The sequence below is a fragment of the Hemitrygon akajei genome, chromosome 1, assembly GCF_048418815.1.
Source record: "Hemitrygon akajei chromosome 1, sHemAka1.3, whole genome shotgun sequence".
Taxonomy (NCBI): Eukaryota; Metazoa; Chordata; class Chondrichthyes; order Myliobatiformes; family Dasyatidae; genus Hemitrygon; species Hemitrygon akajei.
Window position 1 is genome coordinate 167,064,258 of NC_133124.1, and position 144,179 is coordinate 167,208,436.

A 144,179-nucleotide genomic window follows, 5' to 3' on the forward strand; every position below is an offset into this window, starting at 1 on the left:
AGCTACCTCTTCCCTGTCCTCCTACACTTCCCCAGTGACGTATCCTCTCCCTGCTCCTGTCTACATATTTTGCTACACTTACCCCTCGCCCACCCCTTCTACACGTACCCCTTACCCTCTTCACATTCTCTCTTGTAGCTCAAGCCCTGAAATGGCAGTTAATTTCAGCAGTATTGTCCTGCTTGGCAGTTTTCTTTCCTTCATAATTTGTTGATTGACCATGTGTTTCCTGTACTCCTGAGCCCTTGAGCTGCTACACATTTTTCTATCATATTGATGAGTCAGCATAAGCAATCATTTCCCGCACACACACACATATTCATATTTGTACACATGCTCACACGGGATGTTCACATCACCAGATATTCTGAATGAACATAGTGGGCTCTGTTTTCATTACTTACAGACCATGTTACACACAAATCTTTTTTTCTTTACATTAGTTATAACTAAGGCCAAACCCTACCCACACCCCCACACATACCATTGCCACTTTTAGCCCTTGAAGGAACAGGAAGCATTTTCAGCAGTGACAACCACATATCCCACAGGATGCAAAGAACTAAGAAATTCTCATGGAGTACTGACCCCAACTCCTCTCCCAGACCAGGATGGTGCGGCAACCCGCAGCAAAGACGGACGAGCAGAAATGGCCTCCCACCTCGGACAAGTGTAGCCCCCTGGCTAGCCTCAGGGTCGCTCAGCTCGCTTCCGTCTAGAGGGAGCAGCCTTCAGCCCCACCAAACTGGGCCATCAGTTTGTGTGGATGCTGTGTGATGTCCCCACCACACCAAATAACAGACAGTACACCATATGCCATTAAATGATTACACTTCATAGATCTTACTAGAACTATGTACTTAATAGAGATACCATATAAAAAGAAAAGTAAAAGGTGCCAAACTTATCAAAGTTCAAACCACTTCGTGCACAACCGTTGGAGCTCAGTCAACGAAGTCTTCTGGCTACCATTCGATCCCCTCTGATCTCCTCGACCCGCCGCCTGGGACCAACCACGGTGGTCGACCAGACGCTCCACACGAGTCTGTCCTCCTCTCCTCTCCTCGCCAAAGACCCTGGGTCTCGGACTCCCGCTCGTGGTCCATCCCATCGCCCAGTTAACAGCATCACGTCTCCTCTCTCTGTCCCCATTGCACCTTCTGCCCAAAGACCGCGAAAACAATAGCTTACAGACACACAAGAAAGAATAACATCTATCCCAACTGGTTAACAAATAAATACAATTCTCTCTGTCTGCAATTATAACCCAAACAAGCTGAGAGAGAGAAGCACTTTCTCCGCAGTTAACATAACAAAGAAACCATTTTATTAGCCTTAGCAGTAACATAAAAGAAGAAACCCCTTACACAAGGATATCAATGCTGTCGCTGGTTCAGCCCAGGGAGTTGTTGGCATCGCAACTGAAAGTGCCGCTCACCTGGTAGGTCAACCGACCTATGGTCAGCTGCAGGCCTACTGCGGATGTCTCCAACATTCCTAAGCCAGGAGACCGAGAGGAGGTCAATGTGCCAGGAGCTGCAACAGGGTGGAACTTAAACTAAAATGGGGAGGTGTGTGAGGGCTGGAGTGGGTCGCAGAGACGGGGAGGGGTGTAGGGGAGGTGGTGTCACACAGTCCGGAGGTGATGTAGAGGAACTGGGGAAAATTGAGGTGGGGCTTGGGGCCATGGGGCAGAACAGGCTCCAGTGTGAAGCTCAGGCATCACCCAACAGGATCTGTGTGTCTGTGCCCACAGAGTTCGCTTAGCAAAGCCATGCCAATGCTAGCTCCAACGAGGTTCCCAACCAATTCTGTAGCAGGAATTCTCCTGTAGAACCTGCTTGTGTGAGGTTCCAGCGCACCTTTGCACTGGCAGCATGCTCACTCACTCCACTCCTCTTCATGTTGCGGGGGGGGGGGGGGTGGGTTTAAAAATCAAACTGGCGGTGAACAGACTGCTTATGGACACTCAGATGTACCACCGGTAGTCACTGGCAGCCAAATTAGCCTTCATGTTACACCTATGGGTGTGTTGGTGTGTGGCCAAGTGGTTAAGGTGTTCGTCCGGTGATCTGAAGGTCGCTAGTTCAAGCCTGTTGTGTTCAGCTGGTTGGCTGAGGCTGCGTGTGTGTCCTTGTGCAAGGTACTTAACCACACATTGCTCTGTGACAACACCGGTGCCAAGCTGTATGGGTCCTAGTGCCCTTCCCTTGGACAACATCGGTGGTGTGGAGAGGGGAGACTTGCAGCCCATCAAACATGCACCCATCCCCGTCTGAAATCTCCCTCCGTCTTCCACACTCCCTGCCTCCATGACCCCCCCTTCCCATTTTCAATCTTTTTTTTATTGATTTTTTTTTAAATGAATAGATACCAATCGGAGGAGAAGTTATATCAAATACATAATGCAATAAACGTAAAAATAACCAAAGGGATGTACACTGTCAGTCATGTAAATGTAATATTAGGCTATTGTGTATAAACAAAAAACCACAACACCTCTTGGCAATTCATACAAAAAAAAAGACTGGAAATTTTAAAGAGAAAAAAACCCCACTAAATACTAACCTAAAACAAAAAAAAGGGACTGGGCAGTCCAAATCAGGATAAAATTACAAAAGCAAAAAGAAAACATCCTTCTGGTCAGCTCTGAATCTTCAGAGAAAGAGGGGAAAAAAAGAGGAAAAAAAAGAAAAAAATTTTACTTAAAAAAGTAGAGAAAGAAGAGAAACGAAAAAAAAATTAGATCATATGAAAATATTGAATAAAAGGCCACCAGGTTTGCTCAAATTTAAAAGACGTTTCAAACGTCCGGTTTCTAATTTTCTCCGAACTTAAACAGGACATAATGGAGGAGAGCCAAAGAAAAACAGGAGGTGGATTGGAATCTTTCCAGTTTAACAAAATAGCTCTCTTAGCCAATAAAGTTTGAAAGGCTATCACGTGTTGAGTGGAAGCATGAACACTTCCCGCTTCCACTGGAATAATCCCAAAGATTGCCGTAAGTGAATTAGGTTGTAAATCCACACCTATAACTTTTGATATAACTTCTAAAAACATCCCTCCAAAAATTATTTAACTGCGTACAGCAGCAAAATATATGAGTTAGAGTAGCCACCTCAGTGTTGCATCTATCACAGGTGGGGCTTATATTAGAAAAAATATGCGCTAGTTTATCTTTTGACATATGCACTATCTTAAACTGGCATGGCTTTGCTAAGTGATGTGCACAGATAGATGAATTATTAACTAAATAATAAATTTTAGTCCATTGATCATCTGAAAGTGAATCCTGAAGTTCTATTTCCTAAGCACGTTTAACCTTATCATTAGGCATCATACGTGCATTCATTAATTGTTTATATATAATGACAATCAATCATTTTTGAAATGGTTTAAGCTGAAAAATAGCATGTATCATACTTGGTAAATGAACAAATGGTTAATTCGGTAAAAAATCACGTTAAAAATTCCTACCTTGCAAGTATCTAAAAAAATGTGCACTAGGTGTATCATTTATCCACTAGCTGCAAAAAAAGACATTAAACAGTCCTCTAAAAAACAAATTTCCTTAGTTTTCCATATTAAAAAAGCCTTATCCAGAGTTGATGGTTTAAAAACCCCCCTTCTCACTCCCACACACTTCCTGTGAACACCTTGCTCCCCTACACCCCATCCAGCCCCTACATTGCTCCCCTTCTGTGAACCCTGTCCCTCCCCTTCACTCCTGGTCTGTTACCATCTCCCTCCCCTACACTGTTCCTCTCCCATCCCAGTCTGTGACACCCTCCAGCCCCTGCAATGCTCCCCAGCTGTGACACCTCTCACACTCCTTCTAGTCCGTCCCTCCCCTACACCTCCCTCCTCCCATTCTGATCTGTGACACTCACCTTACACCCACTCACCCCGTTCTGTGAATCGTCCCTTCCCTATTTGCTTCCCTGTATCTGAGACCCAGTCCGTGTTCTGCGTCAGTTCCGTGGTGGCGTTCCCGGGTACAATGCCATGCCAGGTGATAGAGGCCGGGGGTTTTCCACCTGCTGCGATACAACTGGCCACGGGGACTGGTGATGTTTCGGACTTGACCGGCAGCGGGCTGCCACTGATTTCTGGCTCGGCTGCAAGGCAACAAGATCAACGGCGGTTCAAACATGGCGCCATTTGCACAAGCCAAATGGTGTTACTGTCAACTTGAAATTATTAACCTGCTCAGTTGAGGAAAAACACCAGAGACACGAAATTACCTCTGAAATGGTTTTTATTCAGAGAGGAGTTCGCAGCCCCACGCACATCAGGCTTAAGGTAGCCAACTCCCAATTTGTCGGTTTATAAAGGTCATACTTATACCCAAAAGCAGGGTACTACATTCGCAAATATGGTTACCGATTCAAATTCATCAATTGATTGGCTATTGCATAGCTAAGCATGCCAAATACTCGGAATAAGCATAGACGCAAGCATAATACTTGGAATAGGTATGGACTCAAGCAAAACACTCGAAATAGGTATATAGCTCAAAATACTTTGCCGAACACATTGTCTCTACATATTTTGCTAAACTTACCCCTTCCCCACCTCTTCTACACGTACCCCTTACCCTCTTCAAATTCTCACTGCCGCTCCAGTCCAGTGGAGGATGGGGTATAACTCATGGGGATTACCCAAGACAGGAATTCCCAAACTGGGGTCCACAGACCACTTGCTTAATGGGTTTGGGCCATGGCATAAACCCCTGCTCTAAGTACAGATGTGCTGGCTCTGGAGAAGGTCAGCAGGACGTTCCTGAGAACCATGCTGGGAGTGAAAGGGTTAACATAAGGAGTTTTGAAAGCTCTGGACCTGTACTTACTGGGCTGTAGAAGAATGAGGAGGGCAGATCTCACTGAAATCTATCAAATATTGAAAATCCTAAATAGAGGTGACGGGGAGAAGATGTTTCCTGTAGTGTCGTGTTCGCCACCCCATCGATCGTGATCGACTGGTCGATCTTTGAGACTTTCCCAGTAGATCCTGAAAAAAAAAAGAAAAATAAATACACAAATACTGTTGAGAGGTTGTTTCCGGGTCGGGGGGTTTTATTTCCGTTCTTTCTGCCCAGTGCGCATGCGTGTAGCTCCCCCGCACTACACAGTGTGCTTCGGTGGTCCCTAACCACCGGGCCGGAGGAAAAGATATGAGTCGGCTGCTCCTTTCCTCATTCCCTGTCACGCCCACTGATGAACTAGAATGTGTGCAAAGTCATCAGTCACCTAAACGCAGTGACACCCTTGCGTCAGGGTTCACTGGTTGGCCTCGCGCGGCCGGTGAGAAGTGTCGTTGCTACTGGCCTGGAGCGCGGATAGATGGGCACCACCCCTGAACCCGTTTACCACACCGAATATTCATGGGGAACCCGGTGCTAAAATAATCACAGACAACCTAATTCGGGCTCAGGGTTTCGTTAAGTAGCAGAGCAGTTACCTCGCTACTGAAAGTCATCCCTCGAGCCAAACATTTGTCGGCCGATAGATCCTACCTACCTACAAGAGGGCAGGCGCGCGAACTAACGCACTCCTCACTCGATTGGTCACTCTCTCCGGACTGCGACCGCCGTGGCCCCAGCATGGGGCCCTCCGGCCCTGACCTTGTCCTTTCACCCTACCCACGACCAGCCGCACCTGGCCAAGGTGGCTGGCGGGCGGGAGGCTGCAGTTTGGGTCCGGAGGCTGTCTGATGAGGCAAAGAAGCCCTCAGAACTGCTTTGGCACCTTGACTCCAAGCACCCTGCACTTAAAGACACATCCGTTGAGTTTATTCAGCGGAAAAAACGTGAGCAAGCGGGACAGCTAAGTGCCGAGAGCCATGAAATCTAAATTGTGGAATAGACTGGACATAAGGAACCTGCTTCGAGTATTGCTGTATTCCCGCCGTGTTTAACACGCCCCCCCCCCCCCCCCCCCGCCGTCTGCAAGAATATTGTCAATATTAAACCAGTCCGCGGTGCAAAAAAGGGTGGGTACCCCTGGTTTACATACATCATTTCTACTTCCGGGTTGTGAGGTTTTACTTCCGGTCTTTTCTGCCCCGGTGTACATGCATGTAACTTATCGATCTGAGGTTGATCTTGCCTTTCACTAAGGCCGAGGTAAGGGATCTTGGGCTTAAAAAGTTTGGTGACCACTACTATAGTGGGAGGGTCTAGGACCAGAAGGCACAACCTCAGAATAGAGAGACAGAATTGAGGAGGAATTTATTTAGCCAGAGGGAGGAGAACCTGTGGAATTTATTGACATGGAGAGCTGTGAAGGCCAAGTCATGGGGTATATTTAAAACAGAGGCTGACACATTCTTGATTCATCAGGGCATCGAAGGTTATAGTGAAAAGACAGGAGAAAGGGACAGCTGGGGCAGAGAGACTGGGATGTGCGGACGGGTGCTGGGAATGGTCTGAGTAATCACTGGAGATGGTGAGTGGGGTGGGGGCAGAGGTGCTATTGGGGGGATGGAGAGAGGCGAAGAAACAGAGAGATGAAAGTATTTGTCTAATGCATCTTGGCAAATTGCTGCTGTGGAGGGAGGAGGGTGCCAAGGGGCCAGGATGGTTCCTTACTGAGTATGGGGAAGAGGTGTGAAGAAATGTGAAAGGGTGCCAGGGTCTGTCCCTACTCGGGACAGTGAAGGCGAGGGGCGGGGGGCAGGAGGAAATTCTGGGGGTTGATGCTTACCGAGCATGCTGAGGTTGGTAGTTGCTTCCTGGTTGCCCTTGGGATAGGTGGTGTTCTCACAGCTAGGTGCCGACATTGTACATGATGAGACGATTAATAAGGAAAGTGGCGTTGTCCAGGCGGAGATTCCAGAAGTGCATGCAGCCCCCAGATTCCACTGAGTAGCTGGTGCCCATCTTGGGGTTGTGCATGGCCAGGTTCTGCTTGGCCCCTGATGTGTTAAGCCAGGTCACCTGAGGCTGAGATTTGGCAGCGCAGTACCAATAGCCCATGACAATGAGCTCCACCTTCACATGCTGGGCCCCAGCAACTAGGGGAGGACAAGAGATGGTAAAACAGAGAGACATTTATCAGTGACCGGTACAAAGACGAACCTGGCATGCAATAGCCAATGCTGAGTTCAAACCCAATGTCACCACTAAACAGACTGTCATCCATCACCAGCTGAAAACCAAACGTTCAATGTGACTCCCTCATCTTGTGCTCAAACCCAATGTCACTCCAAGCTTAACATTCAACATCACTCAATGTGACCAACAAACCCACTGCCATTCACTGTCATCCCCAGACCCAACTTTCAATGTTACCCCCAAACCAATGTTCAATGTCCTTCAACATTAGCACCAAACCCAATATTCAATGTCACTCAATGCCAAACCCAATATTCAACTTCACACAACACCATAGCCAGTCTCAACATCACCCCAAAACACATCATCCAACTCCAACCCAAATCCAATATTAAATGTCACTCAACATCACACCCATTTCCCACAACCAAACCAAGTGTTACTCCCAAACCCAGTATCATCCACCATCACCCAATGTTCATTGTTTCTTAACATCACTCCCAAAGTTAGTATTCAATGCAAGAGCCACAGGGAAGTACAGGAAAGAAACATGCCCTTCAGCCCATCTTGTCCATGCCACACTATTTAACTACCTAGCCCCATTGACCTGCACCCAGACCATAGCCCACCATACTCCTCACAACCATGTGTTCTTTTAAACATTGAAATTGAGCTTGCATGCACAACTTGCGCTGGCAGCTCCTTCCACACTCTCACGTCCCTCTGAGTGAAGAAGTTTCCTATCAATGCCCTCTTAAACTTTTCACCTTTCAAACTTACCACATAGTTGCAATCCCTCTCAATCCCAGTGGAAAAAGTCAGTTCGCATTTACCCTACCTATATCACTTATAATTTTGTATACCTCTGTCTGCTTCATCTTCTACCTCCCAAGGAATTTTCCTCGGAACTCAGGTCCTACAGACACAGCAACACCCTTGTTAATTTTCACTCCACTCTTTCATCCTTATTTACATCTTTCCTCCAGGTAGGTGGTCAAAACTGCACACTATACTCCAATCACAAACAAGAGAAAATCTGCAGATGCTGGAAATCCGAGCCACACACACAGAATGCTGGAAGAACTCAGCAGACCAGGCAGCATCTATGGAAAAGGGTACAGTTGATGTTTTGGACCAAGACTCTTCTGTAGGACTGGGAGAAAAAGCTGAGTAGATTTAAAAGGTGGAGGGGATGGGAGAGAGAAACACAAGCTGATAGGTGAAACCTGAAGGGGGAGGGATGAAGTAAAAGGGGGAGTCTGACAGAAGAGGAGTGAAGGCCATGGAAGAAAGAAAAGGGGGGTAGGAGCACTAGAGGAAGGTGATGGGCGGGCAAGGAGATAAGGTGAGAGAGGGAAAAGGGGATGTGGAATGGTGAAGGAAGGGAAGAGGGGTCACTACTGCAAGCTTGAGAAATCGACGCTCATGCCATCAGGTTGGAGGCTCCCCAAACAGAGTACAAGGTGTTGTTCTGCCAGCCTAGGAGCGGCCTCATCACAACAACGGAGGACATAAATAGATATATTGGGAACTGGAATGAAAATGGGTGAGCATTGGGAGATCCCACTTTTTCTAGTGGACGGAGTGTAGGTGCTCAGCGAAGCAGTCTCCAGATCTATGCCAGGTCTCACCGATATAAAGGAGGCCACACCGGGAGCACCGGACATGGTGCACGACCCCAACAGACTTGGAAGTGAAATGTCACCTCACCAGGTAGGACTGTTTGTGGCCCTTAATGATAGTGAGGGCATAAGTGTAGGCACAGGTGTAGCACTTGTTCCGCTTGCAAGGATAAGTGTCAGGAGGGAGTTAAGTGGGGAGGGATGAATGGACAAGGGAGCCATGTTGGAGCGAGCCCAAAGTGGTATGTGGGGGGGGGGGGGGGGGGAGGGGGGTAGGGAAAGTTATGTTTGCTAGTGGGATCCCATTGGAGACGGCAGAAGCTGTGGAGAATTATGCACTGGACGCAAAGGCTGGGGGTGTTGTAGATGAGGACAAGAGAAACCTTATTCCTGGTAGGGCGCAGGAAGGATGGGGTGAGAGCAGACGTACGTGAAATGGAAGAAATGCACAATAAATTAGGTCTCACCAACGTCTTATGCAACTTTGATGTAACATCCCATCTCCTGTACTCAATACATTGATTTATGAAGGCCAATGTGCTGAAATCTTTCTTTATGACCCTATCCTCCTGTGACACCACTTTCAATGAAGCTCACAATGAGAGTTTACACAGGGAGGTTCAAGTGAAATTCCTGGAATGACAACGCTAAGTAAGTGGACAGTTTGAAGGCTCTGGGCCTGTACTTGCTGCAGTCTGTAAAGATGAGGTTGAAATCTCATTGAAACCTATTCAATATTGAACTTTTGAAATACTGAAGGGTCCATCAATTGGATGTGGAGAAGATGATTGATAGTGGTGGAGTCCAGGACTGGAGGGCACAGCCTTAAAATACAGGACATCCATTTAAAACAGGGTTGAGGAGCTATTTCTTTAGCATAAGGGTGATGAATCTGTGGAATTAATTGCCAAAGATGGCTTGGAAGCCAAGTCATTGCATATACTTAAACCGGTGGGGGCGGGGGTGGGTGGATAGGTTCTTCATTAATTAGTGTGTAAAAGGTTACAGTGAAAAGGCAGAAGGATGGAGTTGAGAAGGATAATGATTCGTCAATGGTGGAGCAGACTTGATGGGCAGAATGGACTAATTCTGTTCCTATGTCTTATGGTTTGAGTCCACATGTGAAGGTAAGTTGGGGGAGGGAGGGTGAAAGAGTCAGGTTTGCTAGATTCAGATGACCCACCAAGTTCCTCCATGGGGGGGGGGGGGGGGGGGGGGGCGGGTGTGTGGAGAATAGTCAGAATACTTTCAATCATGTGACCCGCTGTTCCTTGATCACGATATTTGTTTTCACAACATTTTCCCCACCAGGAGAATTCAATTTAATAGAAATTTTACTCACTTTATGACAAAGTGGCAAACTGCAAAAATTATTCAATGTAAGCCATCAGCACTTGGTTCTCCCCCATTTTACACCCCTTCTCTTTCCTAAACAGTGGGGGTGACATTTTGTCCTCTCTGCTCCACGTTTACCCAGCATGAGAGGGTGAGGAACCAAAGGGATGAGAGTTTGTGCCATTGGAGAGATGAATCTCAGTTCAAACTAAGAATCTAATTCAAAAGTACTGTAATAAAAATAGACAAATTTGAGAAAAGTAAACAAAGAATTGAAGAATCAGTTTCAGCTGCTCTCGCTATGCCTATTTTTGCACCAGACTCCACATTCTATACTTCCCTATTCTCACCAGAACACTGACTATCTAGTAATTCCTAAAAATTTCTACCACCCTTCCCTTTCCCATCTCCTCATCCATCTGGTTCTTCACTCTCCTATCTCTTCGACTCCTCCAGTTCCTCACCATCCCCTTCCCTCTCCAAGGGACCCTTGCTCTCCAGCAGACACTGCAGTGTCTGCTTCAATATTCTTTCCGATATGTACTGCCATCGAAACAGTGGGATACAAAAAAGAACAGCCTCTTCAATCCATCATATCAATGCTGAATATCTTTGTTCACCTACCTGAATCCAATTTTCCCCACATGAGGACTATATCCTCCTACATAATGTTTGTTCTGGCATGTCTCCTTCATATTATACAGAGGATTCCAGTTAACTGGGCCATCGGTTAATCAGGGCAGTCTCTTATTTAGGACAACTGTAAAAGAACAAAAAACAAATGGAGAAAATAGTCATGATTCCTTACATTTATTTGGGACACTATGTCAATTAATTGGGACATGAGACTGTTGCCGAAGTTTAAACTAGAATTGGTCAGGTGCGCTATTAGACCACATTGTGCTTTGAACAAAGTACTATTATATCACATCTGTGCATATGCTTGGGTTTAAAGAGAAGTGATATTTGTCACTGACATCCCGTATGGAACTGGTCAGTATCCAATTGCAGAAAGAGGTATTGAGACCCAGCGAGGACTTCCTTCCCACCAGTTTCTGGTTAATGATGCTGTTTGAACTAATGTCTATAAACAGCAGTCTGGTATGCGAGACTCTGTCTTCCAGGTGGGACAGGACAGAATGGAAGGCAGAGGCTGTTGAATCATCAGTGGATCCACTTGAATGTTAAGCGAACTGGAAAGGGTCTACTGTAGTCAGGAGAAAGGCTTTAAAATGCTCAATGACCAGCCACTCAAAGCATTTCATAATGATTGATGTTAATACCACCGGACAAGTCATTTAGGCACGATACTGTTACTTTCTTTACACTGGAATGATGGTTGCCATCTTGAAAGCAGAGGAGACAATTCCAGATAGATGTTAATATATATCTGTCAGCTGGGCTGTGCAGTCTTTCAGAACCTAACCTGGTATATTATCGGGCCCCACAGCTTTGCATGGGTCGACTCTGGCCAGGGTGTTCCTCTCCTCAGCTTCAGCCAGAGGGGGTGTCTGTTCCCCTGGGGGGTGGGGAAGGGGTGCCTTCCTTACCAGCACTTTGTTCTGTGCATCCAATCAGATGACATTCAGCCTCTCAGGGAATGATGCATCCGGTCACTGAGTCACAGGGTAGACTTGCAGTCTGTAATTCTTTGGATTCCCTGCCACACGTGCTTCATGTCTCTGGCAACACAGAAGATCCGAGGATCTATTCTGGATACAACAAACTGATATAATTACAAAAGAAGGCTTGACAGGGGCTATATTTCGTTAGTAGTGTAAGGAGAATTGGTATGTCACCCAAGACTCTCAGATTTCTACAGATACTGCATATCACAGAGAGCATTCTAATGGGTTGCATCACCGTCTGATATGAGCAGCAACTGCACAGGACGGGAAAAACTCAGCCAATCTATCTTTGGCGGTAGCACTCGCCAGTATCCGGGGCAGTTTCAAAAAGCCATTGTCCATCATTGAGAGTCCCATCACCCAGATCATGCCCTCTTCTCATTGCTACCATCAAGCAGGAGGTACAGGAGCTTGAAGACACACACTCAAAACTTTCTGCAACAGCTTCTTCCCCACCACCATCAGCCATGTTCATAACATGTTTCTTCTTCTTTAAACACTTTGTTTAAAGTGTTTAATTAATTTATATATATATATATATTTCCTGCTGCAATTTAGTTTTTTAAAATTATGTATTGCAATTTTCCACTGCCGCAAAACAACTAATTTCACGACGTACGCCAGTGATATTAAACGTGATTCTGATTCCGATTGGGAAATCAGGTCAGCTACATCCGAATGGCGGAGGTCCGGACGGAACAGTGTAACTCTGTTTCTATGTATCCTAGACATGTCGAGTCAGTTCCCAATCTTGTTTTTCTTTCACCCCACTTCCCACAAACGCCATCTGTAAATATAGCATTGAGCCGGGAGTTCACTCTTGACGTCTGCGCATCCCCGAGGACCTCTCCCTGCCATCAATGTACCTCTCCACGCCTCACCACCACCTCCGGAAAACTAAAAATAAAAACGCTGAATTAAAAAAAGATTTTCAGCTTCCCCAGGGGAACAGCTTTCGGTTTGATGCGGTGTGATCCACCACCAACTCCGAACAGGCTGAGAAGACGAAAATACCGGGCGACTTGTAAACTGATCTGCCTTCGTGGGTAATCTACACGGCGGGAGCACTTCACATTGAAATGACTTTTACTGGGGGCGAGGGGGAGGGGAGGATGTGAGCGACTGAAGGCAGGGAAAAATCCTCAATCTTTACCTGTTTAATGCCATTTTTCTGAGTCATGACGGGGTTTGGAAGTTGTAACATAAAAACGCGCATTTTCTCCTCCATCGATCATCCCGCATAATTTTTTTTTAAAAATGTAAACAGAAATACACACCAGCCAGTAAGATTACAGCGAGCAGTTCCGCCGAGGACATTTCGCTCTTTAACTGCAGTACGTGGGTTTCGGTCCTGGATCTCAACAGGCAAGGCGGTTACCTTCAGCACTGTGATTTCAATCGGTTCTGCCGCAAACTGGCTGGGGTTAATGCTGATCTTCGACCGAGAGCGCTCGGACCGGCCACCGATTCCAGCAGACAATGACCAAACTCCAAACGCTGATACTGCAATGCAAGAAAAAAACCTGCCTTCAGTATCGGTTCACTCACGCCCCGCCTCCCGAAAAAGCGAGTCACCCTCAGGGTAAACTCACCTCCCACACTAACACCACAGATCTAATTTCTATTCTCTCCTACGCACACACAGGTATTACTCCCACTTTAGTATCGTTCCAAATCTAATGTGTCCCGCTGCCCCACCCTCCCCATTCGTCACTCTCCCGATTCCCTCCCCGCTCTGCCCTCTCCCTATTACCTCTAACTCTCCTTCCCTCTCACTTCCCCCTGCACTCTCCCCCTCCTACCACTTGCACTCCCCCTCTCTTCGGTTCATCCTCTCGTCCCTTCTTACCCCTCCCCTTTCTCCCAGTTATTTCCCCCCTACCCGGCTGTCAGCACCTTCCAATATGCCACTCTCCATGCCTACCCTCCCTATCTTTCCTCCATCGCCTCCTTCTTGGTCTCCTCCAGTCTCTTCCTCCCTATCTCTCCTCTGCTCCCACTCCTCCCTGTCACCACTCCGCTATTCTTCTCACAGGAAAACACACACACACCCACAAAAGGTCACAGGGGCCCCCAGGAGAGGATGGTCTCTCCTCATCATTGAAAATCACAATCCAGGACTAATCAAGAAATCATTGGGGTCCATCCAGAGCATAGTCGTCCCCCCCCCCCACAACGTAGATGTTTTTGCTACACAGAACTGCTGGACAATGACAATGTTGAACTTCCCCTCTGAGTGATCAGAAAGCAGAACAAATGTTTCTATTCAAAGGCACCAGAGGAGGCGGGTGGCAAAATGTTTACAGAGAGGGGGAGGGGTGTAGGTGCCTGAGGGTGTCACAGAGATGGAAAGGGTTGTAGGGACTTGGGGGGTGGTGTCACAAATATGCAGAGGAGTGTAGGAGCCTGAGGTTTGTCACCGGGATGTGGAGAGAATTGGGGGCCAGAAAGGGTGGTGGATTCAGGGTGGGATGTGGTGGCTTACAGAGATGGGAGGGCTTAAAGAACTGGATAGGATACACAGAGACAAGGAGAGGTGTGGGGCCAGGGCAAGGGTTGCCTTCGCAACTGGGAGCATAGATGGATATTACAAAGATGGAGAACCATGTCACAGAGACAGGTTGGGATTTAGGCTGAGGAAAGGATCACAGACAGGGAGGTGTATAGGGTCTGGAGGGGGGGAATCACAGGGATAGGAAGAGTTGTGGGTCTAGAGGGGGATCTCAGAGACAGGAAGAGGTATAGGGGTTTGGGTAGGGATTTAGAGGACAGAGTATGTAGACACAGTGATGGGGAGAGGTGTGGGATCAGAGGGAGGAGGGGTCTCATTGAGTCAGGGAAGCATGTAGGGGCCAGAGGAGGTTACAGTGAAGTACTGTAGGGGGCTGAGGGTGTTCGCAGAGACTGGGAGGAGAGGGGGTCACAGAGATGTGGAGAAGGCATTTAAGGGCCTGAGGGATGTCACAGAGATCGGGAGAGTTTGAGGGCTGTAGAGGTTATAGTGATGGGGAGAGGTTTGAGTGCCAGAGGAGGTCATGGAGACAGTGAGTGGTGTAGCAGCTGGGGGTGAGGGGTGCACAGAGATGGTGAGGGGTGGGACAACTGCTGGGGTTCATTGAGATGGGGAGGGTTGTAAAGGCTGGTCGGACTTGTTAGGACTCACAGAGACAGGGAGAGTTGTGGGGGCTGGAGGTGGGAGAAGTGTGGGTGGTCTCATGGATTGGAGAGATACGGAGGCTGCTGGTTGGTCGTTCACAGAGACAGGGAGTGGTGTAGAAGGCTGAAGATTGGGTGGGGGTACTGACCGGTGGGGGTTCACACAGACCATGAGCTTTCTGGCAACAATGGCGGTTGCATCATAGAGATGGGAAGGGATGTGGGGGTCACAGTGATGGTGAGTTGTGGGGCTGGAGGGAGTCACAAACATGGGGAGAGGTCTGGGACACCGGTGGGCTGGGCAATCATAGAAATCGGGAGGTGTACAGGGGCCAGAGGGGGTCATTACGGTCACAAAGGGGTGTAAGGGGTCAGAAGGGTCACAAAGATGGGAAGGAGTGTAGGAGTTTGAAAGATCACAGACAGGAAGGTGTGTAGGGATCAGAAGGGTCACAGATGGGGAGGACTGAAGGGGTTGGAAGGGTCTTTGAGACGGGGAAGGATGAAGGATTTGGGAGGGTTGGTTGAAGAGCCACACTCTGCCTCAGACTCTGTTTCCACACTCACTCTTGGTTCCACACTTGGTTCTCAGGTGACAGAGATGCTCCCCATTTGGGGCCTAGAGCTTGATTCAATGTCCTGCCCATCCTTCCTTCCTACACTTTCAGGGTCAGGATCCAGATCCTTGATCCATCAGGGAACCCCACAGTACACAGGGAGCCAAATGGGAATGGTCAACCCCATTTCCAAAGCACCAGTCAGCTTGACTAGATGAAGTTGCCCATCCCCTAACCAAATCCCACTTTCCAATTAGGCTTGGTTTCAGATCGGCCTCAGCGGGGTGGTAATCAGGGGCACACTGACTGGAGAACAGTTACCCTCTGGTGCACTCGATGGGGAGGGGAGTTTTGGAGTTCTGTGTCGGTGATGGTCATACATTCCCAAATTGAGAGAGGAAACCGTGGGTAATGAACCTCAGGGCTTTCTGTAACATGCTTCCAGCCGCCACACCCCCTCTCAATCTGTGCCTTCCCCCACAAGAGCCCTACACCCCTCCCCATCTCTGTGACCACGCTGCTGCCCCTACACCCCTCCCTGTGAGTTACCTCCAACCTATAAACACCTCTCCATCTCTGACCCCCCCCCCCTTTATCCCCTACACCCTTTCCCGTATCTGCGACCACCCTCCGGTCCTACACCCTTTCCGGGCTGAAGAAGAGGGGAAAGGTGGGTGTGTGTGTGTGTGTGTGTGTGTGTGTGTGTGTGTGTGTGTGTGTGTGTGTGTGTGTGTGTGTGTGTGTGTGTGTGTGTGTGTGTGTGTGTGTGTGTGTGTGAGAGAGAGAGAGAGAGAGAGGGAGAGAGAGAGAGAATGGAAGTTTGTTGGAGAGAGGTGGATTAATTGAGCCTGACTCGCCCTTTAGAGGCGGGGCTTTGACGAATCGATACTGCAGGCAGGTTTTTTTCCCTTTGCGTTGCAGTTGCAGAATTTACGCTGGGACATTTTCCACTGGAATCGGCGGCGAGTTGTGGCGCTCTAGGTCGAAGATCTACCTGGATTAGGATTAACCAGATAACCCCTTACCCACCTAGAGACAAAACCATTGAGATCCGGGTGCTGAAGGTATCCGCGTTGCCTCTTCAGATACAGGGCCAAAACCTACGCGAAGAGCGAAATGTCCTCTATAGAAGTGATCGCCGTTCTCTCTTTATTGGCTGGTGAGATTTTTTTTTAAATTGTATTGGGATTGGGGGAGAACATGTGCGTCCTTTGTGTTCCAATTTCCGAACCCCGTCGTGCCTTGGAGAAAATGGCATTAAACATGGCTTCTACCTGTCTTTACTCCGGGAGTAGAGGCGGTTGCCTCCCGCCATTGCTAGGCGTGACCCAGGTAACTAACATGTTGTTTTGATTCGGCCTCGATGTCTGTGGAGGTGAAGACTGAGAAATTTTCCCCTTCCCCTCAATCTCTTACTCTTCCCCTTTCCCCCCTCAGTAAAAGTAGTCGTCTTTTCAGTGTGAAGTGTGCGCGCTTGCCTCCTCCAGCAGGTCACTGCTTTTTCGGTGTTAGATTACCCGATGTCGGCAGCTCAGTTTACAAGTCGCCCGGTATTTTTGTTCTCTGTGTGTGATAGGAATGTGTGGTGCATTACACCGCATCAAACCGAAACCCGTATCCTTGGAACTTACAGCACGGGGAAGTTGCGAATCTTTTTAATGCAGTGGTTTTTTTTTCTTAAGTTTCCCGAAGGGTGGTGGGGGGGGGGGTGGAGAAGGGCAGTAGAGGGATATGTGACGTTACATTGGTTGGAGAGGGAAGTCCTTGGGGTCGGCAGTCGTGATTTAAAATGCCTCTAAAGTGAACCAGTGGCTCCATGCTGTGAATGGCGTTTGAGCAGTGCTGGGGAGGTAGAATGAAAGAAAGGATTATTGGGAACTGAATCGACACGAGCAGGAGTCACAGAAGCAGAATTAAACCATTCTGTGTATTCAGACCTCTGCCATTCGATCCTGGCTGATTTACCTTCCCATTCGGAATCAGGTTTAATATCACGGGCATATGTCGTGAAATTTGTTGTTTTGCGGCAGCGATACAGTGCTATCGAAATATATATTTAAATTAAATAAGCACTATAAATAGAGTTTTAAAAAAGAAAATAAATAGTGAGTTAATACACATGGCTGATGGTGGTGGGGAAGCAGGTGTTCCTGAAACGTTGAGTGTGTGTCTTCAAGCTCCTGCACCTCCTTAATGATGGATGACGGCCTTTTGAAGCATCACCTTTTCAAGCTGCCCTGGATACTGGGGAGCGCTACTGCCCATTTTGCAACTGCTCCATACCAGACAGTGATGCAATGCTCTCCATGGTGCATCTGTAATTTCCCTCAGAGATGTTCTCACCCAGGAAACTGAAACTGTTCAACCTTTCCACTTCTGATCCCTCGATTAGGAGTGTTCCCTGGCCTGAAGTCCACAAACAATTCCTTGGTTTCCTGACATTGATTACAAGGTGGTTGTTGTGACATCACTCAATCAGCTGATTTATCTGAATCCTGTACACCACCTCATCAGTTTCTGAAAGTTTGCCAATAATAGGTGTGTCATCAGTAAGTTTATATCTGGCCTTCCGAGATGTGCCTGTGGGTGTAGAGTGGTGCAGTAAGCATGCATCTTTGAAGTGCACTGATGTTGATTATCAGTGAGAAGGAGAAGTTACTTCACATCTGCACTGCCAACGATGAAATCAAGGATCCAGTTGCAAAGGGAGGAATGGAGCCCCAGATTTTGGAGCTGGTTGACTCAAACTGAACATATGATCATGTTGTAATCAATAAACAGCAGCCTTGTGTAGGTATTACTCAACTCCATTTTCCTGACTTCTCACATTATTTTTTCTTGCCCTTAAAAATTGACCCTCTGCCTTAAACCTACCAAATGATATGAATCTGTGGCATTGAATTCCATGGATTCATCATCCTCTGACTGTTTGCCAGCCTGGGAAGCAGTCTCTGGCTGTCCAATTCATCTAGGCCTCCTATAATCTCTGTCAAACCTTCTCTCGCTCTTCTTCACTCCAAAGAGAAAAGCTCTTGCTAGCTCAGACTTTCCTCATAAGGTAGAATCCGTTTCTCTGTACAGTGGGAGTATTGAAAAGAAGAGGGAAAAGTTAGGGATAAAAGTGGAAAGTTTTTCCCCCACACGGAGAGTGGTTGATAAGGCAGGGGGAGGTAGACATAATTGCCATGGATTTCAGGTAGTGGGATACATCAGGACCAGTACTATTTTGGCCCAATCAAGCAGCTGGCCCAATTATCCGAAACTTCATGGAAATGTTAAAAGTATAAAAAAGGCTAACTATTATTTAAGTAACAAATTGTATATTTAAATGAAATGCAGACTAAGTTAGAACACTACCAATAGGGCAATCAAACTGTGCAGTAGCTTCTGATAGTTATCGATGGGAAATTTCATCCATTGTATGGTGCCATTGACTCTAAATGAACAAAATTAGTGTAGACACCTAGTGTAGATAATGGACTCCTTCTACCATGCTGTCGTGATTGAATCCTCTAAAGCTTCATCTTCATTGTAACATTTGAGTTGATTGTCAACATCTTCAAATCCTTCGTAGTCCTTAACTTGTTGAGGTAGTGAAATCATTTCAAATTCACTCCTGGCTGCTTCTGGTATCTCCAAGCTTGAATGCTTGAAACCACAGTGAGCAAAACAGTTCTGAATTGCCTTCATGTTTATTTCTCACCAATTATCATTGACAAATATCACTTCTCTTTAAACACAAACACATGCAAATGACACCATTTAAAAATGCTTTGCTCTAAACTCGATGCAGTGTTTTAATGGCCACAAAAGTGCATGTGACTGATGCTAGTTAGAAACTTGGCCAACATTCTCCTGTCCCAATCAATTGACATTGTGTCCCAAATAAACAGAGGAAATCATGTCTTTTCTCAACTAGTTTTTGTTCTTTTAAAGTTGTCCTAAGTAAGAGGCTGCCCTGATTAACCAATGGCCCAATGAACTGAGATCCTCTGTAATGCATTTAGGCAACAATTAGTTGGATGTTAAATCAGACATCATATAGGAGGATATAGTCCTAACGTGGGAAAATGGGATTCATGTATGCAGACAAGGATGGTCAACAGTGATGTGATGGACTGAAGCACCAGTTTCTGTGCTGTAAGATCTATCCTCTCTCCCCATGCTCGTTTACATTCCATTGGTTCAATGGCAGTAAATTTCCAAAAGAACATTGAAACAGATACTGCCACTGTCTGCTGTAGAGCAAATGTGGGTCCCTTGGAGAGAAAGCGGAGGAATGAGGAGAGGGGATGGTGAGGATCTAGTGGGTGTGAGGAGATGGGACGGAGAGGAACCAGATGGATGAGGAGATGGGAAAAGAAAAGTTGGTAGAAATTTTCAGGTATTACTGGAGGGTCTGTTCTGGTGACAATAGGGAAGTGCAGTTCATGGAGAGAGCAACGAAAACAAAGTATTTGACTTTGTTTTTCTTAAATCAGTCTGTTTTTATTTGAGTACTTTTAAATTAGATCCTTACTTTGAACTGCGCTTCACCTCACCAATGGCACAAACTGCTCATCCTCTGGTTCCTCGTCATTCATGCAGGGCACACGTGGAGTAGAGTGGCCTAAGTGTCAGTCCCATTCTTTAGAAAAAGCAATGGTTGGAAAACAGGGAAGTACCATGTACTGAAGGCTTCTGTAGAATAATTTTGCAGTTCACTACTCCAACATGTGTTATAAACTGAGTAGATTTTCTATTAAATTGGATTTTCCAGGTGGGAAAATATTTACAAACCACATACTGTAATAGAGAAACTCAGTTGGTCACGAGTCTACTACCCTTGGATTATAAAACAAAGGAGCAGAATTAGGCCATCCTCCCCACCGCCTGCTCCACCATTGCTGAATTATTATCCTTTTGCCTTTTCCCTGTAACCTTTTACAAACTACTGATCAAGAACCTATCTCACACCACCACTTTAAATATCTCCAATGAATAATGAAATATCTTCCAAGCCATCTGTGGCAATCAGTTCCACAGATTCACCACCCTCTGTCTAAAGAAATTTCTCGTCAACACTGTTTCAATGGGCATCCCTTATTTTGAGGCTGTGCACTCGGGTTCTAGACCCCACTGCTATAGGAAACCACCTTCCACATCCAGTCTATCTTTACTCTTCAATATTTCCAAGTTCAATATTGAATATGTTTCAGCAAGATTCCCTGCCCCCCTCAATGTTTATAACCTCCGGTCTGTACAGGCCCAGAGCCATCAAATGCTCCACAAACTTTAACACTTTCATGAACTTCCTCTGTACCCTCTCTAATGTCCGCACCTCTTTCTTAAGGAATGATCCTTAAACTGCTCACAGTGCTCCCAAGTGTGGTCTGACCAATTATAAAGCCTCAACATTACATCCTTGCTCTTGTATTCTAATCCTCTCACAATGAATGCTAACACTGCATTTGTCTTCCTTACTACCAACTCAACGCCGAGTTAAACTTTAGGGAATTCTGCTCTCTGCCTCACTAAAGCAGCCAGCACAATTAAAGTCCCCACACATACTCGACGTTCTCCTATCTTCCCTCTCCCAATGGGTGGAAAAGACAAACCAGGCTCAAGGATAGCATTTATCCTGCAGTTATAAGTTAACTGAGTTGTCCCTTTGTGGGAGAAGATGGAGAGTTGGCCTCATAATTTACCTCATTATGATCTTGCACTTTATCATTAACCTACATTGCTCATTTTTGGTAGCCTGTGATCATTTTACCTTATTCTAGCACAGTGCAATGTGTAATGACTTGATCGGTGTGAACAGTACACATGGCAATTTACTCACTGTAATGGAAATATGTGACAAGGGGCAGATCGAGACCCTGCAAATGTTAGAATAATTTGGTATGTTTGTTATAACAGAAGACTTTAAAAAGGGTAATAGGTTTGGAGAGGGTCTGCATGGATCTGAGGGGGGGGGGGAGCATTGGGTTTCACCGATGTACAGAAGCTGACTGAGGACATGTCAGTAGATTGGATGGGTCATTAGACGATGTGATGTACAGATTGGAATATTGTGTTCAGTTTTGACCCTGCTGAAGGACTAGAATATAAAAGCAAGGATGAAATGATGAGATGCTGAGGATTTATAAGGCTTTAGTGAGGCCTCACCTGGAGCATTGTGAGCAGTTTTTGGCCCCTCATCCAAGAAAGCATGTACTGACCTTGAAGAGGGTTCAAAGGAGGTTCGCAAAAATCATTTGGAAACTGAAAGTCTTATCATATGAGGAGCATTTGATGGTTCTTGGCCTGTGCTCTCTGGAATGCAGAAAAGTGAGGGGGATCTCGTTGCAACCTATCAAATGTTGAGAAGTCTCAGCAGAGTGGATGTGGAGAGGATGTTTCCTATGGTGGGGTAATGTATGTCCAGAAGACACAGCCTCAGAATGGAGGGATATCCAGTTAGACCAATGATGAGGAGGAATTTCTTTAGCTAGAGAATGGTTAATCTGTGGAACTCACAGCCACAGGCAGCTGTAGAGGTCAAGTCATTGGGTATATTTAAGGCAGAGGTTGATAGATTCTTAATTAGTCAGAGCAGAAAGGGATATGGAGAGCAAGCAGGAGATTGGGGCTGTGAGGGAAATGGGATAGCCAACATCAAATGGCAGAGCAGATTCGATGGGCCAAATGGCCTAATTCTGCTCATGTATCTTATGGCCTTTTGCCGTTAAACTGGAATGAGGAGTGCCGTTAAGAGGAGATTACAGGGATGTTGCTGGGACTTAAGGGACTGAGTTACAGAGAGAGGTTGGGACTTCATTCACTGTAGTTATAGGACACTGACTGAGAAGTGACCTCAAACAGGTGCATAAAATCATGAGGTGCATAGATAGGGCATATGCACCTAAGTCTTTCACTTTGGGAAATCAAGAGCTACAGGGCACAGGTTTAAGTTTTGAGAGTGGAGAGATTTATTAGGAACTGGGAAGACAAATTCTTCACCCTGAGTGTGGTCCATATATAGAACGAGCTGCCAGTGAAAGTCATAGAAATGGGTGCATTAACAATATGTGAAAGACACTTGGACAGGTACATGGATAAGAAAGGTTTGGGGGGGGGGGGTGTGAGCCAAATGTGGGCAAATGAGACCATCTTTGAATGCATGAACCAGATGGGCTGAATAACCTGTGCCCGTGCTGTATGACATTCCTGCAAGGTTGCCCACAGGAGGTTGCAGCCAACGAAGTAGGAGTGAGCGAACTGTTGTGGAGGGGTTATTGGCCAGGCACTGTATGGGAGGTCCGGGGTGTCTATTGGGTGTAAGTCTTTGAGTCCCACAGCACAAGTTACAACATCCAAGCCAACTGCACCACGGCATGGCCCTGTAGTGTAGTGGTTAGCATAACGGTTTCTCGTGCCAGTGACCCGGGTTCAATTCCTTGCACTGTCTGTAAGGAGTTTGTATGCTCACCCATGACCATGTGGGTTTCTTCTGAGTGCCCCCATATCCCAAAGCGATGTATTAATCAGTAAGTCATGGGCATGCTCCGTTGGCACCAGGAGCATGGGAGCATGGCAACACTCCTGGGCTGCCCCCAACTCATCTGTGGACTGTCTTGGTCATTGACACGAATAACACATTTCTCTGTATGTTTGGATATTTCAATGTTCATGTGACAAATAAATTTAATATTTAAGATCTTGACATGGATCCTGTTCCTGGCACTCATTCCCCTCCCCCACCCTGCTTCTGTTATTCCAGTGCCCATGCATAGACTGTTTCATTGTGGTGAGAGTCTTTTCTGTACCTCCTTTGGTAGTGTCACCTCGTGGGAAACGTTCCTCCCTGGAATCTGCCCTCTTTTATTCAGTACCACCGGTACAGGAAAGTTTCTGACTCTGCACCCTGCCACGAGCTACATTACTACCACTCATAATATTACCCATCTCCATCGGGAAGCCCCCTTCCACTCCAGGGACAGATCCAGTCTCTCCTCATCACTGGAACATCCGGGGGAATCTCCTCCCTACTCTCTTCTGTGCAGTCACCTGTAATGTGCTGACCTGATTTGCACACAACCGTGGGCTTGTCAGCATCGTCTCAGGCCGTACCCTACCCCCACCCCCCACCCCCCATCCTGTACTCTGTGCCGGGTGGTTGGGTGGTTTGTCAGTGAGAGAGATTAATTTAGACAGCTGTGTGCATGAGTGGGAACAGAGTAGGGGATGTCTAACAAGCCAGCCTGCCAATGTGTGTCACAACTGACATGAGACGTCTCTCTGTTGATCTTGTATCATCGTCATTATGGCAGCTTTAAACATTGTGGGCAAGTCCCTGTCCACGGTTGGGCCTGGCAGAGTGGCGTAGTGGGTAGGGAGGGCCATTGCCTCCCAGACCCAGAGTCGCAAGTTGGAGATGTCAACCTCGGGAGCCGTGTGTCTGGACAGTGCACATTCTTTTTGTGACCCTGTGGGGCATCTCTCCCACATGCCAACGGCAGGTCATCCCAGTGGACAAAATGGCCATGTGCTGACTGCCTCTCTGCTTAGCAAGCTGAGAGCTGGACCAGTCACTGAGGCCAGGAGAGTTGGCCCCTCGTAGAAGCCCATCCCCTTCTACTGCAGGTGAGAACCCTTTTTTCATGACCTGGACTGCCCTCTTCACTCAGCCTTCAGACAAAAAGATGCGGGTGTTCACTGGCCAAAGAGAGGATTGTTATCAGTGCTGTGGCTGTCGCGATTGTAATATCACCACCCACAGTTTCAATAGCTCAGAGTGTTGATGTTATCTCACACATCTGAAATCCTTGACAAGCATATCCTTTCAGCAAAGGAGGCACTGCATTTTGTCCCTTCCACCGGAGGTTTAATTGCTCTAGTATCTGCATTACGTAGATCATTTACAGACATGGGCAGAGAATTGGCTGACGGACTTTAATCCGGGCGAGTGTGAGGTATGTACTTTGGGAGGCCAGATGTAAACGGGTGTATATAGTGAATTGCTGAGAGATATTTACTGGGGTGATGCTTGGATTTGACAGCATGTATTCTCGGATTAGGTTGAGTGAGCTGAGATTGGAGTGTAGGAGTGTAAGGGACATGACAGACGTGTACAAGATGTGAGTGGCATAGATAAGAGAGGATAGGCAGGGACTTTTTCCCACGGGGTAGAAATAGCTAATCTGAAAGTGCATATTTTTTAGATGATAGGAGGAAAGTATAGGGTGATTTCAGGGGTAGATTTTTTGTGCATAGCAAGTGTTATTCAAGATCATGTAATATGACTTCCTGAACCAAGTATAAAGGGGAACCAAATAACGCACAACAAAGAATATGATAATAATAAAAACACATTAAGTATAAATACATAAGATAGAATATGTACAAAGATTGATTATATAAGTGCCTGGAACACACTGCCAGGGATTGTGATAGAGGCAGATACATTAGGGGTAGTTGAGTCTCTTGGACAAGATGGGGATGAGTGCCAGTTTGCGCACGGCCTGGCCAAGCTGCGGACTCTCAGTCGCCACCCCAAGTACAAGACGGAACCATGCCGCACCTACCACAGCACTGGCTTCTGCCCGTGTGTTAGCTGTTGTCACTTCATACACCACCTTGGACCCTGGCCTTGCGCCAGAACGCCAGGTTCTCGAACTTGGCCTGGGGGGGCCTAGGGCCCTCGGCCACTGTTCCCGGCGAGATCGACTGGGCGTTGCTGTGGGCTGCCTTCAGCTCCGAACTGGAAGTGGAGTTGACCCGGACGCTGGGCCTGAACTGCTGCTCTTGCCGTCATTGCAGCCGCCGGCAGAAAACCCCTCATCTGACTCTCTCTCCGACCAGGAGGAATCAGGCAGTAGCGGCTCGGAGCTACTGGTGGCAGCCCATTATCAACAGCATCTCGGTATGGTCGAACAACAGAGGGCTCTGTGGGAGGGAGGGGTTAGATTGACCTTGGGGTAGGGTGAAAGGTCAGATCAGCTGAAGGCTCTGTACTGTGCTGTACTATTCTAAGAATGGCAGTACATTGAACGGTGTTGATGTTGGGGGTCGAAAGCGGTCGCACAAGTAGACAGGGTGGTGTTGGGTCTGGCGATGTTGTTTCAGAGATTCTGTACTCAGGAATGCGATGTGAATCATATAATTAGAGCTGTGTAATTAGGTGTTAATGACAATAAAAAGATAAACTCAGTTGACTGTAAAGGAGAGAGAAAAGGAGGAATGAAAGAAGAAAAGTCTAATTAGATGTGCACAAGTTGGAGCTCATCTTGAACTTTTCTGTCACTCATGCACTGGGCCTTCAGTTAATGTGAAAGCACACACCAGCTTCCGAACATCACTCACAATCCATCTGGAGCAAACTGGTCTCCCTCCGGGTCATATCCTACCACTGGGTCTCCCCTGCATCTTCTCTCTCCATCTCCCGCCAAACTAAAAAAAACCAACACCAGCCATAGTGCCCTTCAACAAGAAAAGCTCCCGCTAATTGGATAACACACATTCCTCATCGTCACTCATCTTCCACAACAACCCAAACAGGCTGACAGCAGAACAGACTGCTCTTACAGAACTGCTAAATGAAATACATACAGTGTAACAGTAAAAATATGAACCAGGGAATTACACTATGCTATTACTGATTCACTGAACAATCACACACATTGTTGTTGCGTGAATGAAATCACCAGAGCAGAGCGTTACTGGTAGATACAAAGCTGCTTCTTTATTCGACAAAAGTCAAGTAAAGTCAAGTCACTTTTTATTGTCATTTCGACCATAAACTGCTGGTACAGTGCACAGTAAAAATGAAACCACGTTCCTCCAGGTCCCTGATGCTACATGAAACTACTCAAGACTACACTAGACTATGTAAAACAACACAAAAACTACACTAGACTTCAGACCTACACAGCACTACTTAAAGCGCACAAAACAGTGCAGGGTGGTACAATAATAAAATAAACAATAAGCAAGACAATAGGCACAGTAGAGGACAAACTTCAATATAATAATAAATGCTGTAGATGTCAGTCTAGACTCTGGGTATTGAGGTGTCTGATGGCTTGGGGGAAGAAACTGTTGCACAGTTTCGTCGTGAGAGCCCAAATGCTTTGGTACCTTTTGCTAGGTGGCAGGAGGGAGAAGAGTACCATCTCCTTTCCCTCTGGCTCTCTCTGATCAGCGATTCGCTGCTGTTGTTTTGCTCAGTCCTTTAACACTTTAAGTTGGTTGCAAAGGTCTTTCACATATTGCGTAATTCTATCCCTGTAAGCCCCAGACTCCCCGCAACCCATAATTACCCCACAGGGTAGTCGCATTGCTTGTCCCATCAAGAATTCGTAGGGGCTGAGACCCAACGTTCGGTTTGGGGTCGCACACAATCTCATCAGGATTCCCGGTAATACATCAGCCCGTGTATTTCCTGTCTCATCTACAGCTTTGGCTAACACATTCTTGATTGTTCGGTTCATCCTTTCTGCCATCCCTGAACTCTGGGGGTGGTAGGGTACGTGGAACCGTTGTCGAATCCCTAGTAGTCAGCACATTTCCTTCATCACTTTCCCGGTAAAATGTTCTCCCTGATCTGAATCCACCTGGACTGGGGTTCCCCGTCTTGGGAGGATTTCCTGAACTAGGATCCATGCAGCGGTGCTGGCAGTGCGGTCCCTTGTTGGGAAAGCCTCTACCCACCGGGTGAAGTGATCCGTAATTACTAGACAGTAGCTTTTCCCCCTGCTTTTCGGCAGGGGCCCTGTGAAATCTATCTGGATGTCTTCCCAGCGTCCCCTCGGCCGAGGCTGATTTGTCAGCTGTAGCTTTCTGCCCATACCAGTGTTATGCTGGGCACAAATGATACAATGGCGGCAGAATTTCTCAACATCCCCACCCATCCCTGGCCACCACCAGTCCTGCTGGAGGGTTGTGATCGTGCTTTGCCTTCCTTGTTGCATCACTCCATGATATAACTTCAGTAGTATCTGCCTAATACGTGGTGGGGCCACCGCGACTCTTTCCTCCCCGTGTGACCAGCACCAGTCGGGTCCCTCTTTTGCCCCTTTTATCCGCCACCTCTCCTCTTCTGCCTCCACCTCTTCATATAATTTTCTGAACTGGCTTCTGTCGTTTCTTCCTGTGCACTTGCAGTTTCAGTTGCCTCTTGTTCCTCGGCTGCCTTATTCACAGTAATGTCTGCCCTCGGAGGGGCTGGAAGAACTTTGTTCTGGAGACAAGCCATTCAGGATTGTTGCAGGGCCAGCCACTATGGGATGCAGTTTCAGCATGGTTGGTCTTAAGGGCGGTATAGCCTGTTAATGGGTATGATCCACTGGGCTTCACTGGCCTTATAGGCGAGGCGAGTTAGTAGTGGCCGCAGTCTCTCTGAGAATCCCCTGGTGGTTTTGTTCCTTCACTATACCCTGGACAGCTGTCAGTATGTCAGTTTTTATAGGGTACTGCTTATGGGGTTTATACAGCCTCTCCTCTATTTTAACTCGGTTTATCTTTACTCGACCACAATCTTGCTTGTGTCTAGCCCGCACTGCTGGGAACTGCTGACATAGTAACCCACAGACACCATCCTGGCTCCAGTCTCTGGCCAATAGCTGCGCCTATGCTGGCCAGGCCGTGTATTCTGTTGGTTGTACGCGTCCGCTGCTCCTGACTTGTCCATATTATATCTCGCCCTCCCGAATCTACAACAGCTCCTGCTTCCCTTAGGATGTCTATTCCAAGGATAGTGCCCTCCATATTTGGACATACCCAGAAATACACTGGAAGCTGCACTCCGCCGATTTTGAGCATTTGCGACTCGCTTCTTTCTGATTTCACTGCTTTCTCTCCTACACCCCGGACTCAGGTTGAGAGTCAACACAGCCCGTCCGGTTGTTGCCAAGGGTAGGTCTGTTATCGATGCTGATGTCCCTGTGTCCACTAACGTTTTGCATTGCCATCCCCCTAGCAATGCTGTTGTGTACATCCGCGGGTCACCAGCGTGGGAGTGGGGCCTGCTGTCACATCCTTTTCTGACCTTGGAGCTGTCTTTACTAGCTCTTTGATCTGATCGACAGTCAGACTGGGCACCGACGGGGTGAGAGATTGTCTGCTGTGACATTCATCTGTTCATCTTTCCTCTTTTTTTGGACTGCTTCCAGCCATGTCCCAACAGGCCAGACCTGTAACATATCAACTCCTTTACCCTCCCATGTCTATTCCAGCAGTTCCTGGCTTCTTGCCCTGGCTGCTGGAAAGCAAACAAACTCTGTGGGACATCACATCAGCTGCATCCACTATAGCCACTTTACGATTTCCCTTTCACTTTCTTTGGTCTATCTCACTGGCCCACGAAACTATCGCAGAGTGGGTCCATTATGCCTAAATGTAAAACTTCCTGGTGGGCTGAGCTCAGGCCTTCAGCATTTTCAGGAAGACTGGGTCGTCCCTCCCTGGATCATCCAACCCTGAATACTCCTCATATGCTTGATAGTTACGTTTTGCATAATCCACGGCCGCCTCATCAGCGTTTTCAATCACTGCCATTATCGTTCCCCAGTTACTCACACCTCCTCCCAGTCACTGCCTCACTTCCCCTTTAAAAAAGCGATATCTTTCTTCATTGCTGGCACTCCTGGTAGTTGCCCAGGTACCATCTCGCATCCCCTGGGCATCCTGTCCCACATATTCATCGCACACTTTGCTTTTACCAACACGTGTATATCTTTAGGTTGCATTTGGTGAATTTCAACCGTTTCCTCAAGTTTACGCCAGGATTCTGCATTCCTACAGGCGACTTTAAGTGAGGGACGCTCTGACAAAATGCTCTGTTTCTCCCTGAGTGTGAAGGGCTTATGACTGGTCATAATCATTGTCAAGGGCTGGCTCGGATCATCAGAGTTCTCAACCTGATGTTGCCTGACTTCAATAGGTGCCATCCTGGCAGATCTATCTGGGTAAAACCTCTCGCTGAAATTCCTCCACACTATGCAAAATATAAAAGAGGGGTTCCAGTTAAACAGCACATACTTAAAACCGCAGAGTATTTACTCCGCTATCTGCCACTTTTGAGCTTCTGAACTTATGATGCCTGCTGCATTCCTTTGCATCACACTTACAAATCGTATACACTAAAATACAGCTCCCTGAACGAGTATACACGACCCCACTCTGGCGTCCCGAGCTGTCGGTTACCACCTTTCACAACTGGTGGCTCCGTCTCAGCAAGTTAACACGTAGTTTCCTCTCCTACATAAACACACGCGTGCATACCACTTTTATATCTACCAGTTCCGCTCTCCACGTTTGAGATACCTCGTGTTCCCGTGTGCCACCAACCCGAACAGCTCCAAGTGTGAGTGCTACTTCAGAAAATACTCACCCACTTAGACTGCTAAGATCGCTGGCCACACGATGGGTTATGAAGGCATCCCGCTCCTGACAACAAATGTTGTTGCGTGAATGAAGTCACCGGAGAGAGAGTTACTGGTAGATACAAAGCAGCTTCTTATTCGACAAAACGAAGTAGAGCAGGCATCATACGGCGATGCTTTCGGTGGAAAGGGCTGCTGGCCCAATGTGGGGCTCGATAGTCATTTGCTAAAATACAAAGGACAATCCATATTTACAATTGTAGACAATGCTTTCTTTTGAAGCTATATAGAAACTTCACACCTTCTGGTCACACCCACCCCCCAGGCGCCAGCAGCGGGGGAACTGGTATTCACAGTTTGTAGGAAATGCATTGTTAAAATTAAATCCACAGTACATTGTCATGGAACAGAAGACCGGTGGCCAAAGCCAAATGACCTAAACCCAAAAATCACTCTAACACACATATTGATGATTATATAAAAATATAAGCAAACACTTTAAACAAGCATTGGGAAGTTATACTGCCAGAAAACAAAAAAAAAGCAATTGTACACAACAATTCAACAGGGGTCAGGAAGGCAGACAGCCCAGTTGCCTCTGTGAGTGGTGCAAATGTATAAATCTTTGGCCAGGCTGCAGCTGGAGTGCTGCATGCTGTAATGGTCACCCCATTACAGGAAGGATGTGGGCTCTCTGGCGAGGGTGCACACGAGGTTTCCCGGCATGCCGCCTGTGTTACAGGACATGCACCTTGGGGAGGTTGGACAAACCTGGGTTTTCGCTGGAGTGGTGGAGACTGAGGGAAGACCTGATGGAGGTTTATGGGAGTATGAGAGGCACAGACAGATTAGACGGCCAGTTTATTTTTTCCATGATTGAGGAAATATGTTTAAAGGAGATGTGAGGAATTCCAGGGATCGGTTCTGTGGTCTCGGTGGGGGGAAGGTGTACAGCACCAAACCTGTCACATACAGCTTGCTCAGACAAGACTCTATTGAAAATCCCACAGCACTGGACAGGGTCCTTTGGCTTTTTGTGTCAGTGCTGACCTCATTGAATTGAATGATCTTTATTGTCACTATACATAGGTACAATGAAACTCTGTTTGGCTTCCTCTCAGGCAATCAAACAAAGCGGTAGATAAAAACAAGACAGTGATAGAGAAACAGTATTAAATAGAGAAGTAGCAGAAAATAAGTTGCAGCAGCAGCAGAATATCCCAGTAATGCACAAAGTGCCGTTAGTGCAAGTACATTGTTGTGAGGGGTATGGATGCAGGTTGATGGCACTAGGCAGTTGAAATTCTGCAGAATGGACTTGGTGGCCCATACAGCTTCTCTGCTGTACTTTTCTGTGTCTCTATGATGTTGACTTCTGTCTTTGAGGGTGACGCTGCACATTGGGTGATGTTGGATAATGGCTTTTGGAGGTGCCATTGGATTTGAACTCAGCATTGGCTGTTGCATGCTGGGTTTGACTTTCAATTGGGCGCTGATTGACACATCTCTGATCTTTCCTCTCCCAGCTGCTGTTGCCCAGCATGTGAAGGTGGAGCCCGCTGTCTTTGGCTTCGTGGGGAACCAGGTGGTGCTGCGCTGCCAGTTCGTCGACCCTGCCTCCAGCGTGCAGGTCACCCAGGTGACATGGGTGAAGGACCCAACAGGGGCCAAGATAAACATGGCCGTGCATAACCCCAAGTATGGCACCAACTACCCAGTAGACACCAACAACCGCATCCACTTCCGGAATGCCAGCCTGACCGACGCCTCGTTGGTTATTGATCGTCTCCTCATGTCTGATGACGGCATCTACAGCTGTGAGTTTGCCACCTATCCTGAGGGTAACCAGGAGGCAGCCACCAACCTCACTGTGCTAGGTAAGCATTGACTCCCAGAATGTCCTCCCCTCGCCCTCCTCACTCTCACTGACCCTAGGACTCTTCACACCCCTTCCCTACATTGCCAGCATGCTGGGTACAGAACCATCCTTGTCCTTCGACTACCTCCTCCCTCCACTGCAGCAACTTGCCAAGATGCATTAGACGACAACTTCCATTTGTTCCTGCACCTCCCTGCATACCCTCGTACCTCCTATCCTTCCCAGCCCCAGCCCCAGCTCCGGTGACTTGCTCAGGCAATTCCTGGCACCTGTCCACACTGGTCCTCAGTCTCTGTGCCTCAGATCCATCCCATTATCCTGTCTTCTCACCACAACCTTTGACAGCTTGACTAATCAAGAATTGATCAACCTCTGCTTTAAATTTGCTCAACGATATAGCCTCCCAAGTTGTCTGTGTCAATAAATTCCACGTATTCACCACTCTCTGGCTAAGAAATTTCCTCATCTTTGTTCTAAAGGGATGTCCTTCTATTCTGGGGTTGTGCCTTCTGGTGCTAGACCCTTCCACTGTAGGAAGCATCAACTCTGTTTAGGATTTTCAATATTTGATAGATTTCATTGAGATCCCTCCTCGTTCTTCGACAGTCCAGCAAGTACAGGTCCAGAGCATCCAAAGCCCCTCATGTTAACCCTTTCACTCCCAGCATAATTCTCGGAACCGCTTGTGGACCTTCTCCAGAGCCAGCACATCTGTACCTAGATCAGGGGTTTGCGCCATGTCCCAAACCCATTAAGGAAGTGGCCAGTTTTGGAATTCCTTGACTTGGGCAATCCCCATGAGTTATACCCCATCCCCCACCGGACTGGTGCGGGTAACACCATTTGGCTTGTGCAAATGGCGCCATGTTTGAACCGCCGTTGATCTTGTTGCCTTGCAGCCGAGCCAGAAATCAGTGCCAGCCCGCTGCTGGTCAGGTCCGGGAAATTGCCAGTCCCCGTGGCCAGTTGTATCGCAGCAGGTGGAAAACCCCCGGCCTCTATCACCTGGCGTGGCAATGTACCCGGGAACGCCACCACGGAGTTGACGCAGAACGCAGATGGCACCACCACCGTCACCAGCCGGTACCAGGCAGTTCCCAGTAGTGAGCTGGACGGAGTGACGTTGGAGTGCATGGTCACCCACCGAACACTGGAGAGACCCAAGGTCATCATCAACACTTTGTCTATCCAGTGTGAGTACCATGGGCTCCCTTCACAGGGAAGGGACTGGGTGCGTGACCATGGAAGCAAATAGGGGAGGGAGGATTCACAGAATGGGGGGAGTGGGGTAGGGGAAGGAGTGTGTCACAGACTGGGATGGGGGGAGGATGGTGTAGGGGAGGGAGAGGGTAACAGACCAGAAGCAGTGAAGCGAAGGGAGAGGGGTCACATGAGGGAGTCACAGACCAGTAGAGATGTAGAGAAAGGAGGGTTTACAGGCCAGCTATCTGTAGGGGAATAAAATGGATCACAGGGGCAGGGAGTGTGGAAGAGGGAGGTGGTCACAGATGGGGATGGGTGCAGATTTGACTTGGGCTGTGGTTGTGTTCCCCCACAGATCCTCCCATCGTCACCATCGAGGGCTACGATGACAACTGGTACCTGGATAGGGAACACGCTTCCCTCACGTGTAATGTGAAGGCTAATCCTGCTGCCAGTGACTACCGGTGGTACATGTGAGTGTCCATTTGTGATATCCTCACTGCTGGTTCAAAGGGTAACCCCCCCCCCCCCACCCCCGTCCCCGCATGGAGAGGAGTGGAGTGAGTCAGCATCCTGCCAGTGGTTAGGAACACTGGAATCCTAGACCAGACAGCTCCCAGGGGAGAATTCCCACACAAGCGGTTCCCAGAGGATAATTCCAGCTACAGAAGTGATTGGGAACCTCGTTGGAGCTAGCACTGGTGTGGATTTGCCAAGTAGGCTCTGTCTCAGTGTTGGGGACCTCGTGCTGTGTGGGCACAGACAGACAGATCATGCTTGGTGATACCTATGCTTCCAATTGGAGCCTGGTCTGCTCCGTGGGCCCAAGCCCTGCCTGAACTTTCCCCAATCCGACCATGGAAACAGGGAACATCGTGCAATGCATGCAGGGATTGAATCGACCACCCACAAGTCCATCATTATCTTTTTGAACCAAGTGATCCCTTCCTGGACGCTTTCACCCCTCTGATGCCTCCTCCACCCCTCAGCGATTCAGGTCATACCACTGCAGCCACAGTGCCAGGACTCCGTACACTCCTTCCCGTGTCTGTGACCCTACCTCATTTCCTCTGAGTGACCTCTGGGCACTTTGGGCCCCCAACCAACCCCATCCCTTCTACTCCTCTCCTGCTCTGTGACCCAGTTCAGCCCCACACACCTCCCCATTTATGCAAGGGTCAGTTCGTTATTTCAGCCCTGCTGCTGCTCTTGTCTCACAAGCCCTCCCCTCGGTCTCCCTGCTTAGGAACGGTGGCGACGTCCCCAGTGGGGTGCGGATAGTGGGCCACCAGTTGACTGTGGACCGGGTGACCTACCAGGTGAATGGCACTTTCAGTTGCGAGGCCAGCAATTCACTGGGCCAAACCAATGGCAACATCGATATCTTTGTCAGAGGTAAGAGGCCATATTTCTCTCTCTGTCTATCCTCCAGAGGTGGTGGTGCGAGGGTGGGGTGCTGCCCTCGACATCCCAGACTGGGGAGAGGAGATGGGGTCAGTACTCTGTATCCCTCTCTGTTTCATGGGAATTGCTTTCTGCCTTGCTTCTTGTCATGTGGGATGTGTGCAGTTGTCACTGCCGAAAATGCTGCCTGTTTTGTCACGGGACAGAACTGGCTATGGTATGTACAGGGTGTGGGCGGTTTGGCATTAGTGGTTGTGGGTGTAAAGGAAAATAAATTACTCTGTTACAATGTCTGCAAATAATGGAAAGATGGGTTTGTCCTTATCCCTCTCCAGCTCGAAGGATGTGGTCATGTTTGTACCTGTCATGTTTTAATTTGTTCATTGGCGACGTGTGACGTGAGGGAGTGGGGTCTGCTAGTAGGCTTAGGCAGCACCTTTGGAAGCTCTCTCTGTTCCTGTTGTGTATGTACATGTATGAATTTGTGTGTGTACGTACAGGAAATGATTGCCTGCACTGACCCAATGTAAACATTGCTTCCGCATCCAGTGGAACTTTATTCATGCACAGTGACACACCATTACGATAGAAAGATGTATAGTGGCTCGTGAACTTGGGTACAGGAAACACACAGACAATCAACAAATTATGAAGGAAAGGAAAAGTGCCAAACAGGGCATTAGTGCTGAAATTAACTGCCATTTCCGATGATTCCATGATTACACAGGAGTCAGGACATCACATTACAAATGTACCAGTTCTCGTTGGGAAATCATTTGGAGTTCCGTGCACAGTTCTCGTCATTCAGATATAAAAAAGATGTGATTGTATAAGACAGTGCAGAAAATAATTGTGGCGATGTTACCAGGACTGGAGGGTTTGAGTTCCAAGGAGAGACCAGATAAGCTGTGACTGTTGTCCCTGGTGCAAAGTAGGGTTGACTGGATACAGGTGTTTAAACTCATGACAGGTGCATGGTGGGTCTGTAGTGCTTTGTATTTGAGGTTGAAGAATGGAATAGTTCAAAGGGAAGTGGCCTGTACCTGAAACTGGTGATGTGGGACCTCCTGCGAGAAGATGCCATGACCCAGATGATGGGAATCTTATCACAATGGAAGTAACCTTCTTGAGGCAACACCTCCTATAGATGCTTCTTAAGGTAGGGAGGAATGTGCCCGAGATGAACTGGGCTGAGTGACTGGCGCATTAGAGTTGTTGTAGCAGGTCACAATACAACCAGCAGGACTGTTGAGCTTAGCCAGACAGATTGTACTTTGAACTGACAGTGGCCAGAGATATGCTGCTGATGAGCAGTAGGTTCCTTTTGGATGGGCTGGCGAGAAAGAGCCTGAATGAGTGAGAAAGGGGAATTGTGGGGAATGAGTAATGGCTTCCTGCATCAATATGAGAGCACATCAGAAACCTGACTTGTGAATGTCAGCTGCAGCATTTTCTACCGACACCAGCAGGCTAAGGGATGGACTGTCTCACTCAGCTTATGTTTATCTATTGTATTGCTACTGTCACAGAACAAATCTTGTAGAAAAAAGACATGTAATTTTTGGGGTGGTGGGCACACAGTTCTTTTGTCCGAGGTTGGATCCTGAACTCTGTAACTGCGTGTGTACGGAATTCACACGTCCACTATAAATGGACCTCACCTGTAAAGTTCAAATTGGGATAAGATTTTTGGGGCATTTTTGGAAAGTTCAGAAAATGCTAGAAATACTCATGTCACTAGTTTGAGTACTGTTACGGATTCAACAACAATAAATATATGAGTTAGGCAGGGGTTTTTATAACCAATAACACGTTTATTAAACACTGAAAAACAAACCCCCCAAAAGTAAACAAATCACTAACATAACCGGAAATTAAACAGTTCTTAAAGCAATGAAGCTTAAACAGTTCTTAAAGCGATGTTGCAAAAACAGTTCTTCAAAGTAGTATTGCAAAAGTTCAAAATGCTTACAGTCCATTTAAGGAGAGACTTTTTAAGATGATTTAAATTCTATTTCACGTCGTTTTGTTTCGATTCCCAGTCGAACTACTTTTCCCACGAAGAATTTTACGAAGATGATATGTAACGGCTTAAAGGCACTGACCTTTCCTTTACAAAACTGTTCCCAATCCTTTCTGCTATTATTCATAGGGATTAGCACGGGCACAGTCAATGAATTCCTTCCGAATGAGGATCAAACAAGGTCAAACCTGTTTCACCGTCAAAATCGATTCTCCTCGATCTTTTAACTCCCGAACTCCGATCTTCACTCTCCACTGATTCTCAACTAGCAGTATTATAAAGAAACTGCCGGCAATGACCTTTTAAACTTTAGGCATTAAATAAAACTCCATCTTTCAACTAAACTGCGTCATAACATTAAATCACGCAGTGGCATGAAGTCAACATGGCAAATCCAGCCACGAACTACCCCTCCTCACAGGGAGGGGTCCTCCTTTTATACCCTGTAAAAAAAAAACTGTCACATGACCTCTACTGGCGGGAAAATGACGTCACTCCACCATCACAAGACCATTACCTCAAGTCCAGTATAGCTTCAACACCTGTCACGTGACAAGTACACCACTGTCACGTGTCACAGGTACTTAACAGTACAAATTCATCCTTCAGCTCTGGAAAAGAAACCAATCTGGCTTGTTTGCAGTTGTAGAGGTGGTTGGGAAAGGAAGGGTAAACTGAGGACAAATATCTCCAGTAGGGTGGGACCAAGTGCGTTAATATGCATTAAAATGATGCAGAGGCTCCATGGTCTGCATTAAGTGCTGCTGACAGACAGGTCTGTGGGACATGACGGGTGGGTGATGCTCTACAAATGTAGGGAGAGTAAATGGGTGATCTTACACAGAGGCTACGGAGAGAAAGAAAAGGCTCCCACCCATCAGAACATTTGTGTCAAACCTGGGACTTGCCCAGACAAAGGGTGCAGAGGTATTCTTGTCCCAGTTTGTTTTGGGTCTTGCTGCAACAGGTTATAGACAGGGTGGAGTGTGTTGTTTTTTTGTAGGAAGAGATTGTCAGTCAGGAGGCTTTCGATGGCTGATTTTGTCCTTTGTATGTGGTCCAGCAGTCTGCCTGTTTGTAGGCAGATCTGATGGCCTGTTGTTCAGAACTGTCAGTGCTGTGTCACTCTCTGCCAGTGTGGGACCTCCCAGTTTATCTGCTGAGTGATATGTCTGAACAGAAAGTATCCGATTGAACCTCGGCAGCTGGAGACATTTCTTGGATTGAACTAACTTCTATTGTCTCTGTAAATGAGTCAGGCTAGGCTCTCTCCTTTAAGTCTGTATGCCAGTCAAGAGGAAGTTGTTGAAATTTGATTGTCAGGTGCAACAGGTTATTGAAAAGGCAAAAGGAATTTATTTGTTTATTTGAGATACAGCACTGTAACAGGCCCTTCTGGCCACACAAGCCCTCACAGTCCAACCTCTCACCAAAACCCACCGGTCATTTGGTGTGTGTTAAGACAGTATAGTGCAGACCTTCCGGCCCGCCCGTGATGTTATGCCAAATCTTTAATCCACTCTAAGATCAATCTAATTCATCCTTTCCACATAACCTTTCATTTTTCCTTCATCTGTCTGACTATTTAAGAGTTGCTTATAAGTCCCTAATGTATCTGCCCCGACCACCACCTGTATCTCCACACCCCCACTACTCTGTGTGAAAAAGAAAACTACCTCTGACATTGCATCATATACTTTCCTCCAGTAACCTTGAAATGATCCCTCCTCGTATCAGCCATTTCCGCCCTGGGAAAAATCTCTGGCTCTTCACTCGATCTATGCCTCTTATCATCTTGTTCACAGAGTCACGTTTCATCCTCCTTCCTCCAAAGAGAAAAACCCCAGCTCATTCAACCTATCCTTAAAAGACATGGTCTCTAATCCAGGTAGCATCCTGCTAAATCTCTATGTAAAGGAGGGATAGGGAAGCTTTATAGAGGGTGCAAAGGAGATGAGAGGGATAAATTACTTCATACAGAATGGTGGGTGTCTGATACTTGCTTCCTGTGATGGAGGCAGATACCATAGAGGCATTTCAGTTTGTGCTGGAAATGGAGGGGTATGGACATTGTCTAGGCATAAGGCGCAAGTTTAGTTGGTATTGTTTGGTTATTGTCACATATGCCAAGATACAGTGAAAATCTTGTCTTGCAAGCTGCACTGTGCAATGATTTGATCTGGATGAACGTTGAGGTTAGAATAAGGTGCAAGTGCAGTGCAGGTAAATGATTCAATACATGGTCATAACAAGGTAGTTTAGCCCCTTGTTGCTGCTTTCCCATTCTCTCTGACCACATTTGGTCTGCTCCCTCCGCCCCACATCCCCTGCACTCACTCTGTATTTCTCAGTGCCGGCAGTATCTGGAAACCTCTCTTGGATACATGGGGCTCTCCACTAGTAAACTGGGGTAGAGATTCGTGAATATCTCTCAAGCCTCTGGGTAAAGGAATCTCTCTCCTTCTCTACCCTGAATGTCTAACAGTTCATTCTGGGACCGAGACTCTTGGTCCTAGACTCCCTACCAGGAGGTTTTGAGAGTTTTGCATGTCACTGAGACCTTCTGTCATCCTCCCAAGCCCCAGAGAATCCCTGCCTACTCTGCTTAATCTCTCCTCACGATAAACCACACCCTGTATCTGAAATCAATGGTGAGCCTTCAATCGCCTCCCTCTGGAGAGTTCATCCTTTCTTTGGGTAGAGTCACTGCCTCGCAGACCTAGGGACTCGGGTTCGATGGTTCCATCCCAAACTCTGGCTTCATTTGTGTGGACTTTGCACATTTTCCCTGTGCCCCCTGGGTTCCCCCGGGGCCCCCATTTCCTTCCCACACATGCCGGGTGGGTGAATTAATCAGCTGCTGTAAATTAAACAAGGAAGAACACAAATTAGAGCAAAGAGTCATCCATTGTATTGTAAAGTGTTCACAGTATTGCTATACTGATGAAGTGATGAGGGTTGTGCAGGTTGGTTGAAGTGAAGTAACTGTTCCTGAATCTGGTAATGTGGAACTTCAGGCTGCTGTACCCTCTGCCCAATAGGAGCAATGAGAAGCGAATATGGTGTGGATGCTGGTGATCTTTGATGATGGACATTGCCTTCTTAAGACCGTGCCTCCTGTAGATGCTACCAGTGGTGGGGAGGGACGTGCCTATGGTGTATTGAGCTAAGTTCACTGCTCTGCAACTCCTTACGTTTCTGCGCATTTGAATTGCTGTAATCACACCATGATGTAACCAGTCCTTAAGACGTGGGTGCAGAATTAGACCATTTGGCCCATCGAGTCTGCTCTGCCATCTATCATGGCTGATTTATTATCCCTCTCAACCCTATTCTCCTGCCTTCCCCCTGTAACCTTTGACATCCTTACTAATCAAGAAACTACTAAATATGCTCAGTGTCTTTCCTCCACAGTCACGCTGTGGTAATGAAACCTGCAGATTCACTACCTTCTGTCTGAAGGAATTTCTCCTTATCTCTGTTCTAAAGGAATGCATTCTGAGGCCATTCCCTATGGTACTAGACTGTCCCACTATTGGAAGCATCATCTCCATGCCCACTCTATCCAGAAATGTTGAATGTTTATTCATTTCCATAGATGCTGCCTAACCTGCTGAGTTTCTCCAATTATTTGTGTGTGTTGCTTTCAACATTTGGTAGGAGTCACTGCGATCAACATAGGTCCTTGCAGGCTAACCCTTTAATCCCTGGGGATCATTTCAACAGATCATTTGAAGGTGTCTGTAGGAGCCTCCTGTAGTGTGTGGGTGGAGGGAGGGAGGTAGTACCTCCCACAATGTCCCTTCGCTCCTTGTCCGTGTGTTTGTGTAGTCAAACACACACTCTGTTTGCACACTCATACTCATCTCCACAGCCCATATTTGGTTCTCAGATGATGGAGACATTCCTCATTGGGGGTTAGGAGCTTGATTCCATTCCTTGCCTGTCCTTCCTTCCTTTCCACCTTCAGGCTCAGGACCTGGATCCCTCACTGCTCGTCCACTGATCCTCAATCCATCAGGGAACCCCATAGCACATGGGGAGCAGCACAGGTGCAGGTCAGCCCCAGTCCTATGAACCGATCATCTTCACTGGCTGAAGATGCCCTTCCACTGCCCACATCCTGCCTCTCAAGTAGGCTTGATGTCAGATCAGACTCAGCAGGGTGGTAATCAGGGGCACTAACTGCCCCCTTCATGGAGAACAGCTGCCCTCTGGTGCTCTTGACAAGGAAGGGAGTTTGGAGTTCAGTGCCAGCGATGGTGATAATTGATATGGGGAATCTGTGGACAGTTATGCTCCCCTGCCCTTTGACCTCCCTAGGTTTGGGAGCTGTGTCTGTATTGGAAGGGGGTCCAGGATGGACACACTGGAGGAGGCAGGATTGGGATCTATCTAGAGATGTGAGGGATCTCTGCCTTGTGGGGTTGATGCTCACCTGTTCTGGTTTTGCACCTCAATTACTCCTCTTTCCATTATCTGTGACGCTCCAAATCAGCATGGGGTCGTGAGAACATGTGGCATTTTCGGCTCATGATTGGGAATCAGCACAGAGTGTGCATGGAGGAGGTGACTGGTGGAAGGGTGTTTGTGGGGGGGGGGGTGGTAGGAAACGTTCCCATGAAGCAAATCAGGAAGGAATGTGGCTTCCTGGCCCAAATGCCCTACCACCCCCCCCCCCCCCCCCAATCCTCTATGCACCTAAACCTCTCCTGGATTCGCAGATACTTCTTTTGGGGTTTGGGGGTGTGGTGGGGTTGCTTAAAATTCCCAGGATTCCACAACCTTTCAGGCGAAAGAATTTCTTCCCATCTCCATGCTGAACCACTGATTTCTTGTTCAGAGACCGGGACCCCTGCTCCTCCCCACATCTCAGGGTCAGTCTGCTTAACCTCTCCTCACCTGTCCATCCTTCTCTGTTCCCCCTCAGTCCTGTCTTCTACCTGGGTGAAGAATTTGGCCTTCCTCTTTTGAGAGCCAAAGGCCAAGGCAGGACAATGAGACTGACCTTTTTACCTTTCATTTGAGGAATTTGGAAGTCTGTCGTTGGAGAGTTGTTGAAAATCTTCTGCCAGGAGCTACTTCACACTTTGGCAGCTCCCTTACCTCTCCATCTTGCCATCACCCCCCTTACACTGTCCTGTCTCAACCTTACCCTCATCTACTGACATTCCACATCTCCCTCCCTCGCCCCAGCAAAAGGAATGGAACCTCAGGGCTTTCTTCAACCAGAGGGTGGTAATTCTATGGGTTCGTTGCCACAGACGGCTGTGGAGACCACTTCATTGGTTATACTTAAAGCAAAAGTTCATAAGTTCTTCATTTGTCAGGGCATCAAATGTGATGGAGGAAAAGCAGGAAAATGGCATTGAAAAGGGAAATTAATAAGACAATCAAATGCTGCAACAGACTTGATGGGGAAAATGGCCTAATTCTGCTGCCTTAACATCTCATAATAAACCAGACTAAATTTAGACCATTCAGCCCATCAACTTTGTTCTGTCATTTAATTGTGACTGATTTCCCCCACCCCCATTCTCCCACCTGCTTCCCATAACCCTTGAACTCCTTAGCAGGAACCTATCAGTCTCTGCCTTAAATGTACTCAAGAACTTGGCCTCCACAGCCAACTGTGGCAATGAATTCTATAGATTCACCGTGCTCTGGGTGAAAAATTCTGCTTCAACTCAGTTCTAACGGGATGTCTTTTTATTCCGACACTCGGTCCTCCGATCCTAGACTGTCCTGCTGATGGGGACATTCTCCATATGTCCTCTTTAAACAGGCCTTTCAGTATCATAAGACTACAGGACCTTAGAACAGAACCAGACCGTTTAGCCCATCGAATCTGCTCCACCATTTCATCATGGTTGATCTATTTCCCTCTCAACCCGAATCTCTTGGCATTTTACGTCTTGACATCAAGAATCTATTAATCTCCATCTTAAAAACACCCAATGACCTTGCTTCCACAGCCACCTGTGGCAACCGATTCCACAGATTCATCACCCACTGGCATAAGAAACTCCTCTTTATCTCCACTCTAAATAGACATCCCTCTATTTGAAATGTTGCCCTCTGGTCCAAGACTCCCCACTATAGGAGACATGCTCTCCACATCAACTCTACATAGTCCTTTCAACATTCGATAGGTTTCAATGAAATCTCCCCCTCATTCTTCTCAATTCCAGTGAGTACGGGCCCAGAGGCTTCAGTAATCCTCAGGTGATAAATCTTTCAATTCCAGAATATTTTTGTAAATTTCCTTTGAACCATCTGCAATGTCAGCACATCCTTTCTTCGAAAAGTGGCCCAAAACAGCTCACTAAACTCCAAGTGAGGCCTCACCAATGCCTTATAAAGCCTTCGCATTACAGCCCTGTTTTTATCATTTAGACTTCTTAAAATGAATGCTAACATTGCATTTACCTTCCTCACACCTGGCTCAACCTGCAAGTTAACCTTTAGGGAATCCTACATGAGGACTCTCAAGTCCCTTTGCATCCCAGATTTATGTGCATCCCAGGTTTATGATAAAATGTGGCCCACACATTTTAATTCCACATCCCATTCCCATTCTGATATGTCTGTCTATGGCAGCCTCTACTGTCAAGACAAAGCCGCACTCAGGTTGGAGGAACAACACCTTATATACCTGCTGGGTAGCCTCCAACGTGATGGCGTGAACACTGACTTCTCTAACTTCCATTAATGTCCCTCCTCCCCTTCTTACCCCATCCCTTATATATTTAGTTTTTCTACCCCCCTCCTTTTTTTACTCTCTTTCTGTCCATCACTCTGCCTGTTCTCCATCTCCCTCTGGTTCTCCCCTCCCCCTTTCTTTCTCCCTAGGCCTCCCATCCCATGATCCTTTCCCTTCTCCAGCTCTGTATCCCTATTGCCAATCACCTTTCCGGCTTTCAGTTTCACCCTACCCCCTCCAGTCTTCTATCATTTTGCATTTCCCCCCCCACTCCTACTTTCAAATGTCTTACTATCTTTCCTTTCAGTTAGTCCTGATGAAGGGTCCCAGCCCGAAATGTCGACAGTGCCTTTCCCTATAGATGCTGGCTGGCCTGCTGTGTTCCACCAGCATTTTGTGTGTGTTGCTTGAATTTCCAGCATCTGCAGATTTCCTCGTGTTGCCCATATATGAGGGGTTATTGATAAGTTTGTGTCCTAAGGTAGAAGGAGTCAATTTCAAAAACTTTAGCACATTTTTTTTTCAACAAAGTCCCCTCCTACATTTGCACGCTTAGTCCAGCGGTCATGGAACATATGGATCTTAGACCTCCAGAAAGTGTCCACAGATTGGTAATTGGTAAGTTTGTGGCCTAAGGTAGAAGGAAGTGAGTTATATAGCTGTCGTTACATGCACATGCAAGTGAAAGTTTGAAGTTAATAACTTCTCCTTCCACCTTAGGCCACGAACTTATCAATCACCCATCTGTGGAAACTTTCTGGAGGTCCAAGATCCATATATTCCACAACCGCTGAACTAAGTGTATAAATGTAGGGGGGGGGACTATGTTGAAAAAGAAATGTGCTAGGTTTTCTAAAATTGACTCCCTCTACCTTAGGCCACAAACTTATCAATCACCCCTCTTACTTCCTGATACTGTATTTCATTTCCCAATTTCCTAATCTGTCTACATCTTTCTCTTGCTTCCCTGCTTCTTCAACACTACCTGCCCCAGCATATACTTTATATCCACAAAATTTCGTCATTAATCCCGTCATCCAAATCATTGACATAGAATGTAAGAAGCGGTCCCAATACCGAAGCCTGGAAATGTTGCTCATTACTGATAGCCAATCAGAAAAGGCTCCCTTTATTCCCACTCTTTGTCACTTGTCAACTGCCAATCCTCTATCCATTCCAGTATCTTCCCTGTAATACCATGGGCGCTATCTTAAAACCATATAACAATTACAGCACGGAAACAGGACATCTCGGCCCTTCTAGTTTGTGCTGAACGCTTACTCTCACCTAGTCCCACCTACCTGCACTCAGCCCATAACCCTCCATTCCTTTCCTGTCCATATACCTATCCAATTTTTTGTTTTAAATGACAAAATCGAACCTGCCTCTACCACTTCTACCGGAATCTCGTTCCACACAGCTACCACTCTCTGAGTAAAGAAGTTCCCCCTCGTGTTACCCCTAAACTTTTGCCCTGTAACTCTCAACTCATGTCCTCTTGTTTGAATCTCCCCTACTCTCAATGGAAAAACCCTATCCACATCAACTCTATCTATCCCCCTCATAATTTTAAATACCTCTATCAAGTCCCCCCTCAACCTTCTATGATCCAAAGAATAAAGACCTAACTTGTTCAACCTTTCTCTGAAACTTAGGTGCTGAAAACCAGGTAAAATTCTAGTAAATCTCCTCTGTACTCTCTCTATTTTGTTGACATCTTTCCTATAATTTGGTGACCAGAACTGTACACAATACTCTAAATTTGGCCTCACCAATGCCTTGTACAATTTTATCATTATATCCCAACTCCTATACTCAAAGCTCTGATTTATAAAGGCCAGCATACCAACAGTTTTCTTCACCACTCTATCCACATGAGATTCCATCTTCAGAGAACTAGGCACCATTATTCCTAGATCACTCTGTTCTACTGAATTCCTCAATGCCCTACCATTTACTATGTATGTCCAATTTTGATTATTCCTACCAAAATGTAGCACCTCACACTTATCAGCATTAAACTCCATCTGGCATCTTTCAGCCCACTCTTCTAACTGGCCTAAATCTCTCTGCAAGCTTTGAAAACCTACTTCATTATCCACAATGCCACCTATCTTCGTATCATCTGCATACTTACTAATCCAATTTACCACCCCATCATCCAGATCATTAATGTATATGACAAACAACATTGGACCCAGTACAGATCCCTGAGGCACACCACTAGTCATCGGCCTCCAACCTGACAAACACTTATCCACCACTACTCTCTGGCATCCTCCATCCAGCCACCGTTGAATCCATTTTACTACTTCAATATTGATACCCAACGATTGAACCTTCCTAACTAACCTTCAGTGTGGAACCTTGTCAAAGGCCTTGCTGAAGTCCATATAGACAACATCCATTGCTTTACCCTCAACAACTTTCCTAGTAACCCCTTCAAAAAATTCAATATTTGTCAAACATGACATTCCACGCGCAAATCCATTTTTTACTGTTCCTAATCAGACCTTGTCTATCCAGATAATTATATATACCATCTCTAAGAATACTCTCCATTAATTTACCCACCACTGACGTCAAACTTGCAGGCTGATAATTGTTAGGTTTACTCTTAGAACCCTTTTTAAACAAAGGAACCATATGAGCAATATGCCAATCCTCCGGCACCATCCCCGTTTCTAATGACTTTTGAAATATTTCTGTCAGAGCCCCTACTATTTCTACACTAACTTCCCTCAAGGTCCTAGGAAATATCCTGTCAGGACCCGGAGACTTATCCACTTTTATATTCTTTAAAAGCACCCGTAATTCCTCTTCTTTAATCATCATAGTTTCCATAACTACCCTACTTGTCTCCCGTACCTTACACGATTCAATATCCTTCTCCTTAGTGAATACCGAAGAAAAGAAATTGTTCAAAATCTCCTCCATCTCTTTTGGCTCCACACATAGCTGTCCACTCTGATTCTCTAAGGGACCAATTTTATCCCTCACTATCCTTTTGCTATTAATATAATTGTAGAAACCCTTTGGATTTATTTTCACCTTACTTGCCAAAGCAACCTCATATCTTCTTTTAGCTTTTCTAATTTCTTTTTTAAGATTCTTTTTACATTCTTTATATTCCTCGAGCACCTCATTTACTCCATGCTGCCTATATTTATTGTAGATCGCTCTCTTTTTCTGAACCAAGTTTCCAATATCCCTTGAAAACCATGGTTCTCTCAAACTTTTAACCTTTCCTTTCAACCTAACAGGAATATAATGATTCTGTACCCTCAAAATTTCACCTTTAAATGACCTCCATTTCTCTATTACATCCTTCCCATAAAACAAATTGTCCCAATCCACTCCTTCTAAATCCTCCTGCATCTCTTCAAAGTTAGCCTTTCTCCAATCAAAAATCTCAGCCCTGGGTTCAGTCCTATCCTTCTCCATAATTATACTGAAACTAATGGCATTGTGATCACTGGACCCAAAGTGCTTCCCAACACATACCTCTGTCACCTGACCTATCTCATTCTCTAACAGGAGATCCAACACTGCCCCTTCTCTAGTTGGTACCTCTATGTATTGCTGTAAAAAACTATCCTGCACAGATTTTACACACTCCAAGCCATCCAGCATTTTTACAGAATGGGCTTCCCAGTCTATGTGTGGAAAATTAAAGTCTCCCACAATCACAACCCTGTGCTTACTACAAATATCTGCTATCTCCTTGCGAATTTGCTCCTCCAATTCTCGCTCTCCATTAGGTGGTCTATAATACACCCCTATAAGTGTTGCTACACTTTTCCCATTCCTCAATTCCATCCAAGTAGTCTCCCTAGATGAACCCGCTAATCTATCCTGCCAAAGCACCACTGTAATGTTTTCTCTGACAAGCAATACAACACCTCCCCCTTTTGCCCCTCCGATTCTATCACACCTGAAGCACCGAAATCCAGGAATATTTAGTTGCCAATCACACCCCTCCTGCAACTATTTTTTACTAATAGCTACAACATCATATTTCCAGGCATCAATCCATGCTCTACTCTCATCCACCTTTCTTACAATGCTCCTAGCATTAAAATAGATGCATTTAAGAAACTATCCACCTTTTACTCTCTGTTTATCCCTAACGGTGTAAACAACTTTATTATCTTTTTCTTCCTTCTCCCCTACATCTTTGGACTGAGCACTCCCTTTCTCTGTCACCTGTGTATCCTCCCTCACACACTGTCTACTAGATTTCTCTATTTGTTAACTAACCTCCTCTCTCCTAGTCTCTTCAATTTGATTCCCACCCCCCAATCATTCTAGTTTAAAGTCTCCACAGTAGCCTTCGCAAATCTCCACGCCAGGATATTGGTCCCCCTAGGATTCAAGTGCAACCCGTCCTTTTTGTACAGGTCATACCAGTCCCAAAAGAGGTCCCAATGATCCAGAAACTTGAATCACTGCCCACTGCTCCAAACCCTCAGCCAAGCATTTATCCTCCACCTCACTCCATTCCTACTCTTACTGTTGTGTGGCACAGGCAATAATCCCAAGATTACTACCTTTGCAATCCTTCTCAACTCCCTTCGTAACAACCTATATTCTCCTTTCAGGACCTCTTCTCCTTTCCTACCTATGTCATTGGTACCTATATGTACCACGACCTCTGGCTCCTCACCCTCCCACTTCTGGATTTCTTCGACGCAATCAGAAATATCCTGGATCCTGGTACCAGTGAGGCAAACTACCATCCGGGTCTCCTGACTGTGTCCACAGAATCGCCTATCTGACCCCTTAACTATCGAGTCCCCTATTACTACTTCCTTCCTCTTCCTTTCCCTACCCTTCTGAGCTACAGGGCCGGACTCTGTGCCGGAGGCACGGCCACTGTTGCTTCCCCCAGGTTGTCTGTTCCCCCCCCCCACGGTACTCAAAAAGGAGTACTTATTGTCAATGTGTATAGCCACTGGGGTACTCTCTAGTATCTGACTCTTCCCCATCCCTCTCCTAACCGTGACCCACCTGTCTGCCTCCCGTGGCCCCGGAGTGACCACATGCCTGTAACTCCTCTCTATCAACTCCTCACTCTCCCTGACCAGACGAAGGTCATCGAGCTGCAGCTCCAGTTCCCTAACATGATCCCTTAGGAGCTGCAGCTCAGTGTACCTGGTGCAGATGTAGATGTCCGAGATGCTAGGAGACTCCAGGGCCTCCCACATCCGACACCAAGAACAAGCTGCCCTCACACTCATCATTCCTGCTTTCCTCAAATAACAGGAAAAATTGAAAACTAAACCTACCTTGCCTCGCCTGTTTCCGCCTAAGCCTGTTGAGCCCAAGCCTTTATGAAGCCTTCACTCTGCTCCCAGCTCACTCCACTGCTCGCAAAATGATGCTGCCCGTTGTATAAGGCTGTGTTCCTTTTAAATCTTCCACGCTTCACTGCCCGGCGTCACACGCCTGCACAATCCCGCCTCTCTTAACTCCAATGAGAAGAAGAAAAAATCAAAATGGCTCCTGCCGCACTCCCGCTCCGATTCTCAGACTTCCTTCTCCGAATCTTGCTAAGCAGTCTCGTGTGACACCTTTTCAAAGATGTTTTGAAAAATCCAAGATTCCATCACCATTGATTTTTCTTTGTCTCTCATGCTTGTTATTTCCTCAAAGAACTCCACCAGATTTATCAGGCAAGATTTTCCCTTAAGGAAACCATACTGACTTTGGCCTATTTTATCAAGTACCGCAAAACATCATCCTTAACAATTGACTCCAACATCTCCCTAACCACTGAGGTCAAACTAACTGGCCTATAATTTCATTTTGTTCTACCTCCCTCCCTTCTTGAAAGTTGCAATTTTCCAATCCTTCAGAGCCATCCTGGACCGTTCCGGAATATAGTGATTCTTGAAAGATCATTACGAAGACCTCTGCAATCTCTTCAGCTCCAACTTTCAAAATCCTGGGATGTAGTCATCTGGTCCAGGTGACTTATCTGCCTCCAGACCTTTCAGCTTCCCAAGCACTTTCTCCCTAGTAATAGTAACAGCACTAATTTTTGCCTCCTGACATTTTCAAGCATCCGCCATACTCCTAGTGTCTTCCACAGTGAAGACTAATGCAAAATACTTATTCAGTTCGTCCACCATGTCCTTGTGCCCCATTACTACCTCTCCAGCATCATGTTCCAGCTGCCCGATATCTACTATCACTGCTCTTTTACTCTTTATATATCTGAAAATACTTCTGGTATCCACATTGATATTGTTGGCTAACTTTATATTTCATCTTATCGCTCCTTGCAGATTTTTTAGTTACTTCTGTTTGATTATTCTTGTGAACCTATCCAAGGCCTGTACATCTCACAGGGCCCAGAACTGCTTGTTATATTCTTGTATCCGCCACTTTGCAAAGTTTTGGGGAGATTCTTCATTGGCATCCAATTCTGCGGAACTAGACAATGTTTGCAAGCTTTGGTAGGAGGTTGGAGGGTGGCTACGCTGACGCTGTTTGACACGGGACCTCCTTCCCCCTGTGTTTTCTCTCCCAGAACACAAGGCGGTGGTTACCAGCAACGCCGGGGCGATCGCGGGAGGTGTGATCGGGGGAATCCTGGCACTGCTACTGCTTGCCTGCCTGGCTGGCTTCCTACTGCAGAGGAGGAGAAGGGGAGGGGAGGCAGCCGGCTCCTACGACCCCAAGACCCGGGTCTTCGGAGATGGCAATGGTGCTGCCCGCCCTGACTTTACCTATCGCCCCGACTCCGACTCAGAGAAGGGCCCCAGCCTGGCGCCCACCACTCCCACTACCACTGTCACCGCCCCAGCAGAGACGGAGATCCTGCTGCAGAGCCCACCGCTGACCTACAACGACTACCAGGACGAGGAGGAGGAGGAGGAGGATGAGAAAGGTCCTATTTCCTCAGATCCCATGATGGAAGATGACATGGAATCCCAAAGAGATGGCTCCATCATCTCCAAGAAAGCTGTATACGTCTGAGGCGGTCTGCTCTGGCCCATTCTGGACCTTCCTGCACCCCCAATCCCCCCAACTGGCCTTGGATCCTTCCCCTCCTCACCTCCTGGACTCAACAGTGAGGGGGCCAAGACAGTGGGAGCTGGATGGGGTTGGACTCTGGCACAAACAGACACTACCCCGCAGGGCCGGTTCCTCGGACTAACTCAGTGCTTTTAGCCGTCTGCGGGCACATCATTGGCTCCTTGCTCCCAGTGTCACGCCTCCTTCCATCACGTCCCCAGCTTTTGATTACAGGGCATAGGTCCAAGTCCCTTGGGCGGGTGACCACTCCCTGGCGGGTGGCTCATTGGCGCCCCATCGCCGTTTTCCCACCTTCTTCCCTGTCCCCTGTTCCTGATTAGACAGCAGGCTGTCTGTCTCTGTAGCTACCCAGCCCCCGAATCTCCTCCGCCTGCACTGCTCTCCTTGCTTTCCCCATGGTCCCCTACTCCTGTCCCTCCCAGGCACCCACCCCCACCCCGATCTCTATACATACCCCCCATCCTGACATTCCCATACAGCTCCCCCCCACTTCATCCCTCCCATATATCCCCCCCACACCCATTCCTTATATACATTGTCCTACTGCTCTTCCTACCATACATCTCCCACCTCCTTAACACTCCCTATTGGTGTGGGCAAGGATCCGTTCCCAGGAGAGGGGCTGTGCTTCACAGCTGCTTGGCGGGAAGTGATGGGTGGCTGGGATGCAAAGTAGCTCCTGTGGTTGCCAGCAAGACGAGGTCCTGAGGTCAACTTGTCTAGGTCTCTGAACTGGGAGACTGCACTGAGATACTGATGAGGCTTTGATGCCCTGCAAGGCTACATTTAACACTAATCGTGGGGTCTGGGATAATGTCATGTCAGAAAGTTTTTGGTGTGTGGCTCTAATCTCCAGCATCTGCGTTTGCTTTTCAGAAGACTTGAGTTTGGCCCCTAGGGGTTAATCTTGGTGGTCCTGGCGCACAGATGGTTTAGTACGGGGAGGTCTCAGTGCGGCTGGGTAACTGTGGGGTCAAAAGCTTGGGTCGAGTGGCTTCTCGATAGAGATATGGAAAGGGAGTGAGATGCTGAGAGACATGGAGAAGGAGAGCAAAAGAAATAGACAGAGTGGATGAGAGACAGAGATGCTCAGGAAGATAAAGAATGGGCTGCAGGAGGGGTTTAAGAGAGATGGGGAGTGGTGTAGGGTGTCATAGAAATGGGGAGGGGCATAGGGGTCACAGAAACAGGGTAGGGGTCACAGAGACGGAGGGGTACGGGGGGTCACAGAGGCAGGAGGGGTTTAGTGGTTCACAGTGGGAGAAAGGGTGTCACTGAGACATAGTAAAGGTGGTGGGTGTCATAGAGACCGGGGGGTGGTGTAGGGGGTTGCAGAGATGGGGAGGAGTGTAGGGTGTCACCAAAACAGCTGGGCGGGCAGCATAAGTACTCACTGAGATGGGGAGTAGGTGGTTAACAAAATGGACACAGCAGGTTGGGAGTGTCTGCTGTCCCGTGTGATTTTTCCAGGGTGGGGGCCATCCATGGTTGTGTAATGTACGATCCACCAGTTCCCAAAAATGTTTGCCATCCATTCCCCTCCCCCTCTCAAAACACAGGAGATCTACCTCCCACCCCCCTCCACCAACCCATCTGTTCCCCACATCACCTCTCTCCCCTCCACCCCCCCGAAATGTCTCTTGCTGGCCTTGAACAATTCAAATGCCTTTTCTAATCCATGTGATGAATTTGGGTTTTGCTGCACAATTTTTTTTTAATTAAAAGGAGTAGATTAATGAAAAGTGGAATGCCTTTGACGTTTTCCTGTGTGTTTCCAGGGGCCAGTTGCAGCAGTCGGTCAGGGACAGCTGGGTAGCGGGTGGGACTGAGTGGCCTGTGCTAGGTATTGTTTTTGGTTTTGGGAGGAAGAGAGACTGCATCCTTGCTGGATTCATGACCTCCATGACAGAGTAGGGATCCAGAGGGGAGGGATGTCGAGGGACTTCATATTGGAACAGGTTTACATTGTCACATGTACGGAGGGATAATACAGTGAAGAATTGCTCTTGCATACTGTTCATACAGTTCAAATCATTAAACAGCACATTGAGGTAGAACAAGGTAAACCAGTAACAATGAGAAATGAAATGTGATACGTACAACACACTGCAAACAGACAAAGTGCCGATAACAAGGTGGATTTTGAGGTGAAGACTCCATTTTGTTGTACTGAAGGGGCCATTCTGCTGTCCTTGAGCCTGGTGGTACATGCTGCTAATTTTCGTATCTACTGGTCGCTGGGAGGAGGGGAAAAAAGAATGAATAGCCAGAGTAGGTGGGATCCTTGATTTCACTGGCTGTGTCATTTACACCACCACTGCCCACACCAGAATCCACTGGTCACCTAGTATGTGTGAACATGGCATTGTACAGGCCTTTTGGCCAACGATATTGTGCCAAGTCTGTTCTAAGATCGATCAATCCTTCCTTCTCACAAAGCCCTCCATTCTTCTTTTGTCGATATGTCTAGCTAAGAGTCTTTGAAATAACCACTACTGTATCTGCCTCTATCCCCACCTCTGGCAGGGTGTTCCACACACCCACCATTCTCTGTATTTAAAAAAAAGAGATACCTCTGTCATCCCCCATATACTTTCATAAAATTATCACCATAAAATTATGCCCTGTCGTATTAGCCATTTCAGCCCTGCACAACAGTCTCTGGCTCTTCATTTTGTCTGTGACTCTTCTCCTTTTATACGGGGGGGGGGGGGTGTGGATATCTCACTGTTGTACCTGCAGATCCACATTCTTGAGAGTAGGGCGAGTTTCTCGAGTAACTAAGTGATTAATTGCAAATGTATTTACAGATAAGGCTTTCAGCAGAAAGTTACTTCCTGTTCCTCATCTACAAATGACCACGATATACAGAGTCCCCCTCCACTCTTCCCACTCGTCCATCTAGCACATATATGTCAAACTCAAGGCCCGCGGGCCAAATCCGGCCCGCGGTGGAATTATCTTTGGCCCGCGAGATAATATCTAATTACTATTAAAGCTGACCCCAGCAATCGAAGCGCCTATGGCGTATGATATGGCTAATGCTGAGTTTATTCAGGTACCAGGTTTTCAGGGTTTTTAGTGTTTATTCGGCAGTCTTCTTCATAAGAAATGGAATTTGTAAAGTGAAACACTTTGTAGTTATAGCAGAGACTGAGACACATGAGAGCAGGCTGAAAAAACGGAGGCAACGAAAGCTGCGTTCGCACGTGTCCGACTGATCCGGCCCGCATGAAGCTGCATTTTGCTCAATCCGGCCCGTGACCTAAAATGAGTTTGACACCCCTGATCTAGCAGGTGGTTCTTCACTGTGCCGGGTCTGAATCCTGGATCTCTCCAACCCCTGTCCAACAGCACCATGGGAGCATTTTCCCCACATGAACTGCCGCAGTTTAAGAAAGAGTGAATAATCTTGGAGGGAGTGGCAGTAAACTTTGGTCAAATGAGAGCTGACACATGGAATCCATCCCACTGTTGAGACCGTGATTCACAGAGATCAGAGTCTTGAGCAGTCAGTCCTGGTTTTGGTTAGGAATCTAGCAGCAGTTTCTGCATACAAGAGTTAAGGGAGTTTTGGAAGTTCCTAAGGTCAGGGCAGGGGGCTGTAATGTCTGGAAATGGGAATGTTTCTTCAGCCAATCATATTAAAGATTTAATCACCTGCTGTAAATCAAAGTCTAGTTTATTATGAAATGCTCCAGTCTATATATACAAAAGAGTATTGAAAACTTCCTTGCACAGCATTGTAGGCATGGTATCAGATTAGTAGAATTCACAGGAAAAACATCGATAATTCATACACTCAGTGGCTCCTTTACTAGGTACACCTACCCTTTAATGCAAATATCCAGTCAGCCAATCGTAGCAACAGCTGAATGCATGAAAGCATACAAACATGTTGTTCAGATGATCTAAATGATTTGACAGTGAAATGATTGTTGGTGCCAGCCCGGTTAATTTGAGTATCTCAGAAACTGCTTTTCTCCAGGGATGTTGATGCACAACAGTCTCTACAGTTTACAGATAATGCAAAGAACATGAAAACATCCAGTCAGCGGTGGTTCTGTGGACAAAAGTTCCTTGTTAATGAGTGAGTGAAGTCAGAGCAGAATGGCCAAACAGGTTCAACCTGCTTTGAAAGTAACTCAAATACACACAAGTTACAACATCACTGAATGTAGAGCACATCAAATCGTGAGGTGGATGGGCTACAGCAGCAGAAGACCATGAACATACTCGGTGGCCACTTTTTTAGCTACAAAAGATACCAATAAATAGGCTATTGAGTTTAAATTATACATATTACGGGCAAAATCAGAACAAAATAAAACAGGCTGTTGTAAATATTAGCTTTCCTTGTCGTACATACAGGGTTCTCAAACATGAGAAAATCTGCAGCTGCTGGAGATCCAAAGGAGAACACACAAAGATGCCAGTGGAGTTCCTCCAGCATCTACGGAAAAGAGTTAACCGTCGACGTTTCGGGCCAAGACCCTTCATCAGGGCACTTCTTGAGTCCTGATGAAGAATCTCGGCCTGAAACATTGACGGTCTACTCTTTTCCATAGATGCTGCCTGGCTAGAAGAGCTCCTCCAGCATTTTGTGTGTGTTGTGTTGAAGTGTGCTGTTAATGTCAATGACCAACACATTCTGAGGATGTGCTGGGGAACCCTGCAAGTGTCGCCATGCTTCCGAGGCCTACATAACCTACAACAGTGGGAATTAAGCCTAAGTTGCTGGCGCTGTAATAGTGTTAGAACAATTGCCAGGTGCAAAGTGGTCACAGTTTTTGTACTGAGATAATAGAAATTGTGCCGCTTGGCTCAAGAACTGAATAGATGAAGGAAAGTAGCGGTTCCTGAATCTGATGGTATACAACTTCAGGCTTCTGTACTTTCTGCCTGATGGGAGCTGCGAGAAGATAGCATGCTCAAATGATGAGGGTCTTTGATGGTGAATGTTGCCTACTTGAGACAGCAACTCCTGTAGGTACTAGCAATGGTGGGGAGTGTTGTGCCCGAGAGCAGCTTTGCATTGTGGTGTCTCAGTGGGTAGAGCTGCTCCCTCACATTCTATGAGATCTGGGTTCAATCCTAGCCCCTAGTGCTGCTTGGATGTTTAGAATTTGCATGTTCTCCCTGTGACCCCTGTGAGTTTTGTTGGGGAGATCCAGTTCTCTCCGACATCCACGGGTCTGTATGGGATGATCCCCCGGGTGATGGATGGGTTTGGTGAGGGAGAGGAGGTGGCGAGAGTGGAGCAGGATCAGTGTGGATGGGCCAGCATGACAGAGTGGGCCAAAGGACCTGTTCCTAAGCTGTGTGTGTGTGTGTGTGTGTCGATCCAGAGCAGGGACCACTCCTATGTGTGGAAAGGACTCTAAATCAGAAAGAGAGAGTGGGAAGACTGACAAACTCAATGTGGGATGGTACCCTCTTGGCAGGGTAGTGTGCTGTGGGACTGGGTCCTACAACTAGTTAAGTATACAAGGTAGGGGCTTGTCAATGGCTGAAAGGTCTGTTCCACTGATTCCACTTTCCTGTGGGCTGAGGAAGTTGGGGGAATGTGGGAGGTCTGTGCCAATCTAAGACCCTCTTTGGCTTTGGTACAGATGCCAATTTGTGATGGTATTGGGTTTGCTGTCAGGAAAGTTCTGAACTCAATCAAAGATCATAAGCCCTATCTGATATAGGTAGAATAGCTAAGGTTTCCTCTCTAAAGGGAAGTTACACTGTAGCCAGCTACTCTTGAAAGATTAGTTTATCCTGCACGATGTGTTTAGTTGCCAAAACCAACCAATTTGAGGACCTCATCTAAAATGGTGGTGTGATCACGAACCAGCTTCTATGGGGTCAACTAAAGGTGTTATTGTCTATTTTTAAATATATTTTAATGATCGTGAGACCCTGCTGGACAGCAGCTTGCTCATTGCCGGTTAAAGTGAAGGAGCTTGACTTGATGCAGGGTGTGCGGCTGCTTACGTTAGAGAGGCATCGGTATGCGAAAGCGGTGTGCCTTGGTCATTTTTCTTGTGATCGCAGGACCCTGTTGAACATTGTCAATGTGGAATGCTGTAAGTCTGATTCAGCGATTTGTTAGCGAGTAGCAGGAGAGCTGCGAGGACTAGGCTTCGAGCAGCTTTGCGGCTACCGAGAGGGAAGGCATTGCAATTGTTGCTGCTACCCCAGCGCTTACTCGGCAGAATACAAAATGCATTGTGTTCGACAGCAGACTGGTGCAATCATGGACTTGCAAACTTGGATTATATATTTTTTGTATGATTACTGCTGCCTTATATATGCAATGTATGTAGCACATACACATTTATGGCATATGTATCCCTGTTGGAATGGTGTTTTGCACCTTAGCCCTGGAGTAATGCTGGCTGTATTCATGGGAATTTATTTCTGATTGAATGACAATTAAACGTGAGCAGTGAGTCTCCTTTCCTTACCAAGTCAGCTGACAAAGTAGTTTAAACACTGATGATTTACTTTAGATAAAATTCATAAAAACACTTTTAAACTCACAGATGATTTCTATTTTACAAAAGGTTTCCAAATTACAAACGATTTCCAAAACACGGGTGCAATTTCTATTGGCTAAACAGATATAGCAACGAGTTGCAGAAGTACGGGTGATCTATCACAGAAATCGAAGGCAGTGGAATGAATTCTAGTTACCATGCCTTTCTGCCATTTTTGGCATCCTTTGAGTATTCCTATTAAGTCTGACTGTTGTCCAACATTTATACTGTATTTTGCCACTTGGCAACTTTACACGCATGAGATGTTTTTCAGTTACATTTGTCAGGCCAGGTGAATGTGTTGTTTAATTAAGCTGAAAGAGATCCCCTCCCCCATTATTTTTCCTAGATTAAACTGTGGGCCAGTGAGGACCATATTGTTCATTTGTTTATTATAAGAGTTCAACTTATTCAAAAACAACTGTTTGACCCCTAAAAGAGTCAGCTGCTGTGTTAAGAAAGCCGAACTTGGCAAACAGGCCCCTGGGCCCACAGGCAGTGAATATCCATCACAAGTTATCAAGATCCTCCCCCCTAGTTTCTGACCTCTCCCTTGGAGCTGAACCTTGGCATGGTGACTCCCAGCTGGTTGCCCTACATCCCAAATGGCAGCTTATCCCAAAAAACAGAATTCAGGGCACATGGGCCTTGAATGGCAGTGGAAGATCCAGTGGGTGGGCCAAGCCTCACCCAACACCAAATTCCCCTTCCATACCACCTCAGATTCCGGAGTTGCCCTTCTTGCAAGGAAGTCACAAAAATTCCTACAGCATTTTCCTCCAGGGGATTTCCCATCAATGAACTTTGTTTTTATAGATTAAAGATTAGCTTTATTTATTGGAAAAGACAAATGATAGTACTGAAGCTGAGGTTGTTGGTTTGCAAATAGAGGCAATATATAATGAGACTCCTAGCAAGGAGAAGCTATTGATAGGGCAAACTTGTAGTCAACAGGATGAGTTGTAATGTACAAGGTGGACAAAACTGAAAAGGGTGAATACAGAGCAACACACACAAAATGCTAGAGGAACTCAGCAGGCCAGACAACATCTCTGGGGATAAAAGTAGTCAATGTTCAGGCATCAGCCCTTCGGCAGGATTGACGAAGGGTTTCGGCCTGAAATGTCAACTGTACTTTTTCCCCAAAGATGCTGCCTGGCCTGTTGAGTTCTTCCAGCATTTTGTGTGTGTTGCTTGGATTTCCACAGTCTGCAGATTTTCTCTTATTTGAGAGGTGAATACAGGATTGAAGGTGTTATATCTGAATGTGCACAGTATACAAAATAAGGTAGTTGAACTTGTAGCACAGTTATATATCGGCAGGTATGATGTAGGCATCTCTGAGTCATGGCTGAAAGAAGATTGTAGCTGGGAGGTTACTGTCCAGTGATACACATTGTAGTGAAAGGACAGGAAGGCAGAGCGGGTAGCATTGCCCTGTTAGTAAAAAATGAAATCAAATCTTTAGAAATAGGTGACATAGGCTTGGAATGTGTTGAATCATTGTGAACAGAGCTAAGGAACAGCAAGGGTAAAAAGATCCTGAGAGAAGTTGAATACAGATCCACAAACAGTAGAAAGCATGTGGTCAACAAATTACAATGAGACATAGAAAATGAATGCCAAAGAGGCAATGTTACAATAGTCATGGGAGACTTCAATATGCAGGTAAATTTGGAAAAACAGAAGGGGGTTTTATAGAATGCCCATGAAATGGCTTTTCAGAGCAGCTCGTAGTTGAGCCCACCAGGGGTCAGCTATTCTGGGTTGGGTGTGGTGCAATGAATCATAATTGACTAGAGAGCTTAAGTTAAAAGAACCCTTTGGGGAAAGTGATCATAATATGATCAAATTCACCCTGAAATTTGAGAAGGTGAAGCTACAAGACAGATGTATCAGTACTACCGTGGAGTAAAGGGAATTACAGAGGCATGAGAAAGGAGTTGACCAGAATTGACTGGAAAAAGAACACTGGCAGGGATAATGGCAGAGCAGGAATAACTGCTGGAATTTCTGGAAGCAATTCAGAAGGCACATGATATCTCTATTCCAAACAGGAAGAAATTTGACACAACCATGGCTAACAAGAGAAGTCAAAGCCATCATAAAAGCCAAAGAGAGGGAAAATAATAGGGCAAAAAATTGTGGGAAGTTAGAAGATTGGGAGGCTTTCAGAAACCAAGAGAAGGCAAATAAGAAGTGTAATTAAGAAGGTAAAGGTGGAATACAAAAGTAAGCTAGCCCAATAATATTAAAAAGGATACCAAAATTTTCTTCAGAAACTTGAAGTGTCAAAGAGAGGCAAGAGTAGATATCGGACTTCTGGAAAACGGTGCTGGAGAAGTAGTAATGGGGGACGAGGAAGGGACGGACCAACTGAATAAGTACTTTGCATCAATCTTCACTGTGGAAGACACTAGCAGTATGGTGAAAGGTCCAAGTGTCAGGGGTCATGAAATATGTGAAGTTACTATTTCTTGAGTAAAGGTTCTTTGGAAACTGAAATTTCTGAAGGTAGGTAAGTCAACTGGACCAAATGGTGTACACCCCAGGGTTCTGAAAGAGGTGGCTGAAGAGACTGTAGATGGCATTAGTAATGTTCTTTCGAGTATCACTAGATTCTGGAATGTTTCCAGAAGACTGGAAAATTGCAAATGACACACTTCAGGAAGTGAGAGGCAGAAGAAAGGAAGCAATAGGCAAGTTAGTCTGACCCCAGTGGTTGGAAGATATTAGAATTGATTGTTAAGGATGAGTTCTCAGAGTACTTCGAGGCACATGATAAAATAGGCTGTAGTCAGCAAGGTTACCCCAGGGAAAATCTTGCCTGACAAATATGTTGGAATTCTTTGAAAAAATAAGCAGGATAGACAAAGTAGAATCAGTTGATGTGTACTTGGATTTTCAGAAGGCCTTTCACATGGTGCCACATGTGAGGCTGCTTAACAAGCTATGAGCCCATGGTATTACAGGAAAGGAAGTACAATATTGGATGTCCATGTGCAGGATTCTACAAAGGTTAATTTGCAGGTTGAGTCTGTGGTGAGGAAGGCAATGCAACGTTAGCACTCATTTCAAGAGGACCAAAATAAAGCTTTGGTCTACCCTCACTTGGAGAATTGCAAGCAGCTTTAGACCATAAGACACAGGAGCAGAATTAGGCCATTCAGCCCATCTGCTCTGCCATTCTGTCATGGCAGATCCTGGATCCCATACAACCCCAAACACATGCCTTCTCACCATATCCTTTGATACTCTGACCGATAAGGAAATGATCAACTTCCGCCTTGAGTCTATCCATGGAATTGGCCTCCACTGCAGTCTGTGACAGAGCATTCCACAGATTCCGTACCCTCTGGCTTAAAACAAAATTCCTCCTTAACTCTGTTATAAAAGGTCGCCCCCTCAATTTTGAGGCTGTGCCCTCTAGTTCTGGATCTGCCCCACCAAAGGAAACATCCACCCTATCTAGTCCTTTCAACATTTGGTAGGTTTCAATGAGATAGACCCAATTTTTCTAAATTCCAGTGAGTATAGGCCCAAAGCTGCCAAACACTCCTCAGGTGTTAACCACTTCTTTCCGGGAATCATCCTTGTGAACCTTCTCTGGACTCTCTCCAAGGACAACACTTCCTTTCTGAGATACAGGGCCCAAAACTGTTGACAATATCCCAACATTGCATTTGCCTTCTACTACAGACTCAATCTGTGAATTAACCTTCAGGGAGTCTTGCCCAAGGACTCCTAAGTCCCTCTGCACTTCTGATGTTTAAACCTTCTCACCATAGATAATAGTCTGCATTATTGTTCCTTTTACCAAAATGCATTACTATACATTTCCCAACACTGTATTCCATCTGCCACTTTTTTTCCCATTCTTCCAATTTATCGAAGTCTCTCTGCAATCGCATTGCTTCCTCAGCATTACCTACCCTCCACCTATCTTTGTATCATCCACAAGCTTTGCCAGAAAGCCACCAATTCCATTATCCAAATCACTGGCAAACAATGTGAAAAGTAGTGGTCCCAATATTGACCCCTGAGGAACACCACTAGTCATTGGCAGGCACTCACTACAGGTCCCTTTTATTCCCACTCACTGCCTCCTGCCCCTCAGCCATTCCTCCTGCTGTACCATTATCTCTCCTGTAACATCATAGGATTTTATCTTGTTAAGCAGTCTCATGTGTGGCACCTTATCAATTGCCTTCTGAAAATCTGAAATGAAATCCACTACCTCTCCTTTGTCCACCCTGCTTGTTAATTCCTTGAAGAACTCAGATTTTTCAGGTAAGATATCCCTGTACAGAAACCTTGCTGACTATTCTCCAAGTACCCCGGAACCTCATCATTAATAATAGACTCTAACACTTCTGAGGTAAGGCTAACTAACTTATAATTTCCTTTCTTTTGCCTTCTTCCCTTCTTAAAGAGTGACATTTGCAGTTTTCCAGTCCTATAGAATGGTGAAAGTCCTTGACAGAGTGGATCTGGAGAGGATGTTTCCTCTGGTGTGATAGTCTTAAGACAGAGGACACAGCCTCAGAATAGAGGGGTGTCCTTTTAGCAGGCAGATGAGGGACTTCTTTTGCCAGAGAGTGATGAGTCTGTGGAATTCATTGTCACGGGCCAAGTCTTTATGTATATTTAAGGCAGAGTTTGATAGATTCTTGATTGGTCAGGGCATGAATGAGTATGGGCAGAAGGCAGGGGATTGGGGGTGAGAGGACAATTGTATCAGCCGTGAAGAAATAGCGAAGCAGACTCGATGGACCAAGTGGCCGAACTCTGCTCCTACATCCTATGGTCTTGCATTGAAACACAGAGCAAAATGTGTAACAACCTCCAGTGCAGGATGATGCTGCTGGTTGCATTGTTTGCTGGTGAATCTTGCCTTTGACCATCCAGTGGCATTTGGATAAATGTGCTTTTAACAGAGGGTGGGGGATTACTGCTCAATCACAGTTTAGATCAGTTGTAATTTACATGGTAAACACTATCTTTACATCTAAAGAAACTCAATTTGTGCCATGTCTTGAGGAATATGTTTTTATGTTCTGGTAAATGAAAGGATTTTTAGCGACAGCAGTCTTGTTAACATAAACAACTTTTCAGATCGCACGCCAGATCTTCCAGTGTTCCAAAATAGCAAATCAATTCCACATTCCCTATTTTATTTCTTTCACCAATGTGCAATTTCCTCAAATCCCCATTCCCCTCTGAAATGTGGCACCGCATTTCAGGTTGGAGACAAACAGATTTCCGTCACATCGACCTGGATTCAATGTGCCAGAGTCTCTGAAAATCGGTTCCGTATGGGAAAGCGAAAAAAGCACAGACAAGACAAAACAAAACAAAAATCTGTGCTTCAAATCACAAGCAAGTCAAAAATCTGCAGGTGCTGGAATTCCGAGCAACACACACAAAATGCTGAGGAACTCAGCAGGCCAGGCAGCATTTATAGAAAAAAGAACATTCGATGATTTGGGCCGAAACCTTCGGCAGGACTTCTAAGCTTGCACTTTTCTTCTTGCACTTCACAAATAACTACAAAACTAGGATTAAACAGCTTCATAAGAAATATTTTAACACGTATTCCGAATGACAAAGAAATGAAGACTGTGTACGGCCCCCCATAGACAAACACATACGTAGTTCTCTCCCTATACCTCTCCCTCCCCTACCCCCATCTAATCTCTACTCCTCTCCGTCTCTGCCCATCCTCCAACCCTGCCCCGCCTCCATTCCCATCTCCCCCCTCTCTCCACCCCCTTCTCTCTCTCTCCACCCCTCTGTCCTCTCTCTCCCCCCACATCACTCCTCCATCTCTCTTGGCTCCTCGCTCCCTCTCACCCACCCCCTCTTTTAATCCCACTTACCCCTTCACCCCCTCACTGTCATTCTCCCTCCCCCCACATCTCCTCTCCACCCCAACTCTTCCCCACTTCTCTCACCCACTCTATAACACCCTTCTCTTGCCCCTTCTCTGTCACCAATCCTACTAGCCACCACCCCTTCTTTCCTCCATCCACACTGTGCCCCTCTATCTTCTCCTCCACCCTTCTTCTTCCCTCCTCCCCCCTTCCACCACCTCCCTGCCTCTCCTTCCCTCTCCCCCTCTCTAACCCTCCTCTCTCTGTGCTCCCCGTCTCTGTGTTCTTTCTCCACCATTCTCCCCCCTCCCACCCCTCTGGCAAACTTTCCTCCCCACTCTCTCCACCCCTCGTCTCTCCGTTCCCCTTCCCTCTCTCCCCCCACCCCTCCACCTCCACCTCGTCTCTATGCCCTCTCCCATTATCCGCCATCTCTCCCTCCTTTCCCCATCTCTAACCCACATCACTCCTTCATTTCTTGCCTCTCCTCTCCCCCCAACTCTCTCCCACCCCTCTCTCTCCCACCCCTCTCTCTCCCACCCCTCTCTCTCCCACCCCTCTCTCTCCCACCCCTCTCTCTCCCACCCCACTCTCTCCCACCCCACTCTCTCCCACCCCACTCTCTCCCACCCCACTCTCTCCCACCCCACTCTCTCCCACCCCTCTCTCTCCCCACCACTCTCTCTCCCCCCACTCTCTCTCCCACCCCACTCTCTCCCCCCACTCTCTCCCACATCACTCCTTCATTTCTCGCCTCTCCTCTCCCCCCACTCTCTCCCACCCCTCTTCATTTGCCATCTCTACATCCCACTCATCCCCCCTCCATCCCCCAACCCTCCCTCTCCAACCCCACTCCCCATGCCCCCTCCCCTTCTCTCCCTTTGCCCCCTTCCACTCACACTGCACCTCCCTCTCCCCCCCCACTCCATCCCCCTCTGCCCTACTGACGCTGCACACCGGCGTTGTACAGTGGTTAAGGCGTGTGGCCAAGTGATCTGAAGGTCGCTAGTTCGAGCCTCAGCTGAGGCTGTGTGTGTGTGTGTCCTTGAGCAAGGTACTTAACCACATATTGCTCTGCAATGTGTATTGGTCCCGGGGTTATACAGAGCCAGACCTGTCTCAGTGATACTGTACCCTGGGGTTATACAGTGACTGACCTGTCTCAGTGATACTGTACCCCCAGGGTTATACAGTGACTGACATGTTTCAGTGATACTGTACCCCCAGGGTTATACAGTGACTGACCTGTCTCAGTGATACTGTAACCCGGGGTTATACAGAGACAGACCTGTCTCACTGATACTGTACCCCGGGGTTAAACAGAGACAGACCTGTCTCACTGGTACTATATCCCTGTTATCTTTCCTGCCAAATGAAATGCTGTGCTCCTCTCCTTTTTGATGGTTTCCCATGAAATGAATAAAAATACCATGGCATTGTGAGAGAATTATTTCAGGAGATTGCCATTAAATTGTGCACGTACTCTCACCTTCCCCTACAGCATCCATATATTATCCAAAATTCCAGCTGCTTCTGAAGGTTCCTGAACTCCAATATCTAATCTGTGTAAGGATTCATAATATTTAATCTGATGGAGCCCACATCATCCAATCCTGTGTGAACAAATACCCAACTAATCTATACATCTTTTTGATATTTGCATGATTAAAGCAGCTGTTCTGGATATAGTAATGCAATGTTTACCAAAACCCCCTCTCACAAGACGAACAGCAGCTTGCATGATAAGATGAAGGAGTTCCATGGAAAATTTGCTTCCATTCTGCACTCCCTCTCTGGGATGTTACCCTGCCTGCATTTCTCCAAATAATGCCCATGAATTTCCTTGAGGTAGAATTGAATTAGCATCACATGAGACGGTATTACCAAATCCGAGGCTCTGCTTCTTTTGGAGTTTGAGGAAGATTGGGAAAGTCATCAAAGGTTCTAGTAATGCTAATTTCTACAGATGTGCCGTGGAGAACATTTTAACTGGTTGCATCATCATCTGGTAAGAAAAGGCCATTGCACAGGATCAGGAAAAGCTGCAGTTACACACTGCCTATGGTTCTTTGCGAGAATGGGAACTGCTTTCGGGATTTCATGACTGGCCATTATTCAGCATACCAAGGGTGCAGACTGAGAGCTCAGCTCAGCTTCAGAGGTCCGAGATCTCGTGGCTCTGGAGTCGGGCGGGTCGAAGATCGGTGTCCTGGCAGGAAATCGGTGTGTCATGGGAGTAAGAAAATACCCGGCTGCGTACCCAGCGACCTGAGATCCTTGGGCACAGAGCTCGGAAAAAGCGACACAGCGGACTTATAACAACGTAAACTAGCGAGTTGTTTGTTATGTCTCCCCTCTCGCTGTGAAACAGAGACATCACTTTCTCCCTTATTAGGGAGAGAGTGAGCGTGTGGTATGCCGAATACCGGGTGAATGAGTAGTCTCTGGGGTACAGCAAGTCGGTGCTCGGTGGGGGGTGCTGGTGGGGGAGGGAGGGGTTCATTGCTTTGCTGCTGCTTACGCATGGGAGGGGGAGCTGCGGGGGGTTCAGGGTTCTAACATTTAACTGTCATTCATTCTTTGGGGGCACTCCTCTGTTGTTATGGATGGTTGCGGGGAAAAAAACCTTTCAGGATGTATATTGTATACATTTCTCTGATATTAAATCTACCTTTGACACCTATATATGCTTTTCTTTATTTAATGTGTAGTTGGGTCTCTCACTGTATAGCACCGGGGTACAGTATTGTTGGGAAAGCATTAATCATTACATAACACTGGTGTACAGTACCGGTGGGAACATCTGTTACTGTGTAACACCAGGGTACAGTACCGGTGGGAACATCTGTTACTGTGTAACACCAGGGTACAGTACCAGTGGGAAAGCACTAGTCATTATATAAGACTGGGGTACAGTACTTTTGGAAGTGTCTGTTACTGTATAACACTGGGGTACAGTACTGGTGGGAAAGTGCCAGTCACTATTTAAGACTGGGGTACGGTACTGGTGGGAACGTCTCTTACTGTGTAACACTTGGGGTACAGTACCGGTGGGGAAGTGCCAGTCACTATATAAGACTAGGGTATGGTATTGGTGGATATGCCTGTTACTGTATAACATTGGGGTACAGTAGTGCTGGGAAAATGTCTGTCACTACATAACACTGGGTTACAATACCGACAGGAACATGTCTGTTACTGTATAACACCGGGCTATTGTACTGATGGGGATGAGATTATCACTGTTTAAGACAGGTAACATACTGCTGGGATCATGTCAGTCACTCTATAAAACCGGGATGCAGTGTTGGTGGGTATGTGTCCGTCATGGTATAACAGAGAGACGGTACTGGTGGCGACGTGTTGTCACTCGAGAACACAGTCATAGACATGAATGCATATAGACAGACACACTGGGGAGGGTGAATGGTGTCACCCACTCTGTGAGCTGCTGTCAGTGAAGCAGATGTGGATCCTGGGCTCTCCTTGCTTTACCTTCATACATGGCCAGGATCACCATATCCCAGGACTGTGATGGTGTATCCAATGTCAATGGAACTGTGGGAACACTGTGTTCCTCGAATTTGTCCACTTCAGCAATTCTGCAGTGCCCTGACAGTTTTCTTATGGCTGTGTCTGTGAGATAGAGTGAGTGTGTGAGTATGACATGAATCTGACCCCGGGAATGTGTTGGGATGATGTGTGGAGGGAGCTTCACTCTGTGTCTGACCCCAGGAGTGTGTGATGGGACAGTGTGGAGGGTACATAATTTTCTATTTGAACTTGTACATGTGTGATGGGACAGTGCATGGAGGGAGCTTCACTCGGTAGTTTGATCCCGGGAATGTGTGATGGGACGGTGTGTGGAGGGAGTTTCACTCTGTGTTTGACCCTGGGAGTGTGTGATGGGACGATGTGGAGGGAGTTTCACTCTGTGTTTGACCCTGGGAGTGTGTGATGGGACGATGTGGAGGGAGTTTCACTCTGTGTTTGACCCTGGGAGTGTGTGATGGGACGATGTGGAGGGAGCTTCACTCGGTGGTTTGACCCCGGGGGTGTGTGGAAGGAGCTTCACTCTATGCCAGCATGGAGCTCAAATTGTCCAGGACCCTGTCAGAATTCTTTGCCTCATTCTCAGTCTCCCTCCTTTCCCAGAGGCACCACTGCAGTCGGGGTCGACGACCGGGGCAATCGTTGGTGGCATCATCGCGGCAGTGGTCATCCTGGCGGTGCTGGTGACGGCCGTACTAATCTTCCGCCAGCAGAGGAAGAAAACCGATTTGGACACTAATGACGAGTATGTGGGGAGTGACTGTCTGGTGTCAAGAGTGCCCCCAACCCCAACCTCTCATCCCTCTTGATCTCTCACACCCCACAACACTTGAAATCTCACATCCCCTGACATTTCACCTCTGTCTGTACCAGGGTCCTACCAAAACTAGATCTATGACATACAGATCAATGGTCGTTCATTGCCCCTAATCTCTTTCTCTTACCATGTTCCTCCCCTCTCCCCTCCCTCCTTCCCTCCTCCCTCTGTCCCCTTCCCCTCCTCTCCTCACTGGGATTGAGCGTGACGGGGTGTCATTCCCATATAGGGAGCAGGAGAGGGGAATTGTTAGCAGGATGTGGTTGGGTGGGACTGTGATGGTGATTGCCCTGCAGAGGGGTCCAGTCCAGAGGCAGACCACAGGCCCTCCCCAACCCTGCAGACATCTCTCCCCTTCATCTCCACCCAGCCAGTGGAGAGAGGGCAGAATCCACATCCCCATCCGATCTTTTCAATTCAGACAAGTTTGAGCCGATGCACTTTGGAAGGTTGGACTTGAAGGCAGAGGACGTCAAATTATTTGCTCCTTGATTTATTTATTTTGAGATACAGTGCAGAATAGGCTGTTCCAGTCTTGCCTGACAATCCTTAGCCTAATCACAGCCTAATGTACAATGACTAATTAACCTACCAGCTCGTACACTATTGGACTGTGGGAAGTAACCGGAGCATCCGGAGGAAACCCATGCATTCCATGGGGAAGACTTACAAATTCCTTGCGGAGAACACCGGGATTGAATCCAAACTCCGACACCCTGAGCTGTAATAGCATCACGTTAATCTCTCCACTAGCGTGGCACCGACAATAACAGGATTCTCAACAGCCACTGAGTCCAGTGTTACTACAGCACTGAAACTGGCTCTTCGGCCCATCTTGTCCATGCTGTCCTGGTCATCTGCCTAGCTCCATCTCTTTGCACCCGGACCATAACCCTCCCATCCATGTACTTAACCAAACTTCTCTTAAATGTAACAACTGAACCCACAACCACCACTTCCACTGCCAGTTCCTTGGACACTCGCACCATCCTCTAGAGTGAAGAAGTTTCCCCTTAAATATTTTACCTTTCACCCTGAACCCATGTTCCAGCCTCACTCAACTGAGTAGAAAAAGCCCACGTGCGTTCACTGTATCCCTACCCCTCATCGTTCTGTATTCATCTGTAAGACCTCACTTCATTCTCGTGTGCTCCAAAGAATAGAGTGATATCTTATTCAGCCTTTCCCTGCAACTGAAGTCTTCAAGTACCGGTAACAGCCTTGAATATTTTCTCTTTATTTTTTCAGTCTTATTGACGTCTTTCCTGCAGTTGGGTGACTGAAGTACACACTAGAGTATTCCAAATTCGGCCTCACTGTGCAGGAATAGAGGACTTTGGGGTCCAAATTCATAGATCCCTCAAAAGTGCTGCGCAGGTTGATAGGGTGGTCAAGAAGGCATACAGTATGGTGTGTTGGCCTTCATTGTTCAGGGGACTGAGTTCAAGAGCTCCAAGGTAATGTTGCAGCTCTATAAAGTCATTTAGAGCATTGTGTTTGGTTCTAGTTACTTCATTATTGAAAGAATGCAGAAGAGATTTATTAGGATGCTGCCTGAATTAAAGAGCATATCCTGAGGAAAGGTTGTTCAAATTAGGGTTTTGGAGTAAAGGAGGATGAGAGGAGGGTTGATAGCGGTGTACAAGATGAAGAGAGGTGTAGACAGAGTGGACAGCCAGTGCTGTTTTTTCAGAGTGAGAATGGCCAATACCCATGGACATCCACTGAAGGCCGACGGTGAGAAGGGAACAATTTAAGGGGAATTTTCGAGGTAGGTTTTTCACACAAAGACTGGTGGATGTGGGAACGCACTGCCAGGGCGGCGGCAGAGGCAGATATGTTAAGAGATCTTTAGACAGGTAGATGGATGATAGGAAAAAGGAGGGCTATAGCAACCATACAAGATTCTGCAGATGCTAGAAATCTTGAGCAGCACACACAAAATGCAGGAGGAACTTAGCAAGTCAGGCAGCAACTATGGAGGGGAATAAACAGCCAAACGTTCAGGCAAAGACCTTCCAGTCACTCCACCTGTCAAAGGGGGCAGATACCAGGACTGACAACAGCTTGCAGGATAGCTCTGGGCCTTATCCGTGTTGACCATGGGGAATTCCGTCTGGCTGGAAATGAGCGGGAGCACCGGAGTGTCTGAGCATCCGGGCAATATTCTGGGGGTGGGGGAGCTTCGTGTACAAGAACCAGAAGCCAGCCATTTGGATAAGGGATAGGATGCGGGCTCGTGCGATTTTTTTTTCTGAAGAATCCCCTCCTCGGGAAAGCATGGGACAGATACCCTGGCAGTTTGGGAGGGTGAGATGTGAAGGAAGGGGCATGAATTTCCTCAGGTAAATCTTGAGTAGACTCTACCTTTTCCCTGGGAATCAGGGATGAATATACAGGTAATGAATATACAGGGGGGGTTGGGGTGAAGGGGAGGGGAGTAATCAGGGACGAAGGGGAGATGTAGTGTAGGTGGGAAGTGGGAGAGGGGACGGTGGAGGGAAGGTCGAGGATGGGAGGGGGAAGGCTATGGGAAAGGGGGTAGAGTGGGAGTAGACACCTGCTGATCTGTGTTTCATCTTGTCCGGCAGAGAGCCCCCGAGCCACAAGCCCCCCCCACCGAGAGCGACGTTCGCTGATCCGGCCAAGGTAACTCGAACGAGGGAGGGGTGTGTGGGCGTTTCTCGAACAGGAAAATCTCACAGTGGCCGTGAGCTGTTCCACCGAGCATTGGGTGCGGCCTCAGACAACCTTTGCACCTCAGACAGCCTGCCACAATCGCTGCTCCCATGGTGAACCACTCCTCCCCCTTCCCCCTCACTCGTCCCCATCTCCCTCCTCCCAAACCCACCCTCATTACCCACTAAGGACCCTCGACCCTGACCTCACCATCCCTTGTGCAGCTTCTGAACTCACCCCCTCCCTCTGTGCTCCCCCTCACCCCTGATCCGCAGGTCTCCACCTAGTCCCAATGCTCCACTCCTTCCTGAGGCATCCCCTCCCTGAACAAGCCCTGACTGCCTCCGCTTCCTCTCACAGGCGGAGATGGCAGAGAAGATGGAGACGATCCCGCTCAACACTACTTACTTCGAGACCTCTGGCGAGGAGGCGAACGAGATGGTGAGCCTCCTACCGGTCGTCACTCCGTCTCCCATCACTGGGCGCTCCTGTGCGCTCAGCCATGAACACATCCTTTGACCCAACACACCCCTGCCAACCGGGGTATCCACCTTTCCCAAGTTTGCCCACATTTGGCCCAAATCCTTTAAATCCTTTCCTGTACCTGCCTCAACCACTTTCTCTGGCAGCTCGTCTCATAGATGAACCACCCTCCAGGTGAAAATCTTCCTGCTCTCAACTTAAACCTATGTCCTCTTAGACCCCCACCCGCACCTACGCTGAGGAAACTTCTGTGACCCATGACCTTATACATACCCCTCAGATTCATTTCTGTATCACAAGTACACCGAACGATACGGTGAAATGCGTTGTTTGTGTTAATAACCAACACAAGGTGTGCGGGGTGGTGAGGGGAAGCCCGCAAGTGTCAGTACAAATTCTGTCGCCAGCATAACAGCCCACAGTGATGTGTGGCAGAAGAACGGAAGCAACAACAACAGCACCGTAACCAAAAAAAAGCCACTCCCCTGCCTCTCAAGCAACACGCACACAGAAACCCCTTCAAACCCAGGACAAGCAAACCCATGAATTTATAAACCTTCAGCCGCCTTCTCTCCAGGAAAAAACAGCCCTGGAATATCCAGTCTCCTTATAACTCAAGCGCTTGATCCTGGTAAATATTTCCGGCACTCTTTCTAGCTTAGTGACTGGGCGACCAGAACTACCCACAATACCCCAAGTGCAGTCTCACCAACATCTGGTACAACTTTAACCTGATGTCTCAACACAAGTACTCCAGAATGATGAAGGCCAGTGTGATGAACACCTTCTTCACCACCTTGTGTACCGTGTCCCTGTACCCTTGGGTCCCTGTGTTCTATTATACACCCCAGAGCCCTGCTTGCTGTGTAAGTCAACTGACCTACATTCTGTTATAACACTCAATGACCCACCCCACAAACTCATTAACTGTGTCTTCCTCTTCCCCCCCTCCCCCCATAGACGCTGATGGGGAGATACTCGGAACCAGAGGGGGATGAGGACCTGAAGTCTCCGCTAGAGATGGAGGATGGAGACTACCTGGAGCAAGAGAACCCCATCTACAATGGCGTTCAGTACCCCGAGCCTGAACCTGAGCACAGGAAGAGCCAAGAGTTTGTCTCCAAGGGGATGTTCGTGTAGGGCGCACATGTCTCTCTCTTACCATCCCCCTCCGTCTCCTCTACACTCGGACTCTTGTCGAGAGGCCCAGACCCCACCCTCAGCAAGGCCAACTCCTGCTTGCCTGCAGAGCCTTGTTATTGGGTGGGGAGGGTGGGGGGTGGGTGAGTCCTGGATGGGTGCTGGCACTGATTTCCAGATTCTCAGAGACCAAAGCAATAATGTTGGTGACCAAAGCCTCCCCCATCCAAACTCACCCCTCCACTCCCTCTCCCAACCCTCTCCTTCCTTGCCCTTTGCCCATGCTCTTGTCCCCTCTCTCTCCCTTATCTTCTCAAACTCCCCCTTTACCCACATCCTCCCTTTTCCACATTCCCCTATCCCTTCCTCCACTCTGTAAAACACGTCTGATCATTGCAGAGCTCGCTACCCCATAGCCTCTCGTTCCTCCCATCCAACCCCTTCTCTTACTCTGCTCTCTCCATCTTCCCTCCCCTCCCTGATCCCCATCTAGATTGGGATCTTGTTGTGCCTGAACCTTTATCAAAGTGCCTGAAACACTCTGCGAAGCACCTTCCCTGGTCCTTGGGTGGCAATCGCCTTCCGTCGGAACTCCCAGCTCACCTGAAGCAGGGAGTGTACCGGGATGAGAGCCGAGCCTCTTCCCCTGTGGAGAGCGACTGCCATCTGGTGGTCGGCCCTGCCTTCTGCAGCCTGTCCATCCAATCCGGAGCCAGGCAGGCCAGCTGAGTCTCCTGGGATCTCTCCCTTGGCAGTGGTGGTGTGGGGCGACGGCCACGCCTGCAGCAGGCGGTATTTGTGGCAGAGGGCGTGGTTACTGTTGAATGCAGAGTGGGGAGGGGGTAGAACACTCGCTGGTAATGGAGAGACCTGGTACCCTGCGTGGGACCAAGCATCACTACTGAATCCTTAACGTGGTTTTAACTTCATCATGTGTATATGTGTGAGTTTGTGTGTCTATGATCTGTATGTCTGGGGGGGGGGGGGGGGGTGGGTGTGTGTGTGTGTGTGTGTGTGCGCGCTCGCGCGCAAGGTATTCCCACCTTATGCGGAATGCCTGCTTCACTGTGACTCTGACACTGGGAACACACTAAACTCTGAGACCCCAGCTGTGTCTTCAAGACACCGACCAGTGAGAAGGGGCGATCTTTCTGCTCATCTGCGGTCTACTGTGGTGGGGGGAGGGGGGATTGTTAAACTAATCTGATGGAAAATAAATTATCTTTTTTATATCAGCCAATAAATTTTTTTTCTTCACCAGTCGTTCTGCTGTCTGTGTGGGAATCTGTCCTGCATATCTCTATATTTGTGAAGATGGAGCTCCCGATTGCGGGAAGGGTGGCAAAGGAGGGTGCGCCCCATTGTGTTTTCTAGGATCGGTCTTCCTGTGTCACTGTGTCACTGGGTCCCTTCGGCTCAACCTATCTGTGCCAACTTAAATTCTCATCACAGAGAGTCCCATTGTTCTGTGTGTGTGTGTGTGTGCGTGCACGTGGGGTCCCTCTGAACTTCCCCATGGGCTGTGCCTGGCAGACCGCACAGTCGGACAAACAGGGTAGACTGGCTGCGGAAAATCCCTGGATGCAGAGACACTTCCGGGATCTTCTCCACTGCCAAGTCAGCAATCAGAGGGCACAGGTGGGGCACAGGAATGCATAGGCGAGGTTCGCTTGTTCACTGCGCTGTTGGAATTAACACATTGACTGCTTGGGTGTGTTCGACCCATTTCTGGTAAGGTGGGTTTAACCCATTCACTGCTCAGGCATTTTAACCCATTACCAGCGTGGGCATATTTAACCCATTCCCGACATGGATGTTTTTAAGCCATTCCCAGTGTGGGCTTTTTGAACCCATTATCGCCGCGGGCATTTTTATCCCATAGTTTTGCAGGGCGAGTAGAACCAGAGCGTTAGAACAGATGGTGAGGCGGAGGAGGATAAAAGTCATGCGAGAGCTGCAAGTATAGTGCGTGGAGTAAAGCCAGATCTGACATATAAAGGGGCTTTGAGGAAAGAGAAGCAGAATAAAGGGTGTAAAGGTAATAAGGTCGAAGGACTAAAGTATTTGTACTTCAGTGCAAGAAGCATCAGGAACAAAGGTGATGAACTGAGAGCTTGGATACATACATGGAATTATGATGTAGTGGCCATTACAGAGACTTGGCTGGCACCAGGGTAGAAATGGATTCTCAATATTCCTGGATTTCAGTCCTTTAAAAGGGATAGAGAGGGGGTAAAAAGGGGAGGAGGGGTGGCTTTAATGGGCAGGGATACTATTACAGCTAGAGGAAGGGTGGGTAATGTAGCAGGATCCTCTTTTGAGTCAGAATGGGTAGAAGTCAGGAACAGGAAGGGAGCAGTTACTCTATTGGGAGTATTCTACAGGCCCCCTGGTAGCAGCAGAGATACCGAGGAGCAGATTGGGAGGCAGATTTTGGAAAGGTGCAAAAATATTAGGGTTGTTATCATGGGTGACTTTAACTTCCTTAATATTGATTGGCACCTGACTAGTTCCAATGGTTTAGATGGGGCAAAGTTTGTTAAGTGTGTCCAGGACAGGTTCTTGTCACAGTATGTTGACAGGCCGACTAGGGGGAATGCCATACTAGATCCAGTATTAGGTCACAAACCGGGTCAGGCCACAGATCTCTCAATGGGTGAGCATCTGGGGGACAGTGACCACCGCTCCCTGGCCTTTAACATTGTCATGGAAAAGGATAGAATCAGAGAGGACAGGAAATATTTTAATTGGGGAGGGGCAAATTATGAGGCTATAAGGCTAGAACTTGCGGGTGTGAACTGGGATAATGTTTTTGCAGTGAAATGTACTATGGACACATGGTTGATATTTAGGGATCTCTTGCAGGATGTTAGGGATAAATTTGTTCGGGTGAGGAAGATAAAGAATGGTAGGGTGAAGGAACCATGGGTGACAAGTGAGGTGGAGAATCTCGTCAGATGGAAGAAGGCAGCCTACCTGAGGTTTAGGAAGCAAGGATCAGATGAGTCTATTGCGTAATATAGGGTAGCAAGAAAGGAGCTTAAGAAGGGGGCATGAGAAGGCCTTGGCGAGTAGGGTAAAGGAAAACCCCAAGGCATTCTTCAATTATGTGAAGAACAAAAGGTTGACAGGAGTAAAGATAGGACTGATTAGAGATAAAGGTGGGAAGATGTGCCTGGAGGCTGTGGAAGTGAGCGAGGTCCTCAATGAATACTTCTCTTCAGTATTCACCAATGAGAGGGAACTTGATGATGGTGAGGACAATATGAATAAGGCTGATGTTCTGGAGTATGTTGATATTAAGGGAGAGGAGGTGTTAGAGTTGTTAGATTACATTAGGATGGATAAGTCCCCAGGGCCTGACGGAATATTCCCCAGGCTGCTCCACGAGGCAAGGGAAGAGATTGGTGAGCCTCTGGCTAGGATCTTTATGTGCTCATTGTCCATGGAAAGGTACCAGAGGATTGGAGGGAGATGAATGTTGACCCCCTGTTCAAAAAAGGTAGTAGGGAGAGTCCAGGTAATTATTGACCAATGAGGCTTACGTCTGTGATGGAAAAGTTGTTGGAAAAGATTCTTAGAGATAGAATCTATAGGCATTTAGAGAATCAGGGACAGTCGGCATGGCTTTGTGAAGGGCCGATTGTGTCTAACAAGCCTGATAGAGATCTTGGAGGAGGTGACCAGGCACATAGATGAGGGTAGTGCAGTGGATGTGATCTACATGGATTTTAGTAAGGCATTTGACACAGTACAACACGGTAGGCTTATTCAGAAAGTCAGAAGGCATGGGATCCAGGGAAGTTTGGCCAGGTGGATTCAGAATTGGCTTGCTTGCAGAAAGCAGAGGGTCATGGTGGGGGGAGTATATTTGGATTGGAGGGTTGTGACTAGTTGTGTCCCACAAGGATCGGTTCTGGAACCTCTACTTCTCGTGATTTTTATTAACGTCCTGGATGTGGGGATAGAATGGTGGGGTGGCAAGTTTGCAGACGACACGAAGGTTGGTGGTGGTGTAGATAGTGTAGAGGATTGTCGAAGATTGCAGAGAGATATTGATAGGATGCAGAAGTGGGTTGAGAAGTGGCAGATGGAGTTCAACCCAGAGAAGTGTGAGGTGGTACACTTTGGAAGGAGAAACTCCAAGGCAGAGTACGAAGTAAATGGCAGGATACTTGGGAGTGTGGAGGAGCAGAGGGATCTCGGGGTACATGTCCCCAGATTCCTGAAAGTTGCCTCACAGGTAGATAGGGTAGTTAAGAAAGCTTATGGAATGTTAGCTTTCATAAATTGAGAGATAGAGTTTAAGAGTCGCGAAGTAATGATGCAACTCTATAAAACTCTGATTAGGCCACACTTGGAGTACTGTGTCCAGTTCTTGTCACCTCACTATAGGAAGGATGTGGAAGCATTGGAAAGGGTACGTAGGAGATTTACCAGGCTGCTGCCTGCTTTAGAGAGTATGGATTATGATCAGAGATTAAGGGAGATTAAGAGAGCTTTACTCTCTGGAGAGAAGGTGGATAAGAGGATACATGATAGAGGTGTACAAGATATAAAGAGGAATAGATAGAGTGGACAGCCAGCGCCTCTTCCCCAGGGCACCACTGCTCAATACAAGAGGACATGGCTTTAAGGTAAAGGGAGGAAAGTTCCAGGGGGATATTAGAGGAAGGTTTTTCACTCAGAGAGTGGTTGGTGTGTGGAATGCACTAGTGAAATTTAAGAGACTACTAGACAGGTATATGGATAAATTTAAGGTTGGGGGATGGGTTATATCGGAGGCAGGGTTTAAAGGTCGGCACAACATTACGGGCTGAAGGGCCTGTACTGTGCCATATTGTTATATGTGCTATGTTCTATTCCTGCCATGGGTAGTTTTAACCCATTCCCTGTCCAGGTGGGTTTAACCCAGTAGCTGTGCAGATGGAGAACTGGTTAAGAGGGAGGGAACGAGTGGCTCTCAGTTCCCGCACACTCTGCTCCCCTGTCCCCCTCCTCCCCAAAACACCATTCTCAGGAAATTCTGCAACAATGGCATGGGGGGGGGTTGCGTGCTGTCTGGGGAAAACGTCTGTGGGATGTTTGGGGAGGTGAGGAAAAGGGTGTGTAGAATGGAAGTGCAGAATATGGCTGATACTTGAACTTAATCAGCTTACTATTTCAGTCTTGCAGCAGGAAGGGCCACTGCTCCTCAATCCCAGAGAAGCAGATTTCACGCCAACCTGCGGCACTGTTTGTGTGGAGTCTGTAATATCAACTTCTCTGGGATCTACCCAGGGCCCGACACAGGAAGAATAGCATGTTTCTATTTCATTAGGTGCTGGTGGAGATTTGGTATGTAACTATAACAGAATCAGTGACAGACCAACTAGAGTGCAGAAGACAACAAACTGTCCAAATAAAGAACTAGAACATGAGTCCTTAAAGTCAGACCATTGGTGTGGGAGCACCTTAATAGATGGGCAAGTGAGCGTAGTTATCTCCTTTTGTTCAAGAGCCTGAGTTGTAGTAACTTGTGGAACTTGGTGGTGTGGGTGCTGAGGCTTTTGTACCCTCTACCTGATGGCAGCAGTGAGAAAGGAGCATGGCCTGGCTGGTGAGGACCTCTGATGGATTTGGCTTTCCTATGACAGCGTTTCACTTCAATGGCTGGGAGGGATTTAACCGAGATGTACTGGGTCGAATCTACTACCTTTGACTATTTGAAAGGCATTGGTGTTTCCATACCAGGCTGTGATGCAGCCTGTGAATATCCTCTCCCCTACACACCTATAGAAGTTTGACAAAGTCTTTGATGTCATGCTGAATCTCTGCAGACTCCTCAGGAAGAAGAGGTGCTGTCGTCCATCCCTAAGGACTCTGACTATCTGGGCCATGACCTCTTCTTTTTCTATCATCAGAACTCTGAAGAGTCACACTCAACAATTCATGAACAGCTTCTTTTTCTTCATCTTCAGACTTCTGAATGGTCCATGAACCTATGATCACTGTCTCATTCTTTCCTTTGGGACAGTTTTTTCATTGATGTAATGTACACAATTTTTTACATTGTGCTTTGTACTGCTACCACAAAACAACATTCATGACACATGGTATGACTGATATTAAAACTGGTCTGATTCTATTCCCAGTGAGTTTCCTCCCAACACCCCTACGACTCTTCGTTCCCTGTGTGGATGTGTTAATCCGAGCTATGGGATCAGTGGAAGAGGGTCAGCATTGACTGGATGGACATAGGGCAGAGGGGAATCGCAGAGGAAAAGTGGGGGAGTATTCTAGGACTCTGGGTTTGGGAGCTGATGGCATAGCCAGTGGGGGTTACGGTCAGGAATTGGGGAGAAAGAGATGGGCTGCAGGATGGGGTTCTGGTATGGTCTCTCTCTGACATGGCGAGTCTCTTGGCCCCCACACACCAGGCTCAAATATGAATTGGGGAGAAGAATACAGAGCGCAGAACAAAACAAGACAGAAACTGGTTCTTCTGCCTGCACCCTGCCAAACTATTTACCTTAACGAATAGTAAACACAAAGTACACTGCAGATGCTGTGGTCAAGGGGAATCGTTTATAGTCACACAGGACAGAAACAGGCCCAAAGTCCCTGCTGGTCAAGAGTCCATCCAAACGTCCTGATCGCACATACCCCTCAATATCATTTCTTTCCACATGCCTCTCCATGTGTCCTTTAAATGTTATAATTACACTTGCCTCTACCTCTTCATCTGGCAGCTCGTCCTAAATCCCACATCACTCTGAAAAACCTGTCCCTGAAAGTGCACTAAAAATCTCCTCTTTAAACTTGTGCCCTCCAGTTTTAGACTCCCTGTCCTGGGGAACTGATTATGCCAGCACACAAAGGTATAGCCATGGGCACTCACATGGGTTGCAGCTCTTCCTGCCACTTTGTTGGCTACATGGAACAGTCTATGTTCTAAGCCTACTCAGGTTATCACTTCCCAACTTTTCCTGTGCTACATCAAGTTCAAGTTGCTTTTATTGTCATTTCAACCATAAACTGCTGGTACAGTACACGGTAAAAATGAAACCACATTCCTCCTGGACCCTCGTGCTACATGAAACAACACAAAACTACTCTAGACTATGTGAGACAGCACAAGGCTTACACTAGACTATGTTAAACGAAGTACAAAATGCAATAGACTACAGACCTGCACAGGACTACATAAAGTGCTCGAAACAGTGCAGGGCAGTATCATATTCAAAACCCGGACTCCAGCACCATCAATGCGCGATCCAACGACCATGGACACCTTCAAAATGACTGCACAGCCTCCAACAGCGACTCCAGGCCGGGTCTTCACATGCTGCGACTGTGACACCCGTCTCCCCTTCCCCCACCACCACTCTGCAATCTCCGCTCCCTCAGATCCCACCGTCAGCCTCTGGGCCCTCAGAGGCTCCATCTTCCTCTCACCCCAAGCCTCCGCTCTCCACTGACTCTACCAGGCTCCCTCCCCCCCTGATCACAGAACTCATCCGTTCTGGGTCTTCACCATCCCCTCCGACCTTCAACTCTGAGGCAGAGTGCTCTGTCCTCAGTAAGGGCCTTACTTTAGTCCCCCTTCACCCACACCTCAGCGAGTTCCGCGTACGCCATGACGCCGAACTCTTCTTCCACCGGCTCTGTCTTCGAGCCTACTTCTTCAGCAAGGAGTCTCCCACCCCCACCGATGACCCCTTCTCCCGTCTTCAACCCTCCTCCTCTTCATGGACACCCCACTCTGCTCTTCTGCCTACTCTGAATCTCTTTATTGCTAACTGCCGACAGGACATCAACCGTCTTGACTTCATCACACCTTGTTCCAATTCCAACCTCACTCCTTCCAAATGCTCTGTTCTCCACTTCCTCCGCACCAATCCCAACCTCACTATATAACCCAATGATAAGGGGGGGGCGCTGTTGTTGTCCGGCGTGCTGACCTCTACCTTGCAGAGGCACAGCGACAACTCGCTGACACCTCCTCTTATTTACCCCTCGTCCATGACCCTACTAAGGGGCACCAGGCTAATGTCTCCCACACCATCACCAACCTTATCAGCTCTGGGGATCTCCCATCCACTTCCACCAACCTCATAGTTCCCACACCCCGCACTCCCCGTTTCTACCTCCTACCCAAGATCCACAAACCTGCCTGTCCAGGTAGACCCATTGTCTCAGCTTGCTCCTGCCCCACCAAACTCACTTCTGCATACCTTCACACTGTTTTATCCCCCCTTCTTCAATCCCTTCCCACTTACGTTCGTGAAACTTCTCACACTTCGAATTTTTTCAATGATTTTAAGTTCCCTGGCCCCCAACGCCTTATTTTCACCATGGATATCCAGTCTAATATACCTCCATCCCCCACCAGGATGGTCTCAAAGCTCTCCGCTTCTTTTTGGATTCCAGACCTAACCAGTTCCCCTCTACCACCACTCTCCTCTGTCTAGCGGAATTAGTCCTTACTTTCAATAATTTCTCCTTTGACTCCTCCCACTTCCTCCAAACCAAGGGTGTAGCCATGGGCACCCGTATGGATCCCAGCTATGCCTGCCTTTTTTTTGGCTTCGAGGAACAGTCCACGTTCCAAGTCTGTATGGGTATCCGTCCCCCCTTTTCCTTCGCTACATCGACGACTGCATTGGCGCTGCCTCCTGCACGCATGCTGAGCTCGTTGACTTCATTAATTTTGCCTCCAACTTTCACCCTGCCCTCAAATTTACCTGGTCCATTTCCGACACCTCCCTCCCCTTTCTTGATCTTTCTGCCTCTATCTCTGGAGACGGCTTATCTACTGATATCTACTATAAGCCTACGGACTCTCACAGCTACCTGGACTATTCCTCTTCCCACCCTGCCATCCCCTTTTCACAATTCCTCTGTCTCAGCCGCATCTGCTCTCAGGATGAGGCTTTTCATTCCAGGACGAAGGAGTTGTCTTTCTTTTTTAAACAAAGGGGCTTCCCTTCCTCCACCATCAACTCTGCTCTCAAAAGCATCTCCCCCATTTCACGCACATCTGCCCTCACCCCATCCTCCCACCACCCCACTAGGGATAGGGTTCCCCTTGTCCCCACCTACCACCCCACCAGCCTCCGGGTCCAACATATGATTCTTGGTAGCATCTGCCACCTCCAACAGGATCCCACCACTAAGCACATCTTTCCATCCCCCACTCTTTCTGCTTTCCGCAGGGATTGCTCCCTATGCGACTCCCTCGTCCATTCGTCCCCCCATCCCTTCCCACCGATCTCCCTCCTGGCACTTGTAAGTGGAACAAGAGCTACACCTGCCCTTATACTTCCTCCCTCACCACCATTCAGGGTTCCAGACAGTCCTTCCAGCTGAGGCGACACTTCACCTGTGAGTCAGCTGGTGTGATATACTGTGCAAGTGCTCTCTGTGTGGCCTTTTATATATTGGTGAGAACCGACGCAGACTGGGAGACCGTTTCAATGAACACTCTGTCTGCCAGAGAAAGCAGGATCTCCCAGTGGCCACATATGTTAATTCCACGTCCAATTCCCATTCTGCTATGTCTATCCATGGCCTCCTCTACAGCCAAGATGAAGCCACACTCAGGTTGGAGGAACAACACCTTATATTCCGTCTGGGTTGCCTCCAACCTGATGGCATGAACATTGATTTCCCTAACTTCTGTTAATGCCTCTCTCCCCTTCTTACACCATCCCTTATTTATTTATTTATTTATTGATTGATTGATTGATTTATTCCCCCCCTTTTTTCTTTTTCTCGCTCTCTTTTCTCTCTGTCCCTCTCACAATCACTCCTTGCCTGCTCTCCATCTCCCTCTGGTGCTCCCCTCCCCCTTTCTTTCTCCCCAGGCTTCCTGTCCCATGATCCTTTCCCTTCTCCAGCTCTGTATCCCTTTTGCTAATCAACTTTCCAGCTCTTAGCTTCACCACTCCCCCTCCTGTCTTCTCCTATCATTTCGGATTTCCCCCTCCTGCTCGCACTTTCAAATCTCTTACTATCTCTTCTTTCAGTTAGTCCTGACAAAGTGTCTCGGCCTGAAACGTCGACTGTAATTCTTCCTATAGATGCAGCCTGGCCTGCTGCGCTCCACCAGCTGTGTGTTGCAGTACAATAATTAGTAAACAAGACCATAGGCACAGTAGTGGAGAAATTACAATGTCAGTCTAGAGTCTGAGTATTGAGTAGTCTGATGGCTTGGGTGAAGAAACTGTTACACGGTCTGGTCGTGAGAGCCGGAATGCTTGGGTACCTTTTGCCAGATGGCAGGAGGGAGAAGAGTTTGTGTGAGGGGTGCGTGGGGTCCTTCACAATGCTGTTAGTTTTGTGGATGCAGCGTGTGGTGTAAATGTCTGTAATAGCGGGAAGAGAGACCTCGATGATCTTCTCAACTGACCTCACTATCCACTGCAAGGTCTTGCGATCCGAGATGGTGCAATTCCCGAACCAGGCAGTGATGCAGCTGCTCAGGATGCTCTCGATACATCCTCTGTAGAATGGACTTTTCTCAGCCTTCACAGTAAGTAGAGATGCTGCTGGGCTTTCTTTGCTATGGAGCTGGTGTTGAGGGACCAGGTGAGATTCTCTGCCAGATGAACACCAAGAAATTTGGTGCTCTTAAAGATCTCAATGGAGGAGCCGACAATGTTCAGCGGAGAGTGGTCGCTCTGTGCTCTCCTGAAGTCAACAACCATCTCTTTTGTTTTGTTCACATTAAGAGACAGGTTGTTGGTTCTGCACCAGTCTGTTAGCCGCTGCACCTCCTCTCTGTATGCTGACTCGTCGTTCTTGCTGATGAGACCCACCACGGTCATGTCATTGGCAAACTTGATGATGTGGTTCGAGTTGTGTATTGCTGCACAGTCATGGGTCAGCAGAGAGAACAGCAGTGGACTGAGCACACAGCCCTGGGGGCCCCGTGCTCTGTGTGATGGTGTTGGAGATGCTACTTCCAATCCAGACTGACTGTGGTCTCCCAGTCAGGAATACAAATACAAATACTTTATTGTCACCAAACAATTGATACTAGAGCGTACAATCATCACAATGATATTTGTTTCTGCGCTTCCCGCTCCCTGAAGTACAAATTCAAGTAAATATATTAAAAATTTAAATTATAAATCATAATTAGAAAAATTGAAAAGGGGAAGTACGGTAGTGCAAGTCAGGTCCAGATATCTGGAAGGTATGACCCAGATCCGGGTCAGGATCTGTTCACAATTGGAAAGAAGCTGTTCCCAAATCTGGTCGTACATATCTTCATGCTCCTGAACCTTCTCCCAAAGGGAAGTGGGACAAAAAGTGTGTTGGCTGGGTGCGACTTATCCTTGATTGTCCTGGCAGCACTGCTCCGACAGCGTGTGGTGTCGTCCAAGTGAGTCCAAGGATGGAAGATTGATTTGTGTGATGTGCTGGGCTAGGTTCACGATCTTCTGCAGATTCTTCCGGTCTTGGGCAGGACAACTTCCATACGAGGTTGTGATGCACCCTAGAAGAATGCTTTCTAGGTGCACCTATAAAAATTAGTAAGGGTTTTAGGCCAAATTTCTTCAGCTTTCTCAGGAAGTAAAGGTGCTAGTGGGCCTTCTTGGCAGTGGACTCTGCTTGGTTAGACCAAGTCAGGTCATTTGTGATATTCACCCCAAGGAACTTAAAGCTTTTGACCTGTTCTACCTGCGCACCACCGATGTAGATGGGGTTGAGCGGTCCTCTACTCCTTCTGAAGTCAACAACAATTCCTTTGTCTTGCTGACGTTGAGGGATAGGTTATTGTCTTCACACCATGCCACCAGGTTCTTAATTTCCTCTCTGTACTCAGACTCATCATTACCCAAGATGCGGCCTACAATTATGGTGTCATCAGCAAACTTATATATTGAGTTTGAGGGAAACTTGGCTGCACAATCATGGGTGTAGTGAGTACAGCAGGGGGCTGAGTACACAGCCTTGTGGGGCACCGGTGCTCAGAGTGATTGTAGAGGAGAGCTTGTCCCCTATTTTTACAGCCTGGGTCCTGTCTGTGAGGAAGTTGAAGATCCAGCTGCAGATCTGAGTGCTAAGACCCAGGTTCCGGAGCTTAGGAATCAGTTTATTTGGAATGATGGTATTAAAGGCAGAGCGGTAGTCAATGAAAAGGAGCCTTACATATGCATCTTTATTCTCCAGGTGTTCTAAGGAGGAATGTAGTGCCAGGGAAATGGCATCTGCCGTTGACCTGTTGCTCCTGTAGGCAAATTGCAAAGCGTCGAGGTTGACCCGTAGGCTATGGTTAATGCGTGCCATAACCAATCGCTCGAAGCACTTCATAGCAATTGATGTTAGAGCCACAGGTCGGTAGTCATTCAGGCATGCCACCTTGCTTTCCTTCGGCACCGGGATTATCGTTGCCTTCTTAAAACACGAGGGGATCTTAGACTGAAGCAGGGAGCAGTTGAAGATGTCAGCAAACGCTCCAGCTAGCTTGCTTGCACAGGCGTGGAGAACCCATCCCGGGACGCCATCTGGGCCCGTCACCTTCCTTGGACTTATCTTCAGGAAGGCTCTTCTAACGTCTTCCTCGGTGACGATGAATCTCGATGCCACCAGGTCCGGTTCATCCTGAGGGGGCAGGATGCTTCTCATCTCTTCTCATTCTTGTGTAGAATACATTAAGTTCGTCAGGAAGAGAAGCGCTACAGTTATTGATATTCCCAGCCTTTTCTTTGCACCTAGTCATCTCATTTAGACCCTGCCATAGTCTACTGGCATCCCTCTGGTTAGCCTGGGCTTCCAACTTGGCTCGATATTGCCTCTTGGCACCCTTAATGGCTTTCTGGAGTTCACGCCTGGATTTCATGTAGCGACTGGTATCTCTGGACCTAAAAGCCACAGCTCTAGCCTTCAAAAGGGACTGGACCTCATAATTCATTCAAGGCTTCCAGTTAGGGAATATGTGGATCGTCTTGCGAGACACACAGTCCTCTGTGCATTTCCAGGTAAAGTCCGTGACAGCTGAGGCATACTCATCGAGGTTAGCTGCCGAGTCCTTGAATACTAACCAGTTCACCGATTCAAAGCAGAGGACCTCATCCGTTTCCTCTGTCCAACGCGACACCACTTTTGACACCGTGACCTCCCGCTTCAGTTTCTGTTTGTAAGCCGGGAGGAGGAGTACGGCCTGATGGTCCAATTTTCCGAAGCGAGGTCGTTGGACGGAATGGTAGGCATCCTTGACTGCTGTGTAGCAGTGGTCAAGTATATTGGGGCCTCTAGTGGAGCAGGAGACATGTTGATATAACTTTGGCAGCGCTTTTCTGAGGTTGGCTTGGTTAAAGTCCCCGGCTGTAATGAGCAAAGCCTCCGGCTACCTGTTCTCAAGTTCACTGATGCTGGCATACAGTGTATTCACAGCACAATCCACGTCCGCCTGGGGTGGGAATGTAGACCGCTGTCAGTATGACCGAGGTGAATTCCCGTGGCAGATTAAAGGGACGACACTTCACCGACAGATGTTCCAGGTCTGGACTGCAGGAGCTTGTCAGTGCCACTGTGTCCGAGCACCACGTAGTGTTGATCAGTAGGCAGACTCCACCTCCCTTTGTCTTGCCCGAAGACGCAGTGCAGTCCATCCGATGGATTGAAAATCCCTCTGGTCAGATGGCACAGTCAGGGGTGGCAGGGGAGAGCCAGGACTCTGTGAGTTTTGCATCTCCCTGCAGTAGGTGAGTCTCCCTTTAAGATCATCCACCTTGTTCTCTATTGCTTGCACATTGGCTAGTAGGATGGTGGGCAGAGGGATCCTAAAGTCCCTCTGCTTCAATCTGACCAGCAACCCAGCTCTTTTCCCACGCTTCCTCGGTAATTTGTGCATTTTTCCAGATTTCCATCGATGCAGTGTGTTGTTGGCAGCTCTTTGAGGTTGGTGGACGCGTCGTGATCGGCTGATCGCATCGTCGGGCGCTCCAGGTCGGGCCGAGTGATGGGGGAGGATCCGCTGCCACTTCCAACTGCCGGGGGCCCGGGCTGTCGATTGGGTCGGGCCCCGAAGCCGTCACTTAATCCTGGAGGGCCGGGCTGCCGGATGAAACAAGTCCGTGAACTGTGTCACGGTTGCGGAGGCCTCCGCTCCAGCCGAGCCCCGGGCTGGATTTCCGAGCTCGGCGGCAGAGGCCTCACTTCTGGCAGCTGTGGATGGCCACCAACGGGGCTCTACAGTGGTCGCTCCGGGGAAGCATCTGGGGTATCTTGAGGTCTTTGACATCACTTCTGTGTGCTCGTTTACCTCGGAGAGGTGCTGGTCTCCAGGCGCTCCGACACGGTAGCAGGCCGCCGGTCTCCGGGAACGTGGTGGACCTCGGGCCAGGGCTCGACGATTGGGACCAGGTGTGGTCTGGAGTTGAAGCAATTCTGGCACGTCGATGATCTCCAGCTGGGTCAGTAACTTCGCCAGGGTGTTGTTGATCTTGCTAGATGTAGCAAATTGGAGGTTTAGAAGGGTTTCTCGGGTATAGGATAGTGTAGAGGGCAGTTTGCTCGGTAGAGCACGTGCAGAGTCGCCAGTTACCTGCCCCATCTTAATTTAGATCTTAAGATTTAAGTCTAGGATCCAGTTGCAGAGGGAGGTGTTCAGGTCCAGCAGTTTCAGCTTTCCAATCAGGAACTGAGGAATGATTGCGTTGAATGCTGAACTGAAGTCTATGAACAGCATTGGAACGTACGTGTCTTTTTTGTCCAGGTGGGTGAGGGCCAGGAGGAGGGAGGTGGTGATCGTGTCGTCTGTTGAACGGTTGGGATGATTGGCAAACTGCAGGGGCCCAGTGAGGGGGGCAGCAGGGTCTTTGTGTGCCTCAATGATGAGCCTCTGGAAACACTTCATGATGATGGATGTGAGTGCAACGGGACAGTAGTTATTGAGGCAGGACGCTGAAGACTACTTTGGTACGGGGACAATGGTGGCGGCCTTAAAGCACGTTGGAATGGTGGAGCTGCTCAGGGGGATGTTGAAGGTGTCAGTGAGAAAATCTGCCAGCTGGTCTGCACATCCTCTGAGCACTCTACCAGGAACGTTGTCTGGTCCAGCAGCCTTCCGTGGGTTGACCCTGCACAGACTTTTCCTCACATCAACCACGGTAAGATACAGTAACTCATCATTTGGAGGAGGAGTGGTCTTCCTCAACACCATGTCATTTTCTGCCTTGAAACGAGCGTAGAAGTTGTTCAACGCATTTGGGAGGGAGGCATCACCAGCACAGGCAGGTGATGTTGTCTTGTAATTGGTGATGTCCTGGATGCCCTTCCACATGCGCCCCATCTCGCTGCTGTCCTGGAAGTGACTGTGGATTCGCTGGGCGTATGCACGCTTTGCCCCTCTGATGGCCCGGGATGGTTTGGCCCTCGCTGTTGTTAGGGCTGCCTTGTCGCCTGCACTGAGGGTGGAGTCACAGGTCCTCAGCAGTGCACACACCTCCATGGTCAACCATGGCTTTTGCTTAGAGCGTGTAGTGATGGTCTTGGACACAGTGACGTCATCGACGCACTTGCTGATGTAGCTAGTCGCTGATGCTGTGTACTCCTCTAAGTTGGTAGAGTCGCCATCTGTTGCAGCCTCCCTGAACATGTGCCAGTCGGTGTTCTCAAAGCAGTCTTGAAGAGCAGAGATGGCTCCTGCTGGCCAGGTTTTCACCTGCTTCTGAACTGGTCTGAGCATTTGATGAGTGGTCTGTATGCTGGGATTAACATCACAGAGATGTGGTCTAAGTAACCGGTAAACATCGGAAATGTTTGTATAAACAAGGTCCAACGCATTTGCCTCTCTCATTGCAAAGTCCACGTACTGATGGGATTTGGGGAGCACTGACTTGAAGATCGCATGGTTAATATCAATGGCTGCATTAGGGCTGCTTCCTGCACCCATGCCGAGCTCGTCAACTTCATCAACTTCCACCCTGCCCTCAAATTTACCTGGCCTATTTCCGACACTTCCCTCTTTCTTATGCCTCTGTGTTGAGCTCCAGAGACAGTTTATCTACTGACATCTTTTACAAACCCACTGATTCTGTGGCTACCTGGACTATACCTCTTCACATCCTGTCACGTGTAAAAATGCCATCCCCTTCTCTCAGTTTCTCCATCTCTGCTGCATCTACTCTCGGATGAGACTTTTCATTCCAGAACTAATGAGATGTCTTCCTTCTTTCCTCCACCATCAATGCTGTCTTCACACACAGCTTTTCCATTTCATCCATGTCTGTCCTCACCGCTTCCTCCTGCCACCCCAGAGGGATAGGGTTCCTCTTGTCCTCACCTACCATCTCAGTAGCCTCCATGTCCAGCACGTAGTCTCTGTAACTTCAGCCATCTCCAACGGGGTCCTATCATCAAGCACATCTTTCCCTCCCCCCACTCATCGCTTTACGCAGGGGTCGCTCCTTTCTCCATTCATCTCTCCCCACTGATCTTGCTCCTTGCATACCTTCCCTTACACCTCCTCCCTCACTACCAACCAAGGCCCCAAACAGTCCTTCCAGGTGAGGTGACACTTCACCTCTGAGCCTGTTGGTGTCATTTACTGTATCTGGTGCTCCCAGTGTGGCCTCCTGTATATCAGTGAGACCCGACGTAGACTGGAAGACTATTGACTGGTTTCATCACAGCCTGCAGTAGAAATGCCAATGACAAAGAAGAGAAAAGCCTATATAAAGTCCGAGATGGTGCAATTTCCAAACCAGGCAGTGATGCAGCTGCTCAGGATGCTCTCAGTACAACCTCTGTAGAATGAGATGAGGATGGGGGGGTGGGAGATGGACTTCCTTCAACCTTTGCAGAAAGTAGAGATGCTGCTGGGCTTTTTTTGCTTTGGAGCTGGTGTTGAATGACCAGGTCAAATTCTCCACCAGGTGGACACCAAGAAATTTGGAGCTCTTAACAATCTCTACTGAGGAGCCATCGATGTTCAGTGGGGAGTGGTCATTCCATGCCCTCCTGAAGTCAACAACCATTCCTTTGTTTTGTTCACATTCAGAGACAGTTGGCTTTGCACCAGTCTTTTAGCCACTGCACCTCCCCTCTGTCTGCTGACTCATTGTTCTTGCTGATGAGACCCACCATGGTGGTGTCATCGGCAATCTTGATGATGTGGTTGGAGCTGTGTGTTGCAGCACAGTCGTGGGTCAGCAGAGTGAACAGCAGTGGACTGAGCACACAGCCCTGAGGGGCCCCCGTGCTCAGTGTGATGGTGTTGGAGATGTTGCCTCTGATCTGGACTGACAGGTCTCCCAGTCAGGAAGTCTAGGATCCATTTGCAGAGGGAGGTGTTCAGGCCCAGTAGGCTCAGCTTTCCAATTAGTTTCAGAGGGATGATTATGTTGAATGCTGAACTGAAGTCTACGAACAGCATTCGAACACACGTGTCTTTTTTGTCCAGGTGGGTTAGGGCCAGGTGGAGGGTGATGGCAATGGCGTCATCTATTGAGCGGTTGGGACAGTACGCAAACTACAGGGGGCCAATGAGGGGGCAGCAGGATCTATATTCCTTTATAAATCCTATTTGTGACAGATGTCATTCTGAGATAGCATCTTTAACTCATATGGTTTGGTCTTGTCCGCTTTTGAAAAAATATTGGAAAGACATTTTTGATATTATTTCCACGGTATTGAACATTGATTTACAACCTCATTCTATTACTGCAATTTTTGGTTTACCAATGATGGACTCAGTCCATTTATCCTCTTCTGCTTGTCGAATGATTGCATTTCTTACATTAATGGCTAGAAGATCTATTTTGTTGAATTGGAAAGAAATTAATCCTCCTACCATATTTCACTGGTTTTCTCAAACTATGTTATGTCTAAATTTAGAAAAAATTAGAAGTGTTGTATTTGATACTTCTATTAAATTTGAAAAGATATGGAGACCATTTATTCAATATTTTCATATGATGTAATATGACCCTGTTCCAAGCCTATTTGTTTTTCTAGTTTTGATTTTACATATGTTGAGAGGATCGGAGTTGACGACACTGATGATTTTGTATTTTTGTTAGATATTATAAACAGACCTTTTTTTCATTATTTTTTTTTCTTTTTTTTCTTTTTTCGTTTTTTTTTCCTTATTAGTTATTAGGTTGTTAGATTAGTTTCTCTAGCATAATTTTTTTTTCTTTTTCTCTTTTCTGTTTTTTTTATATATATTATGATATACCTAGGTTTGCTTTGCTTATATGTTACTTGTATCGTCCATGATTTGGGAAGACTCATTTATTTTGTAACTATTGCTTATGTATCCTTTCATGTTCAGTTTAAATTTGTATGTTTGTAATCCCATTATCTATGTATTAATCTTATTATGTTGATATTAATAATAATAATAAAAAGATTGAAAAAGAAAAAGAGGGGGCAGCAGGGTCTTGATGTGCCTCATGACAAGCCTCTTGAAACACTTCATGATGCTGGATGTGAGTGCAATGAGACAGTAGTCATTGAGGCAGGACACTGACTTCTTCAGCACGGCGACGATGGTAGCGGCCTTGAAGCACGTTGGAACAGTGGTGCTGCTCAGGGAGATGTTGAAGATGTCAGTGAGAACATCTGCTAGCTGGTCTGCACATCCTCTAAGCACTCTACCAGGAATATTGTCTGGTCCAGCAGCCTTCCATGGGTTGACCCTGCACAGGGTTCTTCTCACATCGGCCGGAGTGAGATTCAGCACCTGGTCATTTGGAGGTGGAGTGGACCTCCTCGCCGCCACGACATTTTCCACCTCAAAATGAGCGTAGAAGTTATTCAGCGCATCTGGGAGGGAGGCATCACGCACACAGTCAGGTGATATTGTCCTGTAAAATCCTTCTGAAGGTAAAACAAATTCTATCCTATGCCTTCTGTTTGAATTGTGTAAACCTGTACAAGGCTCACCCTCAGTCTTTTACAGTGAGTATAAACCTAGAATATCCAGTCCCTTCAGTCAACTCCAGCTCTCCGTTCCAGAGTGAGGGGTGTGTCTAGTGCCCAACAAAACTGGAAAGGCAGTCTACTGGCTGTTTTGTCGAATTGTGACATTCCCAACTCAATACCCCAACCCACAGAAGCAAGTGCTTCCTTCAGGCTCTAATAGCCAGGAGTGGTGGTGAGGATAAGCTCCAATACCTATTAAATGCTCCCATTGCGTGGCACTCAAATGGCCTCTGACAACTGTCCATCCCCTGGCCACATGTGGCTCAGCTACTAAGCTTGGTGGAACCATTTCTACTGACAGGAGAAGGGGCTAAGGCAGGTTACTGGCACCTTAAAACAGTTACTTTGGGCAGATGGGTTTATCAGCCACAGTTGGCAGATCAGCTAGGAGAAGGAATACTCTGATCTCGAATCTCCGCAGCCTTGCAGCTGTACCCACTCATGGGGAAGAGTTTGGGAGTGAACCCTGAAAAAACTTTCCAGAGCCGGAAATTTAAAGCAGTCCAACATTGAGTTCAATACTGACTGCAATTCCTGCATCACTGCTGGTGTCAAACTGTACTGCTCTCTGCCATTCCTTTGGATCCATCAGCTGCCTGAAGAGGGGGAGCTTGCTCCATGGACAAAAGCCCGCTCTGCATTTCGCACTGTCTTGGCTTCTGTACCATGTAGAGAGCTGTGATGCCACATCCATTGTTGATCCTGACCAACAGAGGTCCTCAATAGTAGCAAGTGTATCAAGCAACTCCCTCCCTGTCCCTTACACAGAATGCTGGAGGAGCTCAGCATGTCAAGCAGCACCTATGGAGAGGAGTAAACAGTCAATGCTTTGAGCTGGGACCCTTCATCAGGACTGGAAAGGAAGGGGGAAGAAAGCCAGAATAAGAAGGTGGGGAAAGGGAGAGGAGTACAAGCTGGCCAGTGATGGGTGAAACCAGGTGAGGGGAAAAATGGGTGGGAGAGGGGGAATCAAGTGAGAAGCTGGTAGGTGATAGGTGAAAACAGTACAGGTCTGGAAAGGGGGGAATCTGATAGGAGAGGATAGTGGACCATAGGAGATAGGAAAGGAGGAGGGGCACCAGAGGAAGGTGATAGGCAGGCAAAGAGAAGTGGGAAGAAGGAGCTAGAATGGGGAATGGAGGAAGAGAGAATAGGGAGGGGGGAGAAATTACTGGAAGTTGGAGAAATCAATGTTCCTGCCATAAGGTCAGAGATTAAGCAGGTGAAATACGAGGTGTTTCTCCTCCAACTTGAGAGTGGCCTCATTGTGGCAGTAGAGGAGGCCATGGACTGACATGTCGGAATGAGAACGGAGATTGGAATTAAACTGTTGACCACCAGGAAGTCCTTCTTTTTGCGGATGGAGTAAAAGTGTTTGCTGTTGTGGTTCCACAGTCGACATCAGATTTTACCAATGTTTCACTAACTTAAAGCAGTATTTCCCCTCCATAGAAGCTCCCTGACCTGCTGAGTTCCTCCAACATTTTGTGTGTTGCTCAAGGTTTCCAGCATCAGAAGAATTTTTTTATATGATTTACTTCTCTGGCTCTTCTTGGATTCTGTCTGCTCTTCCTCATTTCCTTGTAGAGCAGTTGAAATCAACACCAAATACCCAACACATTCTCTATTATCTCTGCCCTGATCAGGCAGATGTTAGAAAAGTTGAAGAACTTGTCTCTTTTACTTTGCACTCTTTTGTTCTTTTTTTTCCTGTGTTTTGCCTTGATGTACTGACCTGATAAAATGATATCTTTGGATGGCATGCATAACCAAGCTATTCACTGTACCCCAGTGCAGGCGAAAACAATAAACCAATTTAGCAGTTCAATTTTCAGTGGCACAGGGGGTGGAGACACCTTTACTCTGCTCCTGGCCTCCGGTGGTGGGGGGGGGGGGGGGGGGGGGAAGGGAAGGTGTATCTGTGTGTGAGAGAGAGAGAGAGAGAAAGAATGTGAAGTTTACAGATTCTTCCTGTGGCTCAGTGGTTTCCCTTCCCCCCGATCCCGGTGGCTCTGGTTTTCTCTGAATTACCCCTGACATGTGGAGTGGGTCAAAGGTGGAAAAAGGAGCAGGGTATGTGGGGGGTGGGACGAAGCAGGATTGTTCAGATTGGGTTGCTGAGAGACAGCATGGACCCAGTGGGTCAATGGGCCTATTCCAGAACTGACTCACAGTATGTCAGAACCGGAAGCTGGCAGACTCCTCAGTGGGGAACAGAGAGGCTCTGAAATTAATGCTGCCATTAGCACAACAGAAGGGGAATAGCTTGGCAAAGAAAAGCCCAAAGGTGGAGTGGTTTTGGATGGACTTCAAAAGAGATAAATTTCACCAGGCCTACACACTACTGGGGAGAACAGTGTCTAAACAGAGGATAGTGGGAACCCAGCAGAGAGGTGCAGCAATGATCTTGGACAGATTCTGAGATTGGGCAAAGAAGTCACAGGTGGAATACAGCATGTGTGAATTGATCTGCAAAAAGACATGGGAATCCTCATGCAGGATTCCCTAAAGATGAACTCGCCGGCTGAGTTGGCGATAAGGGAGGAAAATGCAATGTTAGCATTTGTTTTGAGAGGACTAGAATATAAAAGCAATGATATAATGCTGAGGCTTAAAAAGGAATTGGTCAGACCACACTTGGGGAATTGTGAGCAGTTTTGGGTTCCATATCTAAGAGAGGATGTGATGACATTAGAAAGTGTCCAGAGGAGGTTCATGAGAATGATGCCAGGAATTAAAAGATAAATGTGTGAGGAGCTAAGGGGCTGTACTCGATGGAGTTTGGAAAAATGATGGGGAAACCTCACTGAAACCTATCAAATATTGAAAGGCCTAGACAGAGTCGATGTGGAGAGGATGTCACTTATACTGGAGGAGTATAGGACCAGAGCGCAGAGCCTCAGAATAAAAGGATGTCCAATTAAAACAGAAATGAGGAAGAATTTCTTTAGCCAGAGGGTGGTAAATCTGTGCAATTCATTGCTGCAGATGTTTGTGAGGGCAAGTCTTTGGGTATATTTAAAACTGAGGTCGATAGGTTCATGATTCGTTAGAACATCAGAGGTTACTGGGAGAAGGCAGGAGAAAGGAGTTGAGAGGATAACAAGTCAGCAATGAAAGAGTGGCAGAGCAGACTCCTTGGGCCTACTGGATGCGCTATGATTTTATGGTATAGATGACATGCAATATAATCAGTTTCACTGGTGCAAGTGACATTAATAAAACAATTAAAAAAAATTTCAAGGTCAGACTGAAGACTACACAATTATCACTTCACCTCCCTGCTAGGCTCTCACAATTTCCCTCATTAAACAGTACCCTCCACTGTGGCTTCAGTCCTGTTCGATGTTCTACATTTTATTCATAACATTGAGATGTCCGTGAGTTTCAGGGTCAGATATCACAGCAATATTCGGTACGGAGACAGGCCCTTCGGTCCACTGAGTCTGCGCTGACCCGGAACAGCACATTTACACTAATCCTATTTCATTCATCCTGCTGTCCATGAATTCTTCACAGATTCTGCCCCTCACCCACACTCTTGGAAGGCGATTCACCCATGACCCTGCATGTTTCATTGGGACATGGGATGGAACTGGAATGCCAGGAAAAAAAAACACAGGGTCACAGGGAGAGATTGCCAAACTCTACACAGACAGAACTGAAAGGTGGGATTAAACCAATGTGTCTGGGGCCATGAGACAATGGTTCTACCCATTGCAAAAGTACAAATTAAAAATTCAGTTGGCAAGTTGGTTTATTATTGTCACATTTCCCAAGCTACAGTGTTATGCATTCTTTACATTCTTTGCACTTCATAACATGCACGTAGTTTAATAACAGAGTGCAGAATAAAGTGTAACAGCTACAGAGAGAGTGTAGTGCAGGCAGACTATAGGGTGCAAGGTCACAACTAAGTAGATTGTGGGATGAACAGCCCATTTTATTATATTATTTAAGACCCTGATAACAGTGGCAAAAAAGTTGTCCTTGAGCATGGTGTTATATGCTTTCAGGCTTTTTTGCTTCTTCCTGATGGGAGAGGAGATAAAAGATAATATCTTGGGTGGAGGGTGGATGGTTATGCTGGCTGCTTTACAGAGGCAACACACACAAAATGCTAGTGGAATGCAGCAGGTTAGGCAGCATCTATAGGGTGAAGCGTTGTCGACGTTTCGGGCCAAGACCCTTCGTCAGGACTCGAAAAGTCGACAGTGCTTCTCCCTATAGATGCTGCCTGACCTGCTGTATTCCACCAGCATTTTGTGTGTGTTGCCTGAATTTCCAGCATCTGCAGATTTCCTCGTGTTTGTTTTACAAAGGCAGTGAGAAGTGTAAACAGATTTCATAGAGGGGAAGCTGGTTCCTGTGATGTGCAAGGAGCAGTGCCTCAGAAAGGTGGCATCCATTATTAAGGACCCCAATCACCCAGGACATGCCCTCTTCTCAATGTTACCATCAGGAAGGAGGTACTGGAGCTACTATCCTGAAGGCACACACTCAGCGATTCAGGAATAGCTTCTTCCCTCTGCCATCCGATTTTTAAATGGACATTGAACCCATGAACATTGCCTCACTTTTTAAAAAAATATTTCTGTTTTTACACTACTATTCTTTAATTAAACTATTTAATATACATATATTTACAGTAATTCATTTATATATTTTCTCTATATTATCATGTATTGCATTGTACTGCTGCTGCTAAGTTAACAAATTTCACGGCATATGCCAATGATATTAAACCTGATTCTGAGTGTGGAAGTTTGGAGATCATTTGGGTGTTCCTGTGCTCTGCAGACACCGAGAGGATTCCAGGAGACAGAGACAGTGTAAGGAAACTTCATGGTTTTCAGCCTGCAGGATTGGGCACAAGACCATGCTGGGCTCCATTTTGTCGATTCAAGCTCCCATTGTTTGCCGATTAAAGCAAAGCAGGAGATTGAAGCATCAAAGTGAGTGCAGAGGGGTGAGCACTGCCTGCCTGTCTTTTGATTGCTCTGTACTGGAGAGAGAAAGGTCTGCCACTGAGCCCGGAGAGTGTTCCTCAGGTTTTTCTGCATTTTGGAGGTGGACTTTGGACCGTAGGCTCTTTTTGTCAGTCTCATACTTTTTATATTATGTGTTTTTTCATCTGATCTTCTCATTTTTTTTTTGCATAGGAAGAGGGTTCATGGGTTTGTTGTACCTGATCTATTTTGTTCATTTTTTGTGTCGGAGGAGGGATTTGGGGGGTTGATATGTCTGATCTGCTTTGTTTGTTTTTTGTGTAGGGACGGGGGATTTCAGGGTTGATGGGCCTGATCTCCTTCATTTACATTTTTTTTGTGTGGGAGGAGGGATTTGGGGGCTGATGTGCCTGATCTGTTTTGTTCACTTGTTTGTGTGGGAGGAGGGATTTGGGGGGTTGATATGTCTGATCTGCTTTGTTTGCTTTTTGTTTAGGGAGGGGGGATTTCAGGGTTGATGGGCCTGCTCTCCTTCATTTACATTTTTTTGTGTGGGAGGAGGGATTTGGGGGCTGATGTGCCTGATCTGTTTTGTTCACTTGTTTGTGTGAGGAGGTGGGTTTGAGGGTTGATGTCTCTGATCTATTTTATTCACTTTCTTTTGTGCGGGAGGATGGATTTGGGTGTTGATGTGCCGGATCCATTTTGCTTGTTTCTTTTGTGGGAGGAGGGATTTGGGTGTCAATGTGCCGGTTATGTTTTATTCATTTATTTGTGCAGGAAGTGGGACTTGGGGTTGACGTGCCTGTTCTGGTTTTTGTTCATATTTTATAGGGAGGGGGATTTGGGATTTGAAGATCGTGCTGCCTTTCTTTTCTTTCTTGGTTTCTTGACCACCCAGAGAACTGAAGAATTTCAGAGATGTGCTCTTTGATAATAAATGAACCTCTGAAACTTTGAACTCATTGTCAAGCTCTATAACCATCAGGTACATCCCTCCCCACCATCGGTCGTAAATACAGGAGACGCTACCTGAAGAAGGCAGCATCCATCATCAAAGATCCCCACCACCCAAGTCATGCCGCCTTCTCACAGCTCCCATCAGGGATGAGGTACAAATCCCCGTCCCACATTGGCAGGTTCAGGAACAGCTACTTCTCTTCAACCATTTGGTTCTTGAAGCAACCAGCACAACCCTCATCACTATTTCAGTAACCAAACACTAAAAATCAACTCTAGCATTGTCCTGGATGTCTATCTCATTGTTTCTTTGATTTGTCACTTTGTTATTGTCTTTTGCTCTCTCTCTCTATAGATTTTCCTGTTCATGTTCTGTGCATTGTGATTGTGATGCAGCTACGGCAATACTTTCATTGTATCTGTACTTCACTGTTCCTATACACTCAAACATAAGGCTAACCCATTTATTCTTTTGAAAGATCATAACCTCTCACTTCCCCATGATAAGCTGCTCTCTCCCACTCACTCAGTCTCTCCATATCCAATTGTGAAGTTGAAATACCCTCCTGCCAGAACTAAACTCAGAAAATTCACACAGCAACCCTCTTCCAAAGTTCAAATGTCAACATCAGTTTGCTATCAAAACACATATATGTTACCCTGAGGTTCATTTTCTTCCAGATATTTACAGAAGTAAGAAATACAACAGAATTTAAGAAGTATTCATAAACAGTCAAAGTCTGACAAACGACCAAACGATGGCAAATTGTGCAAATAAAATTAATTCTGAGAACGAGCTGTAAAGAAACCTTGAAAGTGAGTCTGTAGGTTGGAGAATCAGTAAGTCGGTTCAGCAGCCTGATGTTTGTAAGGTAATAATTGTTGCTGAATCTGATTGTGTCACACTTAGGGCTTCAGTAACTTAACCTGATGACAACAGTGAGAAGAGAGCATGTTCTGGTTGGTGGGGGTGGGGGGGGGGGTGATGGTGGTTGGATCTTTGATGATGGACCTATGCTTTCCTGTGTGAGCACTCCACATAAATGTCCTCAATGGTGGGGGGTGCTTTGTTTGTGATGGACTGGGCTGTGTCCTGCACGTCCTATAGCCTTTTCCATTCCTGGGTATTGATGCAGCCAGTCAGGATACTTTCCACTGTGCATCTATAGAAGTTTGGCATGAAACATGGAACACAGAAGGAAACAACCCTTTTGTCCCACTTTGACTGTGCTGAACATCATTAAACTGGCCCTTAACATTGGCACAATATCACACCCTACCCTGCGTCTGTCTAAGTATCTCTTAATCACCTCCACCACCCCCCCTGGCAATGTACTCCAAGCACCTGCCACTCTTTATGTAAAAGCTTTGCCCCCTCACATCTCCTTTGAACTTTGGTATCAAACATTTCAGCCCTGGGGAAAATATGTCCACTGTTTGCTCTATTTATGCAATCTTCGAGACCTTTACCAGGTCTTCTCTCAGCCTCCGATATGTCAGAGAAGTTTGGTCAACCTGTCCTTATAGCTCATGCCCTCTAAACCAAGTAACAGCCTGCTGAACCTTGTTCTGCACCGTCTGCAAAGCATTCACATCCTTCCTGCAATGGGGCAACTAGAACTGAATGCAATGCTCTAGATGATGACTGACTGCAGTTCTATAAAGTAACAGTGTAGCAGTTCTGCGGGACTAGTGCAGAATCTTGGAGCAGATTGGGTGATGAAGGTTCAGAGCATGGGGTCCTGTCAATGCTGGACATTGAGGGACTGGGTCTGTGGGGCTGCTCCTTGTACACTGGAAGTGTCTTGAAATTGGACTCATTAGTTAGTAGTGTTGACCTGAAGAAGAGGAATGAGAGAAAAACCTGAGCTTGGTTTTATGTTGTGTATGAAGTATATTCTTGGGACTGAGCACCCTATTGGCAGAAGGTGTGTTAGATCCAAGAACGGGGGAGACGAGTATAATTCCTCCCAGTGTGCAGGGATAGGTATCTGGGGTTTGGGCCAGGAGTTCACAGTCCCAGGATCAGCAAGTCCTGGGATCAATACAGAAGCCTGAAGATTAAAGACTGAAGTTGGTGAGTCCCGAAGCTGGAGGCCCAATGCCCACAAGTCTGCGAGTCCGGTAGACAGACTGGAGGTTAGAGGCCTGAGCCTATCCTAGGGTAGGAGGCCTGTCAGTGTGAGTGGGATTGTTGTACTGTTGTTCTGTTTTGTTGCTGTTATAGTTTTGTTAGTGTTGATGCTTATGTTATTTTGTTGAATACTGTGGGCATGTTATTTTGAGAGCAGAGTGTGCCACGGTACATGGTACACTGGGATCTGTGGTAGTGCAGAATTTAGCACAACACTATTACAGCACAGGGCATCAGAGTTTGGAGTTCAGTTCCGACATCATCTACAAGGAGTCTGCACAGCCTCCCCATGGAATGCGTATGTTTCAACAGACTGTCTGTCTCAATGTACATGTGACAAATACCTGAATCTGGATCTGAATTGAATCTTCAGTGCTGGAGAACACAATGGAGGAGATATCCTAGGACAAAATGACTTCCGCGATGAGATGAAATTGGAGAGGTAGCTTTGTCTTCACTGGTGTGGAAGGGGTGAGGATGGCAGATAGGGGGAATTGTGGTCCCTGAAGAAGGCGCAGAAAGTGATGAGGAGAGAAACCCTTCCTTCTATCAGCTGGTCAAAGAATTTGTGCAGAGGGTATCTGTGTACACACTCTGTGTATATGAAGGGTTCACAACCTGTCTCCCTTGCTGGGTGGTAAAGGTCCACGGCATAAAAAAGGGTTTGGAATTCCTGGTCCACATCTGCGGTGTAGAGATTGAGAGGGTAGAGAGCTTCAAGTTTCTCGTTGCAAGCTAAATAATTGTTCTGGTCCAACCACATTTTTGCCACAGTCAACAAAGCACCATCACATTTGCTCTGCAATTCAATTATGGTTGGTTTATTACCCCTGTCAACTTCATTCTCCTGCCTTCAGTCCATAACATTTGATGCCCTTACAAATCAAGAATCTATCAACCTCCCCTTTAAATATACTCAGGACAGATCCCTGCGGCACTCCACTAGGCACCGACCTCCAGGCAGAATACTTCCCTTCAACAACTAACCTCTGTTTTCTTCCTTTAAGCTAATTTTTTATCCAAACAGCCAAGGTTCCACTTATCCTATGCCTCATGACTTTCTGGATGAGTCTCTAATGAGGGACCTTGTCAAATGCTTTGCTAAAGTCCATGTAGACCACATCCACTGCCCTACCCTCATCAATTTCTTTTGTTACCTCTTCAAAAAACTCAATCAGGCTTGTGAGGCATGAATTTCCCTTCACAAAGCCATGACTATCCATGAGTAGACTGTACACCTCCAGATGCTCATAGATCCTATCCTTAAGAATCCTTTCCAGTAGTTTGTAGACCACCGATGTAAGACTCACCAGTCTATAGTTCCCAGGTTTCTCCCTATTACTTTTTTTTAAAGAAGGGAACTACATTTGCCATTTTCCAGTCCTCCGGCACTTTCCCTGTAGCCAAAGAGGATTCAAAGATCATAGTTAATGCTCCTGCGATTTCTTCTCTCAATTCCCACAACCACCTGGGGTGTATCATAACTGGTCCTGGGGATTTATCAATCTTAATGTTTTTAAGACGGTCCAGCACTTCTTCTTCCTTAATCTCCACATTGTCCAGCACACAGGCCCGCTCTACTTCAACCTCATCCTGATCAAGATTCTTTTCACTTGTGAATACTGAAGCAAAGTATTCATTTAGGAGCTCCTCAACCTCCTCCGCTACCAGGCACATGTTGCCCTCTTTATCCTTAAGCGGTCCCACCTTCGTTCTCGTCATCCTTCTATTCTTCACATATGCATAGAGCACCTTGGGGTTCTCCTTAATCCTACATGCCAAGGCCTTCTCATGTCCCCTTCGAGCTCTCCTAAGTCCTTTCTTTAGCTCTTTCCTGGCTACCCTATATTTCTCATAAGCCCCTCCTACTTCCTGCTTCTTATATCTATACCCAGACAGTGGAAAACATCCTGTATTGTCCCGGTACCGAAGAAACCACAACCAAAGGAGTTGAATGACTTCAGACCTGTTGCCTTGACGTCGCACGTGATGAAGACCATGGAGCGGCTGATAATACAGAATCTGAGGCCACAAACCAGGCACGCCCAGGATCCTCTTCAGTTTGCGTATAAGGAGAAGGTGGGAGTGGAGGATGCTATCACGTATTTGCTGCACAAATCATTCTCTCACCTAGAGGGGGTCAGTTGTGCTGTGAGGATTACATTCCTTGACTTCTCTAGTGCCTTTAACACCATCCAGCCCAAGATCTTAAGGCACAAACTAACGGAGATGGGAGTAGACTCTCACATGGTGGATTGGATAGTGGACTACTTGACAGATAGACCTCAGTATGTGCGGTTGGGAGACTGTAGGTCTGACACGGTGGTCAGCAGCACAGGGGCGCCGCAGGGAACCGTACTCTCTCCGGTCCTGTTCACCCTGTACACATCAGACTTCCAATATAACTCAGAGTCCTGCCATGTGCAGAAGTTCGCTGATGACACGGCCATAGTGGGGTGTGTCAGGAATGGACAGGAGGAGGAGTATAGGAAACTGATACAGGACTTTGTGATATGGTGCAACTCAAACTACCTGCGTCTCAATATCACCAAGACCAAGGAGATGGTGGTGGACTTTAGGAGATCTAGGCCTCATTTGGAGCCAGTGATCATTAATGGAGAATGTGTGGAGCAGGTTAAGGCCTACAAGTATCTGGGAGTACAGTTAGACGAGAAGCTAGACTGGACTGCCAACACAGATGCCTTGTGCAGGAAGGCACAGAGTCGAATGTACTTCCTAAGAAGGTTGGCGTCATTCAATGTCTGTAGTGAGATGCTGAAGATGTTCTATAGGTCAGTTGTGGAGAGCGCCCTCTTCTTTGTGGTGGCGTGTTGGGGAGGAAGCATTAAGAAGAGGGACGCCTCACGTCTTAATAAGCTGGTAAGGAAGGCGGGCTCTGTCGTGGGCAAAGTACTGGAGAGTTTAACATCGGTAGCTGAGCGAAGGGTGCTGAGTAGGCTACGGTCAATTATGGATAACTCTGAACATCCTCTACATAGCACCATCCAGAGACAGAGAAGCAGTTTCAGCGACAGGTTACTATCGATGCAATGCTCCTCAGACAGGATGAAGAGGTCAATACTCCCCAATGCCATTAGGCTTTACAATTCTACCGCCAGGATTTAAGAACTTTTTAAAGCTATTATTAATGCTTTTTGAGATGGTGATTTAGATGCATATCATATTTTTTTACTGAGTTAAGTATTGTATGTAATTGGTTTTGCTACAACAAGTGTATGGGACATAGGAAAAAAGTTGAATTTCCCCATGGGGATGAATAAAGTATCTATCTATCATATGCTTCCTTTTTCCTCCTAACAGGTTGCCTCACGTGTTTCGTCAGCCACCGTTCCCCTTTCCTACCATTGTTTCCTTGCCTTAGTGGGACAAACATGTCCTGAACCCAGCTCAAGTGGTCCCTAAACTTCTCCCACATTACTTCTGTGCTTTCCCCTTTGAACATCTGTTTCCAATTTACTCTCACTAGTTCCTGACTCATCCCTTCAAAGTTAGCCCTTCCCCAGTTAAGCACTTTACCATTTCATCTGATTTTATCCCTTTCCATAGCGATGCTGAAGCTAAGGGAGTTGTGGTCACTCTAACCAAAATGCTCCCCACCAAGAGGTCTGTACCTGACCAAGTTCATTACCCAGAACTAGATCTAGCATCACCTCTCCTCTCATCGGCCGGTCCACATACCGTGTCAGGAATCCTTCTTGAACACACCTGACAAATTCAGCCCCATCTATCCCCCTTGCACTCAGGAGGTGCCAGTCAATATGAGGGAAGTTGAAATCACCCGTAACTACTACCCTGTATTTCCTGCACCATTCTAAAATCTGCCTGCTTATCTGCTCCTCGGTGTCCCAAGGGCTATTTGGGGTCCTATAGACTACTCCCAGCAGAGTGATTGATCCCTTCCTATTTCTGACTTCCACCCAGACTGACTCCGTGGACACTCCTTCTTCAGCATCCTCCTTTTCTATAGCCGTGATACTATCCCTGACCAGCAATGCCACTCACCCCCGCCTTCTACCTCCCATCCTATTCCTTTTAAAACACCTGAACCCTAGGACCTGCATCATCCAATCCTGCCCTTCCTCCAACCAAGATTCAGTAACGGCCACAACATCATAGTTCCAAGTACTAATCCATGCTCTAAGTTCATCCTCCTTGTTCCTAATACTCCTAGCATTGAAATAGACACATTTCAACCCCTTTAACAGGCTACAATTATGTTCTGTCCCCTGCCTGTCCTACCTCATCAACTCAGAACTCTTTAGCATCATGCCCTTGTGTCACGAGGTAGGGACAAGGGTGCTGGGAGAGGACCCACACGCAGGACACAAACACATCTTTCTTCAGTACAATAAAATAGCGTTTATTACTCGCTACACAGAAAATCGGGAAATCAAGGAGAACAAAGAGGAACACGAACCTCGGACTAGGGGGCTAGGGACTTGGATCTCCGTGGACCTGGGACTTGGAAACTGGGAACTGGGATTGCCGTAGCCATGACTTGGACAGTGGGAACATGGACAGCCACGGACCTTGGGCTTGGACAATGGGAGCATGGACAGCCGCGGACCTTGGGCTTGGACAATGGGAACATGGACAGCGGGAACATGGACAGCTGTGGACCTTGGGCTTGGACAGTGGGAACATGGACAGCCGCAGATCTTGGGCTTGGACAGTGGGAACATGGACAGCCGCGGACCTTGGGCTTGGACAATGGGAACAAGGACAGCCGCGGACCTTGGACAGTGGGAACATGGACAGCCGTGGCCATGACTGGGACCCTGGGGACTGGGATCACCGCGGACCTTGGACTAGGAGGCTAGGACCTTGGACTAGGAGTCTAGGACCTTGATCCACCACAGCCAGAAAACATGGACACCATGGATTTCCACAGTCAGAAATGTGGACACCAAAACACAGGACAAGGAACCTTGAGCCAGGACTCTTCCTTCAGATCAGTCATTGAGCCAGGACTCTTCTTCAAGGGGACAGACACGGACACAGGGCATGAACATCGAGCCAGGACTCCGCCTTCAACTCAGGCATCAAGCCGGGACTCTTCTTTGAGGGTAGACACAGATAATGGGCATGAAGGTCGAGCCAGGACTCTGCCTTCAACTAAGGCACCGAGCCGGGACTCTTCGAGGGGTAGACACGGACAATGGGCATGAATGTCGAGTTAGGACTCTGTCTTCAACTCACCCCTGGCATATTGACCTTGCCCGGACCCACTCTGGTGAAGGAAAGTGAATTGCTGTTACTCCGATGTGGGCTGGATAACTCTGGCTTGTGGTAGCGATGGCTTCTTAACAGTCTTGCCCAAACGGCTAAAGCCAGGGGCTTATAAGCTGCTGGTTCAGGTCGAGAGTAGATCACTTTAATTGCCAAGCTCAAGGGACACCTGAAACAGAATTAGAAAGGAACAAAGAGTCAATGGTCCGGATCATAACGCAACTGAACTAAATTTAAAGGGGAACCGATCCAGACCATGACACCTTATCCTTCTACCTTAATCCCTGCACTCACATTCTTATTCCCACCCCACTGCCAAACTAGTGGAGCACTCTGCTCTCCAACAGCTCTATCAAACCTGCCCACCGGGATATTGGTTCCCCTGGGATTCAAGTGCAACCTGTCCTTTTTTGTACAGGTCACACCCGCCCCAAAAGAGGTCCCAATGATCCAGAAATCTGAATCCCTGTCCCCTGCTTCAATCCCTCAGCCACACATTTATCCTCCACCTTATTCTATTCCTATTCTCACTGTCACGTGGCACAGGCAGTAATCCTGAGATTACTACCTTTGAGGTCCTGCTTTTCAACTTCCTTCCTAACTCCCTGTATTCTTCTTTCAGGACCTCTTCCCTTTTTCTACCTATGTCATTGGTACCAATATGTACAACGACCTCTGGCTTGGGTGCGGCATTTTCAGGTAATACTGGTTTACCCTTGATATGTTTGTTTTTTCAATGCCATCCTTGAACACTGCTGCAGAACCATCCAGAACATTTCTTAATTTGGTTTCAATTGGCTTCATTGCAGTGGGTGTGCCTTGCAAATGATGGATGGATCTTCAATCAAGTTGTAGTTGTCTCAACCAATCAAACCTGCACAGTGCTGCTCCTGCAGTTTTTACCACAAACAAACCCTGTGTGGCTTGTTGGGTGATGTACTTCATTATTACAAATGTCATTCCCACAGAAGTTGTCTTTACTTCAGTATAAGTTCTTAGTTGGATACCTGCAGTCTTCAGTTCAGTGTCTTGGAAATACCATTTGAATTTATTTCTTTGGAATGGCTGAAACAGTTGAGCCAATGTCCAATTCCAATTTTCTTAATTCGCCATTCACTTCTGGCATAAGCTATCTAGCTTGTCTATTGTCAGTTTTCACTTTGTACACTTCAACTCTACATAGTCCTGTGCCACTCCCATCACTATCTGATTTTTCATTAACAGCATGCAATTAGTGGTCTTTTTGAAATTGCAATTTAACTTGTGTTACTTTTCTTTTCTCTGTGCAGTCCCTTTATTTTTGTCTGCCTGACATACTCTTTACATGTGTCCTACATTGTTGCTATTTCTGCAAATTTCACCTTTGAACCTGCATTGGTATGTGAGCCCCTGCCAAAATAGTAACACAATTTGTTCAGGCAGACACACTTCTGGTTAGATGCTGCAATTTTGTTCATGCTCATTTTCATCCTTAACTGCAGCACAGTTGAGTCTCTGACTGCTGTTTCCATTGACACAGTTATTTCAACTGCTCTTTCAATGTAAGTTGTGCATTTGTTAGGAGCCATTTTTGATTGCTGTCTTTTAAGATTCTACAAATTAAACAATCTATCAGGACATCATTAGGCCCATTAGCGAACTGACCGTGCTTCAATTCAGCCATGTTACCAGATGCTGACTGAATTAGAGTGCATGAGCAACAAGGAGAGGCTCAACAACCTTGAGTCATTTGCTCTGGGGAAATGGAGGCTGAGGGGACACTGGCAGAGTTTTCTAAGATTATGAGATGTGAATATAGGGTGAGTAGAAGACTGGCACAGGAGACTGGTCAAAGGTGGATCCAAGTGAAGGGGTCTTTCCTCGCGTTGCTGATGCCTATCTCAATGTACTGAATACCCCTGGGAAGAGCCTCTAGATTGGAAAGTCTTTTACACAGCCACAGGGGAATGAAACAGGACACAGAGCCTCTCCAGAAGCAGGATATGGACTCATCCTGGAACCTCCCGGCAAACACGGGACTCGCAGAGGCCTCACTTTCTGAAGGCAGGGATTGGTGGGAGTGAGTGACTGTAACTGAAGTGATCTTCACCCATGTCCCTTCAAACTCTTCCATTCTGACTGCTCAGTCCATATAAAGTCTGCTCTCCTCTCTGGAGGCAGGTTAGCACTGCAAGCTAGTATGTACTGAAGGGCACCTTCTCTCACCTACTGATCATACACAGAAAGATTCAATCAAAAACCTCTAGACTTCAGCTGATCTCAATCCTTTGATGTGGGGAAAATATCGCTCTGGCTAGACCATACGTGGAATGTTGTGTTCAGTTCTGGCCCCCTGTTATAGGAAGGGTGTAAAAGCTTCAGATATGGAGCAGGGTACATTCACCAGGATTCTGGCAGCATTAGAAAGCCTGTCTTATGAGGATAGGTTGAGTAAGCTAGGGCTTTTCACTTTGGAGTGAACATGAGGTGACTGGATAGGGGTATATAAGATGATAAGAAACATTCATACAGTGGACAGCCACAGGTCCTTCACCAGGGTGGAAATGGCTAATACAAAGGGATGTGATATAAAGGTTATTGAATGAAAGTAGAGAGGACACTAGAGGTAGTTTTTTCTTATAAAGAGAGTGATGGATATGTGGATATGTACTGCCAGAAGTTGTGGTGAGGGAAGAGGCATTAGGGACATGCTAGAGACTCTTAGAACGGCAGATGGAAAGAAAAAAATAGAAGGCCGTGTGGGAGGGAAAGGTTATTTTCATTTTGGAGTAGATTAAAAGATTAGGCCAAAGTGCCAGTACTGTGCTGTACTGTTCTATGTTTGAGGAATACACCAGAAGCACAGTCACCACTTGTCCCTTTCTGTATGCCCACTGTTCAGTATGATCTATCTGATAGCTCATCTCTCTCTGTGCCTATTTCCCATCACCACTATCCCATCACACCCTAACCAAACACTCATCGGCCTCCTTAATTGCCCCTACATAACTGATCTGCCCTCCACCTCCCTCTGGGGCAGAAGATTCCCAAGCTTCCTCACCCTTGGCCTGAAGCTCTCCCCCTTTGTTAAATACCAAATCCACACCCCGCCCCAAATGTGTGCTCTATCGAGACTCTCCTTCTGGGAAAACATCTCCATGTCTCTCTTGTCCTGTATGCGCAGGGTCTGAGAAGGTTCAGTAAGATTGTGCCTCGTTTCTCTAACACTCCACCTGGTACAGAGTCATTTTCTATTACCTCTCTTCAGCAGACAAAAAAACAGACAACATTCGGCGTACAGACAGAAAGCAGTTCCATTGAGTGAACAACACAACATCTGACAAAGATGGAATAACTCACCGCCCCTCCCACAGTGTGACTCTCCCTCCTCACGGCACCTTCCCCAGCACAGTGCTCCTTCGACGCCAGTGCTCCCTCGCCTCCTTCCTGAACGCATCACTTACACCTCTAGCTACATTTGAAAAGGGATGAAGGAGGGCGATAAATATCTGAACGGTCTATTGTCTCTGCATCTAGAAGTGGACAGGCTACCTTGATAACTAGGCGTGTCCATGAAGGTGATCCAACCCCACAAGCAGTGAGGGTTGAGGGAACCTCTGGCAACTGCATGCCCGGGGATGGGGAATGTTTTTAAGTTACAGCACTGGGGAGGTTCCAATATGTTGATAAACCCATTGGTGTAATGGTGGTGGAGAGAATCGAGAGAGGAAATGTTTCGGGCGTGGTGGAGGAAATGGAACGAATAGAAGAGAGGGGGGAGGGGGAAGGGGAAGAGGGAATGAGGTAGATAGAGGGGAAAGGGGGTGAACGAGAGGGTGAGTTAGTGAGTGAGACAAAATAAGAGGCGGGGGAGAGAGGGTGAGAGACGAGAGCAAGGGAGAAAAAGAGGAACACAAAGTGGAGGGACAAAGGAAAGAGATGTCGGGTAATGACTGGGGAAAGCGGGGAGAAGAGAAAGCGAAAGAAGGGGTGAAGATGAAGAAAATAGGGGGGAAGAAGGAGGATGGCAGACAAAAGGGAGGGGAAGAGAGGGACGGTTGTGGAGTAGGTATTTAGGAGGGTAAGGGGCGAGGGTCTGAAGAGGGAGTGGAGTTGTATGTTTGGTGTGGCAGGGGATGAGGACTGTTAGGAGAAGGAGGCGATGAGGAAGTGGAAGAAGGATGAATGGGAGTCGGCAGGTGTTTGAGCTGGGGGAGAGGCAACCGTAGGTTGTACCGGTATGACCACCGCAACATCAGTGGCGGCTCGGTTCCATCCACTCCTTCCTGCTTCCTTCTCCTCCCAGCTTTCCCGTGGACTTTTCAGCGTTCAGTCAGGTAGTGGGTGGACACACCCGCAGCCCGGCTCCGGTTTCGTTCGGCTACTTTCTCCTCCCACTGGAAGACGCCTTAAAACGCCGTCGTGCGCTTCAGGAGCATTGATGCGCAGAGATGGCGAACTTGCTGACACTTGCCCTTTTCTTGGGTTTGGCCGCCGAGGGTTAGTTAGATGCACCAGTCCGCTTTCGGAAATCACAACACGGGTGGGGTGGAGTTTGGATGACGGTGGGGTCTCCGTCCCATGGTCGCTTATCCGGGAGCAGTCTTGGACGGAGAATGCTGGCGTAGATTCCCCTGGAAACTATTGTTGGGATGTCTATCGTGTGGATTTGTGTTATTGTGTTCCTGTGAAGCAATTTCCGTTAGAAGTGTGGTAGGATATGTCCCACTGGGTAATGTGTTACTACGGGAATTGTTTTGGGCACATCCTCCACCCAACCCCGCTGGAAACTGTATTCCTATGGGAAATGTGATCAAGTTTTCCAGCTTCCTTAATTCTGTGACTTCTGGACATTGAAATGTAGAAGGGCTTCCTTCAGGGATTTGTGTCCCCGCTGGGAACTGTATTCTTGACGGAGTTGTGGGGAGATTTGTCCCGCTGGAAATCGTGCTCCCGTAATGGATCACTCAACTCCATCACCCCGGGAACCCAGCGTTGCCCTTCTGTTTCTCCCAGTGGGTTCCCCGTGCGGCCGTCAGTGAGGAAGGGTTTTCTCCACACCCAGACACACCGCTACCGGGAGCCCCAGTAACTCCGAATAAGTGGCTCAATTCAAAGACTCTCGGTCTGATATTCTAGCTACGGGTCCGGGATGTGAGACGCCGAATGTACCCGTCCCCACAGACGAAGCCCATCCCCCGAGTGTCTCAGTGTTTGTTTCGGGATTTGCTCATCGTTCTAGGAATTTGCTTTTTGGTGGGAATACGAAGATTCCGTAGTTTCGGGCCGCGCGGGCATGTGTGTTGAGATAAATGAGAAGGATACTCCCGGATCACAGCGAGCCGCGGTTCCCAGAGCTGTTATGCGCTACGCTCACGGAAAACGGGGAGAGAGTAGGGGAGAGAAGGAGTTGGAAACGGGTGGGGTTATAGATACGGAGAGGGTTGTACGGGAAGGTGTGTGTAGCAGGGACAGGGATGGGTGCAGGGGTTGGAAGGGGATGGGCGACTGAGACGGAGACGGTTGAACAAACGATGTGCAGTTTGTACGCAAGATGGATACAACCATAAAGAAGACACGCCGGAGGTATATCGGTGCTCCAGGGAGAGAGAGTGCAGAAGATAATGAGGAGTGTGGGTGGGGAGGGAAGGGACAGGAGAGAGGACGGTGAGTGAGGGAGGTGGGGCGGTATGTTGCGGTTGGGCAGCCGTGAATGATCCCGGAACATTTCTGACGGAGTTTCTCTTTCCGCAGCCACCTCCCTCCAATGTTACACCTGCAACAGTTTCAACCAGAACTGCACCCTGAAAGCCACCGGCTGTAATGCGATCCTGCACAAGACCTGCAGCAGTCACTCTGTACCACATGAAAGGCCGTAAGTTCCCTCAAATGACTTTACGTGGCTTCTGCGCAGTCCCGGGGCCGTTCGGAGGGAGCTATCTGGCCGAGTGGTGCTGGAGAAACAAGCGCGGAATCGGTCGAGGCGCAAGGGACAAGATGGGGTGGGGAAGGGCAGAGGGTGGGAAGGGAGAGGAAAGGAGTGTGGGATCATGTCAGGTTTATTATTGTGGAAATATGTTGTAAAATTCGTTGTTTGTGGCAGTAGTACAGCGCAAGACATAAAAATGACTGTCGGTTGTAGTAAAAATCTCAATCAATTAATAACGCCTAACACGAATATCGAGGTAGACAGTGTTCGTTATTCCACGGAACGCACAGGAATCTGATTAACTCAAAGCATAGGAGAAAAAGCCGTTCTTAAAGCATCGAGTTTGCGTCTTCAGGCGGCTGTACCTCCTCCCTGATGGTGGTAATGAGAAGAGACAGATATCCGATAGCGAGGCTGTTCTATGACCGATGCCGCTTTCTTGGATCACCGATTTTTTAAAGTGATGCAGCTTGGCTGAGCGTCCAGCCCAATGCATCCCCTTCCGATCCTGCGCGTTGGAGCCTCCACGCCAGTCAGAATGCTACTCCATTGTACACGAGTAGAAAATTACTAGTTTTTTTTTGTGGGAGGGGAGGCGGAGACATATCAAGTCTTCACAGCTCCTCGGGAAACATTGCCACTGGCGTACCTTCTCCGTGGTCATATCAATATACTTTGGGCCCAGGATATTGCATGAATACATCGCTCAGAGATCTTGACGCCCAGGACTAGATTCTGCTTACCCTTTCACTGGATAAGGACTGGTAGTCCCCTTCCTGTAGCTAACAATTTCTTAGTCTTAACGGATGTTGAGCGCATCACCACTCAACCAGCCAATCATTCTCACTCCAGTGAAGGGGCTACGGGGAGGGGGTTGGGGGTGAGAATGTACGAGCCTGCCAGCAGGATGGGATGCACCACGTGCCAGTCTAACGCCTACGGTTGCCCACAGGAATCCACGACTACGAGTACATCGAAAATGGATGCGGGCATTGCCTGGGTCCCATTTCCTTCAACAGCGGCCCCTTCTCGGCCTTTGTACAAACTACCTGCTGTAACTCGGATCTGTGCAACGATCAAGTGGAACCAGGTACGGAGGAGCAGGGGAGGGGCGGGGGGTAGGGGAGCGACATACTCTGTTCTCCATATTGTATTCGGTGCTCTCTGTGCGGCCTCCTGTACATCGAAGAGAACCGACAGAGATTGCGGTCGCTTTGTTCAACAACTTCGTTCTTGTCACGGTAAAAGGTAAGATCTCCCGGTGGCTACCCACTTCAAGTTGACTCGCTATTCCCATTACCACATGTCGGTCCATGACCCACTCTACTTTCCCGGTAATTCCACTCTCAGGTTAGAGGCGCAAAACCTCATACTCCGTCTAGGTAGCTGATTTCTCCAAATTCTGGTAACTTCTCTTCCTTCCCGCTCTCTTAGAATCTTTCGGCATTCAGGTTATTCTCACATCTAACCTCTCACTTGCCTATCACCTTCCTCTGGTTCCCCTCCTCCTTCCCATGGTCTACCCTCCTCTCTCCTCACATTCAGCCATTTATCTCTCCCACCTGTCACCTCCCTGCTTCTTACTTCAGCCCGTTTACCTTATACATCCACCTTTCCCCTGAACTGGCTTTACCGATCACTGGCCAGCTTGTACTCCTCCCCCTCGCTCTGACTTCTTATCCTGGACGTCTCCCCTTCCTGTCCAGTCCCGATGAAAGGTCGAAGCCCGAAACTTCCTCTGGTCTATATTTTTCCCTCCTTAGATACTGCCTGCTGACTTCCTAGAGCATTTTGTGATCCGTGCGCTCTCTCTCTTCCCACATACTATCCCTCCCTCAGAGTGCCTTCCTCTTTCCGTCTCCCTCCCCCTCGCTCCTTGTCCGACCCCCTTCTTCTACACCCCCTTACTCCGCCCTGACTTACTCACTCCGTCATCTGCCAAAACACGAATCAGAAATTGAAATTATTGGTATCAATTTTCTCCACTAATCATCTAACTCCCTGTTTGGTACAGCAAGATCCCACGAGAGTGCGCTCCCTCCTCACCGTCACTTCCACCGCAACGCTTTTTCCCCGCTGTCCCTCACGTGCGCTGAGAATATTTAATACAGACATGTTCTCAGTCGCACACGCTCAGAGACCGAGAGTCCACCACCTTCTGGAGAAGGATTTGGAGGGGGTGGCGACCTGCGCGTGGTGATGTTTCACTGTCGCACAGTTACTGTGTGCTTCATAGTTACTCGGGTGCGAGAGGGTTTCGAGAAGGGTTTCCGGAGTGGTCCGCGGTGTGCAGGAGGTGGAGTGTTTAGGGAGGGTGGGTAGGTTGCCTTTAAGAGAGCTGCCCTGCCCAGAGGCGCATTCACCCAGGGAAGTGCCCTATCACACTTCTAACCTGCAGATGAAGGACAGGTAAGGTGGTGGGTATGGAATAAAACCACCCAGGGGTGTTGAGCGTGTCCCATAGACTGTTACCATTAGATGGGCAAGAACCTTGGAGTGTCACTGGGTGACCACTCTCCACCAGTGCCCTGAACCAGACTGGGAGCCGTGGTGGGGAAGGGGTGCTAACAGGCTTGTTGGGCAGGAGTTGAAGCTCAGGGAGAGGACAGTGGGGTTGGGATGGCCTATGTTGACCGCGTGTGTCCTGTTTGCAGAGAAAGAAGACAAGGCCCCGAACGGCCTGGAGTGTGAGGGCTGCTTCTCGTTAACGGAGACAGGTTGTAAACGCTCAATGGCCGCAGTGAAATGCTACGGGCAACAGGACCGGTGTATTCACATGTCGGGCATCCTGCACTGGTGTAAGTTCAGCCCGCTCCTCCGTGAAACCGCGATAACTTCTGGTACTTGAGGGGAATTGTCCTGACTGGAGTGCCGTGACGAGTGGTGTACCGCAATGATCCTTACTGGGATGTCTTACCATAGAACATTACAGCACAGAAGCAGGCCCTTTGGCCCTTCTTGGCCGTGCCAAACCATTTTTCTGCCTAGTCCCACTGACCTGCACCTGGGCCAGATCCCTCCAAACCCCTCTCATCCATATACCTGTCCAAGTTTTTATTAAATGTCAAAAGTGAGCCCGCATTCACCACTTCATTTGGCAGCTCATTCCACACTCCCACCACTCTCTGTGTGAAGAAGCCCCCCCCCCCCCATGTTCTCTTTAAACTTTTCCCCCTTCACCCTTATGGTCTGAGGGAATACCCTGTCAGGTCCTGGGGATTTATCTACTCTGATTTGTCTCAAATTTACTCTGATTTGATCTTCCGTATGTGATATGTAGAAGTGATATGGATGAAGTACAAACGCAAGAGATTGTGCAGATACTAGAATTTCAGAGCATCACGCACAAACTGCTGGAGGAGCTCAGCAAGTCAGGGAGCATTTATGGTGGGGAATATGGGCCCCACGGTAGCATAGCGGTGAACGAGCTACAGGAGCCTCAAGGCACACAATTAACGATTCAGGAATAATTTTTTTCCCTCTGCCGTCAGATTGCTGAATGAATGTTGAACCTATCAATACTACAGCACCAGCTTCTTTTTTTATTCACTACTTATTTAATTTAACATTTTAATAGATATACTTACTAATGTAAAGACGGTTCTAGTGCTTTCCCTGCTTGTGTGACGAATAAACTGTTCTCGGGCTTCCAGCCTGGTTCAGCTGTCAATTATAACCGATGTTTTCATGTCAAACTCTACCATCCTCATCAGGGACGACGCATGCGCATGTCTCTTCAGGTGATATTTAGAAACAAGGTAGTCTGTCCCTCCCAACTGGTCAGTCCTCATCCAATCAGGTTTCTGCTCTCCCACCTTGTTTACAATGAAATTCTTACTGACAGTGAACCTGTGTGATTTTCCTCCAGTTTTATTTCAATGGATTCCTTTACCAGGCAGCTCCAAAAGACAATGGCGCGACACAGTAGTTTTGATCCGACAAGTCAATGGTTGGTAATTGCGCCTAGCCCCCCCCCCCCCCCCCCACTTCACCATTCCCTATTCCTATTTCCCTCTCTCTCCGTAATTGCCCATCACCTCCCTCTGGCACTCCTCCCCTTCCCTTTCTTCCATGGACTTCTGTCCTCTCCTATCAGATTTCCCCTTTTCCAGCCCTTTATGTCTTTCACCAACCGACGTCACCAAACTCTTTACTTCACCCCTCCCTCTCTCCCGGTTTCACCTATCACCCACTAGCTTGAATTATTTCCTCCACCCCCCCCCCACCTTCTTACTCTGCGTTATCTTCTGTCTTCTCCAGTCCTGATCAAGAGTCTTGTCCTGAAGCGTCTACTGTTTACTCTTTTCCATAGATGTTGCCTGGCCTGCTGAGTTCCTCAAGCATTTTGTGTGAATTGTTTGGATTTCCAGCATCTGCAAATTCTCTCTTGTTTGTGATTTCTCCAACCGTATCTTTATCTCTGACAGTCTTCTACACAGTCCACAACACCACCAATTATTGAACATCTGAAAACTTACTCAGCCACCAATGCACGTTTGTCTTCAGGTCACTGATCCCAGTGCAGATATTCCGTCTTCTCTCTTGTCATAAGCCTTTCTCTCCATCTCAGTTTTTCTGGAGGGGCAGAGGCATATCCTCTGAGCAGATGTTAGTAAAACAGCTAGGGTTGTAGACAGCGTAAAAGGATATGAAAAGTCACAGTGGGATGTTGTTCAGCTGGGTGTGCACGCCAAGGATTGGTAAATGATTTTTCAAACCAGCTACGTATGAGGTGTTGCATTCTGGGTGATCAATCCAGGGTCATACTCACACAGTGAATGGTGGGGCCCTGGTGAGAGTGATGGAATAGGAGTACAAGTTCACTGGAAATGATAACACAGGTAGGCACGGTGGTGAAGAGGATCATGGGTACACTAGCCATCATTAGCCAGGAAAATAGGAAGTCAATGAGACAGAAATCTATGCTGCAGTTCCAAAGAACTTAATAGTTCTTGATTAACTTGGTATCAAAGGTTACAGGGAGAAGGCAGGGGAATGAGGGATAATTATTGAATACTAGAATACCTAGATAGAATAGCTGTGGCGAAGATGTTTCCTATAGTAGGAGAGTCTAGGACCAGGGACCACAGCCTCAGAATAGAGGGAAGGTCGTTTTGAACAGAGATGAGGAAGAATTAAGCCTAGTGAATCTGTGGAATTCATTGCCACAGATGGCAGTGGAGGCCAGGTCACTGAGTATATTTAGAGAAGTGGTTGATAGATCCATGATTATTTATGGGGCAGAAGGCAGAAGAATAGGTTGGAGAAGGATAATAAATCAGCCATGTTAGGATGAAAGAGCAGACTCGATGAGCCAAATCGACTAATTCATATTTCCGACAATGTGTCTTATGGAAAGCATGGTTGAGGCGAGCACCTTAGCGATGTTTAAAAACCAGATAGATACTGACGTGGATAGGAAAGATTTAGAGGTTTGAAGGCCATATGTGGGCAGATGGGACTCATTCACTAGGGAACACTCAGGTGTGTTGGGCCAAAAAGACTGTTTCCTTGATGTGACTCCATAGCACTGAGTGTTGGCCTTCCTCTTGAATTTGCTGCTGACATTGTTCCCTCTCCTTCTTTCTCCACAGTGGAGAGCACTACTTACGTCATCAAGGGCTGTGCATCCGAATATGTCTGCTACAGCAGAAATTCACTATCCATATTCGGCATGGAGTCCATCAATAGCTTCTACTGCTGCCAGGGTGACCGGTGTAACCTGGAGTTTCAGAACCTGACACGGGACAGCACAATGGCGCTGGACACCAACAATGCAGCCACTTCCATTGGCACCCAGAGTTTCCTACTTATCACCCTACTGCTGATATTGAGGGTGTCTGAACTCTAGGATGCGACATCTCAGGGGAGCAAGTAGGGGAGAGAGGGGGTAGGTGCTGAGCTCCTTGCCTGATGCAACGTAGAGGGCTCTAGTGGGGAAGGGGGAGGGAATGGCAGTTGCTTCAGGATTCATAGCCTCAAATCCAACCCCTCTCTCCCTCCTCTCTCTCTCCCATTCATCCTCTCTGCATCCCTCCCTCCATATCTCCTCACTCTTCTCCTTCCCTACCTCATCCTCCCTCCTTACCTCATCTTCCGACCCACAGCCCTCAGTGTTAAAAGTATCTTTGACTCCAGAGGTGGCGCGACAAGGGCGTTGATGGAGGTGATACACTCAGACAAATCCACTGCCCTCTGTCTATCCCCTTCAAATTTCACGACCCCACTTTCTCCCCACAGACCTGCTTCAGTGCCCACACTAATCCCACTGCATTCCACCCTGTCAATCCTGAACTCATCCCACCGTCCCACTCTCTCTCCATGACCCCATGTTTAAAACTAATCCCATTGCCCTCCCTCTGTCAATCTCAATCAAATCCCACTGTCGTTCAGCCCCCAAACCAAGCCCACTGCCCCACTCTCCCTCCACAACACTGTCAGTCCCCAAACAAATCCCACTGCCCCCTGTCCCTCCACATCACTGTGTCAGGCCCTAATGGTCTCAAGGCCTCACTCCAACTATTCTCTTTCATTCTCTCCCCCTCTCCCCCTCTCCGTTTTCATCTCACTATGATACGACCATGAATGATTAATTGCTTTACTTTATGAAAATAAACGTGTGAACTTTGGACTGGATTTGTTCTCTATCTGTCAGTTTTTTCCAAGATTTACTTGCCCCGGAATTCTTCACATTAACGTGAATAGTTATGTCCTTTTGTACCATCTGGACAACTCTCAACACCATCCAGGACAGAGAATAGCCTCGATCAGCACTCCACCCATGCACACTAAACTCTCTTCACTACTGGCACACAGTGGCTGTAGTGTCCCCTCTTACTTGGCCAGGCTACTCAGGCAGCCCCCACCAAACCCTCAGTCGCACTGTGTGAGGTGGGGTTGGTGGTTAGGCAGGGATTCGACACTGCCCATAGTGTGACAGATGTGAGTGGGGCAGTGGGGTGATGGGACAGTGACTTATTGAAACATCTGTAGGGATTGGAGTTGAGCTGAGTGACAACAGCGTGACACGGTAGGGCACTGAGACTGTGAGAGGCTGAGTGGGATGATGGGATACTGACACAGTGAGACACTATTTGTGACAGGCGGTGAGTGGGTGATGGCAAAATTACACATTGAAACATCTGTATGGACAGGCAGTGGTGGGTGATAGGACAGTGACACTATGAGACACCTGTAGGGGCAGATGGTGAGTGGGTGATGGGTTAGTGACACAGTGAAATCCCTGTATGGACAGGACATTACAGAGCAGGTGATACAGTGACCTGGGAAGTTACCGCTAGGGACAGGCGGTGAGTGGGTTACAGACAGTATAACAGCTGTAGTGATGGGTGGTGAGTGGGAGGGGACAGTACAGTGACATTGAGACACTTGTGGGTGGGAGCGGTGAGCTGAACGATTTGCTAGTGGACATCTGTGTCACGGTTCATCCCGAGCAACTGCGTGACAGAGGACTCGGATCTACGGGCTTTTCCCAGGGACACATGGAGGCGAACGTCAAGTCTTGCTGACAGATCATCAACTTGGTGGAAGACGCTCTTCAGTCTACCCGAAACTTGTAGTCTGCCATCTACATGTCAAAGTAGATATATGTGTCCAAAATTAACCACGGCGAGGTGCTGTGATCTGTTTAAAAAACTTCTAAGTATACTTGTTTTGCAATCTGCAGCATTTATTTTCCCTTCAAGCAACCTACTTTTGAACTCCCTCAATAAACTAGTGATTTTATAATCTTCTGAAGGACTCATTAGAATTAACACACAAGCATGTGGGTATGGAACATTTAAGGGCCATGGTTAGAAGAGAGCGAGGACAGGTGGACTCCAAGCCAGACTGAAGTGCAGATTGAGGACCTCAGGGCAAGATATTTGTATAGAGTGATATGAGGAGTTGCTGCGTTCTGTATTTCACGGAGACGTAGCTCACTCCAGAGACACCCGAAGCATTGGTAAGACCTGAAGACATCTCGATACACAGGATGAATGGAACTGTGATTTGGAGAATGCATACAGTAATCTGCAGCTGCTTGTGACCATGGAGCTCGAAGGGGTGTGGTGTGAAGTTATGTTCTTCGGGCCTATGCTGGAGATCATTGGGCTTCGAGATTTTCAGTGCATCTGAATTGTTTAGTTTTGTATAATGACAGTTGTTAATCATTTAGAGTTTCTTGTGTGTTTTCTCGAGTGGATCTCTTAGTAATCCATTCTGCTGGTGGCTTCTGTTTAAGCTTGTTAAAATTATTTTGATAAGCTTGGGAAACTCCGTTACTTGTATTATTTTCATGGATCACACAAAATGCTGGAGGAACTCAGCAGGCCAAGCAGCATCTATGGAAGAGAGAACGGTCAACACTTCAGGCTGAGGCCCTTCAGCAGGACAGGTCAGCTTGCAGGTTGCAGCAGGGTATCAAGAAGGCAAATGGAATGATGGCCTTCATTGCTAGAGAGATTGAATCTAAGAGCAGGGAGGTTATGCTTCAACTGTATGGAGTACTGGTGAGGCTGTATCTGGAGTACTGCATGCAGTTTTGGTCTCCTTATTTGAGGACCTCCAACTATCCCTCCTGTCTGTCTGTTTGCTGGCCATCACTTCCCTTTTCTCCTTGACTCCTTCCTTGGCTCTTTTTCTGGATTCTTCAGTCGGGGTGTCCCTCGCTGACTGTGTTGTCTTTCTCTGATCTGTCTATGTATGCTTCCCTCTTTCATTTGTGTTTGTACATCTCTCTCTGATCTCTCTCATTTTGCGAGTTTCCTCTCCTTCACCTCTGAGCCTGCATGCTTCTATTAGATCTTTCTCCTTGTCTGCCACTGTCTTTCTCTGTCTCACTGATTCGCTCCCTCATTCTCTTTTCCTAGTTTGTTTTCATGGTTTCTCTCCCATTCACACTCACTTCCCCTCTGTCTCTGTCTGTCTGTATGTCTCTCTCTCACCCTTTCCCCAGCAGCTTCTCCCACCCGCTAAGGATTTGGAATGGTTCCTCTAGGGTTTAGTGAGTATTAATGTACGAATACCTCCACACAACCTAGGGAACCAGTGAGTGGCTAGAGTTTCACAAGATCCCCATCACCAAATGTTGGGCAGTGGAGAAAGGCCTGGGGGTGAAGGGCTGGCACAGGTGACCACACCCCACCCCGTCCATCCACTTTACACACCGCAATGTGGGATGTCCCTACTCTTATCACCTGAACTGTTGCCCCATCTCTATCAACTACTCTCTTCCTCTCCATTTCTGATCTACTCATTACTCTCCATCTCTCTACCCCGCTTCTCTCACTGTCCTTTGTCCCATTTTTTGGCTCCCTACTATCTGACCCGTCCCTGTCCTCTTCCATCCGCCTCTTTTGGCCCTCTATCTCTGATCCTCTCTCTCTGACCATCTCTATGCCACCCTCTCTATCTCTTTCTCTTTAGCTCCCTGTCCCACTTTTTCTCTCTGACTCCCTTTCTCTCTCCCATTGCAAGGCAAAACAATAACAAGACACTCCATGGCTGAAGGTCAATATTTGTAGATCTCAGGTCTGACAGGACTCAAAGGTCAAACCTGTGATGAGTGATTCCTGGAGTCCAGGTCTAAAGGTTAAACCGAAAACCTTCAAGTCCTAGGTTGAGGGCCAAAGATCAGACCTGCAACCAGCAAGTCCAGCAGTCAATATGGCAGCTGATACTCATCTGTCCAGAGGGCAAAGAAGGCGGTTGAAATCCAGAGCTCAGTGAGTCCGGAGGTAAAGGGTATGTCGGACCAGAGACTGGAGGATGGAGGCCCCCATGTCTGTGAGTGTGAGAGTCTAGGTTGTCTCACAGCAGCAGTACATTGCAATACATAGTCATAAAGACTATAATTAAAAATAAAATATACATATATATAAATATTATAAATTAAGCAAGTAGTGCAAAAAGAGAGGGAAAACACTGTAGAAATATTCACTGATTCATTATCCATTCTGAAATCTGATGGCAGAGGGGAAGAAGCTGTTCCTAAGATATTGAGTCTGTGTCTTCAGACTCCCATACCACCTCGTTGATGGTAGCGATGAGATGAAGGCATTTCCAGGGTGATGGGGATACTCAATGATGGATGCCGCCTTTCTGAGTTATCGCCTTTTGAAGATGTCCTGGAGGACATTTCAGTTGTTCTGTGTTGTTCTGCCGATCATGGTGGGCGTGCTACGTTGACATCAGAATGTGTTTTTATAGTTGTAGCCAGCCCTCAGCACATTCTTGGCTGTGGTGATTATTAACGCAAACAACACATTGCCTTGTATCTTTTCATATAGTGTACGTACATCTGATAAATAAATCTAAATCTAAAACTAAAAATTCTAATCGCTGCGGAAGAAGTGCAGTCCTGGTAAATAATAAAGGGCAAGACTATCACATAGCAGATTGTAAAGTCAACAGTCCAGCATCTCATACAATAGGTCCATTGAAGAGTCTGATAACAGTGATAACAGTTCTTCCTGGTGGTCTGAACTTTCAGGCTTTTGTATCTTCTGCCTGATGGGACAGGCAATGGACAGGTGAAGTGTTTGGAGAAGAGGAACGAGACAAGGCAATGGGGTCTGTGTACGAGCTACTGGGCAGATCAGGGAGAGAGATAGAGAGAGAGAGAGAGAGAGAGAGAGAGAAGGGGACAGAGCTGGAGAATTTCATGTTCGTGCCACCAGGAGTTTGTACTTTCATAAAAAATCCTGAACCATCATTCCATTAAACGTGATCTGTCCGGACCCAGCACTTACAGTAAGTGTCAACATGGGAGATTCAAGATTCAAGATTCAAAAACTTTATTGTCATTCTAACTGTACATCAGCTCTGCAGGGCAGGATGAAACAGTGTTTCCCAGGAGCAGTGCAATCATAACATAACAAACGCAACACTAAATAATAAACATAAGAATAAATAGTAAAACACAACAGCCACATGTCAGTTAAAGTCAAGTTATAAGTGTCCAGTGCAAGTTAAAAGTGTCCAAAGCAGAGTCAATAATTATCAAGGACACCCACCATCCAGAGCATACTCTCTTCTCATCTGCCAATAGAGAAGGAGTGACGGGAGCTTTAGGTCCACACCACCAGGCTCAGGAACAATTATTACACTGCAAACATCAGGGTCCTGTATCAGCATTGGATATGTCAATCAGTAAAAATCTCAACTGAATCCACAACCTACAGACTCACTTTCAGGGACTCTACAACTTTATGTTCTCTGTATTATCTATTTTACTCATTCATTCATTTATTTTTAAATTTGCACAAATTGTGTCTCTCGTACCTGTCGGTCTTTATTTCTGCATTTTTTTTTGCACAGAATTAGAAAAGATGCAGAAAGTTATAAAGTCAGCCATCCTCATCATGGCATTAGCCTCCTCAGTGCCCAGAACAGCTTCAAAAGGTGATGCCTCAAAAAGGCAGCATCCATCATTCAGGAGTCCCATCACCCAGGCCATGCCCTCTTCTCATTGCTACCATCGAGTGGGAGATATAGGAGCCTGAAGACAGACATTCAACATTGGAGGAATAACTTCTTTGCCTCTGCCAACAGATTTCTGAATGGACTGTGTACCCTGAACACTTCCTCAATATTTTTCCTCCTCTTTTTGTACGACTTATTTAATTGTTATTTATTTATGTATACTTCTTATTGTAATTTATAATTTTCCTTATGTACTGCAATATATTGTTACTGCAAAACAACCATTTTTGTGACATGTGCCAATGGTATTAAACCTGATTTTGATTCAGATTCTGAAAAAATTCTATTGTATTTCTTTAAATGCCAACAAGAAAATTAAATCTCGTGGTAGTATATTGTGGCGTGTACATATTTTGATAATAAATTTACTTTGACTTGCACTTTGAACCGATTTGTCTGTGTGGTGTTCTTTCTACTCTCTCTCCCAGCTTTTCCCCCCCCACCCCCAGCCTTCCCCTTGGTACTTCCCTCCCTCCCATGGCAATCACATGACAGAGACGTCATTTACCCACTTACCAATGCCAATGGAAAGTGGAAACACCTGTCTGGCAGGTCTGGCATTTGAGTTGGAACTCTTACAAATATCGCCAGATTTATTTGCAGTCCTCATTTTGCCAACAAAGTGATAGCAAGCCCCAGGGCACCAGGTGCTCGGGTTTGGAGTAAGTCTCAGCAATTTGATGCCGATGACTCTGTGATCTGTGGACTGTTCCTACGGAAATACACACACACGTAGGCATAAAAAAATCCAAGAGATTCTGCAGATGCTGGAAAGCTTGAGAAACACAGCAAAAATACTGCAGGAACTCAGCACCAATGTAGGGGAATAAACAGTCAATGTTTCAGGCCCAGGCTCTTCATCAGGACTGTCATTCCATTAAACGTGACCATTAAAACAAAATTGTTAACTTAGCCGCACCAGTTCAATGTAATACATAATCTTGCAGAGAAAATAAATTAATAAAACTAAAAAAACACAAGTAAATCAATTGGATAGAGTTTTAAAAAATGTGCAAAAACAGAAATACTGTATTTTAAAAAGAGTGAAGTAGTGTCCAAAGATTCAATGTCCATTTAGGAATCGGATAGCAGAGGGGAAGAAGCTGTTCCCGAAACACTGAGTGTGTGCCTTCAGGCTTCTGTACCTCCTGTCTGATGGTAACAGTGAGAAAAAGGCATTCCCTGGGTGCTGGAGTTCATTAATAATGGACACTGCCTTTCTGTGACGCCACTCCATGAAGATGTCCTGTGTACTTTGTAAGTTAGTACCAAGATGGAGGTGACTAGATGTACAGCCCTCTGCAGTTTATTTCAGTTCTGTGCAGTAGCCCCCATACCAGGCAGTGATGCAGCCTGTCAGAATGCTCTCCACGTGATGTGATGGTATAGAGGGAGTTTCACTCTGTGTCTGACCCTGGGATGGTGTGGAGGGAGCTTCACTCGGTGGTCTGACCCTGGGAGTGTGTGATGGGATGGTGACTGGAGGGTGTTTCACTCTGTGTCTGACCCTAGGAGTGTGTAATGGGACGATGTGGAGGGAGCTTCAAGCAGTGTCTGACCCTGGGATGGTGTGGAGGGAGCTTCACTCGGTGTCTGACCCTGGGATGGTGTGGAGGGAGCTTCACTCAGTGTGTGACCCTAGAATGGTGTGGAGGGAGCTTCACTCGGTGTCTGACCCTGGGCTGGTGTGGAGGGAGCTTCACTCAGTGTCTGACCCTGGGATGGTGTGGAGGGAGCTTCACTCAGTGTCTGACCCTGGGATGGTGTGGAGGGAGTTTCACTCAGTGTGTGACCCTGGGATGGTGTGGAGGGAGCTTCACTCAGTGTCTGACCCTGGGATGGTGTGGAGGGAGCTTCACTCAGTGTCTGACCCTGGGATGGTGTGGAGGGAGCTTCACTCAGTGTGTGACCCTGGGATGGTGTGGAGGGAGCTTCACTCGGTGTCTGACCCTGGGATGGTGTGGAGGGAGCTTCACTCAGTGTGTGACCCTGGGATGGTGTGGAGGGAGCTTCACTCGGTGTCTGACCCTGGGATGGTGTGGAGGGAGCTTCACTCGGTGGTTTGACCCTGGGAGTGTGTGATGGGATGGTGAGTGGAGGGTGTTTCACTCTGTGTCTGACCCTAGGAGTGTGTAATGGGACGATGTGGAGGGAGCTTCACGCAGTGTCTGACCCTGGGATGGTGTGGAGGGAGCTTCACTTGGTGGTTTGACCCCGGGAGTGTGTGATGGAACAGTGTGGAGGGAGCTTCACTCAGTGTCTGACCCTGGGATGGTGTGGAGGGAGCTTCACTCAGTGTCTGACCCTGGGATGGTGTGGAGGGAGCTTCACTCGGTGTCTGACCCTGGGATGGTGTGGAGGGAGCTTCACTCGGTGTCTGACCCTGGGATGGTGTGGAGGGAGCTTCACTCAGTGTGTGACCCTGGGATGGTGTGGAGGGAGCTTCACTCGGTGTGTGACCCTGGGATGGTGTGGAGGGAGCTTCATTCGGTGTGTGACCCTGGGATGGTGTGGAGGGAGCTTCACTCGGTGTCTGACCCTGGGATGGTGTGGAGGGAGCTTCACTCAGTGTCTGACCCTGGGATGGTGTGGAGGGAGCTTCACTCGGTGGTTTGACACTGGGAGTGTGTGATGGAACAGTGTGGAGGGAGCTTCACTCGGTGTCTGACCCTGGGATGGTGTGGAGGGAGCTTCACTCGGTGTCTGACCCTGGGATGGTGTGGAGGGAGCTTCACTCGGTGTCTGACCCTGGGATGGTGTGGAGGGAGCTTCACTCGGTGTCTGACCCTGGGATGGTGTGGAGGGAGCTTCACTCGGTGTCTGACCCTGGGATGGTGTGGAGGAAGCTTCACTCGGTGTCTGACCCTGGGATGGTGTGGAGGGAGCTTCACTCGGTGTCTGACCCTGGGATGGTGTGGAGGGAGCTTCACTCGGTGTCTGACCCTGGGATGGTGTGGAGGGAGCTTCACTCGGTGTCTGACCCTGGGATGGTGTGGAGGGAGCTTCACTCGGTGTATGACCCTGGGATGGTGTGGAGGGAGCTTCACTCGGTGTCTGACCCTGGGATGGTGTGGAGGGAGCTTCACTCGGTGTCTGACCCTGGGATGGTGTGGAGGGAGCTTCACTCGGTGTCTGACCCTGGGATGGTGTGGAGGGAGCTTCACTCGGTGTCTGACCCTGGGATGGTGTGGAGGGAGCTTCACTCGGTGTCTGACCCTGGGATGGTGTGGAGGGAGCTTCACTCGGTGTCTGACCCTGGGATGGTGTGGAGGGAGCTTCACTCGGTGTATGACCCTGGGATGGTGTGGAGGGAGCTTCACTCGGTGTCTGACCCTGGGATGGTGTGGAGGGAGCTTCACTCGGTGTCTGACTCTGGGATGGTGTGGAGGGAGCTTCACTCGGTGTCTGACTCTGGGATGGTGTGGAGGGAGCTTCACTCGGTGGTTTGACCCCGGGAGTGTGTGATGGGACGACGTGGAGGGAGCTTCACTCTGTGCCAGCATGGAGCTCAAATTGACCAGGACCCTGTCAGAATTATTTGCCTCATTCTCAGTCTCCCTCCTTCCTCCTTTCCCAGAGGCACCACTGCAGTTGGGGTCGATGACCGGGGCAATCGTTGGTGGCATCATTGCGGCAGTGGTCATCCTGGCGGTGCTGGTGACAGCCGTACTAATCTTCCGCTAGCAGAGGAAGAACACCGATTTGGACACTAGTGACGAGTATGTGGGGAGTGACTGTCTGGTGTCTAGAGCGCCCCCACCCCCAACCTCTCATCCCTCCTGATCTGTCACACCCCACAACACTTGAAATCTCACATCCCCTGACATTTCACCTCTGTCTGTACCAGGGTCCTACCAAAACCAGATCTATAACATACAGATCAATGGTCGTTCATTGCCCCTAATCTCTTTCTCTTACCATGTTCCTCCCCTCTCCCCTCCCTCCTTCCCTTCCTCCCTCTGTCCCCTTCCCCTCCTCTCCTCCCTGGGATTGACATGACGGGGTGTCATTCCCAAATAGGGAGCAGGGGAGGGGAATTGTTAGCAGGATGTGGTTGGGTGGGATTGTGATGGTGATTGCCCTGCAGAGGGGTCCAGTCCAGAGGCAGACCACAGGCCCTCCCCAACCCTGCAGACATCCCTCCCCTTCACCTCCACCCAGCCAGTGGAGAGAGGGCAGAATCCACACCCCCATCCTATCTATTCAATTCAGGGTTGATAGAGGTGTACGAGATGAAGAGAGGTGTAGACAGAGTGGACAGCCAGTGCTGTTTTTTCAGAGTGAGAATGGCCAATACCCATGGGCATCCACTGAAGGCCGACGGTGAGAAGGGAACAATTTAAGGGGAATTTTCGAGGTAGGTTTTTCACACAAAGACTGGTGGATGTGAGAACGCACTGCCAGGGCGGTGGCAGAGGCAGATATGTTAAGAGATCTTTAGACAGGTAGATGGATGATAGGAAAAAGGAGGGCTATAGCAACCATACAAGATTCTGCAGATGCTAGAAATCTTGAGCAGCACACACAAAATGCAGGAGGAACTTAGCAAGTCAGGCAGCATATATGGAGGGGAATAAACAGTCAAATGTTTGAGCCAAAACCTTCCAGTCTCTCCACCTGTCAAAGGGGGCAGATACCAGGACTGACAACAGCTTGCAGGATAGCTCTGGGCCTTATCCGTGTTGACCATGGGGAATTCCGTCAGGCTGGAAATGAGCGGGAACACTGGAGTGTGTGAGCATTCGGGCAATATTCTGGGGGTGGGGGAGCTTCGTGTACAAGAACCAGAAGCCAGCCATTTGGATAAGGGATAGGATGGAGGCTTGTACGATTTTTTTTCCTGAAGAATCCCCTCCTCGGGAAAGCATGGGACAGATACCCTGGCAGTTTGGGAGGGTGAGATGTGAAGGAAGGGGCATGAATTTCCTCAGGTAAATCTTGAGTAGACGCTACCTTTTTCCTGGGAATCAGGGATGAATATACAGGTAATGGAGGGGTGGGGAGTAATCAGGGATGAAGGGGAGATGCAGTGTAGGTGGGAAGTGGGAGAGGGGATGGTGGAGGGAAGGTCGAGGATGGGAGGGGGAAGGCTATGGGAAAGGGGGTAGAGTGGGAGTAGACACCTGCTGATCTGTGTTTCATCTTGTCCGGCAGAGAGCCCCCGAGCCACAAGCCCCCCCCCACCGAGAGCGACGTTCGCTGATCCGGCCAAGGTAACTCGAACGAGGGAGGGGTGTGTGGGCGTTTCTCGAACAGGAAAATCTCACAGTGGCCGTGAGCTGTTCCACCGAGCGTTGGGTGCGGCCTCAGACAAACTTTGCACCTCAGACAGCCTGCCACAATCGCTGCTCCCATGGTGAACCACTCCTCCCCCTTCCCCCTCACTCATCCCCATCTCCCTCCTCCCAAACCCGCCCTCATTACCCACTAAGGACCCTCGAACCCGGCTCGAACCCGACCTCACCGTCCCTTGTGCAGCTTCTGAACTCACCCCCTCCCTCTGTGCTCCCCCTCACCCCTGATCCGCAGGTCTCCACTAGTCCCAATGCTCCACTCCTTCCTGAGGCATCCCCTCCCTGAACAAGCCCTGACTGCCTCCGCTTCCTCTCACAGGCGGAGATGGCAGAGAAGATGGAGACGATCCCGCTCAACACTACTTACTTCGAGACCTCTGGCGAGGAGGCGAACGAGATGGTGAGCCTCCTACCGGTCGTCACTCCGTCTCCCATCACTGGGCGCTCCTGTGCGCTCAGCCACGAACACACCCTTTGACCCAACACACCCCTGCCAACCGGGGTGTCCACCTTATCACAAGTTTGCCCACATTTGGCCCAAATCCCTTAAGTCCTTTCCTGTACCTGCCTCAACCACTTTCTCTGGCAGCTCGTCTCATAGAGGAACCACCCTCCAGGTGAAAATCTTCCTGCTCTCAACTTAAACCTATGTCCTCTTGTGTTAGACCCCCACCCGCACCTACCCTGGGGAAACTTCTGTGACCCATGACCTTATACATACCCCTCAGATTCATTTCTGTATCACAAGTACACTGAACGATACGGTGAAATGCGTTGTTTGTGTTAATAACCAACACAAGGTGTGCGGGGTGGTGAGGGGAAGCCCGCAAGTGTCAGTACAAATTCTGTCGCCAGCATAACAGCCCACAGTGATGTGTGGCAGAAGAACGGAAGTAACAACAACAGCACCGTAACCAAAAACAAGCCACTCCCCTGCCTCTCAAGCAACACGCACACAGAAACCCCTTCAAACCCAGGACAAGCGAACCCATGAATTTATAAACCTTCAGCCGCCTTCTCTCCAGGAAAAAACAGCCCTGGAATATCCAGTCTCCTTATAACTCAAGCGCTCGATCCTGGTAAATATTTCCGGCACTCTTTCTAGCTTAGTGACTGGGCGGCCAGAACTACCCACAATACCCCAAGTGCAGTCTCACCAACATCTGGTACAACTTTAACCTGATGTCTCAACACAAGTACTCCAGAATGATGAAGGCCAGTGTGATGGACACCTTCTTCACCACCTTGTGTACCATGTCCCTGTACCCTTGGGTCCCTCTGTTCTATTATACACCCCAGAGCCCTGCTTGCTGTGTAAGTCAACTGACCTAGATTCTGTTATAACACTCAATGACCCACCCCACAAACTCATTAACTGTGTCTTCCTCTTCCCCTCTCCCCCCATAGACGCTGATGGGGAGATACTCGGAACCAGAGGGGGATGAGGACCTGAAGTCTCCGCTAGAGATGGAGGATGGAGACTACCTGGAGCAAGAGAACCCCATCTACAATGGCGTTCAGTACCCCGAACCTGAACCTGAGCCCAGGAAGAGCCAAGAGTTTGTCTCCGGGGGATGTTCGTGTAGGGCGCACATGTCTCTCTCTTACCATCCCCCTCCGTCTCCTCTACACTCGGACTCTTGTCAAGAGGCCCAGACCCCACCCTCAGCAAGGCCAACTCCTGCTTGCCTGCAGAGCCTTGTTATTGGGTGGGGAGGGTGGGGGGTGGGTGAGTCCTGGATGGGTACAGGCACTGATTTCCAGATTCTCAGAGACCAAAGCAATAATGTTGGTGACCAAAGCCTCCCCCAACCAAACTCACCCCTCCACTCCCCCTCTCCTTCCTTGCCCTTTGCCCATGCGCTTGTCCCCTCTCTCTCCCTCATTTTCTCAAACTCCCCCTTACCCACATCCTCCCTTTTCCACATTCCCCTATCCCTTCCTCCACTCTGTAAAACACGTCTGATCATTGCAGAGCTCGCTACCCCATAGCCTCTCGTTCCTCCCATCCACCCCTTCTCCTACTCTGCTCTCTCCATCTTCCCTCCCCTCCCTGATCCCCATCTAGATTGGGATCTAGTCCTGACGAAGGGTCTCGACCCGAAACGTTGACTGTTCCTTTCAACGGATGCTGCGCGACCTGCTGAGTTCATCCAGCTTTTTGTACGTCTTGATTTGCCCACAGCATCTGCAGTGCACTTCGTGTTTAGATTGGGATCTTGTTGTGCCTGAACCTGTATTAAAGTGCCTGAACGAACCTGCGAGTGGGAGCACCGCCCTTCCCTGGTCTTTGGGTGGCAATCGCCTTCCGTCGGAACTCCCAGCTCACCTGAAGCAGGGAGTGTACCGGTACGAGAGCCGAGCCTCCTCCCCTGTGGAGAGCGACTGCCATCTGGTGGTCGGACCTGCCTTCTGCAGCCTGTCCATCCAATCCGGAGCCAGCAGGCTAGCTGAGTCTCCTGGGATCTCTCCCTTGGCAGTGGTGGTGTGGGGCGATGGCCACGCCTGCAGCAGGCGGTATTTGTGGCAGAGGGCGTGGTTACTGTTGAATGCAGAATGGGGAGGGGGTAGAACACTCGCTGGTAATGGAGAGACCTGGTACCCTGCGTGGGACCAAGCATCACTACTGAATCCTTAACGTGGTTTTAACTTCATCATGTGTATATGTGTGAGTTTGTGTGTCTATGATCTGTATGTCTAGGTTGTGTGTGTGTGTGTGTGTGTGTGTGTTCTGAGACCCCAGCTGTGTCTTCAAGACACCGACCAGTGAGAAGGGGCGATCTTTCTGCTCATCTGCGGTCTACTGTGGTGGGGGGGGGGGGGGGGGGGGAGAGGGGGGATTGTTAAACTAATCCAATGGAAAATAAATTATCTTTTTTATATCAGCCAATAAATTTTTTTTCTTCACCAGTCGTTCTGCTGTCTGTGTGGGAATCTGTCCTGCATGTCTCTATATTTGTGAAGAGGGAGCTCCCCATTGCGGGAAGGGTGGCAAAGGAGGGTGCGCCCCATTGTGTTTTCTAGGATCGGTCTTCCTGTGTCACATAGCAGCAGTCCCTTCGGCCCAACCTATCTGTGCCAACTTAAATTCGCATCACAGAGAGTCCCGTTGTTCTGTGTGTGTGTGTGCGTGCACTTGGGGTCCCCCTGAACTTCCCCATGGGCTGTGCCTGGCAGATCGCATAGTCGGACAAACAGGGTAGACCGGCTGGGGAAAATCCCTGGATGCAGAGACACTTCCGGGATCTTCTCCACTGCCAAGTCAGCAATCAGAGGGCACAGGTGGGGCACAGGAATGCAGAGGTGAGTTTCACTTGTTCACTGCGCTGTTGGAATTAACACATTGACTGCTTGGGTGTGTTCGACCCATTTCTGGTAAGGTGGGTTTAACCCATTCACTGCTCAGGCATTTTAACCCATTACCAGCGTGGGCATATTTAACCCATTCCCGACATGGATGTTTTTAAGCCATTCCCAGTGTGGGCTTTTTGAACCCATTCTCGGCACGGGCATTTTTATCCCATAGTTTTGCAGGGGGAATAGAACCAGAGCATTAGAGCAGATGGTGAGGTGGAGGAGGATAAAAGTCATGCGAGAGCTGCAAGTATAGTGCGTGGAGTAAAGCCAGATCTCACATTTAACGGGGCTTTGAGGAAAGAGAAGCAGAATAAAGGGTGTAAAGGTAATAAGGTCGAAGGGCTAAAGTATTTGTACTTCAGTGCAAGAAGCATCAGGAACAAAGGTGATGAACTGAGAGCTTGGATACATACATGGAATTATGATGTAGTGGCCATTACAGAGACTTGGCTGGCACCAGCGTAGGAATGGATTCTCAATATTCCTGGATTTCAGTCCTTTAAAAGGGATAGAGATGGGGTAAAAAGGGGAGGAGGGGTGGCTTTAATTGGCAGGGATACTATTACAGCTAGAGGAAGAGTGGGTAATGTAGCAGGATCCTCTTTTGAGTCAGAATGGGTAGAAGTCAGGAACAGGAAGGGAGCAGTTACTCTATTGGGAGTATTCTACAGGCCCCCTGGTAGCAGCAGAGATACCGAGGAGCAGATTGGGAGGCAGATTTTGGAAAGGTGCAAAAATAATAGGGTTGTTATCATGGGTGACTTTAACTTCCTTAATATTGGTTGGCACCTGACTAGTTCCAATGGTTTAGATGGGGCAAAGTTTGTTAAGTCTGTCCAGGACAGGTTCTTGTCACAGTATGTTGACAGGCCGACTAGGGGAATGCCATACTAGATCTAGAATTAGGTCACAAACCGGGTCAGGCCACAGATCTCTCAATGGGTGAGCATCTGGGGGACAGTGACCACTGCTCCCTGGCCTTTAACGTTATCATGGAAAAGGATAGAATCAGAGAGGACAGGAAATATTTTAATTGGGGAGGGGCAAATTATGAGGCTATAAGGCTAGAACTTGCGGGTGTGAATTGGGATGATGTTTTTGCAGTGAAATGTACTATGGACACATGGTTGATATTTAGGGATCTCTTGCAGGATGTTAGGGATAAATTTGTTCGGGTGAGGAAGATAAAGAATGGTAGGGTGAAGGAACCATGGGTGACAAGTGAGGTGGAGAATCTAGTCAGATGGAAGAAGGCAGCCTACCTGAGGTTTAGGAAGCAAGGATCAGATGAGTCTATTGCGTAATATAGGGTAGCAAGAAAGGAGCTTAAAAAGGGGGCATGAGAAGGCCTTGGCGAGTAGGGTAAAGGAAAACCCCAAGGCATTCTTCAATTATGTGAAGAACAAAAGGTTGACAGGAGTAAAGATAGGACTGATTAGAGATAAAGGTGGGAAGATGTGCCTGGAGGCTGTGGAAGTGAGCGAGGTCCTCAATGAATACTTCTCTTCAGTATTCACCAATGAGAGGGAACTTGATGATGGTGAGGACAATATGAATGAGGCTGATGTTCTGGAGTATGTTGATATTAAGGGAGAGGAGGTGTTGGAGTTGTTAGATTACATTAGGACGGATAAGTCCCCAGGGCCTGACGGAATATTCCCCAGGCTGCTCCATGAGGCAAGGGAAGAGATTGATGAGCCTCTGGCTAGGATCTTTATGTGCTCGTTGTCCACGGAATGGTACCAGAGGATTGGAGGGAGGTGAATGTTGTCCCCTTGTTCAAAAAAGGTAGTAGGGAGAGTCCAGGTAATTATAGACCAATGAGGCTTACGTCTGTGATGGAAAAGTTGTTGGAAAAGATTCTTAGAGATAGAATCTATGGGCATTTAGAGAATCATGGTCTGATCAGGGACAGTCAGCATGGCTTTGTGAAGGGCCGATTGTGTCTAACAAGCCTGATAGAGTTCTTGGAGGAGGTGACCAGGCACATAGATGAGGGTAGTGCAGTGGATGTGATCTACATGGATTTTAGTAAGGCATTTGACACAGTACAACACGGTAGGCTTATTCAGAAAGTCAGAAGTCATGGGATCCAGGGAAGTTTGGCCAGGTGGATTCAGAATTGGCTTGCTTGCAGAAAGCAGAGGGTCATGGTGGGGGGAGTATATTTGGAGTGGAGGGTTGTGACTAGTTGTGTCCCACAAGAATCGGTTCCGGAACCTCTACTTCTCGTGATTTTTATTAACGTCCTGGATGTGGGGGTTGAAGGGTGGGTTGGCAAGTTTGCAGACGACACGAAGGTTGGTGGTGGTGTAGATAGTGTAGAGGATTGTCGAAGATTGCAGAGAGACAGTGATAGGATGCAGAAGTGGGTTGAGAAGTGGCAGATGGAGTTCAACCCAGAAAAGTGTGAGGTGGTACACTTTGGAAGGAGAAACTCCAAGGCAGAGTACGAAGTAAATGGCAGGATACTTGGGAGTGTGGAGGAGCAGAGGGATCTCGGGGTACATGTCCCCAGATTCCTGAAAGTTGCCTCACAGGTAGATAAGGTAGTTAAGAAAGCTTATGGAATGTTAGCTTTCATAAATTGAGAGATAGAGTTTAAGAGTTGCGAAGTAATGATGCAACTCTATAAAACTATGATTAGGCCACACTTGGAGTACTGTGTCCAGTTCTTGTCGCCTCACTATAGGAAGGATGTGGAAGCATTGGAAAGGGTACGTAGGAGATTTACCAGGCTGCTGCCTGCTTTAGAGAGTATGGATTATGATCAGAGATTAAGGGAGATTAAGAGAGCATTAATCTCTGGAGAGAAGGTGGATAAGAGGATACATGATAGAGGTGTACAAGATATAAAGAGGAATAGATAGAGTGGCAGCCAGCGCCTCTTCCCCAGGGCACCACTGCTCAATACAAGAGGACATGGCTTTAAGGTAAAGGGAGGAAAGTTCCAGGGGGATATTAGAGGAAGGTTTTTCACTCAGAGAGTGGTTGGTGTGTGGAATGCACTAGTGAAATTTAAGAGACTACTAGACAGGTATCTGGATAAATTTAAGGTTGGGGGGTGGGTTATATCGGAGGCAGGGTTTAAAGGTCGGCACAACATTGCGGGCTGAAGGGCCTGTACTGTGCCGTATTGTTATATGTGCTATGTTCTATTCCTGCCATGGGTAGTTTTAACCCATTCCCTGTCCAGGTGGGTTTAACCCAGTAGCTGTGCAGATGGAGAACTGGTTAAGAGGGAGGGAACAAGTGGCTCTCAGTTCCCGCACACTCTGCTCCCCTGTCCCCCTCCTCCCCAAAACACCATTCTCAGGAAATTCTGCAACAATGGCATGGGGGGGGGGTTGCGTGCTGTCTGGGGAAAACGTCTGTGGGATGTTTGGGGAGGTGAGGAAAAGGGTGTGTAGAATGGAAGTGCAGAATATGGCTGATACTTGAACTTAATCAGCTTACTATTTCAGTCTTGCAGCAGGAAGGGCCACTGCTCCTCAATCCCAGAGAAGCAGATTTCACGCCAACCTGCGGCACTGTTTGTGTGGAGTCTGTAATATCAACTTCTCTGGGATCTACCCAGGGCCCGACACAGGAAGAATAGCATGTTTCTATTTCATTAGGTGCTGGTGGAGATTTGGTATGTAACTATAACAGAATCAGTGACAGACCAACTAGAGTGCAGAAGACAACAAACTGTCCAAATAAAAAGCAAAACTAGGACATGAGTCCTTAAAGTCAGATCATTGGTGTGGGAGCACCTTAATAGATGGGCAAGTGAGCGTAGTTATCTCCTTTTGTTCAAGAGCCTGAGTTGTAGTAACTTGTGGAACTTGGTGGTGTGGGTGCTGAGGCTTTTGTACCCTCTACCTGATGGCAGCAGTGAGAAAGGAGCATGGCCTGGCTGGTGAGGACCTCTGATGGATTTGGCTTTCCTATGACAGCGTTTCACTTCAATGGGCTCAATGGCTGGGAGGGATTTAACCGAGATGTACTGGGTCGAATCTACTACCTTTGACTATTTGAAAGGCATTGGTGTTTCCATACCAGGCTGTGATGCAGCCTGTGAATATCCTCTCCCCTACACACCTATAGAAGTTTGACAAAGTCTTTGATGTCATGCTGAATCTCTGCAGACTCCTCAGGAAGAAGAGGTGCTGTCGTCCATCCCTAAGGACTCTGACTATCTGGGCCATGACCTCTTCTTTTTCTATCATCAGAACTCTGAAGAGTCACACTCAACAATTCATGAACAGCTTCTTTTTCTTCATCTTCAGACTTCTGAATGGTCCATGAACCTATGATCACTGTCTCATTCTTTCCTTTGGGACAGTTTTTTCATTGATGTAATGTACACAATTTTTTACATTGTGCTTTGTACTGCTGCCACAAAACAACATTCATGACACATGGTATGACTGATATTAAAACTGGTCTGATTCTATTCCCAGTGAGTTTCCTCCCAACACCCCTACGACTCTTCGTTCCCTGTGTGGATGTGTTAATCCGAGCTATGGGATCAGTGGAAGAGGGTCAGCATTGACTGGATGGACATAGGGCAGAGGGGAATCGCAGAGGAAAAGTGGGGGAGTATTCTAGGACTCTGGGTTTGGGAGCTGATGGCATGGCCAGTGGGGGTTACGGTCAGGAATTGGGGAGAAAGAGATGGGCTGCAGGATGGGGTTCTGGTATGGTCTCTCTCTGACATGGCGAGTCTCTTGGCCCCCACACACCAGGCTCAAATATGAATTGGGGAGAAGAATACAGAGCGCAGAACAAAACAAGACAGAAACTGGTTCTTCTGCCTGCACCCTGCCAAACTATTTACCTTAACGAATAGTAAACACAAAGTACACTGCAGATGCTGTGGTCAAGGGGAATCGTTTATAGTCACACAGGACAGAAACAGGCCCAAAGTCCCTGCTGGTCAAGAGTCCATCCAAACGTCCTGATCGCACATACCCCTCAATATCATTTCTTTCCACATGCCTCTCCATGTGTCCTTTAAATGTTATAATTACACTTGCCTCTACCTCTTCATCTGGCAGCTCGTCCTAAATCCCACATCACTCTGAAAAACCTGTCCCTGAAAGTGCACTAAAAATCTCCTCTTTAAACTTGTGCCCTCCAGTTTTAGACTCCCTGTCCTGGGGAACTGATTATGCCAGCACACAAAGGTATAGCCATGGGCACTCACATGGGTTGCAGCTCTTCCTGCCACTTTGTTGGCTACATGGAACAGTCTATGTTCTAAGCCTACTCAGGTTATCACTTCCCAACTTTTCCTGTGCTACATCAAGTTCAAGTTGCTTTTATTGTCATTTCAACCATAAACTGCTGGTACAGTACACGGTAAAAATGAAACCACATTCCTCCTGGACCCTCGTGCTACATGAAACAACACAAAACTACTCTAGACTATGTGAGACAGCACAAGGCTTACACTAGACTATGTTAAACGAAGTACAAAATGCAATAGACTACAGACCTGCACAGGACTACATAAAGTGCTCGAAACAGTGCAGGGCAGTATCATATTCAAAACCCGGACTCCAGCACCATCAATGCGCGATCCAACGACCATGGACACCTTCAAAATGACTGCACAGCCTCCAACAGCGACTCCAGGCCGGGTCTTCACATGCTGCGACTGTGACACCCGTCTCCCCTTCCCCCACCACCACTCTGCAATCTCCGCTCCCTCAGATCCCACCGTCAGCCTCTGGGCCCTCAGAGGCTCCATCTTCCTCTCACCCCAAGCCTCCGCTCTCCACTGACTCTACCAGGCTCCCTCCCCCCCTGATCACAGAACTCATCCGTTCTGGGTCTTCACCATCCCCTCCGACCTTCAACTCTGAGGCAGAGTGCTCTGTCCTCAGTAAGGGCCTTACTTTAGTCCCCCTTCACCCACACCTCAGCGAGTTCCGCGTACGCCATGACGCCGAACTCTTCTTCCACCGGCTCTGTCTTCGAGCCTACTTCTTCAGCAAGGAGTCTCCCACCCCCACCGATGACCCCTTCTCCCGTCTTCAACCCTCCTCCTCTTCATGGACACCCCACTCTGCTCTTCTGCCTACTCTGAATCTCTTTATTGCTAACTGCCGACAGGACATCAACCGTCTTGACTTCATCACACCTTGTTCCAATTCCAACCTCACTCCTTCCAAATGCTCTGTTCTCCACTTCCTCCGCACCAATCCCAACCTCACTATATAACCCAATGATAAGGGGGGGGGGGCGCTGTTGTTGTCTGGCGTGCTGACCTCTACCTTGCAGAGGCACAGCGACAACTCGCTGACACCTCCTCTTATTTACCCCTCGTCCATGACCCTACTAAGGGGCACCAGGCTAATGTCTCCCACACCATCACCAACCTTATCAGCTCTGGGGATCTCCCATCCACTTCCACCAACCTCATAGTTCCCACACCCCGCACTCCCCGTTTCTACCTCCTACCCAAGATCCACAAACCTGCCTGTCCAGGTAGACCCATTGTCTCAGCTTGCTCCTGCCCCACCAAACTCACTTCTGCATACCTTCACACTGTTTTATCCCCCCTTCTTCAATCCCTTCCCACTTACGTTCGTGAAACTTCTCACACTTCGAATTTTTTCAATGATTTTAAGTTCCCTGGCCCCCAACGCCTTATTTTCACCATGGATATCCAGTCTAATATACCTCCATCCCCCACCAGGATGGTCTCAAAGCTCTCCGCTTCTTTTTGGATTCCAGACCTAACCAGTTCCCCTCTACCACCACTCTCCTCTGTCTAGCGGAATTAGTCCTTACTTTCAATAATTTCTCCTTTGACTCCTCCCACTTCCTCCAAACCAAGGGTGTAGCCATGGGCACCCGTATGGATCCCAGCTATGCCTGCCTTTTTTTTGGCTTCGAGGAACAGTCCACGTTCCAAGTCTGTATGGGTATCCGTCCCCCCTTTTCCTTCGCTACATCGACGACTGCATTGGCGCTGCCTCCTGCACGCATGCTGAGCTCGTTGACTTCATTAATTTTGCCTCCAACTTTCACCCTGCCCTCAAATTTACCTGGTCCATTTCCGACACCTCCCTCCCCTTTCTTGATCTTTCTGCCTCTATCTCTGGAGACGGCTTATCTACTGATATCTACTATAAGCCTACGGACTCTCACAGCTACCTGGACTATTCCTCTTCCCACCCTGCCATCCCCTTTTCACAATTCCTCTGTCTCAGCCGCATCTGCTCTCAGGATGAGGCTTTTCATTCCAGGACGAAGGAGTTGTCTTTCTTTTTTAAACAAAGGGGCTTCCCTTCCTCCACCATCAACTCTGCTCTCAAAAGCATCTCCCCCATTTCACGCACATCTGCCCTCACCCCATCCTCCCACCACCCCACTAGGGATAGGGTTCCCCTTGTCCCCACCTACCACCCCACCAGCCTCCGGGTCCAACATATGATTCTTGGTAGCATCTGCCACCTCCAACAGGATCCCACCACTAAGCACATCTTTCCATCCCCCACTCTTTCTGCTTTCCGCAGGGATTGCTCCCTATGCGACTCCCTCGTCCATTCGTCCCCCCATCCCTTCCCACCGATCTCCCTCCTGGCACTTGTAAGTGGAACAAGAGCTACACCTGCCCTTATACTTCCTCCCTCACCACCATTCAGGGTTCCAGACAGTCCTTCCAGCTGAGGCGACACTTCACCTGTGAGTCAGCTGGTGTGATATACTGTGCAAGTGCTCTCTGTGTGGCCTTTTATATATTGGTGAGAACCGACGCAGACTGGGAGACCGTTTCAATGAACACTCTGTCTGCCAGAGAAAGCAGGATCTCCCAGTGGCCACATATGTTAATTCCACGTCCAATTCCCATTCTGCTATGTCTATCCATGGCCTCCTCTACAGCCAAGATGAAGCCACACTCAGGTTGGAGGAACAACACCTTATATTCCGTCTGGGTTGCCTCCAACCTGATGGCATGAACATTGATTTCCCTAACTTCTGTTAATGCCTCTCTCCCCTTCTTACACCATCCCTTATTTATTTATTTATTTATTGATTGATTGATTGATTTATTCCCCCCCTTTTTTCTTTTTCTCGCTCTCTTTTCTCTCTGTCCCTCTCACAATCACTCCTTGCCTGCTCTCCATCTCCCTCTGGTGCTCCCCTCCCCCTTTCTTTCTCCCCAGGCTTCCTGTCCCATGATCCTTTCCCTTCTCCAGCTCTGTATCCCTTTTGCTAATCAACTTTCCAGCTCTTAGCTTCACCACTCCCCCTCCTGTCTTCTCCTATCATTTCGGATTTCCCCCTCCTGCTCGCACTTTCAAATCTCTTACTATCTCTTCTTTCAGTTAGTCCTGACAAAGTGTCTCGGCCTGAAACGTCGACTGTAATTCTTCCTATAGATGCAGCCTGGCCTGCTGCGCTCCACCAGCTGTGTGTTGCAGTACAATAATTAGTAAACAAGACCATAGGCACAGTAGTGGAGAAATTACAATGTCAGTCTAGAGTCTGAGTATTGAGTAGTCTGATGGCTTGGGTGAAGAAACTGTTACACGGTCTGGTCGTGAGAGCCGGAATGCTTGGGTACCTTTTGCCAGATGGCAGGAGGGAGAAGAGTTTGTGTGAGGGGTGCGTGGGGTCCTTCACAATGCTGTTAGTTTTGTGGATGCAGCGTGTGGTGTAAATGTCTGTAATAGCGGGAAGAGAGACCTCGATGATCTTCTCAACTGACCTCACTATCCACTGCAAGGTCTTGCGATCCGAGATGGTGCAATTCCCGAACCAGGCAGTGATGCAGCTGCTCAGGATGCTCTCGATACATCCTCTGTAGAATGGACTTTTCTCAGCCTTCACAGTAAGTAGAGATGCTGCTGGGCTTTCTTTGCTATGGAGCTGGTGTTGAGGGACCAGGTGAGATTCTCTGCCAGATGAACACCAAGAAATTTGGTGCTCTTAAAGATCTCAATGGAGGAGCCGACAATGTTCAGCGGAGAGTGGTCGCTCTGTGCTCTCCTGAAGTCAACAACCATCTCTTTTGTTTTGTTCACATTAAGAGACAGGTTGTTGGTTCTGCACCAGTCTGTTAGCCGCTGCACCTCCTCTCTGTATGCTGACTCGTCGTTCTTGCTGATGAGACCCACCACGGTCATGTCATTGGCAAACTTGATGATGTGGTTCGAGTTGTGTATTGCTGCACAGTCATGGGTCAGCAGAGAGAACAGCAGTGGACTGAGCACACAGCCCTGGGGGCCCCGTGCTCTGTGTGATGGTGTTGGAGATGCTACTTCCAATCCAGACTGACTGTGGTCTCCCAGTCAGGAATACAAATACAAATACTTTATTGTCACCAAACAATTGATACTAGAGCGTACAATCATCACAATGATATTTGTTTCTGCGCTTCCCGCTCCCTGAAGTACAAATTCAAGTAAATATATTAAAAATTTAAATTATAAATCATAATTAGAAAAATTGAAAAGGGGAAGTACGGTAGTGCAAGTCAGGTCCAGATATCTGGAAGGTATGACCCAGATCCGGGTCAGGATCTGTTCACAATTGGAAAGAAGCTGTTCCCAAATCTGGTCGTACATATCTTCATGCTCCTGAACCTTCTCCCAAAGGGAAGTGGGACAAAAAGTGTGTTGGCTGGGTGCGACTTATCCTTGATTGTCCTGGCAGCACTGCTCCGACAGCGTGTGGTGTTGTCCAAGTGAGTCCAAGGATGGAAGATTGATTTGTGTGATGTGCTGGGCTAGGTTCACGATCTTCTGCAGATTCTTCCGGTCTTGGGCAGGACAACTTCCATACGAGGTTGTGATGCACCCTAGAAGAATGCTTTCTAGGTGCACCTATAAAAATTAGTAAGGGTTTTAGGCCAAATTTCTTCAGCTTTCTCAGGAAGTAAAGGCGCTAGTGGGCCTTCTTGGCAGTGGACTCTGCTTGGTTAGACCAAGTCAGGTCATTTGTGATATTCACCCCAAGGAACTTAAAGCTTTTGACCTGTTCTACCTGCGCACCACCGATGTAGATGGGGTTGAGCGGTCCTCTACTCCTTCTGAAGTCAACAACAATTCCTTTGTCTTGCTGACGTTGAGGGATAGGTTATTGTCTTCACACCATGCCACCAGGTTCTTAATTTCCTCTCTGTACTCAGACTCATCATTACCCAAGATGCGGCCTACAATTATGGTGTCATCAGCAAACTTATATATTGAGTTTGAGGGAAACTTGGCTGCACAATCATGGGTGTAGTGAGTACAGCAGGGGGCTGAGTACACAGCCTTGTGGGGCACCGGTGCTCAGAGTGATTGTAGAGGAGAGCTTGTCCCCTATCTTTACAGCCTGGGTCCTGTCTGTGAGGAAGTTGAAGATCCAGCTGCAGATCTGAGTGCTAAGACCCAGGTTCCGGAGCTTAGGAATCAGTTTATTTGGAATGATGGTATTAAAGGCAGAGCGGTAGTCAATGAAAAGGAGCCTTACATATGCATCTTTATTCTCCAGGTGTTCTAAGGAGGAATGTAGTGCCAGGGAAATGGCATCTGCCGTTGACCTGTTGCTCCTGTAGGCAAATTGCAAAGCGTCGAGGTTGACCCGTAGGCTATGGTTAATGCGTGCCATAACCAATCGCTCGAAGCACTTCATAGCAATTGATGTTAGAGCCACAGGTCGGTAGTCATTCAGGCATGCCACCTTGCTTTTCTTCGGCACCGGGATTATCGTTGCCTTCTTAAAACACGAGGGGATCTTAGACTGAAGCAGGGAGCAGTTGAAGATGTCAGCAAACGCTCCAGCTAGCTTGCTTGCACAGGCGTGGAGAACCCATCCCGGGACGCCATCTGGGCCCGTCACCTTCCTTGGACTTATCTTCAGGAAGGCTCTTCTAACGTCTTCCTCGGTGACGATGAATCTCGATGCCACCAGGTCCGGTTCATCCTGAGGGGGCAGGATGCTTCTCATCTCTTCTCATTCTTGTGTAGAATACATTAAGTTCGTCAGGAAGAGAAGCGCTACAGTTATTGATATTCCCAGCCTTTTCTTTGCACCTAGTCATCTCATTTAGACCCTGCCATAGTCTACTGGCATCCCTCTGGTTAGCCTGGGCTTCCAACTTGGCTCGATATTGCCTCTTGGTGCCCTTAATGGCTTTCTGGAGTTCACGCCTGGATTTCATGTAGCGACTGGTATCTCTGGACCTAAAAGCCACAGCTCTAGCCTTCAAAAGGGACTGGACCTCATAATTCATTCAAGGCTTCCAGTTAGGGAATATGTGGATCGTCTTGCGAGACACACAGTCCTCTGTGCATTTCCAGGTAAAGTCCGTGACAGCTGAGGCATACTCATCGAGGTTAGCTGCCGAGTCCTTGAATACTAACCAGTTCACCGATTCAAAGCAGAGGACCTCATCCGTTTCCTCTGTCCAACGCGACACCACTTTTGACACCGTGACCTCCCGCTTCAGTTTCTGTTTGTAAGCCGGGAGGAGGAGTACGGCCTGATGGTCCAATTTTCCGAAGCGAGGTCGTTGGACGGAATGGTAGGCATCCTTGACTGCTGTGTAGCAGTGGTCAAGTATATTGGGGCCTCTAGTGGAGCAGGAGACATGTTGATATAACTTTGGCAGCGCTTTTCTGAGGTTGGCTTGGTTAAAGTCCCCGGCTGTAATGAGCAAAGCCTCCGGCTACCTGTTCTCAAGTTCACTGATGCTGGCATACAGTGTATTCACAGCACAATCCACGTCCGCCTGGGGTGGGAATGTAGACCGCTGTCAGTATGACCGAGGTGAATTCCCGTGGCAAATTAAAGGGACGACACTTCACCGACAGATGTTCCAGGTCTGGACTGCAGGAGCTTGTCAGTGCCACTGTGTCCGAGCACCACGTAGTGTTGATCTGTAGGCAGACTCCACCTCCCTTTGTCTTGCCCGAAGACGCAGTGCAGTCCATCCGATGGATTGAAAATCCCTCTGGTCAGATGGCACAGTCAGGGGTGGCAGGGGAGAGCCAGGACTCTGTGAGTTTTGCATCTCCCTGCAGTAGGTGAGTCTCCCTTTAAGATCATCCACCTTGTTCTCTATTGCTTGCACATTGGCTAGTAGGATGGTGGGCAGAGGGATCCTAAAGTCCCTCTGCTTCAATCTGACCAGCAACCCAGCTCTTTTCCCACGCTTCCTCGGTAATTTGTGCATCTTTCCAGATTTCCATCGATGCAGTGTGTTGTTGGCAGCTCTTTGAGGTTGGTGGACGCGTCGTGATCGGCTGATCGCATCGTCGGGCGCTCCAGGTCGGGCCGAGTGATGGGGGAGGATCCGCTGCCACTTCCAACTGCCGGGGGCCCGGGCTGTCGATTGGGTCGGGCCCCGAAGCCGTCACTTAATCCTGGAGGGCCGGGCTGCCGGATGAAACAAGTCCGTGAACTGTGTCACGGTTGCGGAGGCCTCCGCTCCAGCCGAGCCCCGGGCTGGATTTCCGAGCTCGGCAGCAGAGGCCTCACTTCTGGCAGCTGTGGATGGCCACCAACGGGGCTCTACAGTGGTCGCTCCGGGGAAGCATCTGGGGTATCTTGAGGTCTTTGACATCACTTCTGTGTGCTCGTTTACTTCGGAGAGGTGCTGGTCTCCAGGCGCTCCGACACGGTAGCAGGCCGCCGGTCTCCGGGAACGTGGTGGACCTCGGGCCAGGGCTCGACGATTGGGACCAGGTGTGGTCTGGAGTTGAAGCAATTCTGGCACGTCGATGATCTCCAGCTGGGTCAGTAACTTCGCCAGGGTGTTGTTGATCTTGCTAGATGTAGCAAATTGGAGGTTTAGAAGGGTTTCTCGGGTATAGGATAGTGTAGAGGGCAGTTTGCTCGGTAGAGCACGTGCAGAGTCGCCAGTTACCTGCCCCATCTTAATTTAGATCTTAAGATTTAAGTCTAGGATCCAGTTGCAGAGGGAGGTGTTCAGGTCCAGCAGTTTCAGCTTTCCAATCAGGAACTGAGGAATGATTGCGTTGAATGCTGAACTGAAGTCTATGAACAGCATTGGAACGTACGTGTCTTTTTTGTCCAGGTGGGTGAGGGCCAAGAGGAGGGAGGTGGTGATCGTGTCGTCTGTTGAACGGTTGGGATGATTGGCAAACTGCAGGGGCCCAGTGAGGGGGGCAGCAGGGTCTTTGTGTGCCTCAATGATGAGCCTCTGGAAACACTTCATGATGATGGATGTGAGTGCAACGGGACAGTAGTTATTGAGGCAGGACGCTGAAGACTACTTTGGTACGGGGACAATGGTGGCGGCCTTAAAGCACGTTGGAATGGTGGAGCTGCTCAGGGGGATGTTGAAGGTGTCAGTGAGAAAATCTGCCAGCTGGTCTGCACATCCTCTGAGCACTCTACCAGGAACGTTGTCTGGTCCAGCAGCCTTCCGTGGGTTGACCCTGCACAGACTTTTCCTCACATCGACCACGGTAAGATACAGTAACTCATCATTTGGAGGAGGAGTGGTCTTCCTCAACACCATGTCATTTTCCGCCTTGAAACGAGCGTAGAAGTTGTTCAACGCATTTGGGAGGGAGGCATCACCAGCACAGGCAGGTGATGTTGTCTTGTAATTGGTGATGTCCTGGATGCCCTTCCACATGCGCCCCATCTTGCTGCTGTCCTGGAAGTGACTGTGGATTCGCTGGGCGTATGCACGCTTTGCCCCTCTGATGGCCCGGGATGGTTTGGCCCTCGCTGTTGTTAGGGCTGCCTTGTCGCCTGCACTGAGGGTGGAGTCACAGGTCCTCAGCAGTGCACACACCTCCATGGTCAACCATGGCTTTTGCTTAGAGCGTGTAGTGATGGTCTTGGACACAGTGACGTCATCGACGCACTTGCTGATGTAGCTAGTCGCTGATGCTGTGTACTCCTCTAAGTTGGTAGAGTCGCCATCTGTTGCAGCCTCCCTGAACATGTGCCAGTCAGTGTTCTCAAAGCAGTCTTGAAGAGCAGAGATGGCTCCTGCTGGCCAGGTTTTCACCTGCTTCTGAACTGGTCTGAGCATTTGATGAGTGGTCTGTATGCTGGGATTAACATCACAGAGATGTGGTCTAAGTAACCGGTAAACATCGGAAATGTTTGTATAAACAAGGTCCAACGCATTTGCCTCTCTCATTGCAAAGTCCACGTACTGATGGGATTTGGGGAGCACTGACTTGAAGATCGCATGGTTAATATCAATGGCTGCATTAGGGCTGCTTCCTGCACCCATGCCGAGCTCGTCAACTTCATCAACTTCCACCCTGCCCTCAAATTTACCTGGCCTATTTCCGACACTTCCCTCTTTCTTATGCCTCTGTGTTGAGCTCCAGAGACAGTTTATCTACTGACATCTTTTACAAACCCACTGATTCTGTGGCTACCTGGACTATACCTCTTCACATCCTGTCACGTGTAAAAATGCCATCCCCTTCTCTCAGTTTCTCCATCTCTGCTGCATCTACTCTCGGATGAGACTTTTCATTCCAGAACTAATGAGATGTCTTCCTTCTTTCCTCCACCATCAATGCTGTCTTCACACACAGCTTTTCCATTTCATCCATGTCTGTCCTCACCACTTCCTCCTGCCACCCCAGAGGGATAGGGTTCCTCTTGTCCTCACCTACCATCTCAGTAGCCTCCATGTCCAGCACGTAGTCTCTGTAACTTCAGCCATCTCCAACGGGGTCCTATCATCAAGCACATCTTTCCCTCCCCCCACTCATCGCTTTACGCAGGGGTCGCTCCTTTCTCCATTCATCTCTCCCCACTGATCTTGCTCCTTGCATACCTTCCCTTACACCTCCTCCCTCACTACCAACCAAGGCCCCAAACAGTCCTTCCAGGTGAGGTGACACTTCACCTCTGAGCCTGTTGGTGTCATTTACTGTATCTGGTGCTCCCAGTGTGGCCTCCTGTATA

At 47.8% G+C, this 144,179-nt stretch overlaps 1 protein-coding gene and 1 long non-coding RNA gene across 3 annotated transcripts; both read left to right on the forward strand.

The window, feature by feature from the left end:
* Nucleotides 1-16,205: 16,205 nt before the first annotated feature.
* LOC140732157 (nectin 1b-like) lies at nt 16,206-72,287 on the forward strand. Of its 2 annotated transcripts, XM_073054394.1 has the most exons (9): nt 16,209-16,511; nt 31,224-31,574; nt 32,476-32,769; nt 33,135-33,252; nt 34,026-34,174; nt 66,509-66,650; nt 69,314-69,371; nt 69,762-69,842; nt 70,845-72,287. In XM_073054394.1, exons 1-9 carry the CDS (start codon nt 16,469-16,471, stop codon nt 71,022-71,024), a joined length of 1,416 nt encoding a protein of 471 aa, XP_072910495.1. In that variant the 5' UTR covers nt 16,209-16,468; the 3' UTR covers nt 71,025-72,287. The 2 variants fall into 2 exon arrangements, with proteins under 2 accessions (XP_072910503.1, XP_072910495.1); XM_073054402.1 differs by lacking the exons at nt 66,509-66,650; nt 69,314-69,371; nt 69,762-69,842; nt 70,845-72,287 and adding an exon at nt 49,445-51,695 and having other exon boundaries at nt 16,206-16,511.
* Nucleotides 72,288-125,790: 53,503 nt separating this feature from the next.
* On the forward strand, nt 125,791-127,762 carry LOC140735904 (uncharacterized). Its single transcript, XR_012100838.1, has 3 exons — nt 125,791-125,849; nt 126,250-126,330; nt 127,338-127,762. It is a non-coding gene; the product is annotated as an uncharacterized lncRNA (long non-coding RNA).
* The last annotated feature ends 16,417 nt before the right edge of the window (nt 127,763-144,179 follow it).

What these genes read in the sequence shown, in the direction of transcription:
- LOC140732157 (XM_073054394.1), top strand. Translation starts at nt 16,469, where the DNA reads ATGTCCTCTATAGAAGTGATCGCCGTTCTCTCTTTATTGGCTG. An exon ending in CAACACTTTGTCTATCCAGT is followed by an intron (nt 32,770 to 33,134) that starts GTGAGTACCATG and finishes GTTCCCCCACAG; the next exon opens with ATCCTCCCATCGTCACCATC. An exon ending in AGTGACTACCGGTGGTACAT is followed by an intron (nt 33,253 to 34,025) that starts GTGAGTGTCCAT and finishes CTCCCTGCTTAG; the next exon opens with GAACGGTGGCGACGTCCCCA.